The sequence below is a fragment of the Chionomys nivalis genome, chromosome 8 (genome assembly GCF_950005125.1).
Source record: "Chionomys nivalis chromosome 8, mChiNiv1.1, whole genome shotgun sequence".
In the NCBI taxonomy this organism is placed as follows: domain Eukaryota; kingdom Metazoa; phylum Chordata; class Mammalia; order Rodentia; family Cricetidae; genus Chionomys; species Chionomys nivalis.
The window spans coordinates 7,482,089-7,625,677 of record NC_080093.1 but is presented as its reverse complement, the minus strand read 5'-3'; the positions used below and the strand labels follow the sequence as shown (position 1 = coordinate 7,625,677).

The window sequence follows — 143,589 nt, the reverse complement described above, 5'->3', positions numbered from 1 at the left end:
ATGTTTTTAGACTGTAACTGCTAGCTGGGTTACCATTAGCCTGACCACAAATGCTTCTCAGGAAGAGGCCGAGGAGTTGAAGGTGAGGTCAGTGGTAAAGGGCTGGCAGCGTGCAGAGGTCCCTAGGTTCCATTCTTGGTACTGAGAAGGGTGGAGGAAGGACAGGGAAAGATAGAAGAGGAGAAGAGGGGGAGAAGATCCGAGGAAGGAGTAAGGATTGGTGATCTCTGTGGAGTCGGCTGAGCCATTTGGGGATATACTGACCAGAGTGGCAACTGCCTAAAAAGATTTAATCAATTTTTAAATGTTTTGGTTTTTGTTTTTGTGTGTGTGTGTATGTGTGAGTGAACGTCCATGCCATAACACACATGGAGTTCAGAGACAACTTGCGGGAGTCAGTCCTTTCCTTCAACTATGTGGGTCTCAGACACTGAACTCAGGCTTGACAGCAAGTACCTTTACTCCACTGAGTCATGTTGTGGCCCTCACAACTGTGTAAATAAAAAGGAAAGGTGAAAAAAAATCCCAGTCTATCATGTAGCTCCCTTCACCATGGTTTGTGTGGCTCTGAAAGGTCAGCACTGGCCAAACACGCCGGTGCACACCCGTCATCCTTCTCAGGAGTTGGAGGGGGAGGGTCATAGCCAGTCATCCTGTTCCTCAGTGAGCTGGAGAGGAGTGGTCAAATTTGAAGGTCAAGGCCACTCTAAGTTACCTACGAAGACCTTCTCTAAAACAACAAACAGCCCAAAGAGTTGAAAGTAGTTATTTCTGGAAAAGGATCAGTCATTCATGAATGACTTTGATCTATGCTCATAAGTAACTTTGATTTACATTGGAAATTAAACAAAATCCAAAGTGAAAATCAAAAGAATTCTGGCTCCAGTCAGGGAGAAAGGGAAATGATTATGGTGGAAAGAAAGGAGACCTAGGAAGAGGTCGGGCTTCCTTGTTTGCCACACAAAGAAAAGTTAGCAGGGCCTGAACCAGGAATTGACATTGGTGGTGAGTTCTTGGGCTGGGGATGTAGCTCGAAGGGTATTTACAAGATCCTCCTGGGTCAGTCCCTAGCATGGCATAACACTAGGCACAATAGCAAATGCCTTTAATGCCAGAATTCGGAGTGTTAGAGGAAAGGGGCTCAGGGTGTAAAGTCATCCTTGGATACATAATAAGTTTGAGGCTAGCCTGGGCTACACGAGACTAATTCAAAAGAATAGAGGAAGGAGATCTAGGGAGATGGCTCAGTAGATAGAGAGCTTGTTGCCCAGACACGAGGACCTGAATTCTGATCCACAGTACCCATATGAGAAGCTAGACTCAGCAACATGCTCCTGGGATCTCAGAGCTGGGGAGGTGAAAATGAGAGATCCCTGGGGCTAAACAACCAAACCAGTGAGCTCAGTGAGAAACTATGTCTCAAAAAATAAGACAAAGAGTAACTGGGAAAGACACCTAACATCAATGTCTAACCTCCACGAATGAATATGTACACTTGCGCGCGTGCGCACACACACATACACACACACACACAGGCTTCCCTTGATACTGGTGAGGAGCATTGAAATAGGGAGTGGGGAGCCAACTAGAAGAACCAATTGGAAAGCTGAAGAGAAGCCTGCTCATTTCAGAGGCAAGGACTTGCTTCCTTGAGTTCTGAATAGCCAAGTGGGCCCTTGCACACACAGATGTAAAATAAAAGTGTGCTCTCCTCTCCAAGGGGCAGTTTCCATCATAAAACTGCATTATAGTTGAGCAAGGTCAGACCCACACTTTGGATACCTTGGACATAGCTGGCTGGGGGGGAGGGGCAAGAGCGTGGCCTCTGTCTGTTCTGGTGAGTGTGTATGTATTGAGGAGGGTGCGTGTGCACACACACATGCCACGGTGACTTCCAGGAGTCGGTCTTCTCCTTCAGCTATTGGTTCTGAGAATTAAACTCAGGACGACAGTTTTGCACACTTCGCCCCCTGGGCCATCTTGCTTGTTGAAATAAGAGCGGCAGGGTTGCGTCCCCGTCACCGGCCGCCCGCATGGCTTTACCTGAAATAATTACCCGGAAACTGTATTCTTTTAATCACTGCCTGGCCCATTAGTTCCAGCCTCTTATTGACTAGCTCTTACATATTGATCTAACCCATTTCTAATATTCTGTGTAGTACCACGAGCTGGCTTACCAGGAAAGATCTTAACCTGCGTCTGTCTGGAGTGGGAGAATCATGGCGACTCACTGACTAGGCTTCTTTCTCCCAACATTCTGTTCTGTTTACTCCACCCACCTAAGGGTTGGCCTATCCAATGGACCTAGGCAGTTTCTTTATTATTTAACCAATGACCTTCCTCCATCACTTGCTAGCCCCGTAGGCCCTGGTTTTATACTAGACTCCTGCAACTGGGCCCAACAGACCTGAGTAAAATAAAAAACGGAATCATCCCGGCTGAATAAACTTCCGTGTCCCACAAAACCCAACTGTTGTCCAACCTCCCAAGAGAGCAAGGGATTGGGAAAGCCAGATTCTCCCAGGGGCTGGCTGGCATGGCCGAGGAGCCCCCACTGCTGTGACCTTGTCATCCTTTAATCCTTACACGATGCAGCCAGATGCCAACCGTTCAGTTCTCTGTCGTTCTGTCCTTCTGTCCCAGCCCTACAAGGAAGATGTCATGCAGATGAGCAAGCAAGCATTTGTTCTTTGTTTCTGCTTCTTCGCCGTGCTGAGGCCAGTCTGCCAGTCCCAACAGAACCCTTACTCCAGTCTGTGGGATCAGGTGTCGCCTAATTCCAGAATCCCCAAGGCAAGCCAGAAAAGGTCTTTAAAGTTGCCTCAGTCTTGTCCTTTGACAGCAGCATGTGGAGAAGTTGGGCTTTAGATGCAGGCCTGAGGTGTGAAGGGTTGTCCCTGTCCTCACCATGTCATGTCCCCGCAGACAGGGGCTGAAGTGTCCAAGACAGAGCTTCTGGAGCTCAGCACATTAGGAGACTCGTTATGTAAGGGCAAGGTATATGCTGGTGAGCTCATCAGGAAGTGTTTCCGGCAGAGAAGAGAGTGTCGTGCTGTCGGAGAGGCAGGCTGTCCAGGCCCCAGGCAGAAAGAGAGAGAGAGAGAGAGAGTCCATTTCTTTCCTCCTATACAAATTCCTTCCTTGGCAGCTCTGAATTCAACTTGGACCTTGTGAGGAGAGAGGACAATGCCTGGGTGTTGAGTAGCAAGAGAGTCAGGGGAGGCCCAGGGCTCTGTCCTGGTGCGTGGGTGGGTGTTTGGTCCTCACAGGTCTAAGGAGCACACCCAGTCTAGAGACCCTCTAGGAAGATAATACAGGAGCAATTCCTGGATTATATCTGCACTGGGCACGCCCCGAGGTCCTCTGGAGGTGCCCCTTGTCTGGAGCCCAGGGTGCCTGAGTTCTTCCGGTCACAATGTCTCCCTTAATCATCTCTGCTCTGGAGAGGAGGATAGGATGGGCTGGACAAGACACACACGAGATGCTGATTCAGGGTCGGTACCTTGAGGATGGAAAGGAACCAGAATCTCCTCCACTGGACCCTTTCAGGTAGAGAAGCAGATGCGTCCATGTCTCTGGAAGCCCTGGAAGGCATCCATCCCCCTGCCTCCTCCCTCAGTTCAAATGCAGATGCCTTTGGGGAACTGAAAGTCCTCATACCCAGGGCATATACTTTCTGTGACGCTCCTGTGTCTGGTAGCCAAGCTGCTGAGATCTCCAGCTGGTGTGCCTATGGTCACACGGTAGGTAGCACCCACAGACCCTCACTCTGATTCTGCGGCCTGGAGCTCACCAACCCTTTTTCCATCCTTCTTTTGGTTTTGTCTTTACAGCCACCTGGGGCAGATGATACTGGGGAGAATCAATGGTCACGATTTTTTTTTTTTTTTTGGTTTTTTGAGACAGAATGGTCACCATTTTAAAATGAGCAAACTGGCCCAGAGTAGGGTGACTCACGGCTGTCTCCGGGTATAGTCACCTCCTAACTCAGCTTCCGCCGGATGTAGCCATAGCCTCCTGTCCCTAAACGCAGGTCAGCCTTCTTGCTTCCATGCTGGATTTTCCTGGCCGTTTTCAATGGCCACTGAGTAAAGGAGCCAACCTTTCACGTGCCCACGGCATAACCACATGAGGCCACCCACTGTCCCTACCACATCCCCCACTTCAGTGACTCCCCTCACATTGTGCCCCCAAGTTAGTTAGTCTCCTTAGGTTCTATGAACACTCCAGAAACCCAAAGCAGTGGAATGTCAACTTGGTCACTTTTTCTTGTGACCTTGGGGAACAACTTGACCTTTCCTGGCTGTAGAGCTGAGTTGGCACCTGCTTGACCTGGCTGGATGAGGATTAAGCAGAACACCTAACCCTATGCTCAACTCCACACTGGGAGAATAATGAAGTTCTGAGCATGAGCGGAGCTGGTCGGGACCAGGTGTGGCTGGGTCTATTGAATCCAGGAAGCTCAATGCTCCTCATTTCACCTCCTCCCCCAATTCCTAGCACCCACCTAGAGAAATAAGATTATTGTTGTGTGTGTGTGTGCGCGTGGGTACATGTCCTTGCCTGTCTGAAGCTTCTGTTCTGCCTCTACCTTCAGAGGTGGAGATTGCAGGTATATGCCACCATGCCCAGCTTGCTGTGGAGCTTTAAGGCAGCTAAGCCTTGGAGTCACAGGTAACCTGTTGCATCAGGTCCCCTTGGGCAGCTTGCTGAGATGCAGATTGCTGAGCTCCACCCTAGACCTTCTGAATCAGGCTTCCAGCAGCGAGGCCAAGGAAGCTGCATTTAAAAAAATGAGTCTTATTTATTGTAGTTTATGTGTATGAGTATTTTGCCTGCAAGTATATATGCTCACTGTGCACATGCCTGGTGTCTTAGGACGTCAGAGGAGAGCATTAGATCTCCTGAGGCTGGAGTTACAGGAGGTTGTGAGCCATCATGTGGGTGCTGGGAACTGAACTCTGGTCCTTTGTGAAAGTAAGTGCTTGTATTTGCTGGACCAGCACAGGAACCTTCCATTTTGAACAAGTCTGGAAGGAGGGAGCCGAGGCAACAGCTCTAGCCACACTGGGCAGTCGAAGCCAGGGAAGGCAGCTGGGAGGGGAATAGGAGGGCCACACCTTCCCTTTGCTTGTGTGTTCAGGGAGGTGACCCTGGAGAGTGACAACCTGTCAACAAAGAGTTCCACTTCTGTTCTGCTTGCTCCCTGACGCTGAGCCTTGGCCTACGAGTGGATACAGAGCCAATCAGTAGCCAGACTGGCTACCAGATTCACTCCCCGGCTCTCTCCCCAGTCACTGATACTCAGTAAATATTTGTTGAACTAACTGAACTCCCAAGGGGCCAGCTCTGACAGAAGACAGAGAACCCAGCCGGCTGCCCTGGGTTCCAATACCTGCTCTTCCCTCTGGGTCTGGCCACACAGAGCCAATGGGATTTACTTGACTCTTCATGGGGGAGCAGGAAGAATGTACAGGAAAGTACTTTGGTCCTCAGCCCCGGGAGCTATGTTATGAAGAAAGAAAGCTGGATTCACTGAACTGAGAGCAGACGGTCTCTTTCTGGGCTCTGCGATAGCAGCTCAACCCCAGCCTCACAGAGCTGAATATCTCAGGTTTGGAAGGGTCCATGCTCAGGCCTCAGGCCACGCACCCCCACCCCGAGCAACAGAGTTCAGATTTTGGGGTGACAGCGAGACATCAGTATTTGCTTCTGATGTATGACTGTAGCGGAAACCTTGCCTGGTTGGCCCCACTTTTCTTTTTCTTTTGCCTCCTAATGCTTGCAGTCCGATGATCCCAGAAATTTAATCTCAACCATCACAGCTAATAATTAGTGAGGCCTACACATCTGGCAGTGAGTGCCCTGACTTCACCAAAGCCACCGGCTACCGGGGAGACAGACTAGGAAACAAGTAATTATAATACATGACATGGGAGTGCCTGGGAACAGCCCCCACCCCAGACCCTGTGGGTCAGCAGGAAAGGGAAGAGGCCTCTGGAGACGGGGAGTCTGAATGGAGGGCGGATGGACAGATGGAAGAGTAGGAGTGAGCCTGAGGAGTCATAGGAGGTAGGGAGGAGGGGAGAAGGGGGAAAGGAGCGGGGAGGAGGACAGAAGAGAGTAAGCACTCCTAGCACAGGGAGGGGAAGTGAACACAGAGACCCATCCCTAACCAAAAAGCTCTTTGCAACTGACACCTGCCAAGAAAGGGGAAATCTGTCTTCTCCAATGGAGTGTCACAGGGTCTATGAACCCTAAACCAGTGCGGGTCCCACACCCAGGAGTATCAAACCAACACAAATATGGACTCCATATTTTTTGTACACTTTTTGTTTCGATTTTGGTATTTTTTTGTCTTCTTGGCCTATTTGTTTTTTAAATTTGTTTTGTTTTCCTTGTTGTTTGAGAGAGAAAGAGAGAGAGAGAGAGAACATGAATTTGAATGGGCAGAAGAGGTAGGGAGAATCTGGGAAGATTTAGGGGAAAGGAAAGAATATGATCAAAATATATTGTTTGGAAAAAAAGAAAAGTAAACAAGAAAGAGTTGGATTTGTGGAAGGGGTAAAAAAGCTTAGGGAGTGGGAGATCACACGAAAAAGCTTAGGGCTACCTGCCATGGGAGTAGGGAAGATCACATGAAAAACCTTCATGATGGAAGAGGTGTTTGCAATCCATGTAAAGGGGACCAGTTTTGATCTTAACATGTAGAAACATCCAGGGATAGATTGCTTGAGTGGGCCTCTAAGTTCATCTGCTGTCAGGTGAGTAACAGGGATGAGAGCAGAGGCAGAATCTAGTCAGGACTCTGCGGAAAGCAGAGAGGGAGATGAGGGTCACCTGGATTCGTGTGACACTGGAAGGACTCGGATGGAGTCAAGAGACACAGGAAGTAGTGAGCACAGGACTTGGTGATTCACAGGATAAGGAGGAGAGCTGGCTGGGGTGCCTATTGTTAGTCAGGCTTCAGATTGCTATGACGAATGTCTGTGCGACAGCTTAAAGGGAGGGATCTGTTTGGTCCAGAGTTTTAGAGATCTAAGCCTGTTGCTGTGGGACTGCGATGGGGCAGGAAAGCTTGGCGCACAGGAGAAAGAATATCAGAATGGACTGAAGGTGGGGTACATCTTTCCACAGCATGCCCCGTGACCTACTTCCCCCATCCCCACCCCCTAGCAGTCCACTGAAGTTTTGAATCCATCTTTGGATTCACTGATGAAGGTCAAGCCTGTTCCAAAGCATTACCCCTAAACTAAGCTTCAAAACAGGAGCCTTTATGATGGGGCGTTTCACCCCCAAATTCAGAAACTGAGGTTCTAATCGGAGTATCCCCAAATACCACTGTATTTGTGAACAGCGCTTTAAAGAGTTAGGTCAATTAAAATGAGGCTGTTACTGGGCTCTAACCCAATCCAACTGATGTTCTTCTAGGTAGAAGTTTGGATGCAGAGAGACACCAGGCGTAGATGTGTGCAGAGAGAAAACCACGAGGATGCAGCAAGAAAGAGGCTATGAAAAGCTGAGAAAGGAAGACTTCGGAGAAACGTACTCGCTAGTACCTGGACCTGGGACTTCCAGTCTCCAAAAGATGACACATGCTTCTGTTGTTTAAGCCAACCAGTCTGTGGTCTCATCAAGGCTATGTTACCAGGCCTATTCCCTGCATGCTGCTTGAGTGTCTGTTTGCACAGCCAGTTGGGTGGGGGCCAGGTATTACGCCATGAAAATAAGTTGGAGGAGGAAAACGATGGGCAGAGTTCGAGACTTGTTGCGTTGGAGAGGTTTGCCAGTTGCACAGGCTGTAGCTGTGTCCCACCTGACAGGGGCAGGCAGGGAGGAATCCAAATGAGATGTTGGGATGTGATGGTCCTTCCTCCAGCACTGTGTGGCCTTGGATCTGCCCTGTACCTTCACGAGGTCCCTCTGGAACACAGGGCTGGCCTTCCAAGTCCCAGGGGCAGTTTACCTCAGAGGTTGAGTCCTACCAGGGTGCTCTTGGGACTGTGCCTCTGTGCCTAGGGGAAGGCACTGTTGTTCTTGGGCCTCCCATCCAGGATGTTAACCAGGAAGGGGGCCTGGGCCACAGGGAGTTCATGAAGTGCAAACAACACAGAGTTGGCAGTAGCGCCCTGCTCCTCCTGGAGGGCCTCCCTCTGAGAGTCAGGCTCCAACAGGGCCCTACACAGCCTCGCCTCAGACCCAAGAGGTCCTGAGAGCCCAGTGCCAGGGCCTAGAAAGGCTGGCCAACCTCGGTAACATCAGTTCCTGGTCTTGGTTGGTTGGTTCTCCTTCCCCACGCCCACCCCATCTTTCTTTCCTACAGAGCCGAAACAGGAATACCAGATTTAAGAGGAAAACAAGCTGGGTGGTGGCGACTCGCTCGTTTAATCCCAGCACTAGAGGCAGAGGCAGGAGGATTTCTGTTGAGTTCAGGCCAGCCTGGTCTGCAAAGGGAGTTCCAGGAAAGCCAGAGAAACCCTGCTCCCCCCCCCAAAAAAAAAGAAGAGAAAAACAAATAAATAGTTGGATTTGAACTTCAGATATGCATTGAATATTTTTAAGGTAAGTATGCTCCACATAATATTTAGAGCACACTTGTAATTATACGGTATTTGTCTGAAATCCAAATGTATCAGGGAATTCTGTATTTAGTCTGTCAACCTTACCTGGACGAGACCCCAGGAACCAGCCAGCTCTCCCAAAAGAAGGCAGAACTGGTTCCTCCACCCACACTGCTCTGTTTGCTCCCACCAGAGGCTGAAGAGAACCTGCACTGCCCAATTCCCTGGCCAGCCGGAGCCTCGTCGGACACTGGTGCTGGCGTTGGAGCCAGAGGATCTTTGGAAACGTGCTGCATCTATTTAATCTAATAAGTAGGTTGTTGGCTCTGACCGGAAGCTGCAGAGGATTCACCCTGCCAGATGGGCAGGAGTGGGCCACACCTGCTTCAGGCACCTGCCAACAAGCCGCTGGCTGCAGCCTGTGGAGCTCTAATAGGGTGCTTTGGCTCCACATCAGATACATGACAAACAGAAGTCACAGCAACATCATATTAGCAGGGGAAGAGCTGCGGTTTATGGCGCCCTTACCATACACCACGCACTGAGCAAGCACTATCTCACTTAACCCCTATAACAACACCAGCTGGCAGAAGCTGCTATTATCCCCATTTAACACACAGCAACACTGAGGCCTAGGAGGCTGGAGAAGCTGCCTAAGGTCACACAGCTAGAGAAGGTCAGAGATGAGGATTCAGTCTTCTGCACTCTGGAAGCTGTGGTTTCTGCTGAAAACCCTTGGTCCCTGCCTCTCACCCCACATCACCTCATTCTGCTGAACGACATAGATTCAGGAGATGGAAGGATGCCCCACCCATTCCATGAACTTTATCAAGTGTTTTCTGTATTTGGCACATACACCCGTCCCCCACAGGCCTTGATCTTAGAGACATTATGACCTGGGGAGAGAAAGTGGTATCAATGAATTATTGCTAAAGAACTCCAACGAAGGACTAATGTAACTCAATGACAGAACTCTTAGCTGCACATCCAGGCTCTGGGTTACGTCACCAACAAATCTCTCCTCCTCTGTCCCAAAGCACAGTGACAGCTATGTCATGATATTGCTGACGAGACAATAGAGCTCGCCAATCAATACTGGCTTCCCCAGCCTTCCTGTAGTGGGTACTAGATTTGAGGTGGATTACTTTGTTTCTCCATGCCTCTGTTTTTCAGTCCACAAAGTGAGACTATTACACATTTCACAATGTTGCAAGGATTAAATGAATTAATGCTTCAAAAGCACAGTAGCAAGATGGCACTGGAACCCATGGAAAAAGAAAACTGCCTCTGTAAGATTATCCTATGACTTCTGCAATCATGTTGAGGCAAATGCAAACTACACAAACATACACACACAAACACATACACACATACATACATACAAACACACGCACACCTACACACAAACACAAACGCACGCATATACAAGCATACACACACGTGCATGCACATACATACACAAACACACATACATGCACATTAAATTTTAAAACACTTGAAAAGCATACATAGTAAACATTTTATTTAACAAATACTTAGCAATTGCCAGCTAAGTGCCAATCGCTGATCCAGGCTACTGGGATTATATTGGTTTTAAAAATTGACAAAAATACCTGCCCTTGTATCATTTGTGCTGTGGTTTATAGTCTAATGATAGCAATTATTTTAAGGAAACTACTATTGCATAAGTAATGTTAGCTGCTGGTGTTTTAGAATTACAGTTGGCCTGCCTGATCGACAGAGTAAGACCCCGTCTCGATAGATAGATAGACAGACAGACAGGTAGACAGGTAGACAGATAGACAGATAGACAGATAGACAGATAGATAGATAGATAACAAACAATATGATTACAAATGATCAGCCATTGCTTACTATATCATCTTCTTGATCTAAAGGAGGCACAAAGCAGGGAGTATTTAACTTGAAATTGACCCACAGATATTTCCTGTAGTTTTGGAGATGAGTGACTTTAAGAGCACACTGGGTTTAGGGATGGCTTTTGATGCTCATGCCAGCTTGGGATAACAGAAACAGACTAAGGTGGCATGGCCGTAGTCTGTGTCATCTTTAGACCTTGTGAGAAGATGTCATTTATTGAGATTCCTATAAAAATCTGGTCTAAGAAAAAGCCTGGCCTTGAGTAACCAGCTGAAGGTTATAAGAGAGAAGCGGAACACAGACCTGACCCTGGGGCAGGGGCTGGAAGGGAAGCCAGCCAGCCACAGACCCATAACGTCTCAAGGTCCTCTTAGCAACTCCACCAAGCCTTAGCCTTGTCCTGCTCCAAGCAATGAGACAGGACACACTGGTTCAAGAAAGAATAACTTTTGTTGTTTTAGTTTGGTGTTTTGAGATAGGCTCTCACGTAACCCAGGCTGACCTCAAACGGGTAGCTGAGGGTGACTCGGAACTGTTGGTCCTTCTGCCTTTTCAAGTATGAGGATTGCAGGTGTGTACCACCACACCCGAGTTATTCTGTGCTGGGAATCAAACGCAGGCTGCCATGCATCCTAGGAAAGCGTTCTACCAACTGCTGCACCCTGACTTTTGATTTGTCATTTGCAATGCTGCCTACCCGCAGCAGGGAATGGGGAGAGACCTGGATGGCCCACGAAAAAGATGGTGCTGAGCCGGGTGGTGGTGGCGCATGCCTTTAATCCCAGCACTCGGAAGGCAGAGGCAGGTGGATCTCTGTGAGTTCGAGGCCAGCCTGGTCTACAAGAGCTAGTTCCAGGACAGGAACCAAAAAAAGCTACAGAGAAACCCTGTCTCGAAAATCAAAAAAAAAAAAAAAAAAAAAAAAAAAGAAAGAAAGAAAGAAAGAAAGAAAGAAAAAAGAAAAGGATGGTGCTGTTGCAATGTTGAAGGGAATAGAGGGAAAGAGCAGGACCAAGTATCATCCCAGGAAGTACGGAAGGCACAAGAGCAATTGCAGGACTCTAATGGCCTCGCTGTCCCATGAAAAACCAGCAATGGATGAATGTAAGAGGAGTCAAGTGTCTAGCAGGGCCACCCCCCCCCCAACAATGGATGGGTCCAAGTTTAGGGTCTCCTGGTTCTGACTTCCAGGTATTTAGTTTTAATCACTGGGATCCAGGAAGTCTCCTGGGGATTGCTTATATCCAGCGAAACACATTCAACCTTTCAGGGTCTTTGGGTCAGGGTACGGGATGAATTCTGATCCAGCCCCGTAAGTGTCATCTGCCTTGACTCCAGTGCACATGTGTCTGTCTCTATCTTGGCATACATATCTACGTGTGCGTGTGCTGTATATGTGTCACATATCCGCACATATATGAATGTGACTTGTGTGTCTGTTGGGGTAGGCATGGGGGGAGACATTTCATAGAACAAGTGAGAAACTGTGAATTATCTGGGCTGATCTCCATAGGCTTCTTGGAGAGGGCTCTCTTTGCTCTGTGAACCCCTGCTTCACAGTCTGATGGGCAGGCTGTACTGGCTGATCCTGGGGACTCTGAGAGAGCTGGTTTCTCAGTGTCTTGGCCTGGAGTTTAGAGAGGATCTGGAGCTCAGGGAGCCACAGCAGGAGGTAACTCATGACTAGCTAATTGGTCCCTTGGCACCACTCTGGGGCATTATCACCTTGGCACTGTGGTGACTGTCCCCTGCCATGCCCTCTCAGCTTATGCTGCAATGGGTACAGGAGTGCTCTTTCGATTCTAGAGGCCGCCCTGTCCCCCCCGCAGCCAGGTCAATGAAGCAGTATGTTGTGCTCAGCCAGGCTGAGACTCCCTGATCTGAGGAACTTCTAAGAACCTGCGTGGGATGACTGCAAACTGGAAGGGGGCCCAAGGTGGTGGCCCCCCGAGTCTAGTCTTCTAAGTAAGATCTGCCGAAGCAAGCAAGACAGTCCACACCACCCATTCTTCTCTGCTCAGGTTTCTTCTGCCTGCATCTCCCCCTTCCATTTCCCACTGGAAAAGCTCTGGTGCAATGTTGCTGCTGCTGGACCTTTCTGTGATGACGGACACATTCAGTCTGTCTGCATGGTACCATCAGCCACATGCAGGGACAACATACATGAAGTGTGCTTGAGGTGACTCTAGAACTGAATTTTAAATTGAGTTTGGCTTCTCCAGGTCCACTGAAGACATTATCAATAAAGGAGAGGCATTTACTTGACACTCAGCTGGTAACAAAGTCTGTCTGTGTCCATGGCTCTCTGGGAGTTCATAGCAGCTCTTCCAGGACAGGGCAGGACAGGACCCACAGCACAGAACACAGGTGGGTCCTCTAAGACCACCCCCCCCCCAGACATTCGGAAGTCGGAGCGAGGAAGCAGATCTTGGCTGCAGACTGGTGCAATGGTGAGCCAGCTTGCCACGAGCAATAGAAAGGATGGCTGCCCTACCCTATAGGGGAGGACCAACCTCCATAAAGGGGATACGTCCTCAGGGCTCCATGGCAAGTCCTGCTAGACTTTGGAAACAGTTGCTGGCTCCACTTTATTAACGTTAGACTTACTGGGAAAGAAAGAGAAATGGAAGGAGAGAGAGAGAGAGAGAGAGAGAGAGAGAGAGAGAGAGAGAGAACACGTCTCCAACTAGAGATGAGGCCAGGCCCAGGCCAGCCTCCTCCTTCCACTGACTGACTTTGGCTCTCCCTCTGCATCTCCGACCTGCTGCCTTTCATGTTCTCCACATGCACTGGACCGTGTGGAGGCCCAAAGGCCTCGGGACCGCTGACTGACTGTGGCTCAGAACTGGAGCAGGAAGGAAGCGTGGGCTGAAGGTCTTGGTCAGCCTGCTCTGGCTACTTTCTCAACCAGAAAATGCTGAGGACCTTTGCTATGACTACACACCCTGATGCTGGGGTCACACAAGTGTTAAAAGCTGAGACCAGAGACAAAAGGGGGGAGGGTAACTGGTCCCACATATCATCAGGGACCCCTCTAAGCCAGGGACAGATGGAATCAGTCTTGGGGTCTAGAATGCTAGAGTGTCTGGGGTAGGAGCCACAGGTGAGGAACTCATGTGACCCTGTCATCTCCCGTTAGGGGGCTCTATACTCCCCTTTCTATCGCTGGAAAATGACAGGTGGTGTGTCCCTCTGAGGGGCAGCTATAGGCAAGCCGTCCGTGACTTCTACTTAGGGCTGGCAGCCCTTCCCTCACACGCAGGGGGGAAGGGCAGTGCTGGAAGCATCAGAGCTGACAGGAAGCCAGGCCTTTTCAGGTCCCCATCACTGAACCCCTGAAAATGACGACTTTCACAGTGAGAAAAACTGAGGCCAGAAAGAGATGAAGAAGCCTACTGGTGAATCGCACAGACTAGTCCAAGGCAACAGGAAGTGGGTTCTTCCTATTGCTGTCTGCACGGTTGGCCATGACAGGACGAAAAAGAGTAAAGACGCATTATCAACGCGTAGAGCACCATCAGGAAGAGCCTCTTCGGGGTAGGAAGAGCCTCATACATTTATAACGCTGATAAACGCATAAAGTATCTTCTGGAGTGCACTGTCTAGGAAACCACTAACAGCAGGAGCCTGGCAGAAGAGGGATGGGAGGGAGGGGAAGCCATGAGAGGTGCTTACTTCCAATCCTGCTCTTTCCACACCACCTGAACTGCTTTCCGGATGCATCTGAAAAAAGTGAAAATGGTGGCTCACCTGATGGGTAGGAGGCTCACTTGATTCTCTTCTTCAGACTGTAAGCAAAGACCACACATCTAGCTGTTTCATTGACCCTGCTGCTCAACCATCTGTTTAGGCTGGGACCGCAGGCATCGGGTAGCACATCCAGCTTTTACGGGGGTGCTGAGGAATCTAAACTGGGGTCCTCCGGCTTGAGCGCTAAGAAATTTATAAACCAAGCCAAATCCCAGCCCTAAAAGAATGACAATTAAAACAACAACAAAAGCCTTCTGAAGGGCAGAGGAGATAGTTCAATCAATGGGGTGCTTGCCGCAAAGTGTGGGGACCTGAGTTCCATTTCCAGGAGTCATATAAAAGAGGTGTGGTGATCTGGAACCCTAGCACTGGGTAGGGGAAGGCACAGGAAGGCAGGAGAAGCCCTGGAATGCTCTGGCCAGCCAAGCCTGGTCTAACCAGCAAGCTCCAGGTCCTAGCGAGGCACTGACTCAAAACACAGGGTAGATGGTAGCCTAAGGAACGGTGTCTGGGGCTGACTCTCATTACACACACACACACACACACACACACACGCACCTACAAACACATGCACCTACATATCCATGGACCCACATGTACACACTCACACTACTGTGGACTAATCCCAATACATTTTCAGAAATACATTTGTTTATATAAATAAGAAATCTTCATGGGATGCCAAGGTCGAGTAAGAGCTGAATGACAGTTCTGATGCCTACATTGAGACGCTGCTGTCAGTAATTTAAAAAAGAAAACCGAAGGCCTCCGTTAGCCTGGTTTCTGGAAGGGAGTATCTAATCTGGCTTTGCACTCTGTGTCTTATATGGAGCTTTGGCCACAGTAAATTCTCCAAATGGTCCTGAGCTAATGGATGATTCGGTTTTGCTCTCCTGGATCCTGAAGCAGGTGCCTGTCAATACTACGTAACAGAAATCAGGAATCAAATGACACCGTCCGCGGACACAGTTGCTAGTCCAGGCAGGAGCAAGACTGCTTTGTGAGACCCAGGGCTCCCGTCCCCACACCAGGGCAAGGGTGACTGAGGATCAGCCTGCTGCCGCTGAGGGCCAGGAAGTGGTGAGTGGGGACAGAGGTCACCCCGACTTCCTGCCCTCTAGGTGCAGAAGCAAGGCAAGCCAGGGACAGAGCTGCCACAATCCACCCCCAGAGAATTTCTTCCCTCAGACCTAGGATATGAGACACTGCCCAGAACACTACAAGTGTTCACCCCTTTGACTCATAGGTGATGTGTCTCCACAGAGTAGTGACATTTTCCTATAAACCAAGTGACTTCCAGCTGCTTCTTGACCCTATGCTCGCGCACTCTCTCTCTCTCAAAATTGTTTGTCATATAAAGAAATGAGATTCACAGCCGGGCGGTGGTGGCGCACGCCTTTAATCCCAGCACTTGGGAGGCAGAGGCAGGCGGATCTCTGTGAGTTCGAGACCAGCCTGGTCTACAAGAGCTAGTTCCAGGACAGGCTCCAAAAACCACAGAGAAACCCTGTCTTGAAAAACCAAAAATAAAAAAAAAAAAAAAGAGGGGCTGGGGAGATGGCTCAGTGGGTAAGAGCGCTGACTGCTCTCCCTGAGGACCCGGGTTCAATTCCCAGCACCCACATGGCAGCTCACAACTGTCTGTAACTCCAGTTCCAGGGGATCCGGCTTCCTCACACAGACATACATGAAGGCATAACACCAGTGCACATAAGATAAAAATAAAACTTTAAAAAAAAAAAAAAAGAAATGAGATTCACAGTGACATTTTCTTATATGTGAGATATATTATATTATATATTATATTAAGTTATACAATATATATGAATATATGAGATATATAATTATATTCTGTTCTTGCTCATTTCCAGTTCCCTCTTGTCTGTCCCCTTCCTCCTTAAAAGGTCCCCTTCTCATTTCATGACTTGTAAATTTATTGAATCTCTCTTGTCCATCTCTTTAGGCCTCTTTCTCTCTTTTTAGTTCTACTTTTGTGCTCTACACACACACACCCTAGGTTTTTCACATGAGGGAAAGCACATGTTATCTGTCTTTCCGGGTGGATTATTTGCTAAGCAAAATTATCTCCAGTTTTAGCCATTTTCCTGCGCATGTCATCATTTCTTCCTTTACTGAATAAAACTCCGTTGTATTTATGTCCATGTTTTTTGTCCATTCATCTGCTGATGCTCATCTAAGCTGGCTGTGTATCTCCGTTGGCAGGGAGCATGACTGGGCAGGTATGCTGACCTAGAACCCTCTGGTTATCCAGGAGCCATAGCTGGGCCAAATGATAGTTCCATTTTTATCTTCTTAAAAGGACACCCATCCATACTGATTCCCACAGTGACTGCACTCGTTCAGAGTGTGGTGGCTCATGCCAGTAATCCTAGCACTCGGGAGAGTAAGGTAGGAGGATTTCTAGGAGTTTTAGGCCAGCTTGGTCTACAGAATTAGACTTTGTCTCAAATAAACAAACAGGCAAACAAAAAGCCAAAACAAATAAAAACGGTGTGTGACTCAGGAGGTGGATCTCTGTGAGTTCCAGGCCAGCCTGGTCTACATGTAGGGCATGTTCCAGGACAGCTACACAGAGAAACCCTGTCTTGAAAAACAAAAACAAAAAAAATACCTCGGGGGGGTGGTGGTGGAGGGGGGGGGACGGGGTCTGCTCCTCTTTCCTCACCAGCATTTACTGTTGTCTAATGTCTTAGTGACATCCATTCTGACTGGGATGAAGGCTAAAGGCGCTGAGCACTTTCTCAAACATTTGAGTCATCCTTATTTCTGTTAGATCCGCTCACTTCATTAGCCCTTTCCTTCCCACATGGTCTGGAACATCTGGCAGCTTCCTGCGCCTTTAGGATGGAGTTTCACATGTTCACCAGTGTTTGCTTAATTTAACCACTCCTAATGCTAATCATAAGACAGACAGACAGAAAGACAGACACACACACACACACACACAAAGGCAGTCACAGTAACACAACCATGTAATCCCCACACTTAGGAGGCAGAGGGTTAAGATCAGAAGTTCAAGGTCATCCTCAGCTAGGAGACCCCACCTAAACAAATAAACACAGGATGTTAGCACCTCCTTTATCTGTCCAGACATCTCCCCATTACTGGTGGTTAGTCCTGGTGGTTTACACCCTGGTTCTAGTGAAAGTTTATAGAGTGGGGTTGTTCTCTGGTCCCTTCCAGATCGTGAGTTCCTGGGTTCTACAGAGAGAATGCCACCCCCAACTCCTGCTAATCCCCAGCCTCTGCCAAGGCTGAATTCCTCTCCTCTGCCCTGTGCTCTCCACACACCCCCACGCCCTGGCCTAAGTCTGGGTCTACAGTCTGTGTTGTGAAACAGTGCTTGTGGTCTTGAGAGTCTACCTCCCCTGAGGCCAAAGAAAGAGCAGTTTCAATTTCTTCATCTCCCCCCCCCCCCGCCCCAAATAGCCACTGGCAGAGGGAGTTAGAGGGCCTGAGTAGAGGTTACCCCAAGTGGGGGCAAGACTCAGCTAGGGTAGGGTTTGGGTTTTCTTGGGCAGGACAGGGAAGGCCCTCTCCACCTCCTGGTCTTCCATCTCTGCTTCCTGGGAAGCTGCTGATACCCTAGCTGACTCATCCTGACCTAGGGCACTCGAGCCTTGGGATGCTTTTGTTCCAAGGTACAGGACCAGATGATAGTCCTCGGCCAGGGAAGGAGCCACTTTCTCTTTGAGCCTATCCTGATTCTCCCCTAGTCAGGGCATTCCTTCTGCTCCTGGCGTTTGCTTTTCTGCTTTATGTGCCTATCAGTTCCTTCCGATGTTCGGTTCAGGATGATCATTGAGATGATGAAATACCGCTGCCAAAGAAACTCCAGGAGGAAAAGGGTTTATTTGGCTTCTGCTTCCACATTACAGTTCATCACTGAAGAAAGTCAGGACAGAAACTCAAGCAGGGCAGTTTTCCGGAGGCAGGAGCCAATGCAGAAGCCATGGAGAATGCTGCTTACTGGCTTGCTCTCCATGGTTTGCTCAGCCTGCTTTCTTCTTAGAACCAGGACCACCGGCCCAGGGAACACACCACCCACAATGGCTGGGCCCTCCCCCCATCAATCACTAAGCAGAAAATGTCCTACTAGCCTGCCTACAGCCGGATTTCACAAAGGCATTTTTCTCAACTGAGGCTCCCTCCTCTGATGACTCTAGCTTGTGACAGGTTAACATAAAATTAGCCAGTACAACTATCTTTACCTTGTTTTGCTGTTGCCTCACCACTCCGCCTAGATACAAGTTTTATAAAATGTGTCCCCCTACCTGTCTTCGGAATCCAGTTAAATTTACCAAACTCATCAGTTTGTTGAATGAAAGGACACAGAAAAGGCTGGGCTTGCTGCTGGCTGAGCTACAGTCCTAGCAGCTCAGAAACAATGACAGGATAGCAAGTCCAAGGGCAGCCTTAGCTGAATGTCACAGACCTTTCTCAGAAGAACAAAAACAAACAAAAGTCACAGCAAAAACAGCACGGATAAGGGACCCAGCGAATGACTCTTGATTGATTGAGCAATTGTCCATGGGTCTGTTCTGCTCCCATCCCCCAGGCTGGGAAGGACCATCTGTGACCGCAGGCCACTGACACCAAGGACCCTTTTCAGCCAATGCCTTTGTCAAGATGCCAAAGAAACCATGCAGGCAGAGCTGGAGAGTCAGGAAACAGGGTCAAGGGCAGTGTGGTGTTGGTCCTTGGAGTTTTCTGAGTAGAGCTGAAATGAAAAAAAAAAAAACCCTCTAGCTTTAATATCAACACAATCTTTAAGACTCTAAGTCTTTCTTACCTATTTAGCTGGCAAAACGAGTTCAATGTAGACATAAGTCCCTTGGCAACCATCCCCCCGACTCTAGTACTCTAGAGCCCTAAAGTAAGCCAGAAGCTGTTTTAGTGGACGATGGAGCTGAGTTTAGGATATGAAAGGACTCAGTCAAAATTACAGCTCCACGGCATCATTTAGTGATATTTGCCCTCTTCATTCATATTTCAAGGGGATCATTTAGAAAGAAGAGGCCTCCTTAAGCTGCTCATAATGGGGAGGAAGGAAAAGGAGAAAAGCCGAGGAGAAAAAAGAGGAGAACCTAAGGAGAGGGAGTGTTGTGTCATTTAACATAACTTAGGCGTGGTGGAGCACACACACAGTCCTAGTAGAAGGCAGAAGGATCGAGAGTTCAAAGTCATCCTTAATTGCATAGTGAACTTGGGGTCAGCCTGGGCTACTTGAGACCCTGTTTCTTTTTTCTTTTCTTTCTTTCTTTCTTTCTTTCTTTCTTTCTTTCTTTTTTTTTTTTTTTTTTGATTTTCAAGACAGGGTTTCTCCGCAGCTTTTTGGTTCCTGTCCTGGAACTAGCTCTTGTAGACCAGGCTGGCCTCGAACTCACAGAGATCCGCCTGCCTCTGCCTCCTGAGTGCTGGGATTAAAGGCGTGCGCCACCACCACCCGGTGAGACCTTGTTTCTACAACTGTGTTGTGTGGGGGGTGCTGGGCATGGTGGTGGCACACGCCTTTAACTCCAGCGCTCAGCAGGCAGAGGCAGGCGGATCTCTGTGAGTTTCAGAACAGCCAGGGCTATGAAGGGAAATTCTGTCTCAAAAAAAAGGAGGGGGTGGGAAGGAAAGGGGAATCCTGATGACTGTTGAGTTTCTGGGGTTCACCCAGAATCCATAGGTGTTCCTATCTCTTACCAGCAGGTGAAAGGAAGTGGAGAAAGAGGGCTTGGTCGCCCTCCCAGACCCCTCACTGAGTCCCCCCAAGGGACAGAATCTCTGCTTCTCAGACGCAAGTTCACCAAGTTAGACCCAGCATTTGGAGGGAGCTGTTATCTCAGAAGCCACTAGAAGTATGTGGTGTCTTTGAACCTCTTCCGTTCAAAGTATGTGGTGTCGTTGAACACTGACTAGCACAGCTGAGCTTATCACAGCAGCAAAACATGGGTGGGGGCCACATGGGTCACCCACGGTGCTTTCCCAAGGTGGCCCCAGCATGCTCTAACCTGTACCTGTGCAACACCTGTGGCGGCCTCAGAGGTAAAAGGGCTAATCTGGCGTGATCTGGAGAGTCACACAGGGGCCCCTGGTGGTGGGTGCTTCCCCACCTTGCACCTTCCACCTGCCCAGAGGCTCCATTCCGTGCTTGGGTTTTAACTCAGCTGCAGGTTTGAGAGTTCAGTTAAGGAGAAAATGCCCAGGGCAGGAGGCATGTTCTCTAGGGAGCAAAAGAGAAACCCCACAGTGGAGTGCCGTTGGACTGAAGAGGACTGGCATCTGCCTGGTAGAGGGGATGCTGCAGAGTGAAAGGGCAACGCAGAGGTACCCCCAGACCTCCCCTGCCTTCACCGTTCTTCAGTAAGCGTTCGCTGCCGCTAACCATCCCAGGCCAGGGCCAGGGACACCGGTTTGTTCACAGTCTCCTATTCTTAGTCTCTCTCTCCTTTCCTCTCTCTCCCTCCCTCTCTCCCTCTAAGAACCACAGAGCCCAGAGGCAAGATTAAGGAATGGAGGGGCTGGTGAGACCTCAGCCCTTTCCCCCGCTTCCCACCTCCAGGCCGTCAGAACAGCGATGCTCTCCAGCCTGATGAAGAGGGGAATTGCTGGTCTCAGCCCAGGATGAGTGGAATTCAAGTCCCAGGCAAGTCAACAGCTGGATGGGGGGATTGAAGAATTAGCTCCCTTGACCCACCAAGCCCTGGAGTTGGTGGGGGGAGGCTCCTTCTAGCTGAGCCGATCTCAATTCCCCCACTGTACTACATCTCTTCTGCCAGCCCCTATAGGGGGGTGCAAACCCCTTCTCCCTGCCCAGATGGTCCATGGTATTTACTCCTCTAAGACCCGTACACAGGGCAGAGGGGTGTGCCTTTGTTCCTGTTTATGTTTCTTCTCTGACTCCAGAGAAGACAGTGAAGAATCTTTACTTACAGCAAGAATTCTCAACACAGTGAGGGCCTGGTAAAAAGATGAGCAGGTGCCTAACCCAGCCAGAATTTCTATGGCTATGATAAAACACCATGACCGAAAGCAACTCAGGGAGGAAAAGGTTTACTTGAGTTACAATTCTCAGGTCTCACTCTGTAGTAGCTTGAATTGGCCCCCATCATCTCAGGGAGTGGCACTATTCGGAGGTGTGGGTTTGTTTAGAGGAGTGTGTCACTGTGCGAGTGGGCTTTGAGGCTTCCTATGCTCAGGAAACTTCCCAATAAGTCAGGCGACTTCCTGTTGCGGGCAAGATGTAAGACTCTCAGTTCCTCCAGCACCATGTCTGCCTGCACACCGCCATGCGCCCCATATGATAAGAATGGATTGAAACTATAAGCGAGACACCCTCAGTGAAATGTTTCCTTTGTAAGAGTTACCATGGTTATGGTGTCTCAGTAAGTTGACTAAGTTGAACTTCCAACCCTCCTGCCTCGAGCCCCAAGTAGCTGGCATTACAAGCATGCACCAAATCCTCACAGTCTTCTAATGGTTTTCTCATTTGCATGGGATGATTTGGGAGTCACCTGGCTCTGGGAAATATGGCTGCCTCATGCCCTTCCCTGGAAGTGATGCTGAACACAGAATGCCACCTGTCCAGACAGCAGACTAGAGAAAGAGGGTTGAGAAGGGCAGGTAGCAATGCTGTAATCCTGACTCGATAGCACCCCCAAACTCATGTCCTTCCAAGACCTCAGAACTTGGCCTCATTTGTGAAGTAGGGTTGTTGCCAGTGTGATTAAGATGAAGCTACACAGGAGCACAATGGGCCCTTAGCTCCATAGGACTGGTATCCTTATCTTAAAAAAGGAGATGCTGGGCTGCTGAGCTGGCTCAGTGGCAAAGTCGCTTGCTGCCCAGCCTGATGACCTGAGTTCAGTCCCCATGACCAAGACTGTGGAAGGCGAGAACTGACTTCAGCAAGTTGTCCTCTGACCTGCACACACACGCTGCTGTGGCACGCACATCCTCCCTACACAATAAACAAGCAAACAAATGAATGCTGTGAAAAGAAAAGGCGATGCTGAGGGAAGGCGGCTGTGGGAAGATGGGGTTGGTGTGACTGGGTTCCCACCCAAAATAACACATAGATCACTGGCAGGCACCATAGCCGGCGTAGTATCACAGTACTTTTCCTGGGCCTTCCCGAAGAACCAGGGAAACATGCACCTGTTTAAAGGTTGGCCTCCAGAATTGGAAGAGCATCTCTATTGTAAGCCACCTCGCTTGCGGCAGCTTGTTACGGTAGTATGCCACTTGTGGTGGCAAAGAGCAGAAGTCAACAGTGCTTCTGAGAGTCTGAAGTCCCCTGTGTCACCAGATCCCAGCCACTGCAAAGGCTGGGCCTCTTTGGGTCAGAGTCCAGTACTGTGTCCTGTGTCCCGCGCTCCTTGGAGGCTGGGCTCACTCAGGTGTGCAGACAGCTCCCAGCTGGAGAGACTTCCCCTCATGAAGAGCCAAACCAAACATGCTCCCCTCCTAGGCCTCAAGTCACCTGCCACTTGGCAGTGAGAGGACCTCAGCCCAGTTCCTGGCTGGCAGCACTGACAGGCGCCCATCTGCTCCGGAAGAGCGTGGCCTGGATAAACAGAGCGTGTTCTGCCTCCCACAGCCACCCCAGCTTGGCGGGGCGGAAGCCCTGGGCCTCGGGCTGCGGGCTCCACGCCCTCTCCATCACTTTCCACTTCAATCTGGCCACTGCTGGTTGCTGCAGCAGCAACAAGCTTCCTTGGGAATGGGGGTCAGACAAGAGAAAGGAAGAGCTGGTCTTAGTGGGACTTGGCCCACTTCCTGTCACCTCTGAATCCCTGCTGGGTCCAAGGCCACTGCCCCCTCCATCTGCCTCCCTCCCACCCCCCACTCCACTCATGCCCTCAGAGAGCCATCTGTCACTCTCACCCCCTGGCAGGCACCATGGCCTTATGACTCAGCACCCAGCCTGAGCTGCTCTGTGGGTGGCCACTCTGGAACTTTGAACGGGGGTGGGGGTGGCTGGTTAGGAAGGGGGGGTGAGCTGGGAGTGGGCAAAGGGAGAAGGCACGTGTAGACCCCAGGTGGCCTTTCCCAGAGCACCAGGCTTCATCCAGTTTTTAAGGCACACCAGGTAGCCTCACCTCAAATGTTAGAACCTAATGAGGTGTACCCAATTCTCGCCTCCCCACCTCTCTACCCCAGCCCACCTCTGCTGGATTCTACCACCCGCTCTGCAGGCCCCGACCCCAGGCTAGACCATGCTTCTCTCCAGGGCTTCAAATCGGGGTTTCTTCCTGTGTCCTCAGATCCTGAGCACAGCCGCCCCACTCCCACCCCTGCCCTGACTGAGTCTCACTGAGTAGCTCCGGCTGGCCTTGAACTTACAGAGATCTGCCAGGGTGAAAGCTGCCCACCACAATATCCAGATCACCCACACGTGTTTTGAGAGGACATAGAGATTCTAATGAGACACTTCACCCCCGGGGCTTACTTCAGTAGATTCGGGGGGATTGATGGGGTTGCAGGCAGCCTTCTGGGAAAAGGAGAGCGTGCCACCACCACCCCAGAGGAAGCGCAAGGGTCTAGTCCTGAGTCAGAAGTGCCTTGCATCCATCCATTGCTCCCAGACAGGGTGTTTGCCTTCCCAAGGAACCCCGCAGGCTGGGTTTGCCCTACAGTTGGAAGATCAGGAATTGAGGTCAGGCCCCAAGCCCAGGTGAGGACAGTCCCTACCCTGCAGGAACCTGCCTGAGAAGATGGTTCCATTCTGCTCCTGCTGAGGCCTCTCAAGCCAGATGGAGACCCAGTCCCTCCACTGTCTGGCTTCAGAGTGGTTTAAGATTTGTTCTGGTTCTCTCCCTTCCTGGGTGACCCTTATGGAGTCCATTTTAGATTCCTTCACGACATTAGTGGCCCTGCTTCTTCCTAACCCCACTGTTCCCAAACCAACCCTCAACATCATCTCTTTTCTTTGTGGTTATTTTATTTTTGGCAACCACAAGGAAACAGGGTAGGGCTAACCAAAAATAAGAATCCTGAGAAGGTCCTAGAAGCCTCAAAACTATAGCCAACAAACCTAACTATACTTGCATCTGAGCCCTGCAGCTGAGTGAGACCTCGGCAAGATCCCTTTCTGTACCCAGGTTTCCTCAACCAGAGGAAGGGCATGGCAGGAGTATTTGCCCAAGCGGGCAGAGCTGGCACATACCTGTAGTCTCAGCTATGAAAGCATTACCTGAGCCCAAGGGTTCAAGACCATCTTGGTAACACAGCTAGACCTTGTCACAGGCAGGGAGGCGGGGGTAAATGAATCAGCCCAGAGGGTTGTTATAGAAGGTAAATGAGGCAGAGAATTCAGTCTGAGGCAGTCTGGCTTGTTCCATTGGAGCAAATCCTGTGTATACCCTCTATGGTATGATCATGGCGACCATTCACTTACGCCCTCTGTGTGCACACAGTGAGTTTGAGCATGGGGCTGAGGGTTCCACCTGTACCAACTTCCCTGATGTTTGTCTTCCCTGGCCCAGGCTTTCACCTTCTTCTAGGTCATCTCTCCCAAAAGCATCCCTCCCCTTCCTCTCCATCTCCCACTTCCCCCTCCCCAGACACTGGGCTATTTTCCTGTCCAACCCTCTCTCCAGGGAGAGCCGTTCCCAAGAACAAGTGTTGCTTCCCAGAACAGGAAGGTGGGCAGGAGACAGCCCCCGCTGGAAAGCCAGAGGACATGCTTCTGCTCCGTTTTAGAATAACAGAGTTGGTAGCAAAATCACTACTGCTACCCACAGCTTGCCCTGTTTCCCTGCTTCAGAGCATGTGATTTCTCCCCAAAGGCACACAAGTAAGTAGCTGAGATTCTGCTGACATGGGGCACCTGCTGAGTGCTCCACAGTGACATTCTGTCCAGGCACGGGTCAGGGCCTGGAACACCAGAGAGATTAAAGCCAACAGTGCCCCTGTGCCTCCAGCCTTGACATTCTATAAGAAGAGATGAGAATTCCAATAAGACAACCAAGGGGCTCTGAGTGGCAGCTGGATTTAGGGAAGGAACATCCTCTGCACCAGCGTCACCAGGGAGGTTTCTCTGAAAGGTGACTTTCATCTGGGAGCCAGATGGTGAGGTACACTTACAAGGAGAAGAGTGGAGAGGCATCCAACTCCTAGGAGCAAGGGATGCAAAGACTCCAGGGGAGGGAGCGGGCTTGGCTCCTCTGGGGCAGGGACAAGGCTTACAATGACAGGGAGCAGGGGCTGAAGAAGTGGATCAGGGTCAGACCAGGCGTCTTTGTCAGGGTGCTAAGTTTGGATTTTAGTCTAAGAGCAGCGATCTATGGGTGGTACTTTCTTTCCTTTCCTTCCCTTCCTCTCTCTTCCCTCCTTCCCTTTCTTCTATATAATTGCTCATGTAGTCCAGGCTATTCCCTAACTCAAAGATGACTTTGGACTCTTGGTCCTCCCATCTCCGCCTCCCAAGCAAGTCCTGGGATTACAGGTATTCCCCACCTGAATTGCTTTTTTTTTTTTTTTTTTTTTTGTCTGATTGCTTATTTGTTTGTTTTGAGACAGGGTTTCCTTTGTAGCCCAAAATGGCCTTCGACCTGAAGATCACCCCCGCCTCCATCTTCCCAGTCCTAGGATTATAGGTATGTGCTACTATGCCCAGTTTGGTCGGGAATTAAGCACTGACCCTTAACTACTTACAAATGAGATAGCTCGCTCTGGCATCTGTGTGAAGAATGGACAGAAGCAACAAACATTTGTTAGGCCGCTCTGGCGGCTGCGAGGAAGAAAGAAGGCAAAGCCAGAGGCCGGTGTATGAAAATGCCGCTGCACACAGCACGGCCTGAGGAGAGTTAGCAGAGCTGGAGCCTGAGGAGCGGGCTGGGGGCTGTATGCGGCCTCAGTGAGTTTCAGTGACTGGCTTTCCTGCCTTAAAGTCACGGGAAACTTATTTTGGAGGAACATTCACCGGCACCATCTGTGAGTACATGTCCTTGCTTGGTTCCCAGAAGTGTGTGGTAAATTTCCATTCTTCATAGGTCACTGTCAGAGCCGCTATCTCTACCACACGAGTGTTCTAGAAATAAACCGGGGGGAGTCAGAACAGAAATAACATACGTGCTTTTCCTTCCCTTTTTTAAAATATTGGTTTGTTTGTGAGACAGGTTCTCCAAAACATAGCCCAGGCGGGCCTTGAACTTTCCTCCTCTGGCCTCTTCCACTTCATGGGTGTTGGTATGATTACATGGGTATGATTACAGGCATACACCAGCACACCAGGCCTGTTTACCCTCTTTCTTCATTTCAAGATTTTGCTTACACTGCATATATCTGCATGATAAAAGTTTCAAGGTACAAGGGCACACAGTTTAATACACTCTTCCACCCCCATATCCTCTCCATAGGAAACATTCTCTGATTTCTGTTTATTTTTCAGTTGTTTCCAGAAGTAATGTGTCTCTTTCTGGGCCAATCACGATGGCTGAAAGAAAATGCATTGTGTGATTGGTGGCCCCACCTAATCTCAGGGCGTTAAGGCTGAGCAGTGTCTCAGGGCCACTAAGTGCAGCCTTCAGAGAGGGTGGCAGGGATGCTGGGCCAGCGTTAGGACGCATGTGTTCCCTAGTAGTTCAGACAGCTCGGTGGAGTCTGGATGGTGTCTTCTGTGGAAGAAAAGATCTTAAGAGTGAAGCCGAAGGAGGGCTTGAAGCCTTTGGGAATGAAGAAGGAGGTCCTTGTCAGACACTGGAGACAGGATAATGTGTGATACAGAAATGGCTCTAGGTACCTCAGGGGAGCCATTTTAATTGTTCTGTGCGCTGTTTGGCTCCTGGGTGAAAAAAAGAAAAAATAAAAGAAAAACGAACCTTGATGGGAGCAATTCCTGGGAATGGAAAATAGGTATGCAGAAGGCAGAACACAGGATGTTGCCGAAGACCAGTGGACACCCCCACACAGGCCTTGGGCTGACTCAGGCGGAAGTCTGGGCTGTGGAGGGAGCAGACTGGAGGCAGCATGGGAACAGAACACAGCTCTGGGCCAGGAACTCTTCCTTCTGGCACAAATTGCCCAGCTGAGCTGCTGTGGCTCACCAACCTCGGCAGTCCACACTCAGCAGTCAGACAGGCTCTTGGGGGCCGCTCACGGTGGGAACCAGCAGCCAGAAGGTCTAGCGGGCGTCTCATGGCCTAAGGGTACGCTGTGACCTCCAGACCCAATAGTTCGTGCAGTGGCGTGGGAGAATGGGTAAGGGACGGCAAATTATATCAAAGCAAGCCTATCGTGTATCAACTGACTATTGGGAGGAGGTGGTTTGCCCTGAACTCAAATTTGCATTCCTCAGAGTCAGCACGGTCCCAGTCAGTAAAATTCTGTGAGGGTTAATCTTTACTGTCAATCTGACAAGGTTTAGAATCGCTGAGGAAGCAGCCTGTGGGGCGTCTGTGTGAGCGTTTCCAGAGAGATTTAACTGCGGTGGGAAGAACTGGTCTCGGTGTGAACAGCTATGAACTGTGGTTGGGGTTCCATTCCGAATAAAGGAAGCGGAGGGCTGTAGTGTGGCTCCGCTGGGGTCACCAGCATGCACAGGTCCTTGGATTGGATCCCCAGCACCACACAGAACCGCACACATCAGCAATACCCGCACTGCAGAGGTAGGCACAGGCAGGAGGCTCCGATGTTCAGGTTATTCTTAGCTACATAGCTATAGCAAGTCTGGGACTAGCCTAGGCTACATCTAAAGACAAAAGAAAGAACAGAACAGTGTGATACTCAAGCGAGACAGAGTTGCGTGTTGGTGTGTGGTTCTACTGAAACTTGCCACACTCACAAACACTATTTCATGATTACAGAGCCTCTGAGTTAGAGCTGCGGGCCCTTAGGCGATGCACACAGATACCCAGGGACACGGTTACCTCTTGCTTAGGAGTATCTTCCTACTTCAGCACCTCTGGGGCTGGATCCTCAAACTCAGGCTTACCTTAAAGAGATTAAAAAAGAAAAACAAGAAAGTAGAAAAGGCCCTACTGGAGGCGACGAGAAGGGACCTAGTGGGATTGGGATGGAGCTGAGAGGGGGATGGGTGGTATGATCAGAGTACAATTTATACATGTGCGGTAATATGACAAAATCCATAATTCCATATTAATAATTATGCTAACAGTGTCCAGGGGCAAAACGGGGAGACCAGAGAGATGGAGATTACCTTCAGCTACCTGAGATCTGTGAGACGCTGTCTTAAAAGAAAAGGAGAATACACACCATATATATACTATTAGTAAAAGAAATTCAAATAAGCATTGTTTAAGAATAAAAAATCTTAAGCCGGGTGTGGTGGTGCATGCCTTTAATCCCAGGGGCAGGGGCAGAAGTAGGTGGATCTCTGTGAGTTCAAGGCCAGCCTGATCTACAAAGTGAGTTCGAGGACAGCCAGAACTATTTGGAGAAATCTTGTCTCAAAAAAAAATTGATAATAATAAAAATTTTAAAGCAAAAAAGGAAAAAGAAAAGGTGTGGTCCCCCGTGCTCCCTGCCCCACTCTATTACTCAGTTCTGTCTCTTTCATCATCTCTGAAACTAATTCTGTATTTTGCCTATTGTCTGACCTCCCCAATACAGACTTCCCATTGCAGCCCTTGCCTGACTGGGCCCATGGTAGTTGCTTAAGTACTCATTTTGTTTGTCTCTACATAAAGTTTTATTAGTACACAGCACAAACTGTGATCCTGTGACCACAAAGCTGAAACTCCTTCCTGTCAGGGCATATATAAATACTTACTGAGTAAACAGCAATGGCCTATAATGTGCAGGCCTTGCATTTTAAGCCAGGGTCAGAGGGGAAGTCTATTCAGGCTGTAGAACCACCCCTCATCCCCAACACACACATACACACACGTGCGCGCACGCGGGCACACATGCACACACGCACGCACATTTCCCGTGGCCTCCTTTGCATCTGAATTCTCTAGGCTCCGGGTTATGAATTCCCTATTCCAGTCAAGCCACGGAGAAATCAGAGCTGGGAGCCATCTCCTAGACTCCCATTCTACCCAGTCCTCTGGTTCGTGTGGACAATTTATACCCTTTCTGAGGGGTGCAGTCTAGCCAGCTGCAGGGGTTGGCTGGAAAAATCCTCCTGTATATCAGAACATTTGTTATAGGGAGCCTCTTCCAGGTTCACCCCAGGCCTAAAGATGAAGAGAGGGTGCTTGGCATTGGTGGTTGGAGAATATCTGGTATGGCTTGGCAGAGACATGACCTGTAGGATGGATGCCCCCCTTCCGTTGTGCTGTCTTCTTCAGGACACTTACAGAGTGGCTTGATGTCTCAGTGTCTAACCTCCCATGGTGGTTAGAATAAGGATGGCCCCTACTGGTTCATATATTTGAAGGCTTGGTTCCCTAGCTGATAGAACTTTGGGGAAGAACTGGGGGTGCAGCCTTGTTGGAGGAGCTGTAACCCTGGGGGCAGACTTGGAGGTTTCAGAAGCCCAAAGTGTCATTCACAGATAGCTCTCTGTCTTTCTCTCTGCACCAGGGTTGCTTTCTCAACATGCCTGCTTGCCTCTCTGCTGACATGCTCCCTGCCGTGATGGTCATGGACTCTCCTACCCTCTGGAACCATGAGCCCCAAAAGAAATGCTTTCTTGTGTGAGTTCCTAAGTCATGGTGTTTTGTCACAGCACTAGAATGGAACTAAGACACCTCCAGGAACACCTTCTGATTTCATAGGCAGTGTGATAGACCATCTCTGCCTGGTGGCCATTGGTTTTCAACATGTGCTCTACGGACCTTAAGCAAGTAACCCTTAAGATTCTTGTAAAAATGCCAATTCTTAACCAGCCCTGACTTGTCAGACCAGAACCTTGGCACTTAGCAGATAGTAAGCAAACATTTCTGTCTTTCTGGTTTCACCTTCCCCAGTGGGATAGCTAAGACAACAACGTGGTGAGGTCTCCTATGCTCAAAGACTGGAGCCCACCTGATATTTCACTTTCACCTCTGCCCCAGGGCCTGATCCTGTAGAAGGCCCAACCCTAGTCCACCTGGAGAACACAGAATCCCGAGAGTGATTGGCAGCCCATTTCAAGCCAGTTCCCATTGTATGCACATGAGTCTAGAGTTCCAGCCTCACAGTGTCCCTGGGGCTTAGGTCAACAACTCTCCACGTGGGTACCTGTTTCCTATCTACTGTAATAAGGCCAGGAACTTACTGTCTTAAAACAACATCAACACAGTATCTTACAGTTCTGGAAGTCCAAAATAGATTGTACTGGGTTAAAAGGGAAGGGGCCAGGAGTATCCTTGTGCAGGTTCTTGCCAGCTCTTGGATGTCTGCTTCCCTGCCTATGGCTCCTTTCCTTTACCTTGTTTTTAGACATGGGCTCATCAAGCAGGCTGGCTGGCAGGCCTCAGACTATGGATCCTCCCACCTAAGTCTCCAAAGTGCTGAGATTACAGCTGTGCTCCGCCACACCTGGCTTTCCTCCTTCTATCTTAAGTAAACGCAAAACCAAGCCAAGTGCAATCCTTCTCTCACCGAACCCCTCGACTCTGTCCCTCCCGCTCTGGTTTTTAAAGTCCCTTGTGTTTACAGTGACTCACTGAGATAATCCAAGATAATTTCCTGCTCTCACAATTCTTGGCTTAATAGCATCTGCAAAGTCCCTTTCTCTAGGTAAGGCCACATGCTACGAGAGAGGCACCGTTGGACCCTTGTGCAGCCGTCACTGTCAACATGAGCACACTGGAACCCTTGACCTTTCTCCCCCTCATTCTGCTCTCACCTTATTTTCACAGTCTCAGGAAATTTTACTCCCACGAAGCCCTTGATCTTGGAGATCTGCTTGATTCTCCCCTCCCGGGTGCTCCTGCCTGTCACTGGGGCCTGAAAGGCTTGCAGGCTGCCGCTCTCAAATTCTTCCTCTACTTCTCTCCAAACCACTATCAGGCCTCATCCAGACGGTGACAGCGGCCTCCTGCCTGTTCTCTGCTTCCACACCGTCCTCTCTCCTGTCGCTATCCCAAGCAGCTTATGAGGTCCCACCATCATTCTTTCTGTTTTCCTTTGCTTTGCTTTGTTTGTTTGTTTTCATGTGGCCCAAGCTGACCTCAAACTCTCTATATTAACACAAAACTTACTTTGGGCTCATTGTTCCTTTCTCCCCGACTACTTCCCAAGTGCTGGGATTACAGACCTGGGCCACCGTACCAGTCTTATACCATGCTGAGATTGATCCCCGCCTTCAGGCGTGCTAGGCAGGTGTTCTATGGACAGGACTGCACCCCTAGCTCATGGCTCTGCCTTTCAAACTTCCCTAACGACTTCCTGGCTTGGTCAGGAAGTCTGGTCTCTTTGCTATGTCCTTCAAGGAAGACCCCATACAATCCTACCTGGCAAACATCTCCTGGTTCCTCCTCCCCATCCCTTAATTCCTGCGCTGCAGCCATATCAACATCCATAAATCCTAAGCGTGGTCCAGACCTAAGGACCTGCTAGCTCATCTTGGTCAACCCATGGCTGATGTGGGATTCTTCTCTGTATGCTGTGAATATGTTTTATTACCATTGGTTAATGAATAAAGCTGTTTCAGCCAATGGCTTAGCAAAGCAAAGCCAGGTGGGAAATCTGAAAAGAGACCTAAAGAGAAATAAGTGGAGTCGAGGAGACAGACACCGGATCCTTACCAGTAAGTCACAGCTCATGTCGATACACAGTTTACTATAAATGGGCTAATTTAAGATATAAGAGTTAGCCAGGAATAAGCCTAAACTATTGGCCAAGCAGTGTTGTAATTAATATAGTTTCTGTGCTATTATTCGGGTCTGGGCAACCGGAAAACGAACAAGCAGTCTCCTTCTACACATGGCCACAGAAGCTGACTCCTCAGAAAGGTCTCTGTGGCCTCCAGTTCTAATGCGCCTTCTGGACCCAGACCCAGAAGCTGGTTTTGCTGAGTATGTTCCTCTGTCTTTCCCACCACACAGAAGCACCAAGACATCAGAAAACTCAGTTGCCTTGTTTACTATTGGATCCCTGGCACTTAGTTCTTAACAAATTAAATACAAATAAATTTAAGTCAGAGAAAGAATATATATATATATGTTTGTGTGTGTGTGTGTGTGTGTGTGTGTGTATTCCTTGATTTATGTTCACAGAAGTCTGGAGTCCTTTTTGAAGGGTGGTGGGTTTATGTGTGTTTACAAAAGTTTGGGCCTATGCATACATGTGTGGAGGTCAGAGGTCAATTCCTTAGTTTTTGTCTTCTTCTGAACCTGAGCTCACCAACTTGACTAGCCTGGCCAGTGTGCCCTGAGAGTCTGCCTGCCCCCACCTCCTCAGTCAGGGCTGGGATAGCAGTCATGCATCACCACACCTGACTTTCTCTGTGGGATCTAAACTCAGGTGCCCATGTTTGCACAGAAAGGGCTTTACTTACCGAACCCTCTCTGCAGCTCCCAAGTCTTAATACTTGGGAGTAGGCGCGCCATGAGCCTACAGTGTGTTCTGGGGGAGACAGCTTTGGGCCAGCGGGCTACAGCTTGGAAGGGAAGGACTTGTCAAAAGGAAGGGAGACCTGGGCGTTCACATGCCAGAACCCCAGAAAGTTCCACAGAAACTCCACAGGGCAGAGGACTCAGGGGCTCTCAGTCCAGTTGTCTTTCTGGGCGACAATCCCAGCCCATTCAAGAAGCTTTGATCTGAAGAATACAACTATGAACCCTACTTTTCCCAAAGTAGATTGAATACAATGGCTGGGATAAGAAACAGAAAGTGAACAGTTCAACAAGATCAAAGTAACTCAGGGAAGTGCCAGAGAGCTTGGGATTGGGGTCAGATGAACCTGTCTCTCCGCACTCCACTGGCCTAATTTCCTTACAGAAACTTTAATTTCTTCATCAGCTTGTTTTAAAACTTAAGGAAAAGCAATAAAGGTAAAATTATCAACCTGGAGCATTCCAGATAAAGACATATTATGACTAAAATGCATAGATGTGGGACACTAGACTGAACACCTAGTATTTCTGAAAATCTAGGGGCTTGAGGCTGGGGCAGTGTGGCCAAAGGTGGGTGACCCCATCACGGACTAGGACTATCCGAAGGCCCAGTGCAGTCCACAGCCCAGCCCCCATCCAGGAAGCTGTGAATCAAAGGGGAGTGGTGGGGTGCACACGTAAGTACTGTAAGAGGCTCCTCCAGTCATACCTGAGTCACACGTGTGTGATGTGGTCGTGCTTAGCAAGGCAGCTTCTTCTGGGGTTTGCCTTTCGGCTTTGGGATTTCTTTCTCTTGGAAGGGCCATGCAAGGCTGGGTGCATGAAGCCATCTGCAATGTCCTGGACTGGGCTTTGCAATGTGTGACCAGAGCACCGGCTTTGCAAGTCTTGAGGCTGTGAGACATGCCATGTTAGCACTAGATCTAGACCTTCCGCATAAACATGACAATTTGCTAACAAAACAGTTTCGTTTATTTATTTGTTTGAGGCAAGGTCTCATGTAGTCCAAAATGACTTGGAACTTATTATGCAGCCAAGGATGACTTTGCGTTTCTGATCCTTCCGCCTCCAGAGATCTCCCGAGACTTGGGATTACAGGCGTGCACACCCAGCTACTTCAGTAGTGATGCCGGACAGGCCCCAATATGCAGTCCATAGGCGGACGGATGTGACAGCTCTCACCCCCTGCCTACTTCTGATGCTCCCGGGGAAGAGAGAAAACAAACTCCTGTCCATTCTTCAGTCTTCCCAAAGACTCCCACAGTGGGAGTCAAGACTGCCTGCTGGCTCTTTATCGCCTCCAACAGCAGTGTTTCTCTTAATTGTCTTTCTGGAGAGTAGAGTAGTTTTCACAGCTCCCTTGCGGTCCTTCGTTCCAGCTCTTTCTTTTTCCCTCTTTTTAGTGTAATACTAAGGAGTGAAGCAATTGTCTTGTGCACACGAGACAAGTGCTCCACTGGTCTACATCACACCCCTGTCTATTTTTCTGTGTGTGCATGTATGAAGGTGAGAGCACACACACACACACACACACACACACACACGTGAGAATGTAGAGGTCAGAAGTCAGTGACGGCTATCTTCCTCAACTGGTCTTCACCTCATTTTTTGAGACAGATTTTCACATTGAACCTAGGGAATATTGGTTTGTAGAAACTGAGTGTGTATGCCTTAGTTACTATTCTATTGCTGTGAAGAGACACAAGGCAACTCTTAAAAAGAAAAGCATTTTGGGCTGGAGAGATGATTCGGTGTTTAAGAGCACTCACTGCTTTTACACAGGTCCTGAGTTCCATTTCCAGCTCACATGGCAAGCACCCATGTGGCAGCTCACAACTTTCTGATGTCGTCTTCTGGTGTGCAGATGTACATGCAGACAAAGTACCCATGTGCATAAAATGCATAAATAAATCTAAAAAATAAGTAAATAAGAAAAACAAAATACACTAAAAAAAGAAAGAAAGCACACATTGAATTGGGGGCTTGCTTATAGTTTTCAAGGACTAGCCCATGATCATCACTGCAGAAAGCACAAAGGCACGGTGCTGGAGCATGGAGTTGCTGAGAGTTTTACATCCTGATCCTTGGGCAGCAGGCAGAGAGAGAGACACTGGGCCTGGTATGGGCTTTTGAAACCTCCAAGCCCACCTCCAGTGACACACCTCCTCTACAAGGCCATGACTACACCAGCAAGACCATAACTCCTAATCCTTCCCCAACAGTTCCACTATCCTAGGACCAAGCATTCAAGTCGATCAGCCTTTGGGGGATGTTCTCATTCAAACTCCCACCCACATGTCGGACACACATTTGCAGGTGCCAGATGTTGATGCCTGGGGTCTTCTTCAATTGCTCTCCACTTTATGTACTGAGGTAGAGCTTTTCCCTGAACCCGTAGCTAGCTGATTAGCTAGCAGCTTGCCCTGAGGATCTCCTGTCTCTGCTTCCCGAGAGTTAGGATTGCAGGCACTCGACCCACCCAGCATTTACCCGGGTGCTGGGGATCCTTACTGCAGTCCTTGAGCATGTATGGCAAGCACATTGTCCATTAAACCATCTCCCTCCTCCTGTAGCTTTTGATATCCGGTCTCACTGTGTATTCCAAGTTGACCCCTCACTATTTATCCTCCTGCCTCCACCTACCACACACTAGGATTACAGGCATATGCTGCCATGCTACACAGCCCAGCTACACGAGTAATATTCAGTCCACTTTTGAGTGTTTCCTGAGTGGTAAACACTGTGCTGCGTGTCCAGCTCCAGATTCTTCTCTTCAGCCTGACAAACAACCTCACGAGGTCAGTTTTATCATTGCTGTCATCTTTGTTCCGTACAGTCCAGGCAATGATAGGACAGCTACACTTTAGGTTGTCAATGAATGAGTTTATTAAGTGTACAGCCAGCCAGAGTAAAAGAATAAATAACAAGGGATAGATGGATGGATGGATAGATAGCAAAACATCCTGCAGAAATCGAGTGGGAAAACTGGACCCCCCCCCGACACACACACACACACACACCCCGCATAGAGATCCAGGGCAGAGGGAATTGTCCCATCTGGTGAGGTCTCCACGAGCAAGAACAAAAAGGGACAGATAGAGATGTTATCATCAAATCAGGTACTCATAATACCCAGTAGACTGACTGGGGAAGCTGAGGCAGTCTACTGGGCTTCCCACTGGGCTTGCTCTCCACGGCTCTGCTTCCCGTGCCTGAACTTCTGGCTTTGCTTTCTTGCTGCAGGCACTCTTACAACATGGGATAAACAACAGTCACATCTGCTGCAAGGGATTTACCTTCTGGCTGCTTTCATGAATGCAGTGTGTTTTTTTTTTTTTAATTTTTTGTTGCTGTTAAAAATTTACCTTTATTTCTTTAATCATGTGTATGTGTGGGGGCGGTGGTGTGTGACCCTCAGAGACCAGAGGCATCAAATTCCCTGGAACTGAAGTTTAAAGGTAAAATTGTGAACTGTCAGGTAGGTGCTGGGAATTGAACCTGGGTCCTCTGGAAGAGCAGCCAGTGCTCTCATCCAATGAACCATCACTCCAGCCTCCCCTTTTTTTGTCTTTAAAATAATTTTTTCAGTATGAAACTCAGCTGGCCTCGCACTCCAGGCAACCCTCCTGCCTCACCCTCCCAAGGGAATACAGGTGTGTGACACCCAGCTTTTGATTCCAATAGCACATCTTGAACATAGTCTTAAAGGTTCACCGAGTTGATGCCTTTCCTCTTGGGGATAGATTGGTGTTCTGGCTGCTGATGCTAAGCGGAAGAGATCGGAGTAAGATAAAAATGAAAAGGAGATGGGACACGATGTCCTGGCCAGCACAGAAGCAGGACAGGTTTGGACTTCCGTTTGTTTAGGAACTGCCTTTTAAAAAGTGTTTGCTTATGGTCGATTTTGTCTTTTTGCTTACGTGGCTTCAAGCTGCCATCTCATAGACTGAGAAATTAGAAGGCTTTCCAGCCTGGACCAGAGGTTCTCAGACAGAGCTCTAGGCAGGGATAAAGGAAGGCAACAAGGCTTCCTTCCTAGGATACATGGATTGAACCCATGACTCATCATTCGTCTCTGATGTAGACAGTGTTGACTGGACACCCAATGGCAGTGCATTTACTCCATACAACCTTATCAGGTAGCTTACCCTGTGCATAGACGAGAAACTGGCTTGCCCAAGATCACGCAGCCAGTTGGACCCCTAACTCCAGTCCTTTCCTTCACATAATTGAAACAGCAGCGCACGGCCCCCAACAAAGTTGGCTGCAGGCCACAGGGCAGGTGTAAGGAATTGGCTGAGGTTCCCGGGTTTTCAAATGACATTTGCTTTTGAAACACCTCCAGAGAAAGAGAGGAAGTGAATGAAGTGGAATCACATTTGCATCCCGGTGCCCTGTGGGCAGCAGAGTAACTGTCTTTCTGAAGAGGATTTGCCCAAAGCTAAACAGAATCAAGCTGCTTAGCCAGGCATGGAGGTACTGAGCTAATCCCAGTGCTAGGGCGGTCGAGGAAGACTGCCAGGAGTTCCAGCCAACCTGGGTTGTATTTGGAGCATCAAACCTTGAAGGTCAAGAAAAAAGGGCTAGGGGTGTAGATCAATGGTAGTTTATCTAGCGTACTCTAGTTTGTGTGATGCTTGGTGTTACCATTACATACACATGCATGTATACCCACAAGTGTATACATACATGTATATATGTCCACGAGGGTTCACACACACGCACACATGCATACCTACAAGTGTATGCACATACATATATGCATGTCCACAAGTGTACACACATATGTATGCATACCCACAAGTGTATACACACATGTATGCATGTCCACAAGTGTACACACATATGTATGTATACCCACAAGTGTATACACACACATGTATGCATGCTCACAAGTATACACACACGTATGCATACCCACAAGTATATACACACATGTATGCATGTCCATGAGTGTACACACACACACATGCATACCCACAAATGTATACACACATGTATGGATATTCACAAGTGTACACACACGTATGCATAGCCACAAGTGTACACACACACGCGTATGTATATCCACAGGTATATACACACACATGTATGCATGCCCATGAGTGTACACACACACACACATAGCCACAAGTGTATACACACATGTATGCATGCCTACGAGTGTACACATACCACACACACACACACACACACGCACATACACACCAGAACCACATGCTAATATCTGTCAAGGGTTGGCTGTCAGGGATGAGATGGGGGTATCCAATCTCTAACTTCCCTCAAGGAGAAAAGCCCTAGATGTGCCCTGGTGAGTTCACCTGTAGGGGTGTTCTGAGGAAAGGTGAGGAATAGGTGGGAGGGGGATATGCTGAGAAGCTGCTGCCTTAACCACATCCTCACCTTTGTTGGATCCTGGCGGTAACTCCATGGCCTTCGTGTAGCACTGGCCACCCCAGACCACTATTTTAACAATGACAATCATCTTTTCCCATGTGGGTCCAGCAGGGAACTTTCTGCACCCTCAATCTGTGAAAGCAGGTCTTTTCTCTGAAAAGCAAATACTTTGTTTCTAAAGGAGGCTAGCCTGGACTAATTGAGATCTTGTTTCAAAAACCCAAAATAAACCAATTAAAAAGTTAGAAACCTCAATGTCCTTCAAGGTAAATAAATTCTGCCAAATCCACACTTGAAACAGCCTGTGTTTCCCCTAAACTCCTCCCACAAAAAAGGTCAAAAGCATTGGAAGATAATAACTTCACCAAGACCCGCAGGAAACGGAAAGTAAAGCTAACTGCAGACTGACAAGCACAGTGGACAGCTGAAAATCGGGGAAAGACACAGAAGACATCACAGTTCCATTAGGAAAATTTTAGAAAATTGAGCCAGCGAGATGGCTTAGGGGGTTAAAAGCAGCTGCTGTACAAGTCTGAGGACATGAATTCGATTCCCCTGAACCTAGATAAAGGTGGGGGAACCAAGTCACTGAGCTGTCTTCTGACCTCCACACACACACTGCACCATCTGCCTTCCTCTCTGAATAATAAGAAATAAAGCTTTAAAGAAACTAATTTAGAAAATGAAGAAAATTCGGGTGTGTGGGGGGAATTGTACTTCCTTTATCTAAGAAAGAACCATTGCTGTGGTTGATGCTCCCCCACCCCCCACCCCCGCGAGGGCGGCGGTGGTCTTGCCGCCTCTGGGCCTAACACAGAAGGTAACGGTGGGAACACACTGTTGGAAATTCAGGCTCAATCCCACCGTGTGCACCCCCTACCTGGGTGAGCCTCCGTCTCTAAATCCGTGACATATGAAAGGTCCCACCCTCTCTGCGGTGTGAGTGGACAGTCGATGGAAAGCCCCCCCCCCCACGGTTTGGCAAGCTGTCAGTCCCCTTACCGTGTTAGCGTGATTGATCGGGAGTGTGGTGCCGTTTCTGAAGGTGGCTTCTGAATATACTATTTGCCTTTCTTTGAGATGTGTTGGCTGCTTCCAATTTTATTCTTATAAATAGCTCTCTGATAAACACTCTTGTGGATATACTTACTTCTCCCTCCCCCGTATTTAGATTTTAAGATTATTTCCCAGAAGTGGAATTACTAGGTGAAAAGGGAATAAACATTTTTAGCCCTGGTATGCGTGATGCTTGGTGTCACGCAGCAGGTGCTATGTCTTCTGTCTCACCTCCCCCACCTTCTCAGCATTCTGGAACCTCCCTGCCCCCCACCAAGGAGGTTTCATCCTCCCAGGAAATGACACAGGACTGCTTCCTTCCTCCCACTCCCTGTGGGACAGTATCTCCTTTAGTTACAGCCTTTCCCCTCTTTCTGCATGAGCAAATCCTCCCCGTCCAACCCTTCTTCCAGCCTTCCCGGTCAGGACGGAAGTCTACGGGTTCCACTCAGCGCAGGGTGCTGAGGCTCAGTTCTCAGGCAGTGCTTTTCTGGGGTAAACTGTCTTCTCGGGGCCAAAACAGACTATGTGAGCTGTGGCAAAGAAGCTTATCAGCTGACTCCTTGGACAGTGGGAGAGTGGAGTCTAATGGTGACTGTGAAGGACAGGGCCTTTGGCACAATTTCCTGACAGGAGCGAGAAGGCACTCAACTGGTGTTAGTTCTCGGGGTTACACTTGACCAACGTTCTGTGAGACAGTGAGCAGGCACTCTGGCTCTAAGAAAATGAACCGTTTCACAGCGGTGACACTGCTGTCTCTATCCTGGAGTGTTCTAAGATCCTGGGAAGGAGAGGTGGGAGTGGCCGCAGGGAGAGAAAGGCATACACGCTATAAATAGTACTGATATGATGCAGGGCAGCAGAGACTCCATAGCAGCAATCCAGAACTTTGATTCCTAAGAGTTCCCTTTCCTTCCTCTAAGGTCAAAGCAAGGTCAGCTCTGAATCTGTCAGCTGAAAGAAGCTGCACCCTAAAAAAACAAAACAAAGGCTGGAGAGATGGCACAGCTGGTCAAGGTGCTCACCACAAACACTGACAACCTGAGCTCAGCCCCCAAGAATTCCACATGCATGCTGAGACATGCTTGTGCCCGTCCCCACCAGAAAACACATAAATGTAATAAAGAGTTTTTTAAAATCCCACCCGTTTTTCACTTCTTTGGATTTTCTACCTCGTCACTGAAAATGCTGTCGTCGGCAAACACACATTTCTCTTACAGTGCGGAGGAAACAAGTGAATCGCGGGGGAGTGGGTCAAGATACATCCTTCCAGGAGGACTGGACCTGGGCTCGGCATGGGTTTGCTCTGAGCTCTGCACTGTGGACACTCGTTAATCCACCCCCGCCATCTGCCTGGCCCACAGAGGGACAGGCCAGAGCCCCAGGGGTTCCTGCGGAGTATGCCACGAGCCCATACTTACCACAGTCCATGAGCTCTCTGGAAGTGTTAGCTAAATACAGTGTGTGCTGTGCTCCAAAGAGAGACCCAGGGTTGACAGGGGCCTTCCAAGTGCAAGACACCAATGAACAAAGCATGAGGCTCACACACAAGTAGGAAACCCTCAGAAAATAGGAGCTTACTCTGGAGATAACTGGCCTAGGGGAGAAAATAACAAATGGGACAAGATCCTGCCTTGTGGCTTCGTCATAGTAAATTCCACTTTTGTCTTTAGTCCACCTTCATCCCATTCCAAATTGGGGGGGGGGGGAGGACAGGCATGATTATTATGCTGTTAAGTATCGCCTGACTGAGACACCTCTTCCTCTTCCACTGAGACCTGTGGCTGTGGACTACGGATCTTCCACCTTGCTTCCTTCCCACTGTCTCTGGCTCTGATTCCTGTTGCCTCCAACTTGCTCTCCGGGTGCCTCCCACAGGGCCAGCTGCTCCACATCTCTCAGCAAGCAGTGAATTCCATTCCATCAGCAATGGCTGGCCAGCACCATGTGAGGGACACTCAGATGTCAGACAGGCCCTGAGTGTGGCAGGAGAGATAACACTCAATCAGGCCGGGGGAGGGGAGAGCTGAGCTGTGGCTGCAGCTGTGTGGAGGGGAAGGGTCCTTGCACAAGGACAGGAGGAGATAGGAGGTTACGTGGCATCTAGACTTGTTTATTTGAGACCAGCCTCACTGCAAACTCACAGACACTTGTCTGCCTCTGCCTCCCAAGCAGTAGGATCAAAAGTGTACCCACCCTGCCCAGTGGAATTTGGATTTTTAACTGTGTGCCATCGAAGGATGTGAGGCACAGCAGGTGGACTCCCTGTTCAAATTCATTCTTAAAACCCTGCCAGAGAATAAGCATCCAAAAGGCTTGGAAAGTGAGACACAGAAGGCTAGTCCTGTGGGGTGGGGGGAGGACGGCAGTGGCCCAGCTCTGAGCAGCATCAGCTACATAACTTATGGGATTCAACTGCAAAAGAAAAATGTGGGGTTCCTTGTACAAATCTTAAACATTTCAGAATGACAGCATAGGGTTAAAACTCTGGGGCAAGCTTTTAGATACAAGGCTGTATGGGAAACAAGCTGTGTTGGAAAAGCCAGTCCCGGTGACATGACAGAAGAGGACAGGTCTAAAGACAGACCTGCACAGCAGCTCCAGGACCTGGAGGAGAAGAAACAGTATAGCAAGGCAGCTGACAGACCTTTGTGCCTTGTTTCCCAGGCCACCCTGCTGCGTACAGATACCCTGCAGTAGCTGCGACCAGCTCTAACCTGTAACTATGTCTACATGGCAGCCTCCCCTTCCCTCCAATCCCTCAGTCTGTGCTTTAGGTCTCTATCTAATGGTACCACCATCCTTCCAGTCATTTTATTAGACTCTGATGTCACCGTCCCAGGTGTGTCACCCACCCCTTGTGATAAAGATGATGAAGATCACATCCCCTTGGGCCATTTACATTTTACTCCCTCACCTGTGTGCCTTCTTTTTTCTTTTTCTTTTCTTTCTTTCTCTCTCTTTTTTTTTTTTTTTTTTTTTTCGAGACAGGGTTTCTTTGTAGCTTTGGAGCCTGTCCTTGAACTAGCTCTTGTAGACCAGGCTAGTCTCGAACTCATAGAGATCCGCCTGCCTCTGCCTCCTGAGTGCTGGGATTAAAGGCATGCGCCACCACCGCCCAGCTTCTGTGTGGCTTCTTCACAGCTATGATCATGGTCAAGTTCAAGAAAGTCCTTACCAACTCAATCAACTACCTACAGAAACCCCCGTCCCTCTCCCTGACCTCAATCTGGATCCCACTTCCCCCTTCTCAAATAAACCCTCCACCCTCCAGCGCTGCTTCACTGCTAACCCCAAATGCTAACCAACTCAGCACACTACAGCCAATGAAGTCAAAACCTGATGCTTATGTCAAGAGGCCTGTGGATGCCTTCTTACATTAGGAGGTGTGGCTTCGGGTATGTAATTCATGCCTCTTGAAGGAGGGCAGTCCAGATTGGCTGGTGTGAATTCTAGATCTTAGTGTGAGCCACCAGGAATTTAACTTTCACTTGAGCAATCTCTGCTGTACAAATCAGAGCAGCAACGAGTGAGGGGCTCAGGGCTCCAGGCTGCAGCTCTGTGGGGCCAGTCCAACCTGGCCTTGCCTCCATCATGATCTCCAGAGTACCCCGAACTTTGTAAGGAGAAGTGCCACCTAAAATATGTTTTCATGGGCTGAGGAGATGGGGAGTGAAGGCTTAGAGGCAGAGTTTGATCTTTAGGTGGAAGGGAAAAAAGGTTATCTTATAAGTTGTCGTCTGACCTCCACACGGGTACGGTAACACACATACAAAGCAACCAAGTAAAGAAATAGAATAAAATACAAACGAAAGCATGTATTTACAGAAGTCAGTGCTGGGTGGGGCCCAGAGGATCCTGAAATCCAGGGTAGCTGGAAAGAGACCACTTGATCTTTCCTCCCTGTCGGGAAGTGGGAGTGGGGGGAGGACAGAAACAGAACTGCCAATCATATGATAAATGAGACCCTGCCTCAACAACACAAATAATAATAATAAATACAATTAGCAAATCATAAACAATGTAAACAAAAATCAGGGAAAGGAAATGAATCAAAGAGAAGGAAAAAACAGGATTCCTGCCATCAACCAAGCAATTCCAGCTTTTTTTTTGGGGGGGGGGGGATCTGGTTGTTTTGTTGTTTCCTGAATGTCAAGTGGTTTCTATTCATTCTTGGAAGTTTGTCTTAGCTGTCATCTCAAAGAAACTTTCTTTAGCCTCCACCCTAGCCCACCCACCGTGGGTGAACAGACACAGACACCTAGAGCCCTGAGACTAGGCCAGGCCTCTCTGGGGCTCTTGGAGTGAGTCTTGCCTACAGTGGTGTTATCAAACTCCTCACAGAGTCTGGGCCCTGTGGCTGCTCCACATTATCTGTGAGGCCCTAGAATGAAATGCCTGGGGGTGGAGACTGCTGGCTACACAGACAGAACCCTCTGGAAGAAGAGCAGGTTATAGCGGAAGCTGTTGTAGATAACCCCAGACAAAAGCCATCCTATGGCATCAGTGTGACCCCACTACCAGGGTTAGGCCAGCCATCTTTTGTTTGCTTGCTTCGGTTTTATTAGACAGGATCTATGCCATTTAGACTGGCCTTAGTTCTGCGATACTTTTATTCTCGACCCACCCCCAAATACCGGATATTCAGGACAGGGCTTTTGGTTGAATGCAGCTATGACCCAGAAACAATGTCAGCTATTCTTATTGTTGGGATGGATTGATTTGATCTCAGAAATTGATTTCTGCTTTCTCTTAAAAAATCTCGTCCCCAAGCCGGGCAGTGGTGGCACATGCCTTTAATCCCAGCACTCTGGAGGCAGAGGCAGGTGGATCTCTGTGAGTTCGAGGTCAGCCTGGTCTACAAGAGCTAGTTCCAGGACAGCCAGGGCTACACAGAGAAACCCTGTCTCACAAAACAAACAAACAAACAAACAAAAAATCTCGTTTCCTTATGTCCGTTGTAAATAAACCCCTCTCTAATGGACAGACGTTTTCGCATCAAAAGATAACAGTAAAATGGCTGGCAAAGGGCTTGGAGATGCATTTGCAGCCCACGTGTCCTGGGATTTAGCAGTCCTCAACAGACACTTGCAGAGGGGAGGGGCGAGTCACACCCAGCCCCCCCCCCCATGGAGGCGGGCGCAGGAAGCTCCATAGAGAAGGGCCGGGATAGACAGCCTGGGATTACACTGATCCACCATAATCCCCCAAATCCAGAAGCCACCTGGACAAGTTTACAGGACTGATCCCCTCTGTTGGATCCCTGTGGACAGTGTTGCTACTGGGTTCAAGACAGGCTTCCCAGAACAGCTCCTAAATTGGTGCGTTGTTCTTGTTTGTTGAAACAGGGTCTCATTAGCTCTGAAGGTAGAGCTATGGAGAGAGACAGAAGAGGGCAGTCAATCCTTCTGAGACAGAATCTGATTCTGACAACTTCCCCCTTTGGGCTGGTTTGTTTGTTTACTTTCCGGAACTTTTTATTAAGGAAAATGAAAACGTAACAGAAGTGGGGAAAACGTGTTAGAAGCCTCGATTAAGAGGATCAAGCCATGCCCACCGCGGCTCATCTCAGAGGCCACCTCCTTAGACTGGAGTCCGCTCGGGATCCACCCGGAGGCCCCAGAGGTTCCAGAGCGCGGCCCCGCTTCGGGTTCCAACCGAATTTGCTTCCTCCCCTTCCCGCACAGCGTGGGTCACCTCGGCCGGCTGGCGTTCCTGACAGCCCACCGGCAGTGCCGGGTGATGTGTGAGTGAGTCTCTCCGCGCGGGGCCCCCGAGAGGAGCAGGCGCCCGCCACTTCCTCTTTCTCGCTCTGACTAAGACACCCTTCCTCCATCCCGCTCTTGGGGTGGAGGCGGGTGCCCGCACGCCCCGCCCAGGAGGCGTGGCCAACGCCGAGGGGCGGGGAAACACCCATATTTGGCCTTATATGGGCAGTCACGTCACAGGACGCGCACTCATTCATATAAAACGCTGCGCTGCCGGCGGAATCCCCGGCTTTCTGGGCAGCGAGTGGCGGGGCCTGGTGCGGAGCTCGCGGGGCGTGAAGAACAACGTCGCGCGGCCCCTCGCGCCGGCCGGGCTCGATCTTTGCAAGGCCACAAGCCCCGCCGGGGGTGCTCCGCTCGTCCACGCCGGCCTTGGGCCGCTGGGTGACGGCGACATGAAGGTCACGTCGCTCGACGGGCGCCAGCTGCGCAAGATGCTCCGGCAGGAGGCCGAGGCGCGCTGCGTGGTGCTCGACTGCCGGCCCTACCTGGACTTCGCCGCGTCGAGCGTGCGCGGCTCGCTCAACGTCAACCTCAACTCGGTGGTGCTGCGGCGGGCCCGGGGCGGCGCGGTGTCGGCGCGCTACGTGTTGCCCGACGAGGCGGCGCGCGCTCGGCTGCTGCAGGAGGGCGGCGGCGGCGTGGCGGCGGTGGTCGTGCTGGACCAGGGCAGCCGCCACTGGCAGAAGCTGCGGAAGGAGAGCGCCGCGCGCGTCGTGCTCACCTCGCTGCTGGCCTGCCTGCCCGCCGGCCCGCGGGTCTACTTCCTTAAAGGTGAGCTCGTGCGGGGAGCCGCGGGACCCTTGCCGTCTGCCCTCCTTCTCCTGCACCCTGGGCCGGGACACCGGGGCTCCGGGTTCCCTCGCTGCGTGGGAACTGTGGCCCGGGGAAAGTCACTACTCGAGGGAATGTGCACCCCGGGGTTTCGCGTGCGCTTGGGAGGTCCTTGCGAACGTCAGCGTCCGGGGCTTCCTTCTCCCCACCCCCGTTTTCCTCGAAAGCGTCTGGCAACCTGCCTGTCCCCCTGGGCTGGGTGGGCTGGGAAGGTGCGGCGGGCCGTGCTCCTTAGTTCCGGGGACCGAGGGCCCGTGCTGGCCTCTGGCGCCGTTTGCAGACCACGGGGGTCGGAATGTTTCTAACAGATCTGGCGCGATCAAGCAAGTCGAGACCCTCCCCCGGGAGAGTGGCGCCGCGGTGTCCCCTTTCTTCCCGCCTAGACAATTACTGTACGTTCGGCTGTGTCTTGGTGGGCCTCTTGCCTTTTTGACCCTGGCAAGTCCCTCCCCTTCCTCTCCCTCTTTTGCTTTTTATTGTTTTCCTCCAGCCTCCTTCTCCCACCCTAGGCCTTTCTCGAGTTTAATTTGGAGCTGACAGCTTTCCCACCCCTTTTATCCTCTCTTCCCCGGCAGGGATTAGCCCTGGGACCGTCTCAGACACTGCCAACTGGCCTGCCCGGTTAGGAGAGGTGCCGCAGGGGCTGTGAGATGTGGTGGAGATTCTGTGGCCTTTGATTTTAGGCCTTCAAGGGCTGCCTCTAGGCCCGACCATTTCACCTGCTGGCGAGATAACTTTGGCTTCCGGTTGTGGGTGGGTGATTTATTCTCAAACCCCACATCATTGATTTCTGGGTCATTTCCTGTGACTGCTCTTGCCTTCTAACCTCAAACGTGTGGGAACCCTGACTGGGGTGCAGAGGTGATAGCAGAGCGGATAGGGCCCCACATCTCTGTTGACTGAGTACCTGGCGCGGGAAGCCTGATGTGCTTCAGAATTCGGGTGCAGTGAGCTAAGACCCTGTTTCAAAGCCATGCAACCTGAAATTTCACACACTGCAGGCCAGGAGGATTCCAGAGCTCCTTATCTATTAACACCTCTTGCTAACTGTCCCTTGTTGATCCCATTGGGAGATAACAGCTGCAGGGTGTGGAAGGGTGGCCTTCTCTAGGCTCTGCAGAGGTCTCTCACTTTTTAAAAATGAAGTAATGTGTACTCAGGTGAACATGAGCAGCGCAAAGTGTGTATAAAGAGATGCATGGCTTCCTCACACCCTAAAACAAGTTCCCTCGTGGATAGCTTTTAAACCAACTGGAACCATCCATTTCCCCAGTCGGCCTCTTTTACCCAGCTAGTTCTGGACACATCCATGCTGCTTGCTGATAGACAGTGCCGGGGGATGATCCGGGCAGCTGGGTTGCCTGTGAGGGAGAGGGGAGTTGTCGTCGTAAGGTGCTCTGGCTTGTGCAGTCTTGTCTTTCATTCAGACCATAAAAACGCTAAGATCAAAAGTGGTGTGCATTTGGGATTTCAGTGGAAATTGCTACCCTTATAACTGCTGAATTCAAACTGTTGGAGGGGAGAATGCCTTTCTCTTACATAGCACGTGTCCAGATGGGCATTCGGGGTTTGACCTGATGGCATCCAGATGTTGGCGCCAGGCCTGCCACACTTCCTCCAGTCCCCTCTCCCGCTGATGAGGCCACAAGGACCAGTTGGGTAGTTGGAGCTCACACTCAGCGTCTGTATGTGCCCCAGCGTCTGTGTGTGCTGTTCCCTGCAGTGCAGGGATGTCTGAAGGAGGTCGAAGCAGCTGGAGGAATTGCTAGCACTCTTGCAATTGGAGTGAGGCGCAAGTGAGACAGCACAGAGGAATGTTGTCTCCACACCTCCAGTGGGAGTGGGTGGAGGGCAGAGACCTAATCTCCTGACCCCAGTTTGAAGAGGCAAGCCCTGTTGTTTATCTGTCCTTCAGCTACACGGAGACACTTTGCCTGTTTTATTTTGTTAACTGGCAAGCAGTCTCCCACCCTAACGAGCCCTTCTCTCTACTTTCCTGCCTACCAGCTCTTAAATGGTCTATTTAAGGCCTAGAGATGAGGTGGCCTGAAGGCTTCTCTTCCCTGAAGCCTTGTCCTCAACTTCGGGAGTGCCTGGGCTATTCTTTGTCCAGATGCCCACAAACCTGTCATTTTGTTTCCTGGAACCCAAACTGTGGAAGCCAGGCCCACCCCCGTGATTTATTGTCTATGAAATACAACCCCCTCCTCCACCGCCTCCAAGGCTGTGTGGGTTGGTATAACATTCACTCTGCCTCCTAGAAGGAAGGGGCTGCCAGGGGAAGCTAAGCCACCAAAGCCTTCACCTCTACTCCCTTCCCCTTCTAGCCAAGCCCCCTGTTTTCATGGCAGAGAACATGACCATTTGTGGAGGACCAGCAGTTTCTCCAGGGCGCTAGCGAGCTCTTTGAGTGATCACAGGGGAGATTTGGGGGTACTAAATGGGGGCAGGGGCAGAAGCTGAAAGGAAGCCAGAATGACAAGATGACTCATTCTAGGAACGGGCTGCAGCTCCCAGGAGGGTGTAGGAGACTGCCATCTAATCCATTAACCCTTTGCTGACTGCAGGAGGGAGCCCTCTTACTGGGCTGCCCATCTAGCACCCAGAGACAGAGCACGAAGGGAGCTCCTTGGGAAGGGCCTTGTCGCAGCGTGCTTGTGTTACCGGTGGCTTGAACCCTTGAGGATAGTGAAAGATAGGTGGGTTTTCCGGAGGCTCTCAGAAGTACCTCGGGTTGCTGTTGGTGAAACGGAAGGTTCCTAAGCAAGATGTTCTGTCTACCTACAATGCCTTGGCTTTCTGTGGGCCTCCAGGCCAGATTTACTGGTTCTTCCCCACTGGTCTTGAGACTATTGATGTGGATACACTTCTGTTACTGGTCATTTTTATACCTTGGGGTGGGGGAAGAGTCTTGCATATAGCCCAGGCTGGCCTTCGACTCATGACCCTCCTAACCACCTGCTCAGATTGAAGGCATGTGCTGCCATGCTCGGCTCTACAGGATGCCCTTTGACCTCACGGGAGCCTTCTGGAGGAATTGAAATGTAATACCAGCATCCTCCCATGCCCAGAAGTCTGCGTTTTTGCATTTGGTTTAGAGTGTATTAACTTGATGTGTGACTAAATTGGACCTGTAGAAGGGGTTGTCAGTGACCTTAGGAGTGAGAAAGGGCACACTTCTAGGAATGGAAGCGGGTACAGCTATGATTTTTGCCTAGAGTAAATGGGCTAGGGAAAAAGCTAGTTTAGGAGTCTTCTTAGAAATCAATGAAAGTTCACATAATCATGCCTTTGTTTTAGATAAACAAGAGAAGAAAATTGCTTTTGTTTTCTGAGAGGATATGGTTAATATTTACCAAATGCCAGATAAGCTGCTTCTGATAGACACAGAAAGTTAATCATTGCCTCTCTTTGAGACCTTTAAAAACTGGATGTATTTATTTATGTGTGTATGTGTGGGTATATGTGCACCATGTGTGTACAGGAACCCGAGGAGGGAAGAATAAGGTGTTAGACTCCTCCTGGAACTTGCATTACAGGTGTTGTGAGATGTCATGTAGGTGCTCCAAGCTGAACCCCAGCTTCTCTGCAAGAGCAATAAGTGCTCTTAACTGCTATCCATTCCTCTAGTCCCAGATGACAGACTTTTAGGAGTGTGTGTATGTGAGGGGTGTGTATGTATACAAGTGAGGGAAGTCCATTTTTTTATTCTAGAACTGGTGGTTTTGTTCAGTTTTCTTTTTTTTTTTTTTTTTGGATTTTCGAGACAGGGTTTCTCCATAGCTTTTTGGTTCCTGTCCTGGAACTAGCTCTTGTAGACCAGGCTGGCCTCGAACTCAGAGATCCGCCTGCCTCTGCCTCCTGAGTGCTGGGATTAAAGGCGTGTGCCACCACCGCCCAGCTCTTGTTCAGTTTTCTTAAATTACATTTATTTAATTATGTTTTTATTGAGCATGCTTGTGCCATAGCACACATATGGGGGCCGAAAAACAACTTGCAGGAATTGATTCTCTCCCTCTGTTCTGTGGCTCTTGGGTGGTATCAGTCGTCAGGTTTGGGGGCAGGTGGCTGTAGCTACCCACGGAGCTCAGAAGTTGCTTTGCCGTAGCGGGCTTGTAGCTCTCACGTCGCAACGGATGTTTTCTGACAGTCCGAGAACCCGGTGCCTTTGCCCGTCTCACTTTCGTTTGTTTGTTTGCTTTTGAAGGGGGGTACGAGACCTTCTACTCACAATATCCCGAGTGCTGTGTGGATGTGAAGCCCGTTTCCCAAGAGAAGACTGAGAGTGAGAGGGGCCTCCTCGGCCAGTGTGGCAAGCCCATCCTCAGTGTCACCCTCAGGCCAGCTTATGACCAGGTATGTGAGTCCTGACTCCTGACGCGGGCTGCTGCTTTGTACCGGGGAACTGACGCCGTGCCGACGGAGCTGCTGTGGCTTGTGCACACGGGTTCCCTTCGCAGGGCGAGTGAACAGTCTCCCAGCACACACTAGGGTCCCTGGGCCACAGGATGCTGGGCAGCTTCTGAAGAGAGGAAGTGAGAGAGAACATTGTTATTAGCTGGCTTGGGCAGTTTGGGGAAGCTTGAAAATACTGGTTTAGGTTTCCCTGAAGACATTCAGAGCTGACTCTGAGGCTTCCTGTGTTTTTGTTTCGTTTCGCTTTTTAGATTTGTTTTATTTTATGTGTATGAGTGTTTTGCTTGCATGTGTGCATTTGCACCATGTACATACAGCAGAGGTCAGAAACTAGAGTTACAGAGGCTTGTGAGTCACCATGTGGTGCTGGGAATCAAACCCAGGTCCTCGGTAAGAACAGGTGCTCTTAGCTGCCGAGCCAACTCCCTAGCCCCATTCTCTTTTGTTTTGGGAGGACAGGCTTGCTGTGTATGTGTAGCCCAGGGCAGCCTTGACTTAACTGCCTGAGCCCCGCAAAGACTGGGTTTGTAGGCTTGTGCCCCATCCTTGGCCAACTCCTGAAGGTTTCTGGTACTTATTTTCATACATTCTGGTGCCAGAGGAAATGGAGATTCTAAAAGGTTAGATGTTTCTGTAAGCATATGGGGTTTTGTTGGTTGGTTTTTTTTTTGTTTTGTTTTGTTTTGTTTTGTTTTGCTTTAAAAAGGTATACTTTATACAACTCACTGACAAGAGGCTAGGAATCTATAAAATGATGGGGGACGGTGGGGAAAAAGCAGGCGAAAGTCCAGGCCTGATAGAAACTAGAGTTCAGGTGCCACCTTGCCATCTCACAGAGGGCAAGGTTCTTTTTTTTTTTTTAATTAATTTATTTAATTATTAAAGATTTCTGCCTCTTCCCCGCCACCACCTCCCATTCCCTCCCCCTCCCCCAATCAAGTCTTCCTCCCTCCTCAGCCCAAAGAGCAAGCAGGTTTCCCTGCCCTGTGGGAGGTCCAAGGACCACCCACCTCCATCCAGGTCTATTAAGGTGAGCATCCAAACTACCTGGGCTCCCACAAAGCCATTACGTGCAATAGGATCAAGAACCCATTGCCATTGTTCTTCAGTTCTCAGTAGTCCTCATTGTCCGTTATGTTCAGCGAGACCGGTTTTGTCCCATGCTTTTTCAGACCCCGGCCAGCTGGCCTTGGTGAGTTCCCGATAGAACATCCCCATTGCCTCAGTGTGTGGGTGCACCCCTCGCGGTCCTGAGTTCCTTGCTCGTGCTCTCTCTCCTTCTGCTCCTCCTTTGGATCGTGAGACTTCAGTCCAGTGCTCCAATGTTGGTCTCTGTCTCTGTCTTGTTTCATCGCCTGATGAAGGTTAATATTCAGGAGGATGCTTATATGTTTTTCTTTGGGATCACCTTCTTATTTAGCTTAAGGTTCTTATCATTGGCCAATGGAATGTCTGACATTTGCAAAGACTCCAGCCACTGGTCCACAGCAGCCCCAGACTTAGGTGGCCCCTCTTCAGTCCCCTGCTCTGGTTCCTTCAGGATCTCTGTATCCATCCCATCTGCCCTTTGGCCTACACATCTGACATGGAAGTTTTTCAGTCTTTGCTCAAAACAAAGAACATAGCAAAGCCTAATAAAGATATGGCTGAAAAATGCCAGCTCCCTGCCGTGGGCAGAACTCAGGCCCTGGAATTCTAAATACGAATTTAGTCCCTTGCTTCTATTGGGACTCTTGGTCACTGGAAGCCTTAGCCTGGCCAAATGCCAGTCATAGGTTATGTTTGTCTTCTTTCAAGAAAAATCAGCATGTGGGGTGAGCCTGAAGCCCCAGCATGTATCTAAGCTGGATGCGGCATGTGTGTGTGTGTCTGTGTTGTCTGTGTTGTCTGTGTGTGTGGTGTTGTGTTCTGCCTCTTTCTCAGAAAGTGAAAGAGAAGTAGGAATTGACAACAGGTTGTGAAAGCTCTGGAGACCTTTGGCCCACTGAGGGTGGGGTGCTCTGATGTGTCCTCAGCCCTCATCTGGGAAACCCCGTACACTGAGAGAGGCCAGAGAAGCTGTCATAGTCTCCGGGTTTTCTGACAGCTTTGGTGTCTTCCTCTTGAGTTGAACAGAAGATTCGGAAAAGGAGAGAAATAGAATTTCAGGGGTGTGATGGGCCAGCTGCAGGGAACATTGGATGCTATCCCAGGCTGGTGTATCAGCATTTTCTAGGCACTCAAGGGAGTTTTTGGTAGTGTCCAGCCTGCTTCTTTGAGGGGGTGGCTATTGGTGTCATGGGGATGGGGTGGTTCTATATCTGATCAAAGGTAGAATGGAATTAGATTTGAGTCTAGGGCCTCTTTCCCAAGCAGAGTCTACTATCTCTACCATTTTTCTAGTTTCTAACCTGTGGGGTGCTTGTGCTGGGCTGGGTGCAGGGGACAGTCTACTCTCAGGCTAAGACCAGAGCTGTTGGGATTGCTGGGCTTCAGGATCTGCCCTGTGTCTTCCCCAGGATTCTAAAGATGGTAGTCGCATAATATACAAGTTAATAATGCAGCCATTATTCCTTTTCTGTCTTACCAGTTATCCTCAGAGGATAGAAATTGTCCCCAGTCTTCATTCAGGGGTTAGAGAAGCTGCTGGAGCTCTGATCAGCTAGCGAGGAGCTAGCCCTCCACCCGAGCTCTTCTCTCACAGATGTCAAGTCCATCCATGTCCCTAACCTCTGCACCACACTACCTCTAGAAGGCTGCCGTGTGTGTGTGTGTGTGTGTGTGTGTGTGTGTGTGTGTGTGTGTGTGTGTAGGGGAGAGGTGCAAGTGGACTTATTCCTAGAGAATCTCTAGAGAAATGCGAGAAAGAAGGAAAATACTTCTCATTTTTACCTGAAATAGGTCCCGCTCTACCTCTGACTATCTCTGGCATTATTTAATCCCATCTGAGCCTCAGGAAATGGTCTGTGGGCAGGGCGGTAGTGGCGCACGCCTTTAATCCCAACTCTAGGGAGGTAGAGGTAGGTGGGTCTCTGTGAGTTCAAGGCCGAAATGCGGGTGCGAATAAAAATGCTGGTGTAGATATGTGTGTAACTCTGTTGGTAGAGTGCTTGCTTACACACTGGACCTGGCGTTCAGTTTAATATCATAGAAACTGGGTGCGGAGGCACATGCCTATAATGCCAGTATTTGGGAGACAGAGGCAGGAATATCAAGGTACACCCTGTGCCCAGCCCAGCTATGTGTAGAGTCTGAGACAAGCCTGAGTTACATGAGACCCCAACTCAAAAAGTGTGTGTGCGCCCGCGCGCGTATGAGTGCACTTTACCCCTTCGATAAATTCTCTGTTACTTCCTTCTGTGTAGTTGAATTGGCTTTTGCTTAAATACCTCAAGTGCTGGGTGGGTTGCCTGCTGCTGACCCCCATCTCTTGGTCCCTTACCTTTCTCCTTACTATGGGTCTGGCTAAGAATTTCCATTCTACCATTTCTGGGGCAGGAAATGGGGGGTAGGTTGTCTCCAACAGTCAGTGGCCTTTGATTGGCAGCTTAGAACCCTGTAAATGCACTCAGATTACTGAGTCTGTCTAGCCTAGAGCTCTGTTTCACCTGGGGGTAGACGGTCTTTGGCTCTGCCTCCTTAGGAGCTTCTGAACTAGAAGCCTGGGGTGTGGGCGATGACCTCACCCTGTCTAACTCCTACACTCCATGTGAAGTTTGGGGGTGGGGAAGCCCCTCTGCTGTGGTCTAACAGCTTTCCTGAGTCTAGATTCTGGGTAGGTAGGGGTTATTTTTAATTCTAAGAAACATACTTTTTTCGGGGAGAGGGGGAACGGCACCTTTGCCATTCCTAAAATGAAGATGGCCGTGTGTCAGGGTTTATGCGGTACGTGATATAAAACACTGTAAAGGGAGGATACTTTGCCAAATCATTTTCCATGTTCGCTATGGCTTAGGAAGCTGCCCTGCAGGGCCCACTGGCTTTCCCTGGTTGTTTCAGGGGAGTTTGAACTTAAACAAGAGCCCTTTCAGTTCCGACCACTTCCCACCCCAGAAGTTAGCATCGGAAGGCTGCAGTGTGACTTCTAAGCTCCTGGTCCCTGAGAATTTTGCTGTCACTGAGTCACAAGAGGGCTTGCCAAGATGGAGGTGCCACCCACTCTTGGCTGACTTGCCCTGGCTCTGAACTCTCTACCTGGGAACCAGAAAGGGAACCTCCCACTTAAACAAATAGGTCAGGGCTTTTGTTTGCCTTCTCCCAAATGAGTGAGCTAACCTAATGTCTCCTGGTTGTCCTCTGTCCCTGCTTCCAGGGTGGCCCAGTTGAAATCCTTCCCTTCCTCTACCTTGGAAGTGCCTACCATGCATCCAAGTGCGAGTTCCTCGCCAACCTGCACATCACCGCCCTGCTGAATGTTTCCCGCCGGACCTCCGAGGCCTGCACCACCCACCTGCACTACAAATGGATCCCTGTGGAGGACAGCCACACAGCTGACATCAGCTCCCATTTCCAAGAAGCAATAGATTTTATTGGTAGGTTCAGCCACCCCTCTCCATTGTTTTGGGAGTCTCCTTGGAGTGGAATATGTATTCTTTTCTTTTGATATCTTGGTATGGTTACCTTCTTGGGAAGAAAAGAGTCTGTTTTTTGGAAACAGCAACTTCTGTAGCCCTAGGTGGCCTCAAATGTGCTCTGCAACCAAGACTGGCTTTGAATCCCTGATCTTCTCCCAGCTCTCAAGTGGTGGGATCAGGAACCCACCACCATGCCCAATTTAAGAAGGGTCTTGTCTGTGCAGCCCGAAGAGTTGGGGCGAAGAGCAGGCGTTTTAGCCATCACAAAAGCGAGGGGAGGCGCCGAGTTACTCTTGTTAGGGGTTTTAGTTTACAAGATAAATGAATTAGTATCATTTTATGGCAGTACTTTGCTGCTCTTATTATTGTTTCAGTGGTCGGGAGCAGAGTGCAGCCATGTGTAGTGTTCTACGGGGGGGGGGGGGGGGAGCCTCCTTCTACGTAGGTTAGGCTATTTTTAAAGCAAACAGAAGGATGGAGGGAGCACTCCTTACGCACCAAGCCTTGAAGGCCCCAGCAGCTTTGCATAGCTCTGGCAAACAGCTTTGGAGGCAATTGATTTTGTATTTTCAGCTAACTCTGGATTAAAGATAGCACTTGACTCAAAACCCCGTGCCTTGTGCACAGAAAACTTGGCATCTTTTGCATCCCTGTATCCTGCGAAGCAGTTATTGTCTTCCCATCGTATGAGGCTAGAGCCTTGGCCTCTAGTCCCTCTGCCCAGACAGAGCTTGGGCTCTCAGTGTTGCCTTGATTGCCCTCACATTCCAGATCGCTTCCCCCATTGTGTTTAGCCTGACTTCTGTCTCCGATGTACAAACACACTCAGAATCCTGCCCCCCTTTTCTCTTCCTTCTTTCTCTTTAACATGCATAGTTGCTGGGATTGAGACATCTTTTCCTATGTCTTGTTAAAGGCAGGTGTTAGGCACAAGGGTAATTACTTAGTGCAGGCAGCAATTAAAGGCTCCGTTCAGCCACGTGGAAGGGCCTGCTTACCACACACGATGTCATAAGAAACCTTGACAAACTCCTCAAAGGCACAGACTGAGGCTTTCCTTGTCGCCCAAGTCTCTAGGCTGAGAATCCTCTTGGCAGCCTGAGAAGCAGCCAAGATGGTGGGTTCTAGATGGGAACTCTTGACTTTTCTTCATGCCCTTGGGAGGGTTCCTTCTCAGCCTGTTACTTAATTACCTGGATAGCTACCGAATGAGGTCATGCAACCTGCCCCCGTCCAGTTCTGAGAAACCTCCTTCCACATCCTGTGTGTATGTTGTGTCTATATTGTGGACACAGTCCCACAGGGATTCAAAAGCCTTGTACCCAAATAAGCACTGACATCCAGGGGAGGATGATGCTGTGGGTAGCAGGAGCCTGAGGTTTGGAAAGAGTTCCGGAAACGATGCACTCCATATCCTTTGGGTCCTTGAATGTGGCAGTAGTCCACTAAACGCTCACAGACAGCGGAGGAGCAAGGGGAAGTGAGGCACAACTCTGTAATTGCCCTTGACCCCATAATCCCAAGGACTGGGAGTCTGGGCTTTGAACCGACTTTCAGGGATTCTTGTTGGGGGCCGGCTCTTTATTGTTCCCTTTGTATTGATGTGTTGCTGTACCTCCAGTGAGTTCCTCTGGGCATGCTCTGAGGTTTGTTGTATGGATTGGAAATCTCAAAGGTTCCTCCCTGACCCCTTAGCAATTTGATCTTTTAGATAGAGTCATTTTCAGACTTCTTGAACTTTAAGCATATGGGTGGAAGGTGGTAAAGGAAGTAACATTTTCCCCTTCATTTTTTGAGTACTGTGGTCTTCCAGAGTACCAGTTACAACTATGTCTAACTTCCCGTGAGGTGATTACTTCCTCACTCTCAAGAGAGGGAATTGGGGAGACTTGTGTGATTTTGATTTGACATATATTCACCTTCCCTATTTTTAGCAGGGTTTTTTTTGGGGGGGGGGAGCAGAACAAAGGACGCTTCATGCATGCGCACACACATGCACACTTGGTCATAGTAAGCAAGAGACTGCTAACTGATGGTGACTCTGTAGCAGTGCCTCTCCTTTGTTGAGCAAGGTAGGGTTTGCAGAAGCCATTTATATTCCATCCAGTAAGCGTCACTTAGCCAGGACTGTAATTAGTGGTCAGGCACTGTTTGTTGTATGTTTGGTGGTGAGAACCCTAGAACCTCACCAAGCATCCCGCCCTGTCACAGCAAGACAGGGTGCTCAGGGAATCCAGAAGACCTCTTCCAGTATGGGCCTGCCATTAGAATCAGAACTGGAGAGGCTAGGTCAGTCTCTGAGCCTTAGACACTCAGGGAATGACATACGCCCAACAAAGAAACCTGCATGTGATTTTAAGGATTTTCCCATGTCCCTTTGAGCCGAACCTAGAACACAGATTGAGAGGCTGTGTCTAAAGAGGATGTTTCCGGGTCTAGCCCTGCCAGTGAAAGGATCTGTGCAAGGGCTCTGGAAAACAGTTTCACATGGGGATAAAAGTCCTACCTGGGGACATATGTTGTTGGGATTTCAAACTCTATTACAGTCTCATTTTATAGCCCAAGCTTGCCTTAAGAACTTGTGGTCCTCCCATCCATCCCTCAGATGCTGGGATTGTAGATACATGCCGTGCTCAGCTTGAGGACCATGGCCCTTGAACTTGCACTGTGGAGGACTGTCAGGTCGCACAGATTGTCCCTCGTGTGTCCTGCAGTTGGTGTTCCCTTTAGATCCTAGTTCTGACCGACTGCCCTTCTCTTCGCTCCCTTCCAGACTGTGTCAGGGAAGAAGGAGGAAAGGTCCTCGTCCACTGTGAGGCTGGGGTTTCCCGGTCGCCCACCATCTGCATGGCGTACCTCATGAAGACCAAGCAGTTTCGCCTGAAGGAGGCCTTCGACTACGTCAAGCAGAGGAGGAGTGTGATCTCTCCCAACTTTGGCTTCATGGGACAGCTTCTTCAGTATGAGTCAGAGACCCTGCCTTCCACCCCCACCCCCCAGCCTCCCTCCTGCCAAGGGGAGGCAGCCAGCTCCTCGTTTATAGACCATTTACAGACACTGAGCCCTGACATGCAGGGTGCCTACTGCACATTTCCTACCTCAGTGCTGGCACCGGTGCCCACCCACTCCACAGTCACGGAGCTCCACAGGAGCCCTGTGGCCACGGCAACGTCCTGCTGAGACTGGGATTGGCTGCCAGTGAATCCCCAAGAACAACTGTGATTTTTGTTTTTTTAAACTTGCGGACATTTCATACCTGTGCAATACTGCAGACCTCTCTCTGTCCGCTGCCCCACTGAGACGGTGGTGGTCACCAGGCTTGCAGGTGCACTTCGGACCGACCCCGAGCATAGCTTCTCGGGACTGTAGGAAGGCCAAGCCATGCCTCCAGCGCAGCGCTTGCTGACCGCTGCGCTCCCAGAGCCCCTGCCCACTCAGGACCTCCCAGTCCATGCATCTCAGAAGTTCGCCTTTTCATTTCAAGCGCAAGGCAATAAATCCCCACAGCCCAGTGGGAGCGAGACACCGCTGGACCAGGAGAGAAGGCAGTGACGAGGCCCATTCATTTTGAAGGAAGCACAATTTTCACTCTGTTTTTTGAACTTTGGCAAACTTTTTGTCTGTCTCTGTCACTTCAGGGAATAAAGCGGGTCACCACCCAGTCACAAAAGTTAACTCTGCTAGATTTGTCAAGACAGAAGTACCTGCCGGTCTGAACCCAGAAGTGTTGAGATTCTGTGTTGGGTTCCATGGAAGCTGTTGGCTGAAGCAGAGGACGCTGGAAAGTCAGGGTTTCTTTCTCACCAAGGGTTCTGTGACCATGGACTCCGGCATAGTTCTTGTGCATACTTGAACCTGTCCCATTGAATCTCTCTTTAAAGCCACTCTGCTGTCATCCAGAAAGTTTGCAGACCCTAGACCAAAAATCACCCCTTTGAGGAGGTGGCAGTAAGTGCCTGGAGAAAGGGGGCGCGCGCCGTGTTCTGGGGCGGTGACAGGACTTGTTCAGTGTAGCGTCCGTCGTGTACTGAGTGCTCCGTCGTGACTTTGTTTCCCTCCCTGCTCCTGGGGGGTTGTCTTCAAGCTACTGATCCTGGGTTTGTATCTTTTGCAATGTGGTACTACTTCTGTTCTTTGATAGGTTATTTCTCCGGGGGAAAGGCAATAAGTCCCCAAAAATCCATGTGAATGTGAAGAAAAGCAGTGTGTTGCTTGTTGTTTTTTACGTAGTGCAAAATAAAAATAACTTAAAAGTGCTTGTTCCTGTTAGTGGTGACTTGAGTAGGAGGGAATGCTTTTCAGGCAGAGATTTAAGCCTGCCTTGCTGTTTATGTGTTTATTTTTAATTTTTTGTTTTATATGAGTGGGTGTTTGGCCTGTACATCACATGCACACCCAGTACCTGCAGAGGCCAGAAGAGACACTGGAGTTAGAGACAGTGGTGAGCTGCCACGCGGGTGCTGGACATCAAACCCAGGTCCTCTGGAAGAGCAGCCAGTGTGCTCTCAACCATTGAGCCTCTCTCCACCTCCATCTATTTCCAGATAGATAGCAGGGTGGGGTGGTGGATGTGAAGCACTCTGTGTTTGCTCTTGACTGGTTTTAACAAGGACACAGAATGTTGCTAGAAAAATCCTCGAGGTGGGCAGACCTCCCGCCTAGGCTCTCCTTAAACAGCCTGCTTGAACTTTTGCTTCATCCCTGAAGTGGACTGAAAGGGAGCTTGATGCTCTGCAAAGTTCCTGGAAAGACAACGCCCTTCTTTCTGGAAAACCCAGATGCCAGGCTTCTGGCAGCCCCCTCTGCCCTGCCTGGCACATGGTAGACTCAGGAAAGGCTGGCTCGGATAGCTGAGGGATAAAGGTTCCCCTTAATGGCCTGCCCCCCTCTTTTTACTCTTGTAAGTAATTCTTTCAGATAACTCCCTCCGGAGTTCCCAGGTCAATCCCTTAGTGAGTGGGTTTCAATCCAACTGAAACTTAACTTGCCTTCTGAGTAATTTCCTCTGCGTCAGTGGAGGAAGGAAGAAGCGGAATCAACTATGCGGCTGGTACAGACTAAGTTCCAGACTTGGGGCCTGGTCCCTAACCAGGCCAACAGGAAAATGTTGGCTTTTGTGCCATCCCGCTCAGCTGATGCTTCCAGCCAAACCTCTCGCTTCAGAAGGGCCCAAAGGTCTCCAGCTACCCCAATGTGCACTTTGCTGGCAAACAGCAAGACAGCCGCCGACTAGCCCTAAGACTGCATGGGACCTTGTTATCTTCCTTTCCTTTCCCCAAATTGAGCTCCATGGGCCCCTGGGAAAGGCTGCAGGTGGGAAGGTCACCCAGACCAAGAAGACCTAATCACTTTGAGTCACTCCCTTAACGCATCCAAGTCTTACTCTGTTAGAGCAGTGGACAGGGACGCAGAATTCCTCGCCTTCCCCTAACTCCTGTTTTGAAGCCAATCTGCAGCCAGCCTGGGGCTTGGCTTGCCTGATTCATGACTGCTTCCAAGTCCCTTATCCCTTAAGCCTCTGCTCAGTCTGGAGTATCACCTGGTAACTTACTGTACAGGATTGTCCAGGTGCTAGAGGACCTTGGCAGGAGAACTGGGGAATAGGCAGCCAGCTGCAGGCTGGACTGCTGTGCTAAGCCGCATCCCACTTGCTGTCGTTCGCTTTATTGCATTAAAGTCTGTCTCTAAAGGGTGAGTAAGTCCTCTAAATCAGGCATATGAGGATTGCTCATAAGCCCCGTGAGTCATGGTGGGGCAGAGGGGGGCGGAAGTGAAGCCCCACAGCTGGGGAAGGCTCCAGGACTACCGCTCCATTTGCTAGTCTGTTAGCCTCACCTCCATGTCTACTGGAGTCAGCCACGCGGGTGTCCAGCACCAGGTGGAGAAGTCAAGCTAGTGTTATTGTCAGTTAAACTTCAGGGTTTGGGAGAGCACACTCTGTTAGTCTCCTGCATGGTCTCATGTGAAGATGCGTCTGAGCCCGAGAGAATAGAAGCTCATTTCCCAACTACACAGATGCACAAACTGTCTCAGGTTCACCCTAATTTCTGAGCTGGGATTGGTTGATGGGAGGGTGGTGTCACATGACTACCCAGAGTGTGTCAGGAGCCCTGTGCACCCATGGCAAGGACCCTAAGGAAATGTCTCCCCAACTTCAACAGACCGAACAGGGGTACCTCTCAGAACTCCTGCTGATTCACCTTCTGAACAACCTGAAACTCATGATTGCCTGTCTCTCTCTCTTTGCTCGGGCTATGTGAGTCCAGAACTAAACTTTCAACCTCCAGGAGCCCATAGCACGCTATGCTTTTAGTTTAGTCTTATCTTTGTTTGGTGACAGTCTGCTATATAACGCAGACTGGCCTCAGACTTAGTCCATCTGCCTGGATTTTCTGAGTGCCCATGTGCTGAGATCAGGGAGCACACCTCCATGCCCAGTGGATAGAATATATTCCTTGTTATCAACTCAACTTCAGGTCCATAAAAAAAATTGCAATTTTCTTTTTCTTTTACTTCCATTTTCTCAGAGACTTAAAGTAACCACAAAGCCTTTGAACCCCATTTGAGAGACTAAATGTACCATTTATGGGATGAGATGGGGACTATGTACCTAGAGTGGCATGTGAGTTGCTGTTTGTCATTTGAACCTGAAATGTTCCCCGCCCCCTGACAGGCTCATGTTTCAAATGCATATTCCCAAGACAGTGGATGTGCTTTAGGAGGCTGTGGAACCTTAGGAGATTGGGTCTAATTGTCTGAAATAGATCCTAGGGTGGGCTTTTGGCTGCACGGGCCTCTGGGTCCTGTCTGTTCTCTACTTCCTGGTTCCCCCTACTTTCTCCCAAGACCTGAGTTGATGCACCACGCCTTCCTCTGTTATGGCTTCCCAGCTGTGATGGACCAAAGCCGCGAATCAAGGTGAATCTTCCCTCCCGTAAGGTCTGTCAGGGACTGTGGTTCAGAATACAGAAATAACAGATACCCTGTCCGCCATCTCATTCGGAAGGACTCATTGATGGGACTGGCTTCCTTGGTGACTTGGCCAAGTTCTCTAGAGTGGGATCAAAATGATGTAAATATATTATTCAAAAACTACTTATTAGATGGGTTCACTTGATAGGGTGGAGTAGTCTAATCGTGGCTGTCTTAGGGTTTCTGTTGCTGGGATGAAATGCCATGACTCAAAGCAAATTGGAGAAGAAAGGGTTTGTTTTAGCTTCTACTTCCACTTTGTAGCCCATCACTGAAGGAAGTCAGGACAGAAACTCAACAGGGCAGGAACCTGGAGACAGGAGGGGATGCAGAAGCCATGGAGGGGTGCTGTTCACTGGCTTGCTCAGCCTGCTTTCTTATAGAATCCCGGACCACCAGCACAAGGGTGGCCCCACCCATATAAGAAAATGCCTTACAGCCGGATCTTAATGGAGGCATTTTGCCAATTGATGTCCTCACCTCATCGGATAACTCTAGCTTCTGTCGAGCTGACACAAAACTCGCCAACAAGGGCTGGTTTAGGGTGGACTTTATGTGAATATTTTCTGGGTTTTTTACGAGACATGGAAACATGGCTCATTTAAATGGACATCCTAGAAGACAAGTTGTTCACGGCTTCTAGCGGGAACCGGCTTATTGTGAGCCCCTGCTCACTGGATCTGAGTAGATAGGTCTTGGAACTGAAGGAAACCGATTGATCCCAAGGTGGACACCTGACTCAAAGGCAGCCCACCCATAGGCTGATAAGACACCAATAGGTGCTGTGGTGTCATGGATTCTGAGTTTTGTCTCTGTCACTTCCCAGCTTGTGGATATGGACTAATTGTTTCATTTCTCTAAGTCCAAAAGGGATTTTGCTTTGGTTTCGGTATTTTTGTTGCTGTTTTTGTTTTGAGACAGGGTTTTTCTGTGTAGCCCTTGCTGTCGTGGAACTCACCCTATAGACCAGGCTGGCCTTGAACTCAGAGATTCGCCTGACTCTGCCTCTGCCTCCCAAGTGCTAGGATTAAAGGTGTGTGCCACTATGTCCAGCCAATGGGTTGGTTTTATTTATTGTTGTTGTTGTTTTGAGACAGTCTCACTGTGCATCTCTGACTGGTCACTGTATAGACACTATGTAGACCTCACAGAGATCTGTCTGTCTGTCTTGGTAATGCTGAGATTAAAGGTGTGTGTCATCAAGTCTAGCTGTGGATTGCTTTTTTTTTTTCAATACAGGGTTTCTCTGTGGCTTTGGAGCCTGTCCTGGAACTAGGTCTTGTAAACCAGGCTGGTCTTGAACTCACAGAGATCTGCCTGCCTCTGCCTCCCAAGTGCTGGGATTAAAGGCATGTGCCACCACCGCCCAGCTAGACTGCTTTTTAAATACTGATCAAATCTTATTTCTGGGGAAAACCTTCATTGTGTTGTATTTTTGTAAACCTATGGCTGCCTTTAATTTGCTAATATTTTGTTAAAGATTTTGTGGTTATGAAGGATATTCATCTCTAATCTTTTCTAGAGATGAATTTGTCTTGCTTTGGTATCAGAAATGATGCTTCCCTCCCTAAATTCTTAGGGAGGGGTTGGTGAGATGGCTTGTCAGGTAGAGGTACCGACTGCCCAAGCCTGACACCTAGGTTCGATCCCCAGGCCCCACTTAGTGGAAGGAGAGAATGGACTCCTGCAAAATTGTTCTCTGACCTACGTATGAGCTTGCCACATACACTGAGATAAACGTAACTTGTTTTAACTGGTGTGTGTGTGTGTGTGTGTGTGTGTGTGTGGCCCCAGATGTGGTCTCAGTGGCCACTGCATGCACATGGGAAATGTGCGATCTGCTGCTCGAGACTGGAGTGACAAGTGTCAGTTAGGTCCAGTTGATCAATAATGCCGCTTAACTCTTCTTCATCCACACTGGCTTTCTGTCCACTGTTCTATCAATCATTGAGACATGAGTGTGCTCAACTAAATTGGAATTTTACCTCTCTTTTGGTTCTATCAGTGTTTGCTTCATCAATACTGAAGTTCTGCTTAGAATCAGTATGTTCACTGGATAAATTCATCCCTTTATTATTAGGACATGTTCCTGCAATGTTTCTTTCTTAATATGTTGTGTATCATGCTCAATATTGTTCCCCTTGCTTCTTTATATTAGTGTTTTCATGGTGTACACACATACACAAATATTATATACACATATATGTAATATATGTATGTATAAATACAGACATGTGTTGGGGAACAGAATCTTGCTATGTTGTTCAAGCTGGATAAACTTGTAATCCTCCTGTCTCAACCTGAGTAGTTAGATTACAGACATGTCCTACCATACCTGGCATGGTATTAACTTAGATTTTATCTTTTTTTATTTTCTCTTTAATGATATTTTCATTTTATGTGTGTAGGTGTTTTGTTTGCATGTATGTATGTATGTATGTATGTATGTATGTATGTATGTGTGTGTATGTATACCACATGCATTCAGTGCCTGCAGAGGCCAAATGAGGACATCAGATACCCTGGAACTGGAGTTACAGATAGTTGTTAGCCTCTGTGTGTGTGGTAGTTTGAATGTAATCGGTCCCCATAATCTTATAGAGAGTGGCACTATTAGGAGGTGTGATCTTGTTAGAGGGAGTGTGTCACTGTCAGGGTGGGTTTTGCGGTTTCCTGTGCTCAGGATACTGCCAGTGAGTCAGTCAACTTCCTGTTGCCTGCAAGAGGTAGGACTCTCAGCTCTTCTTCCAGCACCGTGTCTGCCTGCATGCTGCCATATTCCCCGCCATGACAATAATGGACTGAACCTCTGAAACTGTAAGCAAGCCCCCTCAATTAAATGTGTCTCTTATAAGAGTTACCACGGTCATGATGTCTCTTCACAGCAGTAAAAACCCTAAGGCAATGTGGGTGCTGGGATTTGAACCCCCACCCTCCGAAGAGCAGCTATGCTCATTCATTGCTTAGCCATCTCCCTGCCCCTTTGCTTTTCCTTTGTGGTTTTTTTTTTTTTTTTTTTTTTGGTGTGGGGGGTGTTTGTTTGTTTCTGAGACAGGGTCTCTGTGTAGGCCTGGCTGTGCTGGAACTTGCTATGTAGACCAGGGTGGCCTAGAACTCACTTGTCCTTGCCTCCCTCCAGACTGCTGGGACTAATGGCATGTGCCATCGTTTCTCTGTTCTGTATGCAAGTCTGGTGTGACGAAAGCGTAGAAAGCGTACGTACTGTCAGAGCCCTAGACGGGGAATTGGGGCTTGGGTTCTCAGCCCAGCTTCTCTGGGGACTCCCTATTCTCTATTCTGTCTTTCTGCTTGATTTCTTTCTAATTATGTGTATGTCTGCTATGTAGATGTACACGAGTGAGGTGCCTGTGGAGGCCAGAGACATCAGACCACCCAAGAGTTGGAGTCACATGCAGTTGTGAGTCTCTTGACGTGGGTGATGGGAATTGAACTCAGGTCCTCTAAAAGAGCATTGTGTGCTCTGTGCCATCTCTCCAGCACCCATCTCTTCTCTTTTTTATCTTGTCTTTTCTTTCTTCTTTTTCTTCGCCTCCTCCTCTTCCTCCTCCTTCTCCTTCTCCTCCTCCTCCTGTCTTTAACATTGAGGGTTGAATCCAGAGCCTCATGCTTGCTAGGCAAACATTCTTTCATTATACTATAACCCCAGCCCCACCTTTTACTTCTTTCTGAGTCAGGGTTTCACTAAATGTCCCAACTAGCCTCAAACTCACTCCATAGCCTAGACAGGTCCTGAAGCTGTGACTCTCCTATTACAGCCCCCTGGGTGACTGGGACAGCAAGCTGCAGACCCGTGCCACCTCTCCTGTGGCATCCATTTAAATATATTATTTAATGGTCTCGGGCTTGTGGCTTCTCAGGAAGGTAAAGGGATTGAACGAGATGACCTCAGTGGCTCCGTCAAGACCCACTCACCATTCCAGGAGTCTTCATCTGCGGCCTTGCTCGCAAACCTAATGAGTACCTGAGCCTGGCAGCACAGCTAAGATTTATTTACTTTAATAATATTTATCAAAACCACAGAGCTCACTTCACACTCATACATCACTCCTGCCTTCCTGTTTATCCCACAGGTTATCTTTTCAAACCGCCCTTTGGGCTTATAAAAGCACCTCTGCGCTCCTCACATATGATTAAGTGAACAAAGAGCTGGTTATAAAACTAGGTCTCAGTTAAGGCATCTGTGGCCGTGAGGAGACCATGACCACGGCAACTCATCTAAAGGAAACATTTAACTGGAGCTGGTTCATAGTCCAGAGGTTCAGTCCATCATCGTCATAGTGGGAAACATAGCAGCGTGCAGGTGGACATGGTGCTGAGCGGTAGTTCAGAGTCCTACATCTGAATCTGCAGGCAACGGTAGAGAACTGGACCGCAAAGTCCGCTCCTTAGAGACACACTTCTCCGACAAAGCCACACCTCCTAATAGTGACACTCCCTATGAGCCTGTGGGGGCCATTTTTATTCAAACCACTGCAAACTAACAACAGTATATATGTATATCTGTGTAAATTTATTTATTTATTTATTCATTCATTTATGTTTTTTTTTTGAGACAGTGTTTCTCTGTGTATCCCTGACCTCTGCCTGCCTCTGCCTCCCAAGTACTGGGATTAAACGCGTGCACCACCACTGCCAAGCTTGTGTATTTTTAATTTAGATTTTATATATATATATATATATATATATATATATATATGTATAGAATACATTAAATATTTTCATGTGACTACAGTTTATAAATATAAGTATGTGTGATTATGATTATATGATCTGAAAGGTTCTATACATTAATATTAAAATATTAAAATAGCTTTTCCTTTCTCTTTGAGACAGTCTTTTAAAGAACACACAGCACATGGACAGAGCAGTCTTATCCCTGGAGAAGCCCCAGTTTTCCAGCTACCCTCACTGCCCTCATGTAGCCCAGATGGGTGGCCTCACACGTACCCTGTGGCCAAGGACAACCCTGAACTCTTGGTCCTCCTGCCTCCACCTCCTGAGTACTTGAATTACAGGTAAACATAATCTCATTTGCTCTAGGCCACTCTGGGGCCTGGATCCGGAACTTTGCGCATGCTGGGCCAATACTCTGCCAACTGAGCTAGACCCCAGTTCCTTTATCTGGATGGTGAAATACCTGTTTATTCCCCTCCACACCCTACCCCTACCCCAGGTACTGGGGATTGATCCTAGGGCCTCATGCAGATTGGATAAGTACTCTGTCACTGAGATACATTCCCTAGTCTGTTTTTGTTTGTTTTTTGAAACAGTGTCTCACTAAGTTGCTCAGGCTGGCCTTGAATTCACTAAGTAGCCTAGCCAAAGAAGGCCTTGAACTTGTGATCCTCTGCCCCTACTTTTGCTCCCCCATTTCTGCTCCTCTGCCCCCATCTCTGCCCCTTTGCTTCTGCCCCTGCCACCATCTCTGCTCTTCTGCCCCCATCTCTGCCCCTCTGCTTCTGCCCCTGCCTCTCTGCCTCTGCCTTTGCCACGGAGCTGGGATTATAGGTCTGTAGCACCAGACACAGCTCTTTTGTCAGTGTTTGAAATAGTTTCGTTATCATGCCAGGGTTGGACTTAAAATTTGTATTTTATTTTATTATTACATATGTATATGTGTATGGTATGTTCACATGGACGCTGGTGTCCTCAGATCCAGCATTACAGGTGGTGGTAAGCCTGGGTGGATTCTGGGAACAGAAGGAATTCAGGTCTTCTGCAGAATTAGAATGTGCTCCCAAATGCTGGGCCATCTCTCCAGTCCACCAAGGTTGGGTTTGAACTTGGGAGCTGAAATGACCAATGCACCTCAGCCTATTAAGCAGCTGAGATTAAAGTATACCCTCATACCCAACTTTGGTTTATTCGTTTATTTATACATTTTTTGTCCTTTGTATACTAATTTTTGTTCAGGGAAACTGGTTGTTTTCTTAGAAATGGGAAACTCACATAGACTAATAAATACTGTTTCCACTGGATCCAGAATCTTGGTGCCCTTTCAGCTTCATCCCTGATCCCAGGTTGCCTGTGTGCTTTTTTTAAAATCTTAAATAGCAAGACAACGGCAGAGGGAACACATACACATGGACAAAGCAGTCTACTCCCTGGGGAGTTAGCCTCGGCTTTCCAGACACCCTCTTTCCCTCATCTGCATTCACTTGCCCCCCTGTTTTTCTGTCTTTTGCGGTCAATGAAGACCAACATCATCCTCAGCTGCCCTGCCGACCTCCAATCCCCACCCCCACCCCCGTAGTCAGTCTTGTTCACCAGCATTCATTCATTTGTCATAGAGACTGGATCAGAGGGAACTGTCATGGCCAAGACTCGGAGACCCCATGGGAAGACCATGCCCGAAGCGCTTACAGTTGTCGAGGAGGGTAGAGGCTGAGTGTGCAGGGGCTGGGAGGGAAAGAGAAACCACATATCCAAGCGAAGAGATTGCCAGATCCCACACAGGAGCATGAGTCAAGCATCACCATGGGGCCTGGGGCCCTGGGACAGAAATAGTGATGCCATCGTTCCAGTTATCCATCTATGTATTCATTCCACAAATACTCTCACAGCATCTGCCATTAGCTTGTCACAGGTGCCGGAGAGGCAACAGCGAACAAAACAAGATAATGATCCCCCACCTACCCTATTTTGTTTATGTTCCGTGGGACACGGGAGCAAAGGAAGTCAGCATGTGTATAAATGATCCTTGCTGAGGGTGTTAAGGGCCATGAAAATAAAACTGGCTAGTGTGTCAGAGGGCACCGGGGGAGGTGACGTCGGTGCTGATGTATCACCAGTTAAAATAGAAGTCGGGAGGGTTGGAGAGGGAAGGCAACGTGATTCGCCTCCTGGCACATCTTCCCCCCCCCCGCCCCCCTGGCTTGCATCGTATCATCATATCCTCCTATGTCTCAGAGACTTTACGGGGGTGGGGGTGTCTCTGGAGTCTTCCGGGCAAATCCTAGGTCTTTAACTTGGCACTTCACGGCCTCTATAGTTGCACGCACCCTGCCTGCCTGTTTGCCAGTCCCCCCACCCCATCCTCTCGGGAACCTTCCATTCTGACCCGGATGGGCTGTCTTCCTAAGGTTCACTTCAGCTGCATGCCTTTGGGCCTCCACACCTGGAGCCTGGAACAGCTTCCGGACTTCTCCAGTTCAGAGCACAGGCTGGTCCTAACTGTTCCCTTAGGTGGTTAAGTCAGTCTTCTTGGGGGAGGGGCTGGAGCCTTCAAGGTCCTCTCTTATTAGGGGTGGCAATTATACCTATAATTCCAGCACTCAGCGAACAGAGGAAAGAGGACGGAAAGTTTAGGTCAGCCTGGTCTTTAATGCAAGACCCTCTCTGGAAAAGAAGGAAAGAAATTTTAATTAAAATACGTTTTTAAAAAGTATATAAAAACCTGGTATGGTGGTGCACACCTGTAATCTTGGAGCGTGGAGGCAAAGTCAGGAACTCAAGGCCAATTGGCCAGCTACCTATCAAATTCAAGGATAGTCTGGGGGCTTCATGAGACCTTGTTTTAAAAAAACCAAAATCAAAACAAGATTTAAATTCAACCAGGCATGGTGTTGAACGCCTTTAATCCCAGTCCTGGGGAGGAGGCAGCAGATCTCTGTGAGTTCAAAGCCAGCAAGAGCTACACAATGAGACCCTGTCTAAATTAATAAATAAACCAAAGACCTCCCCCGACATTGGATCCACTCTGTCTACCTGGCTAGAAAAACTTCACAAGGCTTTACAGCTCGTTGGTCACCTTGCATGAAATGAAGATGGAAAGGCAAAAGAAGACTTAGCGAGAAAATCAGAGTTCTCCTGCACGGAGCAGTCACAGGACCCCGTCTTCTCAGTATCCAGAAGCCGTCAGCAAAGAATCAGTGCAGTTTGCGAGAGGAAGGCATTGCTGCGGGACTCCATCTGATGTCAGCATGTAGGGTGTGAGCTGCCCAGCACTGGCGAGGCAGAGCTAGAACATTCTAGAATTCCTCCCATTCCTCAACTCTAAAGAGAGTTAAAGTTGAGGGTTCTAGGCTAGCATGAATGAGGACTACCTCGGAATTTCCCATAACCCCTCTCTGCAAGCCTTGGTTCCCTAGCCTTGCTGAAGTCCTCCCCTTTAACCTGGGAGAACCGAACACCTGGATAACACAGGATGCCTGACACCTGTTGCAAATCCTACCTTTCCTCCTCCATTATCTCCCCCCTCCTCCCCCCTCCGGTGCTGATTCAATTGTGAAGCTCGAACTTTGACACTTTGAGGCAGGATGTCCAGGCAGTGGGAGGCTACGGGAAGGACACGTGATTGTTATGTCGGATGTTTAGGATGAAAGTCAGTACCGTAAACATGTGTTCATCATGAGTCTCCTTCTGCTGGGTCTTTCATCTGGGGAATCTCAAAGTTCCAGACAAATGGTAATTAATTTTCACAACAGCTTCTGTGGGAGGATGGGAGCAGCCGAAGGCCAGGGGCATTTTCTCACATCCTTTCCTAAGCCTTCTACTCAGCACCAGTGGGCTGGCCGTCCCAAGGGGACAGTGCCACTTAGGTAGGAGGCCTAGGTCTTAGACTCCTTCGACCCAGAAGGCTCGAGGCTCCTTCTAACTAGCTTCCTGCCCCTGCCCCCTGCTCTGATGTCCGGAGGATGACTAAGAATGACCTAGGCAACAGTGGAAGCATTTCTCGCCTCCACTGGCCAGCTGAGGCTCAGTGGTGTCAGGTGACTCAGCAGAAACCTCCTGGCCCCAGGACTATGACAGCCTCTGCCCTGCCCCACCTTTGTGTCCACTCTGTGCACACAATCGCTTGTCTGCCCCTACCCTGGAGGGGAGAAGTTACTTGAAATAATTTTTGTCCTTAATGGCACATTATGGAGGAAATACACGCTGGTTGTGTAAAGCTTAGAAAATACTGAAAAATATTAGGCCAGATGTGGTGGTGCACACCTGTAATCCCAGCACTTGAGAGGCAGGAACAATATAAACAGTATTTCCATAATTCCACTATTGCCAGCAGAACCACTACTGAGATATCGTTACTTTATTTTTGTCTATTTGTTGTTGTTGCTATTTTTGTCTTTGTTTTGTTTGAGGCAGGTCTCTATGTAACTCTGGCTATCCTAGAAGAACTTACTATGTAGACCAGGCTGGCCTCAGACTCACAGATCCACCTGCCTTTGCCGCTGGAGTTCTGGGTTACACTACCATACCAAGCTGTCTGTTCCTTGGTGTTCGTGGAGATATTAACATGTACTCTCAGTGGAGCTGGAGAGCAGACTCCACTAGTAAAGCTTTTGCTGCTCAGTCGTGAGGAGCTGGGCTGGGATCCTCAGCTCTCACCAGGCATGGTGGTGTCTTATAATCTGAGGCTAGAAAGTGAAAAGTCAAGTTCTCCCCGCCAATTTCCACAGAAGGAAATCTCTTAGAGTTTCTTGTAGATTCCTCCAGAAGTTGTCGATTGCATATAACATATGTAAATTTAACTCCTTTTCCATCTCATGGAAATACGCATTTTCTATGCCATTGGAAAAACATACTGATCAAACTTTTTATCAACTACTAATATGTTCTTGTCTTGCTGGTAGGCTCTAGTGTAGCTAACCTTTTCCTCATTTCTGGACTTTTACTCAGGTGAGGAACAGGAAGGAGTAACTGAGTCAGAAGGAAGCGTGGGAGGAGGAAGTAGACCAGGCTGGCCTGAGGGCCTGCGACACAGGCCCTTCAGCAGCTTTTCTGTCCCACTCTCCAGGTGAGGAAACGAGGCACAGGAGAGTCCTCTTGTGGGTTAGAGGCCAGGGCTCCAAGCACAGTCTATCGGTGCTAAAGGCCAGGGCTGTTTGACTTAACCAAGACTTGTTGAGAAACCCTAGTTTAATGGTGGCAAGCAGCTTGGCTGGAGACGGGGAGAGCCCTTCGGTCACTCACTTCCCTTCACTTTGACAACATTTGTGACAGGGATTCAGGGTGGAAAAGGCCCAGTCTTTGTCCTGTAGACGTTACCAGTCACATGGAGGTGGACATGGAAACAAGCTGCCACTATCCAGCATAGGAGAGGGACGTGCAAGGGGCCGTGGGGGCCCAACCCACGGGGGCTTCCTCTCTCAGACTCCAAAGGTCAAGAAAGGCAGGGAGGAGGCCTATACTGAGTCAGGCCTCTGGTGCAGGCAGGATATGCCAGGGAGGCTGACCCACCCCTGCACCCTCTTCATCCTCTGCATCAGCTCCTGCCCCACTCACCCCCCATCTGGGTTTACCCCAGCCTCCTGCCCTTCACAACATGGTTTTTCCCGTTCCCACAGCAGGAGAGTGTGCAGTAGGCTTTCAGCTTCTGGAAATGTTTTCAAGAAAACGATTCCGGTTTATTTTCTAGAAATTCAGGAAATTTCCATCACACTTAGGACAGGAGTGAGAGGCACAGGGGGCTTATGTGCATAGGGTGTGATAAGTATGTCTGCTTGGAGCTCTGCTCTGGGATACTGGAAAGTGGCAGATAAGGATCAGGAGGTTGGCAAGGCACAGAAACACAGCCTGGCAATCTTTTTTTAAATATAAATCTTTTAGAATGTCAACAGCATATCACAAATCTTAAAAAAAACTAACAGTTGTCACAAATATCACAAAATCCAGAAATCATATTACGTTTGTCTTAAGTAGATTAGGTGCATTAATAAAATATCGAGGATTGATGAACAGAGGGAAGGGAGGCTGATGTTTTCCTGTATCTATCTTAAGTTTTCACGTTATACTTATTTATCACGGGAGGGGTGTTGTGTCATGGAATGCATGTGGCGGTCAGAGCCATCTCTCAGGAGGGTTCTCTCCTTCCACCAGAACAACCTGGCAACCGTAAACAGCAAGAGGGTCCCCTGCCTAGAACTGGCAGTCCTGGAAATAAGCCGTAAGTTAAGACATCCGTAGGCCCAGAGCAGAAGGCCATAAAAGTGAGTGTGCTCAGGAAGAGGTCACCACAGCGGAGAGCACAGTAAAGCTGTGGCAGCCGAAGGCCCTTGGGGGCCAGGAGCCAGGCCTTGGGCTGCAAAGGCCTGACTGACTGCCGTCTGCACCAGGCCTGTCCTTGACCTTGGACAGGAGGAGACGGGGCACAAGGGGGAGGCCAGCCTGCTAGACAGAGGGCTTTGAATCTTGTGCCCCCTCAGAGATGTGCGCATCTCAGCGGTGCACAGAGATTTAAGGGGAAACGGGAGTAAAGTAAAATACAGATCTTTTTCACTCTAGGTAACAAAAAGAACACACATTGCTTGTGCCCGCAGAAAACCCGTCAACACTGGATGTCTAAAGTCTGGTTTCTGGGCATTAGATTTAGTCTTCCTTGGGCACCTCCTTCCCTCCAGCTCTACTCTCTTCTCCTTGGCAGGAGAGGATGGGGCACTCCTTTCCCAAGCCTTTGAGCAGGTGGGATGGTCTGTGTAGAAGCTGGGCACCCTACCTTGTAGTGTTTGAACTTCCCTATATTAACACTCAGGGTCACCATTCCTTAACAGCTGGATTGGGGGGGGGGCAAGGAGTGGGATGTGTGTAAATTACGAATATCCTTTAACAAAAACCACTTCAGATGACGGAATTATTGTTTGAAATACTGATACTTAATTGACATTTGACCCCGACTAATGAATTTTATCTCTAGGGGCTTTGGGGGAAGTTGTTTCCTTCAGTTCCCAGAATTCAGAGTAGGTGGGAGGGGAATGCAAGTGGGCTCCCCATCTCTCTCTTCCTCTTCCAGGGGTCCCTTTTGATGCCATCAACAGAAGGCGTATCCACGGGCCCAGTGTCATCTTGATTAGTCTGCCCACTGCTTTCTCACGTTCTCAATATGCTCAACCACTGATTAGGCCAGAGTGGTTTTTCCAGCCTGTGAAATTACCTGCCATCAGTGGAAAGTGTCCCAGCCTTGTCTCTTGCCAGGTTGGGACTTCGGGCAATTTTCTTAGATTTCTCAACCTGTTTTGGTAAAATAAAGAGTCGTGTAGTCTGCTGGGATTAAAGAGAAGCACGCCACACCCCGATGCTAAGTATTTCTACACTGTCTTCACCTCTCGTCTCCTCCCCAACAGGCCCCTCAACCCCCACCCACCCCGACCTGCCTAGGCCCCCTGTTTTGGCGGTTGCAGGCTGGGTTCCGGGAAGTGGCTCTGCCTGAGTCTGCCTAGGAACAGCTGTGGAGTCAGGTGACCCGGCTCCCCATGGGGTGACTAAAATACCAGCCGTGCCGATTATTTGAACTTCCTGGGCAGGGCCCGCCACCGCTGTAACTGGTGGGACCTTGGAAGCAACAGTAATTAATATTTTGCCAGGTGTCATTCCAATGGCCCCCGCCAAGCAAGAGCTCCCACCCTGAGCAGGGAGCCCGTGGGAACTGCCCAGGCTGCATTCCCCACCCCGTGATTGTGCCACGTGCTCTGAGGTTCCCGACTGCAGGCAGGCAGGTGTCCTTAGCCTTGCCCCCAGGGCTCGGATGCCCAGCAGAGTGGAGCATCCACCCCCGGAGCCGCCAGTCTCCAGGAGTGTGCTCTGAAGGAGTTCCCTCCTAATCCACTGGAACCTGTCCCTATAGCCCCAGAGTAGGCGTCCTGGTGACCATGGTAGAGCCCTCATGGGAGATGGGGACAGGGTTGGGGTCTCATTCGTTCCCACACACACCTTTTGTTTGTTTGTTTGTTTGTTTCTTCTTTCGAGACAGGGTTTCTCTGTAGCTTTGGTGCCCGTCCCGGAACTAGCTCTTGTAGACCAGGCTGGCCTCGAACTCCCAGAGATCCGCCTGCCTCTGCCTCCCGAGTGCTGGGATTAAAGGCGTGCGCCACCACCGCCCTGCACACACACCTTTTAAAGTTACATCTGAGCTAGAGACATGTGGAGGGCTCAGGGGCCACACTCCTCCTCATCCTCTTTTTATAGAGGAGGACACCAAGCTCCCTAAAAGTGGATTGTTCTACTTAGGATTCTATGAGAAATGACCAAATGAGTGACTCGAAGTTGCTTTTTTAATATCTTTTTTTTTTCTTAATAAAATGTGTTTGAATGTTCTGCCAGTATGTGTGTTTGTGCACCACCTGTGTTCCCGGTGGCCACAGAAGGCAGAAGAGGCCTTCAGATCCTCTGGAACTGGAGTTATGGATGACTGTGAGCCACCACGTGGATGCCTGGAATAGAACCCAGGTCCTCTGGAAGAGCAACGAAGTGTTCAGCTGCTGGGCCATCTCTCCAGCCCCTGGCTGAGGTTTTGAAAGAGTCGTTGTTTTCAATGAAGTAGAAAGCCCTCCATCCCTAAGGTCTATTATCCCCAGTGCCTGCAACTTAGCCCTGAAGTCACACTCATCCTGCCTCAGGCTCTTTAGTGCTAGAATTATAGGCATGGTGTACCCTACCATACCCAGGCTAAACTACCATCCCCAGCTAAACTTCAAGGCTTTGCTGCCAATTCGAAGGAAGCTTCTCCTGGCAGGGACCACTTTCCACATCAGTTAAAAGTGGGGTTTCCGGAAGGGAAGGTGTGAACATGTACCCAGCCAGGGCTGGCAGGAGTCCTGTGGTAGTTCTCCATCCATGCGGCTGATTAAGATTACATAGTAATCTGCCATCTTGCAATGACAGGGAGCTGTTGGCGTCAGTCCTGGGCAGCTGAAGGTTTAGTAACCTTCAGAGGACATACAGCTAGCTAGTAAGTGCCCCATAAGCCTGGAATCCCAGCAGGGAGCTGCACCCACAGCCCAGCACCCATGTGTAGTTAGTGTTCATATGTTTAGTGGCTGGTTTAAAAGAAATAGGAAAACAATTCCATCTTTGAACGTGGGAGGGGTCTTAGGGTAGACAGTGTATAACACTTATCTTTTCTCGTCAAATGTCACAACAGTGCCCAAACCCCCAATGTGTCGGTGAGAAATGCCTAAGTTCCCTCAAAGGTGAGCATTGTGTGCCAACATTTTCCTGGGGAGATGAAGCAAGTGTGCTGTGTCTACTGGCTCACGTAGAGAACCCATGAGAGACCAGAGTACAGATAGCATCAATGAGACTGACTGGGGTTACTTATGGGAGCAGAAATGACTCAAAGACAATTGCATCACCAAGGCTCAGCAAACCTGGAGCACACTGCACAGCCTACCGGCAGCTCAACAGGTTGCAGAGTGCCCTTTCCCAATGCTGTAGTTTGTCTAAATCTCTTCAAGGCGGACGGCTGGTGTCTGAGTCTCCCAGACAGCTGATCTAGGGCCAGTCTTCTTTGCAGGTTTTCTCCCGAGTCTGCTTTGGTGCCTCAGCTCTTCTTCCTCTGAGGCAGACTCCAGGCTTTGTTCACTCTGGTAGGCAGTGGCCTAGTGAATCTGGTCAGTTTCAGGGAGTTCTTGAAGCTATTTTTTAATTGTTTACCTCCATGCTTAAGGAGCTCCCCTGCAGGATGGAAAGTTTTATTCTCAGAGGAGACTTATACAACAGTGAGCTGCTGCCAGGGCGAGGAGCCAACTGGTGTCCATCTCTCTGTGTTTGATCCACTACTGTATCTATGGGTGTTACAGTGTATGCAGCAAGAATAATCCAATGCATTTTGCATACAAGAAAACTGAGAGCCGGGCGGTGGTGGCGCACGCCTTTAATCCCAGCACTCAGGAGGCAGAGGCAGGCGGATCTCTGTGAGTTCGAGACCAGCCTGGTCTACAAGAGCTAGGTCCAGGACAGGCTCCAAAACTACAGAGAAACCCTGTCTCGAAAAACCAAAAAAAAAAAAAAAAAAAAAAAAAAAAAAAAAAAAAAAAAAAAGAAAACTGAGGCTGACAGCATAAATAATGGTAGAACCTAGACTAGATAATAGGTTTTCTGTACCCAGACATGCAGTAAACCAGATCAAACCTAACTGAAAAAGTAGAACAGGTTTATTTGAGCAAAGCAACTCCCAGGTAGGTTCTCCAGGCCCAGAGATCCAGGCCAAAGAAGCCACACACCTCAACTAAAGCAGGGAGATTATATAGCTTGCAGGCAATGGGTGATGATGCGCTCACCACAAGTGTGTGTGTGGGGGGGGTTGTGCCCAAGCATGGTCAAAAGCCGAATGCTTTAGGTAGGTTCTTGGGCTGCTGGCAACTTCAGGGGGAGGAGCTGCCGTAGCCACCAAGAATGCAGAACTGGGCTTTTTGGTGCCTTGTTTTTGTTCAGAGATTCTCTGACTGGGTGGGGTTTGGAGAGACAGGAATGGGGCTTTCTGGATCATGCGGGGACGAGCTGGAGGTTCCAACCGAACACTAGAGAGTCGCACATTCCCAGGCTGGAGTCTTTTCCATTTCCATCTATTCATCCACCTGTGAAAACAGACCTAGCATACGTTGGACTCTGGTGACGCAAAGAAGTAAACCAAGGGCCAAGGTGGAGCAAATGGAGCACTTTCTTAGGGCACACAATCTCCTTGTAGGGTACTCCCCGTCCCCCCAGTAATCAAGGTAGGTAATACTCGGTTATTTCTTTTTGTTTATACGGGAGTTTTGTCTGTCTGTATGTCTGTGCACATCCTGTGGAGACCGGAACACGGCATCAGATTCCCTGGAACTAGAGTTACAGATGATTGTGAGCCATGCTGTGAGTGTTGGGACTCTAACCCTGGTCCTGGAAGAGGAACTGTTCTCTGAAAGTTTGAGCCATCTCTTCAGCCCTCTTTTTGTTTTTGCTGAAGAGATGGCTCAAACGATGGGGGGCTTTGCTGATGAGTTTTGTTGTTGTTTTGTTTGTTTTTTGAGATAGGGTTTCTCTGTAGCTTTGAAGCATGTCCTGGAACTCACTCTATAGACCAGGCTGGCCTCGAACTCACAGAGATCTGCCTGTCTCTGCTTCCCGAGTGCTGGGGTTCAAGGTGTGCGCCTCCACCATCTAGCATGCTGATGAGTCTTTTGTCAACTTGACACAAACTACAGACATCAGGGAAGGCAGAGAAGCTATGCCCCTCAGATTGGACCGTAGGCGAGTCTGTTGTGTGTTTTCTTGATTAGTGATTGATGTGGGAGGACCCAGCTCACTGTGGCTACTGCCGCACCTGGATAGACAACAGCAGGCTGAGTCAGCCGGGGAGAGCAAGTGAGTAGGAGGCACCCCCCTCCATGGTCTCTTCACAATTCCCGCCTCCGGGTGCCCTGCCCGAGCTCCTGCCCCATACTGGACTGTTAGATGAAAGAAACCCTTTCCTCTCCGAGTTGCTTTTTGTGTTTATCATAGCAATAGTAAGCAAACTAAGATAGGGTCTCACGTGACTCAGCTGGCCTAAATCCTCTATCATCCCCCACTTCCCAAGTACTAGAGTTGCGGGCAGGCATTACAAGGCCTAACTTCAAAATACAATTTTGTGTGTGTATTCATGTGTGTATGCACTTGTATGTAGGCACATGTGAGTGGGTGTTTATGTGTGTACATGTGGAGGCCAGAGCAACACAATTGGGTGTCTTTTTCAACGGGTTTCCACATTATTATTATTTTTTAAAGATTTGTTTATTTATATATAGTATTCTTCTTGCATGTATGCCTACTTGCCAGAAGAGGGCATCAGATTGCATTATGCATGGTTGTAAGTCACCCTGTGGTTGCTGGGAATTGAACTCGGGACCTCTGGAAAAACAACTAGGGACCTCTTGAAGAACAACCAGTGCTCTTAATCTCTGAGCCATCTCTCCAGGACCCTCCACATTATTTTTTTGAGACAGTCTCTTACTGTTCCTGAAACCCACTGTTTCTGCTATACTGACTGGCCAGGCAGCCCCACAATGACTGTATTTGAGAAGTTCAGCCTGTGCCTGGGATCCTTTCCCAAGCTGCACATACCTTGCCTGCGCTATTTGAAGTCAGGGGAAGTCCAGGGAGCATGGTAGCTGAGGAGGAATTCTCCATGCCTCCCAAGAAAAAGATAAAGATGTTTCATGGACAACTCTTAGAGGCAAGCCTGACATAAAACAAGGAAACCATGGCTGCTTAGAATTAAATTACTTTATAATTTTTGACATGGTTATGATTTGAAGGATCCTCCTATGGGCTAGAAGAATACTGTCTTTTTCCGCAGGTGTTTATTGGTTGCTGGTTGTTGAACTTGCTAGAGAAGACTGTGTGCAAAGGGCTGGTGTTTGTGTGGTAGATCGGTGTCCTGGGAGGAGACTGTGTCTCAGAGGAGTGCCCCAGAGGTGGGCTGGAGATGAGGAACTAGGGAGTCTTGCTGCATTTAGGATGAAGTCTTCCCTTATTGTCCTGACTGACCTCAGCCCCCTGAACAGCTGGACCACAGGCATGAGCTGCTGTGCCCAGCTGGAAACAGCTCTCAACAGGACTGATGAGTGATGGAAGCATTTTGAATGGCATGGGAGCCTAGAGACGGAGCCACTTTGCAAATCTTGTCTGGGAATTAGCTGACATCACATACATAGGGTGATGACCACTCTATAGTAAGACAGACAAAGGCAGAGTAGGGAAAGACAGACAGAAAGGGCCAGGGCTGTTCTTAGGTCCAGCTGTGCTTCTGTTTCACTCCCTGGAATATCACAAACCTTTCATATTTCAGATTGTTTTCCCCCAGAAAACAAGTGATTTCGACCAAGGTGTCCACTTCTGAGAGTCTCTGATTATGATAACGCAGTAACTGCCACTGTATACTACTTCCCCCCACCGTAAATCCTTATTTTGGGGTGGGTGTATGTGCATGCACATGCCTGTGTGTTACCGGATTTTCACAACAACCCTATTAGTAGCTACAGATTTGGTGTCCCTAAAATATATACACATAATATATATAACATATATTTATCATATTAGATATGTATAGGCGCGTGTGCGCGCGCGCGCACACACACACAAACACACACATACACACACACACACACACACACACATATATATATATAGAGAGAGAGAGAGAGAGAAGCAAAGTGACCTGCTAAACAGAAACCCTGTCAATAAAATCTGCAGTTCAGGGAAGCAGTGAGAAGCTGCCTTTTAGGGATCATCCTTCTCTTTAGAGAGGTATTTTCACCGTGACTGAGGCTGAGGCCGGCCCCGAGGTCCTGGAGATGCCCACTGCTGAGTTTCCCCCATCCACGCACTCTCTAGTTCCTGCACAGTGACTTTCTCCAAAGACTGTGTCACTCTTGATAGTGATACTGCAAGAAAAGCTTGTGGTGAATCATGGTGACCACTTCCTGTCCCATTCGGGGTCCCCTGTTCTCGAACGCTCTCATTTTGCCACTTAGTAATAAGTACCACAGTGATCATGGCCTCCGGATGGCTCTGGAGGTCTGGTCAGTCCTACAATCTCATACATACGCTGAGTGCCACTACTCAATCATGTCAACAGGGGGCCGGTGGGACTCTGGCTGTCCCAGGAGGCTGGTGGAGATGACCTCAGCCATGAAGTAAGGGAGGTCATCACTGACTGTGGGTTCCCCACGGGTGCCTACTCACTGAGTCCTCTTGCCTCTAGCATCTGTGTCAGAACATGCGTGGCTTCCCAAAGGATTTGGGGAAAACCCTGATTCCCTTCCAGTTGCTCAGAAAGGGCTTCCTAGAGGCTGAGAACCACCCTGATGATGGAGCCCGAGAGGCAAGGGAGCTATGAGCAGCTGAGGGTCAGCTGGGAAGGAGACTTCCCCTGCCTGGGTAGATGGGTCGGGGAGACTCTAAGACCATTGAGCTGCACGGAAACCTCCAAGTCTTTTGTTGCTTTGAAACAGGGTTTTCTGTAGCCCAGGCTGGCCTTCAACTCACTCTGTAGCTGTGGATGACACTAAATTCCTTCTGATCCTCCTGCCTGCACCTCCCAAGTGCTGGGATTGCAGGTCTGTGGCACTGCATCCAACAGAGAGCTCTTAAAGGTTAAGGTATTTCTGTCCTAGAGCCACCCTCACAGACAAAACGAAACAATCCAAATCCTAACACACATGCATGCCTAGACATGCACTCCCCCATACCACACATGCAGCACAAATGACTACACACATACCCACACACATATGCATCATACATACACACAACTACACCTGCACCCACACACAAACTTGCAGCACACACACAGACAACTACACATGCACCCACATACAAACATGCATCACACACAAAGACAACTACACATGCACCCACACACACATGCATCACACACACACACACACACACTCATACACACACAAAATTGTCTTGTTTATGTGTCATCAAAGATGTGGCCAGATTCACAGTAGACATTCAACGAGATGAATATCCTATTGAACGGATGCTGGAAGAGGGGAGTGCTGGACTCAGGCAGGCAGTCCACAGTCATTGCTTTGGGCCAACTTCCCGTCAGTTCAGGAGAACACAGTTGGGGCTTTAGAAAATACTAACAGTTTGTTCTGTTTGCTGACCACTTGGGCAACTTCTGACCTAAAGAAAGGGTTATTACTGGAAACCTACTCTTTCTTTTTCTTTCTCTCTCTTCCTTCCTTCCTTCCTTCCTTCCTTCCTTCCTTCCTTCCTTCCTTCCTTTCTTTCTTTCTTTTCTTCCTTCCTCCCTCCCTCCCTCTCTCCCTCCCTCCCTCTCTCCTTCCCTCCCTCTCTCCTTCCCTCCCTCTCTCCTTCCCTCCCTCTCTCCTTCCCTCCCTCTCTCCTTCCCTCCCTCTCTCCTTCCTTCCCTCTCTCTGTCTTTCATTTTCTTCCTTCCTTCTTTTCTCTGTCCTCCCCCCCACCCACCGCTTTCTTTCTTTTTGATACAGAATCTCATTATATAGCCCTGACTGTCTTGGAACTATGTAGCCCAAACTCAAAGAGATCTTCTTCCTGAGTACTAGAATTAAAGGAGCGCATCACCCGTGGAACCCTGTACTTTAATCTGATCCTCGCAACAACACGACAAGCTAGGCACTGTCCCTCTTTCTGCTTTGTGGATTAGGAAACTGAGGTGGGTGCTGGTTTAGCCCCTTTCTTTTCAGTGATCAATAAAACTTTTTTTTTTTTTTTTTTTTGGTTTTTCGAGACAGGGTTTTTCTGTGGCTTTGGAGCCTGTCCTGGAACTAGCTCTTGTAGACCAGGCTGGCCTCGAACTCACAGAGATCCGCCTGCCTCTGCCTCCCGAGTGCTGGGATTAAAGGCGTGCGCCACCACCGCCCGGCTAAAACTTTTATTTATGCAAGAATAGAGTCATTGTTGCCAAACTTAATAGGAGACGTTAAATGTTCAGCCCAATTTTCCTTTCTGGATAAGTCTTGCCTTTCTGTCCCTGTCTGTTTTGAAAACATAATACCAGAAGATGAGGAGCCCAAATGCTGCTTCAGCTCCTAAAAGTGAGTTTTGGGAGTGAGTCTGAAATTAGGATAAATATTTTCTGATCTTACATAGGTCCAACGAATCAAGGTAGTTTGCGAGCTCGGTGTTTGGGGCCCTTGTGCTGAAGCAGATGCTCCTGCTTAAGCAGGTCCCTTATGCTCAAGTGCTCGGCCTATACCTTTTGGGTCTCTGGAGACTCAGCTGAATCGAGGGAATGGGGAAAAGTGGCCAGGGGCACTGGGTTATACTTGGAACCCGACACCTTAGCTCTGGGCGCACATTTGCACTTCAGTTACTTGTTGCTGGAGCCAAGAATCCAGCCTAAAGTGCAAAGGATACAGGTACACACATACACGTATATACATAATATCTATTTATACATTGTGTATCAATATATATTATTCCTAACCATCCACAAAATACACTCATGTATATGTATTGTATATGCATGTGTACCTATATAATACAAAGATGCCCATGTAATCTGACAAGTTTGCATAAGTAGGCAAAGGTGAGTAACAGTAGAAACAGTCTCTCCCGGGTTCCTCACGTTTAGGGGCAAAGGCTTGTCACCTAGGTGTTTCTGTGGTCAGGGATGAATTCATTCCACGTTGGATGGTTCTAGGCCAAACACTGTACAAAGTGGTATGGGTACCAACTCCAGACTGGCGTGTCTCTCATTGGTTACTTCACAATGGAAACCAATGTTTATCCCAGGGTCCTAGGTTGGCCTATGCTGGAAAAGGGAGCGGGAGGTGGGGGGGTGTCAACCAAGTACTGGTATTCACAAAAGAGAAAGCTTTATTTCCAGTGACCTACCTTCTAGGAGGCAGGGTGAAGGAGGCTCACAGAAAAGCAGTCAGGACAGCCAGCCAGAGCCTGTGAGTTTTGCCCCCGGGCCTGGTGCCATGCTAGGGTACCAGCTTCCCTCAGTGCCCCATCCCTAATCATGTTTCACGAGATCAGTTTACTCTGACTTATCAATAAGAATAGGAACAGTGAACAGGAAATAGATGTGCTGATTTCCAAGATCAGTCCTCAAGTTCAGGGGCCCCACGATGACTGTCATAGCTTTGTCCCTTCTCTGGTAGGAAGCAAGCCATGGGTACTAAATCTGCAGAAGGTGGCCCATTCACATCTGTACTCCTACACTGGGGAGGCCGAGGCAGGAGGCTTGCTGTGAGTTCTAGGCCAGCCTGGAAGACATATTCCATTCAAGGACATCCAGGGCTCTAAAGCGAGACTGCCTCAAACCTCCTCCACCCTCCCATTTCCACACCCCTTCCCGGAAGTTGCCTAGACCAAATCCCCGAGACCCTGGGGAGTTCTGTAGAAGGAGGGAGTGGCTGGACTTAGCTGGGACTGCTTGGCTCTGGCCCTTGGGAACTGTGAGGTCGTAGGTGAGCTACCTGGTGTCGGTGTGTCCGTTCCCACATAGTGAAGTGTGGCTGGGAACCTCCCTACAGGGCTCTGGAAAGAGGACAGACGGAAAGACCTAGTCACAAAGCGGGTGTCACTAGTGCTCACTTCCCTTTAATTATTTTTACAGACGATTTGCTTTTATCATGTTAGTTATTAAACTGGAAAATATTCGGTAAACCAAATGAAAAACACTGAGGCTTCCTCCAACCCCATCGACTAGAGACAATCATCAGGGGTATTTTATGATATGTCTTTTCAGACTTTTTAATGTATTGTTTTTCTTAAAAATGGGATCTCAAGACTGAAGAAATGGCTAAGTGGTTAAGAGAAGGTGGGGGAACTGGGGTTGGTATATAAAAACAAACAAACAAGAACAAAATATAAAACAAAAAAATCAGAATATTTTTAAAACTTGTGTCTGAAGCAGAGTGTGGTGGCACACACCTTTAATCTCAGCACTCAGGAGGCAGAGGCAGGTGGATCTCTATGAGTTCAAGGCCACCCTGCTCTACACAGCAAGTTCAGGACAGCAGGACTATGTAGAGACCCTGTCCCAAACAACAACAACTTGTGTCTGAGATGGGCATTGTGACAGACTCCTGAAAGTCCAGCACTTACGAGGGCGAAACAAGAGGATCACAGTTAGAGGCCAGTGTAGTCTACATAGCAAGTTCCAGACCAAGCAAAGCTACGCGGCAAGACCCTGACTCAGCAACCAAAACATAAACAAACAAACAAAAAGCCACCTGTGTCTGTCCCGAACAGTTGCTAAACAACACCGAAGAACTATATAATATCTATGTTGTCATAGGCATCTAGAGATGATTTAAAGTCCATAAGAGGATGAACATAGTTCTAAAGCAAACGCTATTCCACTTTATATAAGAGATTCAAGCTTTCATAGATTTTTTTTAAATATTTATTTATTATGTATACAATATTCTGTCTGTGTGTATGTGTGCAGGTCAGAAGAGGGCACCAGACCTCATAACAGATGGTTGTGAGCCACCATGTGGTTGCCGGGAATTGAACTCAGGACCTTTGGAAGAGCAGGCAATGCTCTTAACCACTGAGCCATCTCTCCAGCCCCAAGCTTTCATAGATTTGAGGTGTTCAAAAGAGAGGTCTGAGTCCCTTCAAAACCCAGCCTCAATAGGCCTCTTTGGCCAGGCTAATCTGCACACACAGCTCCAGAGGACTGGCATCCTGCAGTTTCCCATCTCACTCACCAGGGCTTATCTTCTGAAGGACCCCAGCTGTATCCCTCTACCGTAGGCTGCTTTCCTAAATTTGTGCATCTTGCCCAAAGGTGACCTCTTGCCAAAGGTTCCCACTTGGCTTTCTGACTACACCCTGACTTCTGCTGCCAAGGCAAGGCCCTCTGACCTGTCACTAAAGACAGGAGGGGGAGGAGGGCATTTTATCAAAGGGAACTAGCAAACTTGGTGCCTGGGACAAAGAGCAGGAAAACAAGGGCTCAGATTAGAAGGTCGTGTAGAGAGAGCGGAGGTCCTAGTCACACACACACACACACACACATGCCCTGGCTCCTTGGTACACACCACCCCGACATCCAACACTCTGTCTCCTCTCTCATAAGGAACTTGTGATGGCCTTGGACCCATCCTGATAGCCGAGATAGTCTTCCTCGTTCAAAATCTTTAACTGTCATCTCAGCAAAGTCCCTCTGACATATAACATCAGATACCCATAGATTCGAGAGCTTGGAATATGCACATGCTTGTGTATTATTATTATTACTATTATTTATTATTATTATTTTATGTGCACTGGTGTTTTGTCTGTGTAAGGGTGTCAGATCCCCTGGAACTGTAGTTACAGACAGTTGTGAGCTGCCATGTGGGTGCTGGGAATTAAATCCAGGTCCTCTGGAAGAGCAGTCAGTGCTCTGAACCACTGAGCCATCTCTCCAGTCCTGTGTTTGGGTATCATTATTCTACCTCCTGTCTTGGTAACTACTTTTTCTCTCTGGCTTGAGTTTCTTTACCTGCAAACCAAGAGTCTTGGATGAAAAGTTCTTCCAGGTGTGACTGTTGGGACCACTTTCAGTGGCAGGCAGGTGAGCCGAGTGTAGGACTGCACTCGATTGCTCATGTTCTCTGTTCCCTCTGCTCGAAAGTCACTTTCCCATCTGAATGCTGCCCTGGTTGTATTAATTAAACAAACATGTACAGAGAACATCCCATGAGCCTCATCTCATTACCAAAACAAAGTCATTTAGCATCCAGGGTAGCCCGTGAGGGAAGTGTGATGGCCACTATTGTGTGGGAACACAGGAAGAGTAAGGATTATGCAAGATGACAAACCAGCAGGGCCTACAGAAATCTCAATTGCCCAGCTCCGTGTCTATACATATGTGTGCATGATGCAAGCTCATGCATGCATATTTATGTGGGTGGGTGTGCATCTGTTTGGGAGAGAGAGAGAGAGAGAGAGAGAGAGAGAGAGGTGAGTTAGTTCTGGGGGGTCGAACTTGGGTCTTCATGTTTACGTGGCAAGAACTTTATTGATTGACTCTCTCCCTAGTCCTGGAGTCTAGACTTTTAAGAGCTGACTAGCTAGGTTGTCCCTGAAGTCACTGGCCCACAGTCCTGTGACCAAGACCTATCTCTTGCTTTTGTTGAAGTGAGGTCTCATGTAGTGCAGGGTGACGTCATATTCTACAGACAGCAGAGGATGGCCTTGAACTTACGGCCCTCCTGCCTCTACCTCCCAAATGCTGGGGGTTGCAGGCAGGTGCCACCATGGCCTGTTGACAGGCTGTGCTGGGAACAGAACCCATGCTAAGCTAGTTCTTTAACAAACTGATTCACAGCCTCAGCCACTGTATTTCTTCTGCACTGTAAGGAATGGGAGAGCAAGAGTCTTGTTGAATCCTGTGAATGCCAGCTGTGATAACAGCCTGGCACACAAGTAAAATCATGAAGCAATTGATAAATAAATACCAGCATTACCGCTTATCTATTGGAGAGTCTCATTGATCGGAGCCATGGTTGCAAGACAAAAAAACAAAAAACAAACAAACAAAAAAAAACAGACACTTAAGCCAGGCGTAGTGGCATGTGCTTATAATTCCAGCATTTCAGAGGATGAGGCTGGGAGATGCCATGGGCTCCAGGACCATCAGAGCTGCAGAGCAAGACCCTGTCTCAAAAATCCAAGGGGAAGAGAACACTTACCAGATCTTTTCAAAAGGAGCACAGGTTTCACACTGGCACTTAGAAATGGTTACTACTATTCCCACCTTTTACAGACCAGCAAACTGCAGTATGCTTGCCCCTGGTCAGGGACTCCGTGTGGTGGGAATCTGCCTAGGTCCCTAGCCTGCGTCCGCTTAGGTCAGCTGCTGATCTGGGGCCTGTGTGTTCAAGTTAGGACCTAGTTTGACTGGGGGTTGGGGGAAGAAGGAATGAAACAAAGAAACATTTTAAGTTCGAGAATTTTATACTAGGATTTGATGCCAAGAGTTTAATGTATCTCCTTTAGTCCTGGCAACAACCTTGCTACATTTCACAGATTAGAAGAAGTTGCTGAAGACATGGGTAGAGCCAAGATTTCAAACTAGCTCTGTCTAACTGCTGTTTATTGCCTTTTGAAGCTGGGCCTCAGCTCTCTAGCTGAAGAATGAAGGAGTTAGAGGATCCTGGGCTCCTGCTCGGCTTGTGTTCAACTGACTCTTAACTGCCTATGGATTTACACCTTTGAAGCGCTGCCACCATTTCCCTTTTACAAATGGGGAAACTGAGGTTCAAAATCATAAAATCTGTAGTATCCAAAAATCACACAGCTACTTTTTGTTAGTTTCTTAAATCAAATCCTTGCTTGTGACCCCACACGGCTTCTGCCGTATCCAACAGCTTTGGCGCAAGGTCTTTCTGTACACGGGCAGCGTTGGAACAAGGGCAGGGTGGCTATGGGATGCGTTCTCAAGGAGAGCCTCTTCTTTTGGATTTCAGAGGTTCACTCAGTGAAGTTCTGTTGGAGTCGAAAGGTGACCCTGAGTGGTGATTAGCTGAGCCTCAGAGCTGGCCCTGGCACCACTAGGGTTGACCATTTTCCCCCACTGGTGAGTGATCGAAGGTGGTGATGGAAGATACAGACAGCTGCCAGGACTTTCCCGCTCTCAGCCAGAAAGAGGAATCTTGTAAGCATTTGTCCATTTCACTGCCGCCCTGCAGGGACTTGCCAGATGCCCGGAACAGAGGGAGAACTCAGAAAATATCAAATGCATGCATGCAGAAATAACAGGTCACGGAAGGAGCCTGCCACATTTTCCTAGGCAGAGTAACAGGCTAAGGTTTATAGTGGTAGACCAGTGGGATGGCTGTGGCTTAAGATGCTGCCACCACCCTGACAACCTGGGACCTGCTGGTGGAGAGAGAGAGCTGTGCTAATTCCTGAAGGTGACCTCCACATGTGGGCTGTGACACATTTGTACCCAAACACACACACGAGGGGGGGGGATGACGGGTGAGAGGGAGAGGGGAGAAATTAAGTATAATTTTTGAGACAGGAGTCCCACTATGTAGCCATGTCTAGCAAGGAACCCACTATGTGTAGATAAGGCTAGCCTTGAACTCAGCGATCTGCCTGTCTTGACTCTAGACTACTGTGATAAAAGGACTAGCAGCGGTGACCCTCCCCCCCAGTGAAAAGGGGTGGGGGACATGGCTCAGCCAGTAAAGGGATTCTTGTCATCAAACCTGACTACCTGAACTCAGTCCTGAAATGACTTGGTGGAAAGAGAACGGACCTCTTCATCCTCTCCAGGAGCAGTCTGTCTTCTGACCTCCACGTGAGTGCCTGGCACATGCATGCCTACATGCATTAATAAAATGCAATAAAAGTGTGTGTGTGTGTGTGTGTGTGTGTGTGTTACGCAAATGCATGCCTGTCGGCATGTAGAAAGCAGAAGCTTAGCTCACCCTTGAGATGCTGACCTATGTCCTGCTGCCTCTCATCTCCACACCTGTGAGCCACAGCTGCCCATGGAGGAGTTCCTGCCTACTCTGGACTTTGGGAATGGCGCACAAGTATATCACTCATCCAGTCTCTCTCACCACGTTATAAACTAGAAAGAACACCAAACTTACCATGCTATTTTAAATGTACATCCCATGTCTACACTTCTGTTCTTGTGCAGCTAATAACCAGGACTCTCTGCTGTGCAAGCTGCCTCTTTCACCTTGACCCACTCTATTTGCCATGACCGTGTTGGATTTTAGCCACAAGTACACAGTCACTGGGTTTAAAGTCTCCGATGAGTTTTTAATATTCATTCACTCGTTTGTTATTTGTGGGGCGGGGAAAGGCACATGGGATGTGCGTGCGGAGGTCAAAGGACTCTAGTGGGAATAGGGTCCTTTTCTTATGTCTGTGTGTGTCCTAGGGGTTGAACTCAAGGTCATCAGGCTTGGTGGCAAGCGCCTATTATTCAAGAGCCATCTTTCCAACCGCAAGACCTTTATTGAGTCTTAGAATGGCACAAGATGGCATGAGTGTTCAGGAAATGATCATTGATCTTCGTGTCCCTGTCCCCACCCTTTCTTGGTTTACGGGCACCCTAGTTCTGGAGTGCCTCACAGTTATAAGTGTAAGAGTGCCCTCTAGTGGAAATGATGAAAACTGATGCTGAGAGCAACCTCCACTGCTCTCACGTTGTGATCAGTTGAGTCAAGTGTAGTGGTTCTGAAATCTTAGAACTTAGGGTGTGGAGGAAGAGGATTCCTGAGGAAGAGAATTCATGAGAGCTATGTCGTGAGTTCCAGGCTAGGCGATGCTGCCTAGGGAGAGAGAGCCTGTTTCAGGAAACACAAACAGCTAGGTTCAAGCCTTTAATCCCAGCACAAAAGCAGTCAAGTAGATAGATCTCTGAGTTTATACATGGTGAGTTCCAGGCCAGCTGGAGCTACATAGTGAACCCTTTGTTAAAAATAAAAACCCAACCCAAAACAAACCAAAAGGGTAAACATGCATATTCACTTTACAGACACAGTAGATAGGACAATGTTTTACAAATGGACTAGGAAGAGCTAGTGTTTTTTGTTTTTTAGGGTTGCAAAGTGATTCAGTTATACAATCAAAGTGAATTACTGTGTAAATTATATCAAGATACAAAAACATGTAAAATAAAAACCAAATTTTAAGATAAGACTCAGCAGATAGGAGGCTGGAGAGATGGCTTAGCAGTTAAGAGCACTGCCTGCTCTTTCAAAGGTCCTGAGTTCAATTCCCAGCAACCACATGGTGGCTCACAACCATCTGTAATGAGATCTGGTGCCCACTTCTGGCCTGCAGGCATACATGCAGACAGAATACTGTATACATAATTAAATAAATCTAAAAAGAAATCTTAAAAAAAAAAAGACTCAGCAGATAAAAGTACATTTCAACAAGAACAAACTTAACCCTGGGAAAATAAAGTCCAAATTGGTACATATCTATTGAATGTGTGTATTTTTTATTGTTTTAGAGAATTGCATATTATGGTGCTCTGTTTTCATAACTAGATGAAAAATTCTGAGTAAAATTGTGTTTTCCTGCTTTTCACAAGCATTATATGTCTATTGACAGCCAGTGACTTTAGTGTGGAAAAATTCTTATGATTGCTTAAACTCTCTAGTCCAGGGAGAATGGACCCCAGTGATACACTGCGAGGTGCAATGGGTGTCAGAACTGTTCTGTTTCGTTTGAGCAAGAGTTTAGCAAAGGGCTGCGGAGTTGGCTCAGCAGTTAAGAGCACTCGTTCAGTTTCTAGTACCCACATAGTGGCTCATAGCCTTCTCTAAGTCCAGTTCCAGCTGATTCACCATCCTCCTCTGACCTCAGCAGGTACCAGGCAGGTTTTACACAGACACACATGCAAGCAAAGCTCCCAGATGCATATAAAATAAAATTTAAATTAAAAAAATAGAGTTTAGTGGAAAGCCAGTCATGGGACATAGGCCTTTAATCCTAGCAGTCAGGAGGCAGCGGCTGTGAGTTCGAGGCCAGCCTAGTTTACATATAGAGTTCCAGGACATCCAGGACCACATAGAGAGACCTTGTCAGGAGGGAGGGGGTAGTTTAGTGGAGGGCTGATGTGATGGTTTGAATAAGAATGATCCCCATAGGCTCATACATTTGAATGTTTTGTCACCAGAGAGTGGAACTGTTTGAAAGGATTAGAAAGTGTGGCCTTGTTCGAAGAAGTATGTCACTGGGGGTGGGCTTTGAGGTTTCAAAAGCCTGTACCTGGTCCAGCCCTCTCCACTTCCAGTTTCCTTGCTGCCTGAGGATTAGGATGTAGAACTCTAAGGAACTTAGCCAATACCATGTCTGGTTTTGTGCTACCATGCTCTTGCCATGATGATAATGGACTGAGACCCTGAAACTGTAAGCAAGCCCCAAGTAAACTCTTTCTCTTGACCAAGAGTTGCCTTGGTCATGGTGTCTCATCGCAACAATAGAAACACTAACTTGTAGTGGGAATCTAGTAGAGTCATTGTATCTAGGGGAACATTAGAATGTAATAGCTGTTTGTCGGAGGTACTTAGACATTGGAAAAATCATAGTAGATAACAATGATCGTTTTCTATGATTTATAGAGTTGTTTTTCTGAAGGGGTTCTCCATCCATTTCACGGCTTTGGACACAAGACTATCTGGGTACACAGAATTTCTTGAATTATTGGGCACTGTAAACAGTGTACAATAAAGACTAAAGTTGTGGGAGTTTTATGATTTCATTCAGAGAAGATATAGAATAGATCAAAGGGGCTTTGGTATGAGGAACATGTATGTTTTACCCAAAATATAGCTTTTGGGTCATAATCAGTGCAATTCTAAACAGCTGTTCAAGGTTTAGTTCGTCAGAGGTTGGACCTCCCTGCTGCCAGAGAGCCTAAGTTACATTCTAGAGTGACCCTCCTTCTTTGATCGTCCCGCACAACAGAGAACAGCAGTGACTAAGACAGCTGGGGAGACAGCTCAGAGGGAAAATCAACGCGCTTGCTCTGCAAGCCTGGCGACCTGAGTCCAGTCTCAGGACCCATCCTGAGGAAAAAACCAATTCCATCAGCTTGTCTTGTGCCCTCCACGTGTGCACTGCAGCATGTGAGCATGCACGTATAAAAACACACACAATAAGTAAATACAGTTTAAAAAGATTTGCTCATTTTTACTTTATGTTTATGGGGTTTGGGGCTACATGCATGTCTGTGTACCACACTGGTGCAATGTCTGTAGAGTCCACAAGGGGGCAAAAGATCCCTTGGAACTGGAGTTACAGATGGTTGTAAGTCTCCAAACTCCGGTCCTCTGCTAGAACAAGTGTGCTTGGGCCGGGCGATGGTGGTGCACGCCTTTAATCCCAGCACTCGGGAGGCAGAGGCAGGCAGATCTCTGTGAGTTCGAGACCAGCCTGGTCTACAGAGCTAGTTCCAGGACAGGCTCCAAAGCCACAGAGAAACCCTGTCTCGAAAGAAAAAAAAAAAAAGAACAAGTGCTCTTAATGGCTAAGTGGCTAAGTCATCTCTTCAGCCCCTTCTATCAGCTTTTAGATCCAATGTTCTTTCTTTCGAAGTTGTTTCTTTAGGGTTTAAATTTGCTTCTTTTATCTCCTGTGTAATAAGACAATAATTGTACTTGCTGTATTAGCTAGTACATTTCTACGAAAAGCACTTAGTCCCTTAGAATCGTTGCCTGCCTGCCTCCTGCAATGGTGATCATGGACTAAACCTTGACAACTATAAGCAAGCCCCCAATTAAATGCTTTCTTTCACAAGAGTTTCTTTGGTCACGGTGTCTCCTAACAGCAATAAGAGAAACTAAGACAGCAACCAAGAGAAATGGTCTTAGTGAGCATCCACACTCATTAGTGCTTGCCTTTCTTGGTGCTTTTTTATTTGAGGAGTTCTTTATTCAAATCTCGATCTTCGGGTCTTCACATTGCACTGCTATGGGATGGCACAAGACTCTCTGCAGAGCACTCCACCCAGCTGTATGTGGAGGGACTGTTTTACTCCCGAGTTATATGTGGTGGCTCTCTGGTCAGGGTCGTGTGTAGGATGAGGATCAGAACATGCAGAGTGTGGACAATGAAAGAGGATTTCTGATTGGCAGTCAGAGTAGTCAAACAATGGCTGTCTGACACTGGAGAGGCTGAGTACCTGGTATTTGCTCAGCCTGTGAGACTGGGTGTCTCAGCAGTTTCAATCTGTGCCAAAGGCCTTGAGGAGTCCTAGAGAGTTACTGGTCTTCAGTCCACATTGCAGGCCCAAAGACACTGGTTCTAATATTAGGGAAGCAATCATCATCATCATTACCACCATCACCATCATCACCACCATCATCATCATCATTACCACCATCACCATCATCATCACCATCACCATCACCATCACCATCATCATCATCACCACCACCATCATCACCATCATCATCACCACCACCATCATCACCACCACCATCATCACCATCATCACCACTACCATCACCACCACCACCATCACCACCACCACCATCACCATCACCATCACCATCATCATCATCATCATCATCATCACCTAATGGAGGTGGGTCTTGCATTTATCTGTTGCTTTCATTGGTTAATTAATAAAGAAAACTGCTTGGCCCTGATAGGACAGAAAATTAGATAGGCGGAGTAAACAGAACAGAATGCTGGGAGAAAGAAGCCGAATCAGTGAGTCGCCATGATTTTCCCACTCCAGACAGACGCAGGTTAAGATCTTTCCTGGTAAGCCAGCTCGTGGTACTACACAGAATATTAGAAATGGGTTAGATCAATATGTAAGAGCTAGCCAATAAGAGGCTGGAACTAATGGGCCAGGCAGTGATTAAAAGAATACAGTTTCCGTGTAATTATTTTGGGTAAAGCCATCGGGTGCCGGGGACGCAGCCCCGCCGCTCATATTACAACAGAGTGGCACCCAACGTGCTAATGAACTCCACGTAAAACCTGAGAGGGCTTTAAAAAGACACAGAGAGAATTTAAGACAGCTTTTTGCTGTTTGTGGGTTGCGTGCAGCGAAGAAATTGTCCTGACTCAGCAACAGGAAAAAAATGGCTGTTTTAAAATGCCGGCTTTCTGGGCTGTGTGGCCATCACGATCTCTCTCTGACTCCTGCGGGAGAGAGTCTTTGAATGGAGCATTTGGAGTAAAGTGCTATGGCTTGCTTGATGGCAATGTGGACTGCTGTGTGCCTGGAACTGTGTGTGGCTCAGGGGCACCAAATGGCTCTGAGGCAGGAGGGCTCAGCTCCGCCATGCTGAACTGTGCTGGTCCCAGGCAGGAACTACCGTAATTACCATAATAACAGGGCAGTTAAGGTTTAGACTGAGCAGGACATAGGTGGTACCGTATTACTTGTATATGGTGCATCTTAAGTTTTTAAGAACTGCTTAACATTTTAAGAAATGCTCCTGGATAGTAAAAAAATTACAGATTCACAATAGAACTGATTCAGACACTGTTGGATGAATGTACGTAGGCTTGAGAGAGAAAAAAATATATAAAGAATAAAGTTAATGTCTTAAAAAAAGGGTAAAGTCTTTAAAGAGACAGAGTACAGATAGTTATAGATTAAAAAAAATAAAGAAAAATAAGCCACGTAAAAATGGAAAATTCACAGAGAGTCTGGATTCTTTGTATTATTGTGTTTTCTTTAAAATTTTTGACTGTAAAGGAGCTAAGTGCAGAGAGACATTTCATTATATGGGCTGCCAAGCTAAACCAGAATGGATATAAGGGTATTATGATTTCAGAATATGGGTCTAAGGATATGATGCTTTGGAGAGGGTCTTCTTTTGTTTTCACAGAGGATGACACTCTGTGGATTGCGTCTATCCCAATATGGTATGATAGACCACGCCCTCCTGAAAGGTTGCTGTGAACACCTTCAGAAAATTACTTCATTCACTTGCCGACTGAGATGACCCTGACACACAGGTTACACCATGAAAGATCTGAATACAGCGCCCCCATTCAGCAGGAAGCAGTTTGGAGAGAAAAAACTGTGCCCATATTCCCAAATATTGTTTATAAATGTTCTTTTACATTTAAAGGGGGATATGATATAGATATGAATAATTTACATTGGTATGGATTTTTTTTTTTGGTTTTTCGAGACAGGGTTTCTCTGTGGTTTTGGAGCATTGGTATGGATTTTAAGGTCAATTTTGTTATATGTATATGTATTTCTGATCTTGATTAAGGTATTGTGATTGTGTAGTTCATTTTTAAAATGTAATGTATAATTAGGAAATATAGGTTGTTGATGGATAATCATGAATAATAGTCAAGCTTGTAGTCATGTTAGTTAGATTTTCTGGATATATATATATATTTCAGTTGGATAGACATTCTTCATATCTTTCAAAGACAACAGAATATGGCATTTAATGTTTTAATAACTTAGGGCTTTTCATGACAATGAGACACATCTGCTCCTGGCAGCACCATCTACTTCAAGAGGAAGATGGGCATCGAAGAGGCTCCTTATGGAGTTTGATAGCTATTTGGGTAAGAAACTGCTCTTGCCTGGACTGATGCATAAGCTGGACACAGAGAACCTACAGGGAGAGGACTGCTGAACTTGCCTGAAGGTGAGATGGTCTTTTGGGGTTCCTGACTCATGAAAGAGTCTGCGAGACATTCTGCAGGACACAGCAGAAAGTGACTGAATTGTCTTTGGAATTTCCTGCTTCATGGAAATGTCTGCTGAAAACTATGGGCCTGAAGGCCGAAGATGGATGCCTCGACGGTACAGAGAAACTTTGGATGACTGTCCAGGCAGCAAGATGTCTCTGTCATTTCTAGAGTTTTCTTATTTCTTGTTTACTTAGGTAATATTATATCCTTCTGGAGTCTTTGATGGAGTTGAAGAATAAATAGATAGTTATAGTTTTCCTTAGTTATGATAAAAGATAAAGTAGATATAAATATTGTAACTGTAATTCTTGCTTGATAACTGTTTTGTTATATGTAATTTTACTATGTTAAAGTTAAAGTCTTTCTTTTTTGTTTAAACAGAAAAAGGGGAAATGATGGAGGTGGGTCTTGCATTTATCTCTTGCTTTCATTGGTTAATTAATAAAGAAAACTGCTTGGCCCTGATAGGACAGAAAATTAGATAGGTGGAGTAAACAGAACAGAATGCTGGGAGAAAGAAGCCGAGTCACTGAGTCGCCATGATTCGCCCACCAGACACAGACACAGGTTAAGATCTCCCTGGTAAGCCACCAGATCATGGTGCTACACAGATTATTAGAAATGGGTTAATCTAGATATGAGAGCTAGCCAGTAAGAGGCTAGAGCTAATGGGCCAAGCAATGTTTAAAAGAATACAGTTTCCGTGTAATTATTTCTGGTAAAGCCATGCGGGCAGCCGGGTGCCGGGGACGCAGCCCCGCCACTATTATTACAACAATCACCATCACTACCACCATCACCACCACCATCATCACCACCAGCATTACCATCATCATCACTATCACCACCATCATCATCACCACCACCACCATTACCACCACCATCATCATCACCATCACCACCACCATCATCACCATCATCACCACCACCATTACCATCATCACCATCATCACCACCACCACCATTACCACCACCATCATCATCACCATCACCACCTTCATCAGCATCAGAAGTGGCAGTAGCAAGAAAGATGAACTCACCAGTGACAGTGAAACCAAGTAAGCAAAAAAGCAAAGGTGTTTCTCTTTTTGCTTTGAATAAAATGATCCCAAGGATAACTGTGACCTCAGGCATGATCTTCAGACAGTAGGGATTTTATTTAATAACTTCCAGGTCTTTAGCTCAATGTGTTCCTACAGCTAATGTTCACTTCAACATCTGGTCCAGAGATAATGCTGCCTCTCTAGTTTCCTTCTCAAGGGTGCACAAAATCAGAGGTGAGGAAAGAAGGCTCATACAGTATGATAATATGCTAGACAGTTTGAAAGTAGAACAATTAAATGAGAGGATATCTAATTTATTTATTTATTTATTGGTTTTCTTTTTTCAAGACAGGGTTTGCTGTAGTTTTAGAATCTGTCCTAGAACTAGCTATTGTAGACTAGGCTGGCTTCAAACTCACAGAGATCCACCTGCCTCTGCCTCTGCCTCCGGAGTGCTGGGATTAAAGGTGTGCACCACCACTGCCCTGGCTGAGGATATTTAATTTAGATGGGATTTGTATAACGTCAATTGTAAGCATTATCAGCTTTATCATTTTTGTCTTATCACTAAAAAGGTTGGTTAATCAGAGCACTAAGATACAGGCTTTATATAAACCTAATAAAACAGATGACAGAGATATTCAAATCCAGACAGAAGAATTTAATGGAGAGTCAATTTCAGCATTGCAGTATAAAAATAGAGAAGAACAAACCTAAGGTTTTCAGACAACCAACATTAATATATTCAGTAACCTTACAGGAATTGCCAAATGGCAGAGGCTCTGTTACAGCTAACTGGCCTTCTGTGCCAATGTTAGGTTTAAGGAAATTCAAGGAAGCAATAGTATAATATGACATTTATTCACCTTTCGTGAAGCAAATGTTAAACTTGTGGTCAGTTTAGGGATAATAGAATCATCCCTAAAGACTGGATATAATTGATTAATGGCATTTTAGAGTCTGATCTTTAATTACAGTGGAGTATCTGGTTCAGAGAAAAGGCAAAGATTATTGAACAATGGAGTAAACATCTCCTAAGATCAAATTCTTGGAGAAGGACACTATGCTACTGATGTGGGATTCCCCTCTGTATGCTATGAATATGTTCTATTACCATTGGTTAATTAAAAAAAAAAAGCTGCTTTGGCCTATGGCAGGGGAGAAGAGATCTAGGTGAAAAAAACTAAACTGAATGCAGGAAGAAAGAAGGCACAGATAGGCAGATACCATGTAGCCACCTAAGAAGCCAGATGTGAGGTAACAAACCAGGAGCTTCGTGATAAAATGTAAAATAATAGAAATGGGTTCATTTAAGATGTACCTGAACCACTGACCAAACAGTGTTGTAATTAATTTAGTTTTTGTGTGATTATTTGGGTCTGGGTGGATGGGAAATGAAAGTGCAGCCTCAATTTAAATAATTCCTTTAAATGAAAACAAACATTTATAAACAATCATTTTGGGAATTTGGGTGTTGTTTTCTCTAAACTGCTTTCAACTGTTTGTTGGGCAAAGTGTTTTTAGGGTTCATGGAGACCTTTTGGGGGATCTTGTTGCATCAAACCACATTAGTCAGGAATTTTCTGACCAGGAGAATTTTTTTTTTTAAAAAATGCTAAGTAGGCATGGCTAGGACTAATGCTGCGACTTTGCTTGTTGGCCCTGCCCCTTCCAACATGGCAGAGGTATATTCATTGCTTGTGCAAGCCAAAGTCACCGTCCAAACTCCAGTGACTTAGTGGGTCTTTGTCACCATTAAGCAACTTGCAGCACTCTGCTCACAAACCCCATTTAAATGCTCTTAGTAAGACCTCTCGAAAGATCCAGAGCCATTTGTGCTAAGAGTATGAACCAGGAAGCTGTCTCTTAAAGAAGCTATGCTTCTGGTGTGGCCAGCAAACAGAGCCTATCTGAAAAAATGCAGCTACTGAGAAGCTGTAATTGGACTCCTGTTTTTGTGGGTCTAAAAGGCCCTTTTTTAAAAAAAACTTTCTTATGTGAATGTATATTGCCAAATGCTGGGTGCCATTATGTAAATGGAGACTGTGCTTTCACTTTCTGGCTACCCAGACCCAAATAATCACATATATTATATGTAATATATTAATTACAAAACTATTTGCCCAATGGCTTCGGCATATTCTTAGCTAGATCTTATGTCTTAAATGAATCAATATCTTATTATTTTACATTTTACCATAAGGTTCATGGTTTTTTACCTCACATCTTGCTTGTTGGGTGGCTACATGGCGTCTGCCTAACTGTGTCTTCTTTCTCCCTGCATTCAGTTTAGTTTCTCTGCCTAACTGTATTCTGCCCTGCCACAGGCCAAAGCAGCTTTTTTTTTTTATTAACCAATGGTAATAAAACATATTCATAGCATACAGAGGTTAATCCCATATCATGCTACTATAGACATGCAATCTGCATATGATGACCATACCCTGGTATTGTATTGTGCAGCAGCTTTGAATGCTTGGGACAGAACTGGGAAATAAAAAAGAAAATTGAGTCATTTACTAAAGTTACACAGGGCCCAAAGGAAGCCTTTACAGATTTCTTACAAAGATTGACTTCAGCAGTAAAAATGATACCAAATTCAGAAGCTACACAAATAATAATTGAATCTCTGACTTTTGAAGATATCAGTTTTCAAGGAGGTAGGCTGCTTGTTCTTCCCAGCCTCCCAGCTAGCTTATACCCAAAATAATCACACAGAAACTGTATTAATTAAAACACTGCTTGGCCCATTAGCTCTAAGTTCTTATTGGCTTGCTTTTACATATTAATTTAACCCATCTCTGTATCTGTGTATCACCATGTGGCAGTGGCTTACCGGCTAAAGCTTTGGCACGTCTGACTCTGGTGGCTCCATGGTATCTCCCTGACTCTGCCTTCTTCCTCCCAGTATTCAGTTTCATTTTCCCTGCCTACCTAAGTTCTACCCTGCTATAGGCCCAAACCAGTTTCTTTAGTCATTAATGGTAATCACAGCACAAGAGGGGACTCCCACATCACTAATTCTCTATGCAAAAGTTATATAGCCTCACCCTGTGCCAATATTTTGTAAGTCAGCTTTTGGAAATGATACTTAAAACAATTTCCTGAATTTATAGTTTACCATTATATGGATGACATTTTGCTATCTGATTCAAATGTAAATACTTTAGAGAGAATGTTTGAAGAAGTAAAAGAAGTTTTGACTTGATAGAGATTACAAATTTCTCCTGAAAAAAATAGAAAGAAGAGATTCTATTAATTATTTAGGATATAAAATAGGTTTACAAAAAATTAGACCTCAAAGGTCCAAATTAGGAGAGATTGATTGTAGCCTCTAAATGATTTTCAAAGATTACTAGGAGACATTTCCTATCTACAGTGCCCTATTGTAAAATGAGATGACGTTTTTATCTTCTTATTCTTGGACTCTTCACTTTGTGTTCCCTACATTTGTGTATGTTGTGTGGTCATATTCATTGAATCTTAATAAGTCTTTATATTATTAATTTTTTTTGAGACAGGGTTTCTATATAAACTAAGCTGATGGAGGCTTCCCAAGCATCCGAGAAAATAGCACACTGTGAATGACTGATCCTTCATCTGCTGAGAAAGCTGTTCTCATTCTCCTAGACTTATAACTTTATATTTCTTTATTTCTACATTCTTATTTTTAGAACCTACGTTTTTATTTTCTTATTCTTGGACTCCTCACTTTGTGTCCCCTACGTTTGTGTATGTTGTATGGTCATTTTCATTGAATCTTAATAAGTCTTTATATTATTAATTTTTTTTTTTTTTGAGATAGGGTTTCTATATAACAACCCTAGCTGCCCTGGAACTTGCTTTTAAGACCAGGCTGGCTTCAAACTCGGAGATCTGCCTGCCTCTGCCTCCCGAATGCTGGGATTAAAGGCGTTTGCCCCCCTATTAGCACACTCAAGGTGGGAAGGGGGGTTGGGGGGGAGATGAAGATACGGAGTTCAAGCTCGTCCTCAGCTACAAGGTGAATTCCTGACCCGCCTGGGCTGTCTGAGAGCGGCCCAGAAAAACAAAGCAAAAACCACTTCCCTCAATCAAACACAAAATCTTCACATCTAGCATCCTCCGGGCCTCTCAGAGCGGTCTGGAGGCTCAGAACCAGTAGGAGGCGCCCTATGGTCAGACAGAGAATAAAGGAGCCCGGTGGTTCCGAGCTCCGAATTCCAAGCGTCACAAGGAGACCTACATTCAAGCCAGGCGCTAGCGGGACGAGCCACCCTTCTTCGGCGGCCGGGCGACCGCGTGACCTCGGGCGCGCTCGCCGATTGGCTCCGCTCGGCTCACTCCAGGCTTTGGCGCCGAGCAGGCCCCGCCCCTCCCGGGCGCGACCATTGTCCCCGCGTCCGGAGGTGGCGCGGTCCCGCCTTCCGAGCACGGCTTCTCCGAGCCGGGCTCCCCAGCTGCTCTCAGCAAACAGAACGACAGACACTAAGTTATGGCGGGATGCCCACCCAGAAGGGCCGCGGGAACGTGACCCTTCCGACTCGATGACACGGGGCCGCCTCCGTCGCCCCCTGTGACCCGCGGCGATCGCGGAGTGGTTCCGCCCCCAGCGCCGGCTCCGCCCCCGCCGCAGCCGCCATTTTGTTGGGCCAGAGCGAGCGGGAGCGAGCGGAGCCCGGTGGGAGGGGGCTCAGCCTGTGCCTCTGCGGACCCCGCGGCTGCGCTCTTGCCGTCCTGAGGTGAGGCCGTCTCTCCGCCGAGGAGAGAAGCCGCGCAGCCATGTACATCAAGCAGGTAGGGGCTGGCATCCTCCGTGTTCGCGCGCCGCCAGAGGCGGGGTGGGTCGGAGCTGGCCCGGGCCGTGGGGGCGGCGAGGAGCGGCTCCCGGGTGGGCCGAGGGTCGGGCTAGGGTCGGGCTGCAGCCGGGGCTCCCCCCGGGGCGCGGCGACTGCCTGCCGAGGTCTCGTCGGGCGCCGCGGACCGCTGACTCGTGGGGGGCTGCGGCGGGCGGGCCGCGTCCTTCTGCAGGGTGGCGGTGCCCGGGCCTCTGCGATGGCGGGGCGGCTTCGGAGCCCGCGCCCGCCCGAAGGCTGCCTCTCGCCACCTCGCCTTCGCTGGCTGTCGCCGAGCAGGGCGGACCCTGGTTGCAGAACGCGGCGCGCCTCCGCTCGGTTGTTTACTTCTGTCAGAAGGGTCTTCCCGCGCAGGAGGGCCCCGCAGGGGCCGTGCACACAGGCCTGGCGAAGGTTCTGTGCTTGACCTGTCAGGCCCTAAGCCCCCCGCCGTCTCCCCCAAGCTGGACCGCTTTGCCCGGTCCGGCTGAAAGATAGATGCCTTCCCTGGGCTTGCAGTCCGGCGGGCTGGGAGCAGCTCCTGCCTGCTCCGCCTTCAGTGTGGCGCCGCCGCGCTCGCAGGGGCAGCCCACTCTGTCATTCTGGACACCCCTTCATTTTGAGAGCTGCTCCCGCGTCAGCCCTGCACCCGCAGAACCTGCAGATCATCGGAAGGGCTTTAGCGGCTTTTTAACTTGCACGCTCCCAAGCGAAGCAAAAGGTGTCTGTCTGGCATTAAGTGGGAAGCAGGACGTGGAGAGGAAAGAATGTTGCCGTAGGAGTTCTTCCAGGGCGTGTTCTGAAGGGTGTCTCTTCTCTGTTAGGTGATTATCCAGGGCTTCCGAAGTTACCGAGATCAGACGATTGTAGATCCCTTCAGCTCCAAACATAACGTTATTGGTAAGTGTTCTTGGCTTAATATGTCAGCTTTAGAATTGATACAGCTAAGTGTACTAAGGAGACAGTTGTCTTCGAACATTGATATGGAATTTCTTTTATCTGCACCGACGAATTGCTTATTTCGTGAAAGTAGAATGCTCAGGTAACTCAGTCAGAGGTGAGTTGTTTGGGGGCCAGGCTCAGTAGTAGGAGTGCTTGCCTAGCATGTGTGGGGGAGGATGTTGGTTGTGTGTTTCTGTTGCGAGCCTTCTGTGTGTGAGGGGGTGTTTTGGAAAGCTTTAAGTTGTGATGACTGAGAGGTAGACATTTGACCTGTTCTGTTCTGATGTGCTGACATTGCAGTGGAAGGTGGCTCATTCCCACATTGTCCTCCATCATTTCCCCTCACCAATTTCTTTGTGAGCATGCATTTTCATGGTAGGCGTGATTAGACGTCATACCTGTCTCACGAGAGTGGAGAGACTGAGAAGGTATTTAGTCGTTGTCATTAGCAGTGGTTGTTACTACGATTTTTGTTTGTTTGTTAAGTCTCTGTTTCGCTGTTACAGCTGGCAAAAACACATTCTGCTGAATTTCTAAAGGATGGGTGAAATTGTACTTCTAGCCATCAGAAAACAGTGTAGTATTGACAGTTTCGCTATTACAGTATCCTTGTTAAGGTTTGCTAGGGCAGCCATAAAAAAGTATCCTAGGTTGGTGACGGAGTTCAGGAGGGTAGAAGTCTGTGTTTGTGTACCAGCATGATTGCATTCTGCTGAGGCCTCATTTCTACCTGATCGACAGCTAGCATCTTCCTCAGGCTCCCACCCTCAGGACCTCAGCCTTGGTCAGCTCCTAATCCAGTGCGCTCAGTAGCTGTGGCATGCATGCAGAATCAGTCAGGGGAAATGATGAATTCCAGTGTTGTAGGAGGTCTTTAGAGTCAGACATCACAGAAAATGATAAAGGAAAGCCAGGTATGGTCACTTACTTATGGTTCAGCTACTTAAGAGACTGAGGTGAGAGGATGCTTGGGTTCAGGAATTCAAGACCAACCCAATCACTATAGCAGCACCTCGACGTTAAATAAGTAAAAGCAAGAATTGGAGGCTAGGGTTTTTTCCCTTGGTACGTGAGCTGTAACCCTTTGTGGGAGTAAAGAAAACTACTCTGTTTAGCTACAGAAGAGTGTTGATTGAATTAACATGGCATGGAACAAAACATTAGAACAATCTCGTTACTTCCATGCCATGTTAAATAAGTAAAAAGCAAGAATCAGAGGCAGAGATCCAAGGTCTCTGCCTTCAGAGTACTGGGATTAACGGTGTGCCGCTACTGCCTGGCCTCTATGGAGCTAACTAGTGGCTTGTTCTGTACTCTGATTTTCAGGCAAGCTTTATTTGTTAGATCACAAACAAAATGTCACCACAACAATAAAAAGATCAGATTTTTAATCTCTTACTAACTATAGCATTGGACATTATAAATAATCTACAGATGATCTGTGTGTACATGCTACCATATTATTGAAGGGATTTGAGCATCCTCAGATTTTGGTATCTGTGGCTGGAGAGGAGAGCTCTCTTAGAATCAATCTCCTATGGATATTATGGATGATTTGTATGTATAGTTTTTAGGATTCCTTCAACCAGCCTTTTAATAAGAAGTACCTGTTAATATATATTATGATAAATCATGAAACCTAAAAGAAATTATAGTTCCATGTAGAAATGATTGTTCTCCCTGTCCCTTTTAAATTTTAATTTCACTTATTTATTTATTTATTTGGAGACAGAGCCTCACTATATAGCAGAGACTTGGCCTTAAATTTTTGGTCCTCTTGCTTATGCTTGGATTACAGGGATATACCATGTTGAGCTGCACAATCACTAAGAAGGAAAACCGGGAGCTGGAGTGATGGCTCAGTTGTTGGAGCATTCTCTGCTATTCCAGAGGACCTGAATTGGGTTCCCAACACCCACATCAGGAGACTGACAACCACCTGTTATCCAGTTTCAGGGGGATCCAGTGTACTCCTTTTGGCTTCCATGTGTACACGCACATGTGCACACGTTCCTGGCACATAGATACACATAAATAAATGCTAAAAAAAAAAAAAAGAGAAAAATTTGCATTAACCCTGATTTTTCTGGAAGACATAGGCAGGCTTCAATGGAAGGTGCAATCTAAGGGCAAAAGTGATGTGGAAGAGCTGATGTCAACCTTTTCTTTGACTTATTTTATTTTATGTTTTGCTTTTGCTGTGATAATACTGTGACCAAGGCAACTTAGAGCAAGAAAGAGTTTATTTGGAGTGTACAATTTCAGAGAGTTAGATCCGTGACTGTCACGGCAGAAGCACGGCTAATTCGGCACGGTACAGGAACCGCAGCTGAGTCCTCCTCAGGCCTTGATACACAAGCACTAGGCAGAGCTAAGTGGGAGTGTCACAATGGGCTTTTGAAACCTTAAAGCCTATCACCAGGGACACACCTCCTCCAACAAGACTGTACCTCCTGATCCTTCCCAGACGGTTCCATTAGCTGGAGACCATTCTCATCCAAACTATTTTGATGTGTATGATTGTTTTGCCTGCATTTGTGTGATTACTGTATTCATGCTTTATGTCTACAAAGTCGGAAATCCCCTGAAGCTGGAGTTAAGACATGGTTGTGAACCACTATATGGTTACTAAGAAGTGAACCTGGTCCTTTGTAATAGCGTCTGAGCCATCTCTCCAGCCCCTGATGTCAGTTTTTGAAGAAGACACATTTGGTTTGTTGTTTGTTTGTTTGTTTATTTATTTATTTATTGTTTTTCGAGGCAGGGTTTCTCTGGCTTTGGAGCCTGTCCTGGAACTAGCTCTTATAGACCAGGCTGGTCTCGAACTCACAGAGGTCCGCTTGCCTCTGCCTCCCGAGTGCTGGGATTAAAGGCGTGCGCCACCACCGCCCGGCTTGGTTTGTTGTCTTTTTGGGTAACTTCAGACAGACTTTCTGGACCTGCCGTGCCTGGGAAAAGTCAGCAGAGAGAGGCTGGAGAGGGTTTGTCTGCTGATGGCTGTCACTCACTGGTCGTAGTTTACTGCATAAGGCATTGATTCCCTTACGCTTCTGTAATGCTTAGCTCTGGATACAAAACTCTTAAGAAGTTGTGGAGTTACAGCCTCTTTTAGTTATCCACAGGCCTGGCTTGAACATATCTCTAGAATAGGCAGAAACAACCTATTGATTGTTTCCCAAGGTATTGGGAAACGGGTGTGTAAATCAGGGAATCTGTGTCCCTGGCTGGCCTGGAAGTCCCTCTGTAGACCAGGTTGGCCTTAAACTTGACTGTAATCCTGCTTCTGCTTTCTAAGTGTTAGGATTATAGCTGTGTACCACTACATCCAGCTAGAATAATTTTACTTTCCATGTAGAGTCTTGTGTAGCCCAGTCTGGAATCAAACTCAATATCCTACTGCCTCAGTGCTGGAGACTAGGCCCATCTGAAACTTGCTGCAATCCCTTCTCTGCCTTCTGAACACTAGAATTATGGACATGTGCCACTATGCCTAGCTCAGAATAGATCTTAAATGTCTAGCATCCTTTAAGATTTTTAGTGTTTTATTCTATGGATAGGAGTAATTTTTATAGATTATTTTTCATTTTTCCAGTTTTTAATGAATTGTGACATTTTTATAAGGTGTGTGTGTGCCCTGTGCAGAAAGCATTAGAATTCTTGCAGCTGAAAGTTAGAGGTGGTTATGAACCACGTGATGTGGGTGCTAGGAGCCATTGGCCATCTCTCCAGCTTCAGTTGTCATTTTAAGGACTTATAGACCTCCCTTGATCTTTTCAGCTTTTAGTTGGGATTAATTTTGACTTTATGGAAAAATTTCCCAGTGAGAATTGATGCTTGTTTTTAATCATTGTATCTTTTTTCTCATTATCCTTTTTATACCCCCCCCAAAGTGCATGTATCTTTGCTGATAGAGATATTCTTTGTAGTTATTGTATAGTTATCATCTTATATAAGCTTAAGAATAGCATTCTCCAGGTTTTTGTTATTTTAATAGACCCAGAAGTATTCTTTACAGGACTCCCCCAATACGGGATCCAGTTTATTATTAACTATTAGATTTAATTGTCACGTTTCTTTAGAAGCCTTTAATCTGGAACATTTCAACAACCTTCATTATTTTCTTTTGAAAATTTATTTGACAGTTTCATACGTATATATGAGTTTTCACAAAAGCCGATTTCCCTTACCCTCACTCCGACCACAGACTGAAGTCCTGTTTCCTGACAAGTTCCTCTTATTTATTTTTCCCTTCTGACCAACTAAATTTAATTATGGTTGTTCACGTGAGTGTAAATCTGGAACTATTAAGGTTTTTTTGGGGGTGGGGGGGTTTCGAGACAGGGTTTCTCTGTGGCTTTGGAGCCTGTCCTGGAACTAGCTCTGTAGACCAGGCTGGTCTCGAACTCACAGAGATCCACCTGCCTCTGCCTCCCAAGTGCTGGGATTAAAGGCATGTGCCACCATCGCCCAGCTGGAACTATTAAGTTTTTTATTGGAGTCTGGCAAATTGTCAGTTGCTGTACCACTGAAGAAAATAACACTTTCTGATCAGTACTCATTAATTACCCATAGTCCTTCAGTGAGTGATGGGGCCTCATGAGCTTGTTAGCCTACCATGATGGAATGGTGCTGGATCCAGTCTTGTGCAGGTGACCATGGCGGTGGTGAACTGGTGACTGTAGTGGCCATGCCATGTCTATAAGACACAGCACTCCTTCCCAACCTCTGGCTGTTGATTGTTTCTGCGTCCTCTTCTGTGGTGTTTCCTGAGCCTTGAAGGATGATATAGAGGATCCATTTAGGGACAAACACTTCATAGTCTCTGCACTTTGGCCATTGTGAGTCATTGGATTAACCACTGCCCTTTGCAAAACGAATCTTCTCTGAGAGCTGCACTAATCTATGGGCATAAACAAAGTTCAGTAGGCAGTTTTATACCATGTCCCTTTAGAGGCTGAAGAAATGGCTCAGCAATTAAGGGCACTGACTGTTCCTCTAGATGACACTGTTGGAGTCCTAGCACCCACATGATAGTTAACAACTGTCTGTAGCTTGAGCTCCAGAGGATCTGATGCCTTTTTCTGGATCTCAGACACTAGGCATGCATGTACCCACATATGCTTGCAGCCAAAGAACCCATACACATAAAAGCAAAATCTTAAGAAAAAAACAAAACAAAACTGTCTTCTCCATTTAGCAAAACTGTAGTAGGTTCTTCCCTGGGGCCTATGACTACCCTAGCTCTGGGCTTTTGTCTAGGTTCACAGTACCAAACCTGAAGTTTCCAGCCAGAAAGCTGTTGGTTGCCCCAGCAGTAGTCATGACACTACTGTACCACTGGGCATATCTTACCAGCAGGTCTCTGTTGTAGTCTATGGGCACACAGCTGGGTGAGGACCATTGATGACTTTTCTCCCCCAGCAGCTGCTGTAGTGCCCTGCAGTGCTTTGAAACTTCCAGCCAGATACAACCTGTATTCTCATTGTCTTACAACCGAGTATGTGCTGTCTTCAGCAGTAGGACATGTTTGTAGTGGGCAGCCAAGTAGATCAGCACCAATAGCTTGTAATATTTAAGGGTACTTGGGGCCTCCCTGATCAACAATTTATATCCTATATCTGGTACTAGGATTTTCATTTAATGATTTTGGCTACTGGGAGGAACATTATCCACCATGGAAGGTATTTTCTATTTAAATTTGTTTAGTTAGTTATTTAGATTTGAGATAGTGCATTGCTGTGTTGCCCAGGGTACTTTTAATTGGAAATCCCCATCCTTTCACCTTTAGGGAGTTTAGATTACACTAATGTCTATACCACTGTGCTTGGTATTTTTTGTCTTTCATGACATTACTTCTGAAAAGTGCTGTAGTGTTCTGTGTTCTCACAGTATCGTTTTTGGAAACAGGTCTGTCCACCTCTTACTGGTGTTGTTGCTATACTGTTAACTAGTCAGATCATGGCTGGTGTTTTCACTACCGTGGTTTTTCCCCTTTATAAATGCTACAGGGAGATATTTTCCCCCTTGTAAATAATTAATATGGTGATATACTTTTGGACCATGCAACTATTCTGTTTTTTAAATTTGTTTTATTATATTCTATGTTGATGGGTGTTTTGCCTGCATGTTTGTAACACATGCATGTGTGGTAACTGGAGACCAGAAGAGAGTATCAGACTCCCTAAAAGTTACAGATGGTTGTGGGTGTTAGGAACTGAAGTCAGGACCTCTGGAAGAGGAGCCAGTGCTTTTAACCACTCTAGCCCCCTACAACTGTCCTTTTTTAAAAAATGCCTTTATGCTTAGCATTTATTGATGAGCTGCAAAATAATGAGATTTCTATTTCTGGTCTTCTTTGCTTTTTATCACTGACAATAGGTGGTCCCTCTAAGCAAGAGCTCTCCGTATTTATACTATTATTGGTATAAACTATAAATTGTTCCTTTTACTAATCATCAAGGTGGCAATTTTGGTACTCATATTAACCTAGGATTTGGCCTGTGAAAGTCAAATGTGTGGAATAGCTAACATTCAAATTCAGGCAGTGAAAAAGTGCCTTACAGAGCTGCCAGAGGTAATGTAGCAGTTAAGAGCACGTTCTGGTTTTGTAGAGGACCAGGCTTCAGTTCCTAGCAACCTTTGCTCAAACTTGTTCCCGCGAGTGCATGTGCACACATACACATACTTAAAATTAACATTTCCTCTGGTCTACAAAGCAAAAGGCCAGGACGGCCAGGGCCAGGGCCAGAAACCCTGTCTTGAACAACCTGAAAGTAAAATATCTTTTTAAAATGTGTCTAAAAGCTGGCATGGTGGTGCACACCTTTATTCCCTGAGGAACTGGGAGACAGAGGCAGGAGGATCTCTTGAGTTTGAGGCCAGCTAGGGTTACATAGTGCAAGTCCCTGTCTCAAAAAGCAAAAACAAAAACACCAAAAGAAATGTCTTATAACTGTTTCCACTTTTGTGATTTCATTAGGCTGCATCAATGTGTGGGGTTGATTGTAAGTAGTTTAGCATGAGACGGTTAACAATATGTGAATCCAAATTGCTAAAAACATCTTATACAATTTGCATACAAATTTTTGTGCATTTTTATGAGTTGCCAGTGTCAGGTAGCACTGCTTAAACTTATACCTGCTTAAACTATTGGGAGAGAGCAAAAATCAACTCTCTGAGGGAGGTGGCTTAGTGGGTGTTTGCTGTGCAAACATGAAACTTGAGTGTATTTCAGCACCATATAGAAGTGGGCCATGTCATTGTGTATCTGTAACCTTAGCATTGGGGCTAGAGTAGAATATATAGGGTTGGTAGCTGAAACAGTGAACTCCGGGTTCAGTGAGAGGCCATCTCAAAATTAGAGTGAGCAAGAGAGGAAGGAAGACACCATGTTGACTTTTGTCCTCTACGTGTGTTCATGGGTGTACACAAACACAACACACACAGAAAAACTATCTGAAGCAGGTGTGATAGTGCACGTCTATAGTGTCGGCACTTAGGAAGCTGAGGCAGCATGATTACAAAATTAGAAGCTAGCCTGTACTACCATGCCAACCAGGGCTGTGCTAGGAAGATGTGCCACCAAAAAAAAAAAAAAAAAAAAAAACCTATCCAAAATCTATATAAAGATTAAATTTAGTAGGTAATTACAGCTCTGCTGGTTTCTTTTACCTACTATTTTTTGTTTAATTTCAGTATTAAGGTATTATGTTAGAAAGCTGCATTTGAATTTTTAAAATAGGGGCGGGACATACCTGGGAGGCCTGGGAAGTGAATGTGTTCCAGGTTTATAATGTAAAATTCCCAAGTCAAAAAATACTATGGAAAAAATTTTAAATAGATTTAGTAATTTTAAATTGACTGTTTTTTATATGAACTAACCTTACTTTTTGAAATTTTATAGTGGGCAGAAATGGATCTGGAAAAAGCAACTTTTTTTATGGTAAGTATAGATTTTTGGATTTTAACTATATGAAGACTTAAGTGTCTTTCCATTTTTTATTGTGCATTGGTGTTTTGCCATAGGTGTCAGGTCCCCTGGAACTAGAGTTACAGACAGTTTGTGGGTGCTGGGAATCGAACCTGGGTCCTCTGGAAGAGCATTTAGTGCTCTTAACTACTGAGCCATCTCTCCAGCCCTAAGTGTCTTTAATAGTTTATTAAAATGATTGATTTCTGAGATTGTAACTGAATGAAACATAAAAGTCATACATAGTTGTGGTTTAGTGTAGCGGGTTCTGATATGAGGATCTGAATTGTCTGTCTTCAGTCTGGCTATGTGAGATGGCAGAAACACTTATTCAAGTTATTTTTGCTAGTAATGACTGTGTATCTTGGGTGGATTCTAAGAAAGGATAGAACAGTGTAGTAAAATTGCTGATATCTGTTTGAAGATGATAAAAATGTATTTTAAGAATATCATGTAGTTAAGAGGTTAAAAGTACTGACTGCTCTTTGATCCCGGGTTCAATTCCCAGCACACACAGTGGTGGCTCCTAACTATCTATAATGAGATCTGGTTCCCTCTTCTGTTGTGCAGGCATACACATTCAAGCAGAACACTTGTATACATAATAAATAAATCTTTTTTTAAAAAAAGAATAACATGCCTTTGTTAAGTCTTTTGAGGAGAAAAAAACAGTGGAGTTGGAGTATATAAGGAGGGGCGTTTAAAAATGTTAGCTTAGTTTACAGTGCTTTTGGAAGTGGTTTAATAGGAGTAAAGGTTCTGTTCCTTACACATGTGTCTGAAGGATACTGAAAGCCCTAGAATGGTTGTAATTTGTTGAGGTCAGAGAGCAGATTGAAGTAAAACCTGCATCTCAGATCCCAGGGAAAAGGCATCCATTCCAGGTGATGGTGAGACACACACACTCTGTCAAAGCACTAACATCATAGGTGAGTGCTTCGCCCTTGTGTTCTCACACTGGCAGTTTTTAGAGATCTCTTGGATAGATCTGGACCAGAATAGCTAAATTAAAGCGTTCCATTTCTTGTACAGTGGCCCGTTGGTTAGGTATTTTGTTCAGAATGTAGGGCTAGCTCTTACAGAAGTATGGTAGGTATTAGCAGTGCAGGGGGATCGTGGAATTTGGTTTGCAGAAATGTGTTCAACTGTAGCAGTACATCATTGTACTATTATTAGGCAAAAGGAATTTTTTAGGTGATTAAAACCTTGTGTGGCCTGTTTATGTAGTTTGTTACTATATAGTGCATGTCTTTATAGTGTTGACCTAATTAATTAGTATAATATATACTTTTATTAGGGAGAAGACCTACTTTCTGCTTCTCTAATCTTTTTTTGATATTTGAATGTCTTTTATATTTCAGTGAAAGCTTAGTTTATTGATATATCATTCTCCCTACCAGATTAGCCTGATAAACTGGAAAATTATCTGCAATCGTTTTGTATATGAACAATTTATCTGCAGTGTTTATTACCTAAAACATTATATTTTATTAAAATACAGAGTTATGAATAAGCTGTAAATTCTCCTTTAGAATGTACTAATAGCCTTATTTTTGTGTTTTTAGCAATTCAGTTTGTTCTCAGTGATGAATTTAGTCATCTTCGCCCGGAGCAGCGATTGGCTTTGTTACATGTGAGTGGGACTCTTTAAGACTTGGTTAAGTGTTTTTAAACATACATTGTCAATCCTTGCCTTGAAAAAAGAATTGCTGGGCATGGCAGTTCACTCTGTAATTGCCGCTCTTGAAAGAAAGGCTGAAGAGGGATTCCCTTGAGTTTGAGGCCACCCAGGCTGGCTTGAACCACAGTGTGAGAGCTGCAGTGTGAGATCCGGTCTTTAAAAGGGCGTTGGGGTAGACAGGACTGGAAAGACAGTTCAGTGGTTAAGAGCACTGACTGTTCTTCCAGGGGACTTGGCTCTATTTCCAGCACCAACATGGTGGCTCAAAAGTCTGTATCTCCTGGCTTCTGGGCACCAGGCACACACATAGTGTATGGTGCGTATGCAGTCCAAACACCTGTGCATGCAAAGTAAAGGTAAATACATCTTTTAAAAAAGTTCAAGTTCAGGCTGGAGAGATGGCTCGCAGGTAAGAGCACTGGCACTTCTTCCAGAGGATCTGGGTTCGATTCTCAGCACCCACATGTCAGTTCACAACTGTCTGTAACTCCAGTTCTAGGGGACCTGATAGCTTCACACCAATTTACATAAAATAAAGTTAAATAAATTTTAAAAAGTTCAAGTTATAAGACCTTTGTGAGTATGATGTAGTATTAATTCCTTAAGTGTGCTATTCTATTGTAAAATTTAGTATACTACATCAATGATAGATTAAAAACCTAATAATTTCATAATCATTAGAATAAAGATATATACATTTTTTCTGTATAAACTTTATTCAGCTTTTATTTTTTTAAAAAACTATTGTGTGTGAATGTGGGTATGTATGCCAAGGTATATGTATTATTAAGGTCAGAGGACTTTGGGGAGTTGTTTTCTCTTCTTATGGGTTCCTGTGATCAAACTCAGGTCAGTAAGATTATATAACAAGCACCCTTTTATTTGGTGAACCATCCTGCCAGAATTCCCCCCCCCCCCTTTTTTTTGGTGCTTTTGGAGACAGTTTTCATTTTGTTGCTCAGGTTTCCTTTTACTTGTAATTCTATTGCCTTCCCCTCCCAAGTGCTGGAATTAGAGGTGTGAAACTTTCCTGGCTTTTTAAGTTTCTTTTAACATTTTTATTCGTGTGTATGTGTTGTGTGTGTTCATATGCTTGTGCCCGCCTGCTGTTTGCATTTACATCAGTGAGTGCAGGTGCTTGAGAAACCAGAGAGGGATATGGATTCATTGAAACTGGAATCACAGGTGGTTTCAAGCCACCCTGTGTGAGTGCAGGAAACTGAACCTGGGTCCTCTTCAAGAACAATAGGTGTTCTTAACCACTGAACCGTCTTTTCAACCCATTTACTTTTCTATAAAACTTTTGGTTCTATAAATAGGTTTGCTGAGGACAAAGAAAAATTGCAGATTGGGAAGCTTTAAGATACACAGAAAAATTATCATTGCAAACCGAATAAAGTTTGTATTGTATTTAGTACCTCTTTTCTTTTTCCTTTTTTTTTTTTAAAAAATATTTGTTTATTTATTATGTATACAAAATATGTCTACATGTATGCCTGAAGGCCATAAGAGGGCACCATATCTCATTACAGATGGTTTTGAGCCACCACGTGGTTGCTGGGAATTGAACTCAGGACCTTTGGAAGAGCAGGCAATGCTCTTTAACCACTGAACCATCTCTCCAGCCCTTTAGTACCTCTTTTCAATATGGGAAACAGTATATTTAGGGCTAGTGATGTAGTTCAGTGGTAGAATGCTTGCCTGGCATGTTTGAGGCCATAGATTTGATCTCTGTGCTTTTTTGTTGTTGTTGTTTTGTTTTTCCTCCCTTTTCGCTCTTTGGGGGCCTGCTACTTAGCTCCAAAATAAATACACAGAGACTTATTCTTATTTATGACCTTAACTTACAGCCAGTTTTTCTAACTTAAAATACCTGGTTTCTCTTTCTGTGTTTTTTCTCTGGACTTTTTAACCTTTATTCTATATGTCTTTCTTCCTTTCTTACTCTGGCTGGCTGTATGGCTGGGTTACTGGTCTTTGGGGTCCTCTCTCCTTTTTTTGCTCCTTCCCCCTTCCCTCTTGTTCTCCTTTCATTCTGTCTGCAAGCCAGCCCTGCCTCTCCTTCTCTCCTGCTCAGCTCTTTATTAGACAGGCAAAGTAACACAACTTCACAAAGTTAAACAAATGCACATAAAAGAATACAACACATGTTTGCATCACTAAGCAAATATTCCATAGCATAAGCAAATGTAACACATTTTAAGCTAATATTCTACAGCAGATCCCCAGCACTACAAAATAAAACCTGTAAGGAAAGTTGTTATATATTTTATTAGGGTAAGAAATTATAAATGACTATAAATATGACACCGCAATTTAGCTTGTTTACATATTGTATATAATTACTTTTAAAATCAGATAAGATTGCACAGTACACCTAAATGGTTTTCTTACATATAGGAAGTTTTTAATTACTGCCTTTTTTTTGAGTTTGTAGCCCAGTAATCAAAACTGATTTAGAACATTTGTTAGGCTTCTCAAACTGGCATTAAAAGAACTAATCTTTAGGTGGGGGAGAGTTGTTGCGGAAAGAGTTAAAGGTCAGATGTCAAGAAGATCAGGTGTTTTCCTCTATTGTTTTCATTATTTTTTGAGATAGGATCTCACTGAGCTTGGAGCTCATCAGTTTCATTCAACTGGGCTCCTGGGCGGGCTCCTTTCTCTGCCCATTTCCTGCCCTCAAATACTGGACTTACAGAGATGGCTGTTGTGCCCAGCTTTTATGTGGGTGCTGTGGATCCAAACTCAGGTCCTCATGCTAGCCTTGCCTGCACTTTCTCACTTCCAGAAAGTATATAGTGATCTGATACAAACAATGATAGCCTGAGCTGAGTAGGTAAGATGGTAAATTATCTGGACTTGGTGTGTAGTTATGTCATAGGGTGCTCTGAATGTGACACCTTAAATGTGTACATTTCTGTTAGCAGAGTTAAAAATCACAAACTATGCCTCAGGTGTTTAAAAAACAGATCTCTGGTAATCATCACATGATTTCTTAGGGTTCTTTTCCAGCATCAAGATAAAGCTACAAGAAAAGATCCTCAAGGTATATTGCAAAGTGAATGCAGCAGGCTATTGTGCCCTAATAACGTGGCTTTCAGAATTAAACTTGAGTCTGTCTGCAGTAGTGTTTGTTCCTATGATAAAATGCCTGGCATGAACAATGAACACAAAAAGATTTATTTTGGTTCATAGTTTCATACGCTTCCATCCCTGGTCCTTGTCCAGTGCTCTGGCCGCATAATGAGTCAGAACATGAAAGTGGGAATGTCTGGCAGAGCTGGACATCGTGGGGGCACGCCTTTAATCCCAGCATTTGGGGGAGTAGAGACAACACAGATCACTGAGGCCAACCAGGGCTACTTAGTGAGACTCTGTCTCAAAAATTAAACAAAAAAGTCTCAGGGACCTAGGCCATAATGCAGCCCTCACAGAGGGGTGCCCACTGCACTACTAGTTTGGCCCTGCCTCCTTAAACAGTGGTCTCATGAAGGCCCAAAACTTCAGTATGTGTCTTTTGTTAGGGATATTTCATATCCAAACCATCGCAACATTTTGTTTTGATATTTTTCATACAGTTCTTCAGAATAAAAATATTTGATAAAAGATGTTGGATTCTCGTTTCTACTTCTCTCCATACGGCTATGTCTATAGTCCTACGCTGTGAAAACCGAGGACGCCACTCTGTTGAAAATAAGAGCGGCGGGGCTGCGTCCCCGGACCCGGCCGCCCACATGGCTTTACCCGAAATAATTACATGGAAACTGTATTCTTTCAAACACTGCTCGGCCCATTAGTTTTAATCTCTTATTGGCTAGCTCTTACATATTGATCTAACCCATTTCTAATATTCTGTGTAGCACCATGAGCTGGCTTACCAGGAAAGATCTTAACCTGCATCTGTCTGGAGTGGGAGAATCATGGCGACTCACTGACTCAGCTTCTTTCTCCCAGCATTTTGTTCTGTCTACTCCGCCTACCTAATTTTTTGTCCTATCAGGGCCAAGCAGTTTTCTTTATTAATTAACCAATAAAAGCAACAGATAAATACAAGACCCACCTCCATCAAAAAGAAGTTTTGTCATTCTGATTCAGTGCCGTTAATATTCGGCAGTCAGGATATGTACTAGTGTGATGGAAGCTTTCTCTAGTGAGTCAGGCTTGCTATGTCTGTGTTGGGAGGGGTGTTTATCTTGAGAAAGGGGTCTTATTGTGTAGCCTAGGCTGATGTCAAACTAAAAGTCAGTCTCCCTCCTAGGTCTTTTAGGTGCTGAGATTACAGGTGTGCAACCAGTGTGCCTGTCTGTGCTAGACTTTAAAATGGATTTAAGCAGTATAAAAATACCATAAAGTTAAAAATCCCCCTCCCTTCTTTTTCATGTTTTAGGAGGGTACAGGTCCTCGTGTTATTTCTGCTTTCGTGGAAATCATTTTTGACAATTCAGACAACCGGTTACCAGTAAGTGATATTTAATTTATTTTTTAAATAATGATGATGGGAATATTATGCAATGGCTTATCCTTAAATGTTTAAAATCAAAAGCACTGAGGATTTATAGTTTAGTTCATGATAAAGTAAATAAGTCGTTTGTCTATGAATTTTGTATTTAAATTTTAATGATCACTCTAGTAAACAAAGGATTATGTAAAACAGTTATAAGAAAACATTTTTCTGAATATTTATAGTATCATCTTTAGAGAGATCATTGAAATTCTAAATTGGTTATGATCAAGGACTTTGCAATCAACTTATCTAAAAAGTTGTCTACTTGACTATCTTTGGGATTTTATTTTTTTCTTAGATCGATAAAGAGGAAGTTTCACTTCGAAGAGTTATTGGTGCCAAAAAAGATCAGTATTTCCTAGACAAGAAGATGGTCACGTAAGCATTTGTCTTTATGTTACAGTTTGTTCACAGATGCTCACAGTAAGCATGAGATAACTGCCTCTTACTCAACAGTATTGGCAGAGTGACGTTAAGTCCCTGCTTTCTCTGGAAGGTGGATGGATGGCTCAGTTTCCAGTCTGTAGTTCCTGATGCTGAGTAACTCAGTGCTGATTTGCTTGCTTATTATTGGTTGCTTTAAAATTATTTATCTAGTTTCCTTTGTTTATTAACAGGAAAAATGATGTGATGAACCTCCTTGAAAGTGCTGGGTTTTCTCGAAGTAATCCCTACTACATTGTTAAACAAGGAAAGGTAGTTACGTGCTTTTTTATAGAAACTGTTTTTCTTGATAGCGACTTCCCCTAGATGGTTTTTTGTACTGAAGCTAATGATTTTCAATTCAGGGCTTTGAAGTACCAAATATATTTGGGCATTTTTTTGTCTGTTTTTGTAGATAGCCCTGGCTGTCTGAGAACTCACTATGTAGACCAGTCTCTTTGGTCTCAAACTAACAAAGATTCAACTGCCTCTGCCTCCCTAGGGCTGAATTACATTCTTGTGCCATCATTAGGCACTAGCTTTATATTGAAAGAAGTATAACAGAAGATTAAGTGTATCTTATTTATTAGTGACCTAGTGAGGTAGAATTTATTGGAAATCATTGGCTTTTGGAAGTTACAGTGATCGTATCTAAGACTATTACATAAGTTCTATAAAAATTACATTTGAAGCCGCGCAGCGGTGGTTGCATGTCTTTAATCCCGCTATTTGGGATGTTGAGGCAGGCAGATACCTGTGAGTCCCAAGACCGGTAGTATTGTTACACAGAAACCCTGTCTTTAAAAAAAAAAACAAAAAGATAAATTATGTTTGAAAAAAATTACTTCCTAAAAGTAATGTTTCATTTAGTTTATTATACAGTTAAAATATTAAAGTCTTTCATAACAAAGAACATGCCATAATGCTAAGACTTTTTATCAGCTAGACTATAAATTCTGGCTGATTATTCTGCTGCTTCCTCATAGATTTTTCATATCAGAACTTATCCCTCAGTATATTTTTTTGTGAATCTTATTTATTCGCTATGTGTACTTTTGATAAACTGTAGTTTCTTAGTTCATTGCCAGTTTTTTTTAATGTAAAAGTGTAAGAATAATAATTTCTTTAATACGGTGGTAATATTTTGATATCTAATGATTTGTATTAAGTTACATGCCGTTGTACCAGTATCTTTGTCTATTAAAGCATACCATTCTTGTTATATTTTGTAATTTAAAATTTAAAAATTACTGTTGTATGTGCATGGTATGTGGGTACATGTGCTACAGTTTACTGTAGAGATCAGAGAACAACTTTGTAGTCAGCTCTTGTTTTCCACCTTTATGTGAGTTCTGGAGAGCAAACTCAGATTGACAGGTCTGTACCACAAGCACTTCTCACAACCGTCTGTAACACCAGTCCTAGGAAATCCAACATCTTCTGACATCTGCAGTAGGCACAAGTGTATATGCAAGCCAAACACCCGTAACATATAAAATAAACCTAAATAACTTTTAAGAGTCTTTAATGGTTTCTCTTTAAAAAATATTTTCTTCTGGGGCTGGAGAGACGGTTAAGTGGTTAAGAGCACTGACCGCTCTTCCAGAGAACCTGTGTTCAGTTCCCAGCACCCACATGACAATTCACAGCTGTCTGTAACCTTAGTTTCAGGGCACCCAACACCCACACTAGGACATACATGCAGGCAAAATATTACTCATAAAATAAAAATTTAAAAAGAAAATAAAAAATACTTTGTTCTTTGACAGTGGTGTTCATTTTTTATACATTTAATATATTGTCTAAGGGAAAAATGGTAGTATTTTATTTATAAGATAGTGATACTCATAAAAGAGACCGGTATATAGAGAGATAAGTGTTGACGATAGGGGCTGGGAGAAAGCTCAGTGGGTAAGGATGAAGATGAATGCTAAAAAGAAATCCCACAGCCGGGCGGTGGTGGCGCACGCCTTTAATCCCAGCACTCGGGAGGCAGAGACAGGCGGATCTCTGTGAGTTCGAGGCCAGCCTGGTCTACAAGAGCTAGTTCCAGGACAGGAACCAAAAGCTATGGAGAAACCCTGTCTCGAAAAATCCCCCCCCCCCCAAAAAAAAACAAAAAAAACAAAAAGAAAAAAAACAGAAATCCCACAGTAGCTCAGAATTGAGTATAATAAAGGGTTATTTATTTAGGGGTAGACTCACAGATCAGAGTCCTCTGCACGAATGGGGAACAGGAACCAAATCCAGCAGCCGGAAGAGAGTGAACGCGTGCTTTACATTGATATTTATAGTTTAAGAGGCCATGCCCAAGTTGGCGGGTAAACTTAAAGATTACTGGCTGTAGGATTTCCTATAGCATAAGGTGCCTGTTGTGCAAGTAGGGTCTGTTTTTGGTGGTCCCCAGCACCCATGTGAAAAGCCTAATGCAGTGGCTCACTCTTGTGACCTGTGCTGGAGAAATGGAGAGAGGAGTATTCCTAAGACTGTTTGAAACAAGGTGAACAGCTCTTGAAGAATGGACTTTTGACTTCACAGCCATGTGTTCGTATATGCAACTACACATACTTGAATATGCACACAAAAGAGAAATGGCATGTTTACTATAAACATTATGTTGGTTTAATTATATTGAGTTAAAAGTCATTTCGGAGCCAAGCATAGTGATGCACTAGGATTCAGTAATCCCAACACTTAAGGAACTGAGGCAGGAGGATTGAATGTTTGAGGTCAACTCCTAAGCTATACAGTGAGACCTAGTCTTAAAAACAAAAAAAGAGCCAGGCTTGGTAGTGCACGCCTTTAATCCCAGCACTCAGAAGGCAGAGACAGGTGGATCTCTAAGTTGGAGGTTAAACTGATCTATATAATAAGTTCCAGGACACCAGGGCTATATAAAAAGGGAACTTTGCTCAAAAAGCTGAATAATAAAGGAGAACGTCAACATTTTAAGATAGAGTTCTTATTCTTAAGGAGTTGTCAATAGTTAATAATGATTATTGTTTTTCCCCCCCAAATTACAGATCAACCAAATGGCAACAGCACCAGATTCTCAGAGATTGAAGCTGTTGAGAGAGGTAGCTGGTACTAGAGTGTATGATGAACGTAAAGAAGAAAGCATTTCTTTAATGAAAGAAACAGGTACAATGAATGTGTTCTACCTAATTTTTGTCATCAGTCATTATCTGGTGTTAATGTAGTTAAAAGTGTTATCTGGCTTCAGAAAAGTATTAGATGGTAATTTTTCTGCATACTGAGAAGAGGGAAAATTAGTTGGAGGTAGTTTAAGGACTGAGTTTTCTAGTACTTCATCTTTGAATAGGGAAGGACTGCTATTAGATAATAGGGCCTTGGCAAGTCAACCAACTTCTGACTCTAGCTTCCTCAGAAGTGTTATCAACGAATTGGTGTGCTTTCCTCCCTTCTCTTCCATTGGAGTAGCCGCTGTTACAAAGTTCTAAATTGTTCAGAAAAATGTAGACGGAGACAACTTGGAGTCCTTACTAGTATATTTGCTTTTCTAAGTGTTGTATCATACCATATAATAGCTTAGAGACCGTTCTTAAGTCCAAAGTCAGTAAACTGACATGACTTTAGACTTGATTTCCCTGGTCCCAAGACTTCCTGTCTGCAAACTCCTGCTATCGTGTAGATTATGGCAATTAAGGTAATGTCATGCCTGAATTATAGTAAGTATTCATTGTATGGTAGCAGCATGCAGTGTCCTTAATGATAAATACTGCGAATTAGTAATGCTGGTGATATTTCTTTTCTTTAATGTGAGACAGCACATTGATGGGAAAAGAAAGTGTAAACTAGTCGGGCAGTGGTGGCGCACGCCTTTAATCCCAGCACTTGGGAGGCAGAGGCAGGCGGATCTCTGTGGGTTCGAGACCAGCCTGGTCTACAAGAGCTAGTTCCAGGACAGGCTCCAAAAAACCACAGAGAAACCCTGTCTCGAAAAACCAAAAAACAAACAAAAAAAGAAAAAAAAAAAGAAAGTATAAACTAAAGTCCTTTGCACATGTTAGAGTGACTGCTAGTGTGTAAATTTGTTCTCCAGTGCTTTTCTTTTTAAAAAAAAATCTTAGTTGCTGTTTTTACATTTTAGATTTCATTACTATGTGATACCAAAGAAATAATGTTTACTTCTAGAGGATAATTTTATGTTTGAGAAGTGGTATTACATGAAAACTATTCACCGTCTTCTTTCTTTCTTTCTTTCTTTCTTTTTTTTTTTATTTTGAAGAGGGTAAAAGGGAAAAAATCAATGAGTTGTTAAAATACATTGAAGAGCGGTTGCATACTTTAGAGGAGGAGAAGGAAGAACTGGCTCAGTATCAGAAGTGGGATAAAATGAGGCGTGCCCTGGAGTATACCATCTACAACCAGGAGCTCAATGAGACGCGGGCCAAGCTTGATGAGGTAAGACACGACCTTTACATCGAAGTTGTTCTGCTTTATGAGCATGGTAAAACTCCTCTCTACTCACTTTTTAGTGATTCTTAATTAGAAACTTAAAAATGAAAATCTTTTTCTTTGTGAATTTGAGACAGTTTTACTTTAAGACCCAAGCTAGTTGTGACTACTGAGTTTTGGAACTATAGGAATTAGCCTCTACACCAGGCCAAAAAGTAATATAGATTTATTGGTTACTAATTTTCTTTAGGTTACTGAAAAGGATATGTTTAGAGCTCTCATTGTACTAAAATACAGTAAATGGTTATGTCAGACCAGATATTTTTCTTCACATTTTAGAATATATTTTGTAAAATGTTTATATTTTAGAGAAAAATCTATTTTAGATTATCCTTGTATTTTATTTAGAGGAAAACTTCAAAGAATTTTCTTTTTCTTTTTTTTTTAATTATGCATACAACATTCTGCCTCTATGTATGCCCGCATGCCAGAAGAGGGTGCCAGATCTCATTACAGATGGCTGTGAGCCACCATGTGGTTGCTGGGAATCAACCTCATGACCTCTGGAAGAGCAGCCAGTGCTCTTAAACACTGAGCCATCTCTCCAGCTCCTAAAAGAATTTTCTTTATACATTTTTTTTCTAATTTATTAGAATAGGTTTCAAGTAGTCTATTAATTCTAGTCACTATTTACAGAGTTGGAAGATGTTACAGCACGTGATATAATTTCACAGTTTTCCAAGTGCCCTTTATTTATATGCCTCTGATTTCCAAGAGTGAGTTGGGCTTATTTGGTCCAGTACTTGCCTGGCATGCACAAAGTCCTGGGTTTGCTCCTCAGCACCACTTAAACCAAGTGTGGGGCATACCTCTAATTTCAGTGTTTTGGGGATAGGCAGGAAGATCAGAAGTTCAAGGTCATCTGTAACATGAGGGCATGAGGGCTCTTTATACATTTTTTTTTTTTTTTTTTTTTTTTTTTGGTTTTTCGAGACAGGGTTTCTCTGTGGTTTTGGAGCATGTCCTGGAACTAGCTCTTGTAGACCAGGCTGGTCTTGAACTCACAGAGATCCGCCTGCCTCTGCCTCCCGAGTGCTGGGATTAAAGGTGTGCACCACCACCGCCCGGCTTCTTTATACATTTTTACGTTAATATTATGTTAATTCTTTGTGGCGGTTGCAAAATAATTTTTTTAACTGTATTATATAATGTTAGACAGATACAAAATGAGTTAGAAATAGTAGGTTGTTTTGTTTTTCAGCTTTCTGCTAAGCGAGAGACAAGTGGAGAGAAATCTAGACAATTAAGAGATGCCCAGCAGGATGCGAGAGATAAAATGGAGGTAAGATTATAAATAAGCTTCAGATTTATTTATATTTTCTACATCGTAAACTTTTTTTTTTTTTTGGTTTTTCGAGACAGGGTTTCTCTGTGATTTTGGAGCCTGTCCTGGAACTAGCTCTTGTAGACCAGGCTGGTCTCGAACTCACAGAAATCCTCCTGCCTCTGCCTCCCAAGTGCTGGGATTAAAGGCGTGTGCCACCACTGCCCGGCCATCGTAAACTTTTTGTACCAGAATTGTGGGGTGGTCACCATAAAGGGAGTGACAGAGATTAGGCATTGGAAAGTAATTGTTTATTATTAAGTTTCAAGTGAAAGACAAAGATGGAACCAGCAAAAGTGGTGTAAATTGGAAGCCAACAGCCCGAGTTCCTTATGTGGGTTCTCTGGAACCCACATAAAAGTGAAAGGAGACAACTGAATCCAGAAAGTTGTCCTCTGACCCCGACATGCGCTCTGTGGCAGGTGCATCCTCACCGTGTGTGCACGCAGGTCCACAGATGTCTGTAAAGAGTGTGGCTACTTGGTTCACTGTACTTCTGTTTCTGACCGGTTTTCTCTTTCTGATTAGGATATTGAACGCCAGGTTAGAGAACTGAAAACAAAAATTTCAGCTATGAAAGAAGAAAAAGAGCAGCTTAGTGCTGAAAGACAGGAACAGATTAAACAAAGGACCAAGTTGGAACTTAAAGCCAAGGATTTACAAGATGAGCTGGCTGGCAATAGTGAACAGCGGGTAAGTTAATAAAAGATGTGTTGACGAGCTACACTACAGAAGATAACCTTTTCTGTGATGGTTGAGTTTTTATAAAAGGTTTTTCCATTTGACTTGTACTCAAGTACTAACTTAGTATTCTTTTTATTAATAGTTTAATTGTAAAATTGAGTTATTTTCACAAAGAAATTCTTTTTTGCTGATGTATAAATTAAGCAGATTGCATTTTACTTGCTTTACAGAAACGTTTACTAAAAGAGAGGCAGAAGCTGCTTGAAAAAATAGAAGAAAAGCAGAAAGAACTGGCAGAGACAGAACCTAAATTCAACAGCGTTAAAGAAAAAGAAGAGCGAGGAATTGCTAGGTCTGAGAATTTTTGCCAACCATTAACCTTGCTGCATAGCTGTTACCGGTGATCTCTGGGTGGTTCCAGGTTCTTGGTCCCTTGTTCAAAGAACTGGGAAAGATGCTCAGAAAAGGAAAACAACCAGTAGTTTTTTACTAGAGCAAAGCAGAAATACATGTTTTAACACAAACAAGAAGTTGCTAAGGGGAGTAACTTACTTCCGTTGTTTAAAGTTCAATGCAGGTATGGGTCCCAGGTTGCCAATAGGTTGCTAGGTGCAGAGGGCTATGTGCATAGCTCAAACCAAGTGGAGCCCATGTTGCTAAGCTCCTATATTTGCCTGCCTGAGTTCCTTTATAGAACCTACGTGGCTATGGGTGAATAAGGTACCAGCATAATAAAGGCAAAAATCCTAGGTCCATGTCATATAAGCAACACTAGTGATTACTGAGAGCCATGTGGTTTTATTTTTATTTTTGAGATTGGATCTCTCTTTAATAAGGCGTTTTCTGTGTGTCATCATCACACCCATGGTGTTCTTGTACCTATCTATAAGATCTCTAGAGTACTACTACTCAAAAGCCCTAGGAGATGGACATGCCTTTTCTTTTTGTAAGACAGTCTCACTTCATGGCTCTAGCTAGCCTTGAACTCAGATCTATCTTTCTTTGCCTCAGTGCTGGGATTAAAGGCGTGCAGCATCATTCCAGGCTTCATTCTTTTTCTTGTGCGTGTGGTCATGCCATGGAGCATGTGTAGGTCGGAACACAATTTAAATTAGTTTTCTCCTGTCATGTGGTTTGTGGGGCTGAAACTGATGTTAGGTCTGTCAGCAAGACTCTCTTCCCACTCAGCCATCTCCTGTTGGCTGCTGCTGTCTGCTTTAAAATAAAAACCTGAGATTCTGAGAGGTTGTGTTTTTGTTTTTGAGAGTCTCCTAAAGCCCGGGTAGCCCTCAGCTCATTATGTAACTTGAAGAAACCTTGAACGTCTGATCCTCCTGACCCCACTTAGAAAGTGCTGGAGTTGCCGGGTGGTGGTGGCGCACGCCTTTAATCCCAGCACTCGGGAGGCAGAGGCAGGCGGATCTCTGTGAGTTCGAGGCCAGCCTGGTCTACAAAGGGAGTTCCAGGGCAGGCTCCAAAGCCACAGAGAAACCCTGTCTCGAAAAACCAAAAAAAAAAAAAAAAAAAAAAAAAGAAAGTGCTGGAGTTATAGACACCTGCACCATGTTTGCAACACCGTACTCAGTATTTACATAGGTTGCCATGCTATTTCATTTGTATTTTAATAAATAAAGATTGCTAGTAAAACAGCCACACTGATCAGCCTTACAGACCAGGCAGTGGTGACACACACCTTTAATTCCAGTAGCCACACTAGTTTGTCCTAGAAACTGGGCTGTAATGGTGCATGCCTTTAATCCCAGCACTAGAGAGGATTATAAAATGGGAGGAGTCATGTCTGACACACAGTCTCATTCTGAGATTCCTGAAGGATCTCCATTTTGGACTGAGATAGAGGTAGTGGCTGGGTCTTTTGCTTTTCTGACCTTCAGGTTCTATGTAATCAGAACATTTATGTTCTATATATTTAAAACATATTATCCTGTAGGGTATTTTATTGTATCGTTGAGAGTCATGTATCAGGTCAATATGGTTAGAACGTGCTTGAAAGTTCCTGAGGTTGGACAGTGGCATTGTCAGACCTTCGGTCTGTCTAAAGCCCTTAGTGAAGGGATTATTCTACTTGAGTGCTAATTATGACATCAAAGTTCATTTGGTGTCACATAACATAAAAACAGGGAGCACAGGGAGTTTATTATTTAGCAGTTATTTTTAGTACTGAATCACCCTCCCCATTTACTTCACTGTGGGGTGTGAATGTGCTCGCCACAGGTTGGAGACCAGAGGACAACTTTTACGAGTATTTTCTCCTTCCTGAGCCATCTCACCAGCCCTTAATTCTCTGCTGATGTAACTTTTAAGAGGATAGTTTCTGTAGGGTCGATAATGATTACAATTTTATTTCTTGTTCTTTTCTATCATCTGTAGATTGGCTCAAGCTACCCAGGAAAGAACTGACCTTTATGCAAAGCAAGGTCGAGGAAGCCAGTTTACATCAAAAGAAGAAAGGGATAAGTGGATTAAAAAGGAGCTGAAGTCTTTAGATCAGGCTATTAATGACAAGAAAAGACAGATTGCTGCTATACATAAGGATTTGGAGGATACCGAGGCAAATAAAGAGAAAAATCTGGAGCAATATAATGTAAGAACAATATTGCTTTTTTGGTTTTTTTGGGTTTTTTTTGGTTTTGGTTTGTTTGAGACATTGTTTTACTCTGAGCTCAGATTGTTTCTAGAACTCACTGGGTTTTTAATCGCTTTTATGTATAATTACTATATAGTAAATTGGACATATTTGAATTACGTCATTTGTTGAATTTATATGTGTGTGTGTGTGTGTGTATATATGTATATTTTTTTTTCCGTTTGTCACTATGGATTAAATTGATGGTAAATTCTTTTTCCGTAGAAACTGGATCAAGATCTCAATGAAGTCAAAGCTCGAGTTGAAGAACTGGACAGAAAATATTATGAAGTAAAAAATAAGAAAGATGAACTACAAAGTGAAAGAAAGTTAGTAGACTGAGATCTGTTGTAATTTCACGTGGTCTTTGGGTTCAGTGTTCTTTCTTAATTAAAACTGTTCATGTCTCGTTCTTTCTGGTCAGTTACTTGTGGAGAGAGGAGAATGCAGAGCAACAAGCACTTGCTGCTAAGAGAGAAGACCTGGAAAAGAAGCAGCAGCTTCTTAGAGCAGCAACAGGAAAGGTAGGCGGGGCTTCTTTGTTCCTGAGCTGTCCATCAGTCTACAGCCTGAGTTCCAAGTAAAGAAGAGATCACTCGGAAGTAGGAAGAAGTGGGATTTTATGTAGGCAGGTTTTCTTTTGTCTGCTTTATACTTTTCTACTTTGCTCTACTTGAGTTAGAAGTCTCCCTGTGTAGCTCAGGCTGATCTTAAACTCATGAGCTTGCTCAGCTGCTGAGCGCTGGAATCACAAGTGTGTGCCATCATGCCTGGCTCACTACTTATTAATGAAAGCAATTTTGGTTATAAATAAAGAGCCCATTTTAAACTCTAGCATCATAAAACAGAACCCATACTAGTGGTAAATGTAGTTATTATATTTCAAGTGGAAGATATGTTGGATGGTGTTTAATTTTTAAGATCATAGCCAAGGAATGGCTAGTAATAGGCTCATTTCTTGCCAACAGAGTGTCATTGGTGATGCTGATATTTTTCACTAACTGGTTTACAGGCTATTTTAAATGGAATAGACAGCATAAACAAAGTGCTAGATCATTTTCGTCGAAAAGGAATAAACCAGCATGTTCAAAATGGCTACCATGGCATCGTAATGAATAACTTTGAGTGTGAGCCAGCTTTCTATACATGTGTGGAAGTCACTGCTGGTAACAGGTGAGGTTTGGGGCTTTTCTATTTTTTTTTTTTTTTTTTGTCTGACATTTAAATGGGTTTTGTTGTTTTAAAGATGAAGAAATGAGAACATCTTAAAACAGTTTTGTAGTTTTGTAATACAGTGTGTCTTCGGTTACCTGTTTATCCTCAATTCTGTATTTAACTGTCTAATTGAAGAAGGTAGATGCTAAATACTTTACCCGTTCAGGGCTCGCCAGGTCATTGGAACGTTCTCAGTCTTTTCTCCATTCACATTGGATTGCATAGAAAAGCTCTGAACTGTGCGATCCTTAAATGCTGTCAACACCTTACAGTCTAGTGAAGATGTGTCTTACTTTGTTGTGTAGGTTATTTTACCATATTGTTGATTCTGATGAAGTCAGCACGAAGATTTTAATGGAGTTCAATAAAATGAATCTTCCTGGAGAGGTGACTTTTCTGCCTCTTAACAAGTTAGATGTGAGAGATACTGCCTATCCTGAAACCAATGTGAGTCAAAGTTGTTTTTGTTGTACCATCTGTTAATATGTTTTGGTGCCTAGGTACTTTACATTGGGACTCATTGATCTGTAAGGTAGACATGCTTTCTTTGCAGGGAATATAGTTAGTGCTGGGTTGGGTTGAGGAGGGAGAAGTCACAGCCAAGTCATGAAACAAACCATTGTATATGTGTTTATTGTCAGAGTGACAGACAGCAGTAAGTTTAGGAATTGGAGAATTCCCATATAAAAGAAATATGTTGAGGTTTTCTGGATATGCTTTTTTTGTTTTGTGACACCTCTACCACCTGGCTTTGGATATACTTTTAAAATTGTTTCAACTAAGTTCAAAGTGTCTAACTAGGTATATACACTTTAAATGAATTGCCAGCTTTAAAAATGTTAATTGCTTTGAGGCATTTGATCTCAGAATGTTGATTATCATAACAAACTGTTATGCTCTAGGCTTAAGGCTGAACCTATATTAGAATGATTGGTGATTTAAGCAGACTATTGAGAGTCTTGCTTTCAACTATGCCAGTTTTACCTTTGAAACTTTGGGGAGGAAAATTGAGGCTCACCCATATGACATAAGACTGTAACAAAACAAAAGAAAGCTGGGAAAGTGACTCAGTGGGTAAAGGCATGTACTGCCAAGTCTGAGCGCCCCGGTTTGATCCCTGGAACCCACCTGGTGGAATGAGAGAACGGAGTCTCCCAAATGGTTCTCTGACTTCTGTGTGTATGCTGTGGCATATATAAATAGGTACACACAACATGCCCAAACAGGTGCGTACACACAAATACTGAAAAAATCCTGTTCTGACTTTAGGAAAGAAAAAAGTAAAAAACGATGTATATGTGTGTGTATGTGCCGGAGAATGCCCTCCTATCCCTTTCCACCTTAATTTTTGATAAGGGTTCACTTTACCAAGCCTAGACCTCACTATTTGGCTAGATTGACTGTGCTGTAAGCTCTAGGGATCCTCCTATCTCCAGCCTCCCAACTCCCTTTGTTCGCTGTGCAGTGGTCACAGGTGTGCATTGCTATGCCTTGCTTTTTACTTGGGTGCTAAGGGACTGAATTCAGGTCCTCATGCTTGCACAGGAAGCCCTTTACCCGCTGAGCCATTCTCCTAGCCTGTAAAATAAATATTATCTGAAACAGTATTTTTCTAAATATCTAATTTAGATGTCTGTTATATCTAATTAGAACACTGAGGAAATAACTAGTTACTATCTCCTCTTTCCATGTGTTGCCTCATTTAATCTTTACAGTTTTATAAGGAAGGGGCTGTTGTACAGTCTTAAACAGTAGTAGGTCTTAACTAGGTAAATTAAGCACACATCTCCTGGTCAGGTCAGCTTAGAGTTATTCTTCACAGTAACCAGCTGTTAAACCTTTAGTTACAGGGGCAGAATTTCCAGGCTAGTTGAGTGCAGTGGTTTTTGTTTTTTGTTTTTAAATTTTTATTTATTTATTTATTTATTGGTCTAATGTTTTCTGTATAAAAACCAGTAATTTAGCCAGGCCGTGGTGACGCACGCCTTTAGTCCCAACATTTCGGAGGCAGAGGCAGGCAGATCTCTGTGAGTTTGGGGCAGGCCTGGTCTACAAGAGCTAGTTCCAGGACAGACTCCAAAGCTACAGAGAAATCCGGTCTCAGAAAAAAACAAAACAAAACAAAAAAACCCAAAACAACAACAACAAAAACCTGGGTAACTTATAATATCAGGTCATTTGCATTACTTTTATTTCATAAAGACATTGATACTCATTCTGCAAACAGTTTCTAATCAACTGTGTCATAGTATTTTTTTTAACATGTTTGTTGTAGGACGCTATTCCTATGATCAGTAAACTGAGGTACAATCCGAGGTTTGACAAAGCTTTCAAACATGTGTTTGGGAAGACACTCATCTGTCGGAGCATGGAAGTTTCTACTCAGCTGGCGCGTGCTTTCACTATGGATTGTATTACTTTGGAAGGTTTGTAACAGCAGTTAGCTTTAAACACACTCTCACGAAACGTTCAATGGTTTGCTTAATGTGTCACTCAGGCTGTAGGCATATTGGTGAGTAGTACATCGCAGGATTTAGTCATATTTTAAGAATATTTGAAAATTCACATCAGTTTCATCAATTTTTAAAATGTTTAAATAAAAAGTATAGATCCTACTTGTAAGTGTAAATGTTTGGTCTCTGGCACTGTGTGTGGTCTCTCCTTTGGCTGTTGAATAATGAAGCCTGTGGACTTTTTCTCAAAAATTAAAACAGTGGCTGAGCAGGCGTGATGCACACTTCTAATCCTGGCAGAGGCAGTTGGTTCTCTGAGTTTGAGCCAGCCTGGTCTACAAAGTAAATTTTAGGACAGGTCTACATGGAAACCCTGTCTTGAAAATAAAGAATAAAAGCCCGTTTAGAAACTTGTTTATTAGAATAATTACCAAAATAATTTTAACATGATTCTTTAAAATAATAGCAGTGGGTCTAATAATTACTTTTTCGTTTTTTGTTTTGTTTTTTTGAAAACAGGGTCTCAACTGTGCCCTGTTTCTGTTCTGGAGCTCATAATGTAGACCAGGCTGGCCATGAGACCAGAGAAATCTACCTGCCTCTGCCTCCCAAGTGCTGGAATTAAAAGGCGTACACCACTATACCCAGCTGACTATCAAAATTTCGAAAATTTACAACTTCCATGTAAATAATATTTTGATATTTGTAATGAGTGTAACCTGACATAAAAATAGTTGTTTTCTTCATAAAGAAGTCACAGGTGTTAATAATGCTACATTTTCTTCCAAGGGTAATAACAGACTTTTTCCCACTCAAATATAATTGAACTTATCTGTATAATTCAGGATAAGAATTTTTAATAATGTTTAATTTCTCAGAGTAACATACCCACATTGTTGTCAAACCATCTGTATAAAATAAACTGTAAATATTGTTTCATCCTAGAACATATGAGTGTCTCTTAAGGATGTTCTCCAGTAATACAACCACACCAAAAACTTTGAATATTAAAAAACAGTGCCTTTTGTCCCCTTCCCTTTTTTGGGAGAGGAGGTCGACGACACACACAGGGTCTCACTGTGTAACTCACACTGTCTGAGAACCTACTGTATAGACCATACTGGCCCTGAACTAACAACCACCTGCCTCTGCCTCCCAAGTTCTGGATTGAAAGTGTGTGCCACCACACCCAGCTCCTTTTCCCTTTCATTTCCCTGGAAAGGGACTTTGAGAAAAAGCCCCATTCTTTGGATTTGTCTTGTCTGTTCCTTCTCATTAGATCCCAGTTCATTGTTCTTGGTAGATGATAATGTGTGAATGATGTTTGTAACAATGCAGCAGATAATGTGTCCGATAATGATGATGCTAGAGTTGATCTTTAGCATGTCTGGTATTTGTGGATTCTTGCTTTAAATTCACAGTGGTTCCACATTTGCTCAAATTTTTGATTCTCAAATCTTACCAAATTAAAGACTACCAAATTTAATATTGAAAAGTAAGGTTTTTTTAAAGAGTAGTTTAAATTCTTAAGTTACCCTTTTCAATCTTGTGTTGTTAAAGCCCTTAAGTTAGTATTTCATTATAAGCTTACTAGTGCATAAGAAGGCTACAATACAGAAAACTGTCTTATGTTTTGTTCATAGGTGATCAAGTCAGCCATCGAGGTGCTCTGACTGGAGGCTATTATGATACAAGGAAGTCTCGACTTGAGTTACAGAAAGACGTCAGAAAAGCAGAAGAGGAGCTGGGTGAACTTGAAGCAAAGCTCAATGAAAACCTGCGCAGAAACATTGAAAATATCTTTTTGTTTGTGCTTAAACATAAGATCTTATTTAACCACTAAGGACTAAGGAAAAATTTAAAAAGTAATGCTGATTTATGTCTCACTGTAAGTAGTAAATACCAGTGAGTGCTTTGAAGAAATAGAACTTGAAGAGCAACAAAATTCAGGTTGTCAGGCAAAGAGGAAATGGCAGGAAGACCTGGCTGATGTTTCAAGGAGTTAGGAAGTGTTGTAATGCTGTTACTGAGTAGATGTAAAGTATGTAAGCACTGGAAAGTGTCTTTTAGCGTTTACTCTCTTGACACATTTTGTGCAGATTTAGTTTTAGTGGAGGTAATGACAACAGTTACCCAAATTTTAGTAGCTGTTGTTCTTCCAAATAAGTGTAGTGCGTCAGGAAAGGTGGCTCGTTCTGCTCGCTACAGAACACTTGTGTGTCTGCATTTCTTAAGACAACCTTGGTGCTTTTGGTGTGTGCATCCTGTTTTGTCTCCTAAGAGTGTGGGTACCTGAGCATCAGGAAATTTTACTACTTCAGGATATCCTTAACTGAAATGTATTTTTTTAACTGCAATTTTGTAGTTCAAATAACATACAGAAAAAGACAGATGCCTTAGCTTTGGTCCTGCATGGATCTGTGCATGATACTTTAACTGCTTGAGTGTGGCAAGATATTAGGACAGAGTATGAGGAAGAATTAAGAAAAGGGATTTTTGTGTGTTGGGTGCTGGCTCAGTGGGTAAAGTGCTTACAGCACAGCACAAAGACCTGAGTTCGGATCTCCAGCTCCCATGTGAAAAGTTGGGCGTGGTGGTGCTTTCTGTAACACCAGCACAGAAAGCAAGAAGGATGGAGACAGGTGGATCCTAGGAGTTTGCTGGCCAGCAAGTTTAACCTACTTGTGCTTTCCAAACTCATAAAGAAATTATGTCTCAAAAAGTAATGGAGAAAGTAAAAGAAGACAACCAGTGTTAGCCTCTGGCCTTCCCCCACACTTGTGCATGTGCACCCCACCCCCACGCACACAGATGCAAAGAGAAGAGATATTGACAGCTGAAGCGGCTGCCTATGTTTGCCAGTCTCTATAGATTTACTATTACTTGATTTTACTTAACATACTTTAATAAAAGTCCTACATTTTGTTTTATTCAAGTATAAGTAAAATAAATAGGCACATTTTAGAACAGAATGTGTAATGAAATGTTTCAAACTTCTTTGATGACCGAACAGTTTTTAGCAATAGTATTAGAGTTCAACATTGTTGTGGTCCATGAATTTGGGGACGTTACTTAGGGGTAGAGGAGAGGATGCATGACGATACATTGTAAGAACTGAAGGGAGTATGTGCTATATTTACAACCTTAAGAGAATTTTCCTTAGCCTTGTATATGGATTAATAATGAAATTGATCAGTTGATGAACCAAATGCAGCAGATAGAGACCCAACAAAGGAAATTTAAAGCTTCCAGAGATAGCATATTATCAGAGATGAAGATGCTAAAAGAGAAGAGGCAGCAGTCAGAGAAGACCTTTATGCCAAAGGTCCGTAAGTATGTTTTGCTATAACTATAATGTAGACTTGCGGTGGATCATAGGTTGGGCAGGTATTATTGATTTCATGTTGTGTGATATCAGTAGCAATAAGACAATACAGTAAAAGAAAAAAGATGTTTCCTTAATTATATTATTATTCAAAACATGCTGCCAATTTTTGTTCTTATGAATATGTCTGATGATTTTTGTATAGTTGAACCATGTAATATTTGTCCCTTCTCAGTTTTGTATTATAAATACCTACATAACTCTAATTATCAAACTGAGTATAGTCCTGGGGTATACTTGGTGATGGAGCCTTGCCCAGCAGGGTGATGCTGTGTAGTGGGAGCTGCGGTGGGCTGCGTTCCCGCCCAGTTTCGCACGGCTAGCTTTACCCGAATTACACAGAAACTGTATTCTATTAAACACTATCTGGCCCATTAGTTCTAGCCTCTTATTGGCTAATTCTCACATCTTGCTTTAACCCATATTTAATAATCTGTGTAGCACCACGAGGTGTGGCTTACCAGGAAAGATCTTAACCTGCGTCTGTGTCAGGTGGGAGAATCATGGCGACTGCCTGACTCGGCTTCTTTCTCTCAGCATTCTGTTCTGTTTACTCCGCCTACCTAATTTTCTGTCCTATTAAAGGGCCAAGGCAACTGCCCTTTATTTAACCAATGAAATCAACACAAAACAGAAGACTCCCACATCAATGCTGAGGCCCTGGGTCCAACTCCCACCACCAACAGGGAAAAAACTTAATTGGTACACATTTCTTTTGATTCTGCTTTTATTCCATTACATCTGTCGTTCAATAAACCCAACAGAAGCCTATCAACACTTAATAGTACTTTTATAATTAAGTTGATACAGTCATTTAGCTTGCTTAATATATACATAGTTTGCAGGGTTTTACTATTTAAATGTATTATAGTGACTAATATTAATAAATGATAATTTTATGTAGCAACGTAGCTTACAAAGCTTGGAGGCAAGTCTGCATGCCATGGAGTCTACCAGAGAATCGCTGAAAGCAGAACTAGGAACTGATTTGCTTTCTCAACTCAGTCTAGAAGATCAGAAAAGAGTAGATGCACTGAATGATGAAATCCGTCAGCTTCAGCAGGCAAGTACACCTAACAGTAAAGAAAACCCATTGAAAATTGACTATTGTCAAGAAATACAGGAAGACCCTGTCTCAAAAAATAAAGTATTTGATATTGGGGTGGTGGCGCTCGTCTTTAATCCTAGCACTTGGGAGGCAGAGGCAGGCGGAGCTCTGTGAGTTTGAGGGCAGCCTGGTCCACAAAGCAAGTGCCAGAATAGCCATGGCTATACAGAGACGCCCTGTCTCAAAAAACAGAACAATAACAACAAAAAAATTGAAAGAGAAGAATGTTAAGAAAATAGAAAAACAGACAGGCATGGAATTTGAATGCCAGGAGAGTAAATAAGGTTTTGTTGTTTGTCTAAACTGTTCTGGGTATCTTAGGGTTATACTTTTACATTCGTCGTATTGAATGCTTGTCATCAGTTAATGCGGCAGTCACTTTTGATGAGATGCATTAGAGGGCAAAGGCTGATTTTTGTCTCACATCAGAGCACAGTCTATCATCATCAGGAGCTGGAGGCAGCTGATCACTACACTAGAAGCAGCAGAAATGAGCATCCGTTTTCAGCTTGCTCTCTTTTTATGCAGTTCAGATCCCTAACCCATGGAATGGTACCTCTTACATTCAAAGCAGGTCTTCAGATAGTCTAAGATAATCCGTCTCACAGGCATGCCCACAGAGTTGTCTCCTGTGTGACATAGAGCGGTACTAACCATCACAGTGATAACTGCTAGCTCTTTCTCTATGCACTTATGTGTATTTGCGTGCACACACATGGATATAACCACCTTTATGTATGACATTTTAATTATTTTAATTATGTTCTTTTTGTTTTTGTTTTATAGGGCTCTCCATGTGTAGCCTACTCTGTCCACTCATTTATGTGTGGGGTGTGGGGTGGATTTGTGTGCATACATGTGGAGGTCAGAGGACAGCCCTAGGAAGTTGCTTCTCTCCACCATGTATATTCTGGGATGGAACTCACATTGGTAGTCTTGGCAGCAAATACCTTCATTCACTGAGCCATTTTGCTGGCCCCCTTTTTTAAAATACAATGTCATAAACGGTCAACACTGAGTCCAAAAGATAAAAAGAAGGATAAGAAAGTTGGTTTTGGAGCATATCTTTTATTCTCATTTAATGTGTATGAGTGTTTTGCTTGTGTGTATGTATGTACACTAAAATGGCTGGTTCTGGAGGCCAGAACGGAATGTCAGATCCCTTGGACCTCAAGATACAGATGGTTGTGAGCCACTGTGTTTTGTGTTCTTAAAGGTTGAGCCGTCTCTCCAGCCCTCTTGGTAACATGTCTTATAAAAAATGATTAGGAACAGAAACAACTTTATACATACATACATACATACACACACACACACATATACACACAATATATACGTACACACACACATATAATTTCATGGCTGGATATGGAGATTAAAAGATGACTTGAGAATCAGTTCTCTCCTTGCACCACGTGGTCCCAGGGATTGAAAATCTCCCATTTCAGTTTATTTGTGTATAAGCAGTAGGACCACAGATTGAGTGGCGTTTTCTCTTTTTCTTTCTTAAACATTATTTTAGCCGGGCGATGGTGGCGCACGCCTTTAATCCCAGCACTTGGGAGGCAGAGGCAGGCGGATCTCTGGGAGTTCGCGACCAGCCTGGTCTACAAGAGCTAGTTCCAGGACAGGCTCCAAAGCCACAGAGAAACCCTGTCTCGAAAAACCAAGAAAAAAAGAAAAAAAAATTATTTTATTGTTGTTTATATGTGTGATGTTGGGGTGGGTGCGTATGTGGAAGGCAGAGCACACCTCAGTGGAGTTGATTGTCTACTTCTACCTCTTTGTGGGTCCAGGATCGAAGTCAAGTCTTCAGGCTGTGTGGCAAGTGAGTTTGCCTGCCTGCTGAGCCGTCTCCCTGGCCCTTAGCATTTCTTAACACATTTCATAATTCTTTAACTTTTTCTTCTTCTATTCTAGGAAAACAGACAGCTGCTAAATGAAAGAATTAAACTAGAAGGTATTATTACTCGAGTAGAGACTTACCTGAATGAGAATCTGAGGAAACGTTTGGACCAAGTAGAACAGGTATATCCTACTTTGCTGATCATAAGCTGTAGAAAGTGTATCAGTAAACACTGATTGGAAGCATCAGAAAGGGACCAAAAGATTCACTGAGTATAGTCCTTAGGTTGAAATTTTAGCACTGCCACCTAGTGTGTGACTTGGGCAAGTCATTTAACATTTCTGTGGCCTTTTCTGTAGTGTGAAGTAAGTGTAATAGGAGCACCTACTTGTATTACTATAATCTTGTGTTCTAGAAGCTTACATGCTCAGTGTTACTTCATAGTTTCTTAGTAGTTAGGCACTAAATTTTCTAGTAATTGCAGTATTTTTTCCTCTGTAAGTTATGTCCAGGTACGATACATATACATAGATGAGATATATACTTTCTCGAATATTCATTTAAATAGCTAATTGTAACATTTTAAACTCAAAATTTGTATTTTGAGGTTTAATCTCATTAAACTTTTTTTTTTTTGTATTGCAGGAACTTAATGAATTGAGAGAGACAGAGGGTGGTACTGTTCTTACTGCCACAACATCAGAACTTGAAGCTATCAATAAAAGAGTAAAAGATACTATGGCAAGATCAGAAGGTAAATACTTAGTTTAACTTTTTTTCAGTATTTTGTTTAATTTAGTTTGTTTTGCAAAATTGTTTGCTGTAAAATGAAATACAAAGTACGACTGTTGTTAAAGTGATTCTGGCAGTTTCGTGAGACTAGTAACATGTTCTGTGTTTGATTTACGGGGAAGCGGCAGAGGTAGAAGCGAGCAGGAGAGTGCAGGCTCAGGCGTGGTGGGCGCTGTGGCAGGTGACTCTTTCCTTCACCACGCTGCCTTCAGGGAGTCAGTGGCTGGTCTGGTGCTTGTTTTCATCTGTTCGATTGGTTTTTTGTTTGTTTGTTTGTTTGGTTGGTTTTTGGTTGTGTGTGTCCAGTGTTTGAGTAGCCCTGACTGTCCTGGAACTTGCTCTGTAGACTTAGGCTAGCTTCAAACTCACAGAGATCTGCCTGTCTCTGCCTCCCCAATCTGGGATTGAGGTGTGTGCTACCGTGTTGTTAACAAAAGATATAATCCTGAGGACTGGAGAGATGGCTTAGTGGTTAAGAGCACTGACTTCTCTTCCATAGGACCTGAGTTCAATTCCCAGCACCCACATGCCAGCTCAGTTGTCTGTAACTGTAGTTCCAGGGAATCGGCATCCTCACACAGACATACATGCAGGCAGAACACCAGTGAACGTAAAGTAAAAGCAAATAAATCATTTTTTAAAAGATTTTTTTTTTTAAAAAAATGTAACTCCTTTTTTGTGTTGTCCCCGTGGTGTACTGGATGTCCTGGCCAGAAGCGTTACTGGTGTTGAGAGGAGAGGCGAACACCAGGTCCTTACCAGGCCATGCTCCAAAGTCACGTCCGGTTCCTAACTGTGGTGGTATAAAGGAGGGAATTGTTACTTTTTTTTTTTTTGGATTTTTGAGACAGGGTTTCTCTGTAGCTTTTTTGGTTCCTGTCCTGGAACTAGCTCTTGTAGACCAGAGATCCACCTGCCTCTGCCTCCCGAGTGCTGGGATTAAAGGCGTGTGCCACCACCGCCCGGCGAATTGTTACTTCTTTAAGTCACTTATGATACCATGTCCATATGCAAATGATCCTACAAATTTCCTATGGTAGTGCTCAGGAGAAAATTGTCTAGAATTAGGTGATTTGTGAATTTCACTCAGAAAACTGGAAACTGGCCTACTTCAGAAAATCTGACCATGAAAGTCTTTACTCAGATAACATTCTGTTTATAAAATGATAATATTCTTAATTTTCTTTCTTTTTTAATACATTTCTTATTGATATTTATTGAGCTCTACATTTTTCTCTGCTCCCCTCCCTGCCTCTCCCCTCCCTCCTTCATTCCTCCCCGGCTGTCCCCGTGCTCCCAATTTACTCAGGAGATCTTGTCTTTTTCTACTTTCTACTTCCCATGTAGATTAGATCTATGTAAGCCTCTCTTAGTGTCCGCATTGTTGTCTAGGTTCTCTGGGATTGTGGTTTGTAGGCCGACTTTCTTTGCTTTATGTTTAAAAACCACCTATGAGTCTTAATTTTCTTTTTGTCCTATCTTAGATTTGGATAATTCCATTGACAAAACAGAAGCTGGAATTAAAGAGCTCCAGAAAAGTATGGAGCGCTGGAAAAATATGGAGAAAGAACACATGGATGCCATAAATCATGATACTAAAGAGCTGGAGAAGATGACCAACCGCCAGGGCATGCTGCTGAAGAAGAAAGAGGAGTGCATGAAGAAGATCCGTGAACTGGGCTCCCTTCCCCAGGAAGCGTTCGAGAAGTACCAGACGCTGAGCCTTAAGCAGGTAAATCTCCCTGCACTTCATTTAAAGTATCCTTGCAAAATTCCCTGCAGTGTGTGAGTATATTAATATATTTTGTTTCTCTTTTAGTTGTTTCGAAAACTTGAGCAGTGCAACACAGAGTTGAAGAAGTACAGTCATGTTAACAAAAAAGCTTTAGATCAGTTTGTGAATTTCTCTGAGCAGAAGGAAAAGTTGATAAAGCGACAAGAAGAATTGGATAGGGGCTACAAATCCATCATGGAACTGATGAATGTGCTTGAACTTCGAAAATATGAAGCTATTCAGTTAACTTTCAAACAGGTATGTTCTGTTGGTAATGGAAACCCCAGACAGACAAAAACTTCAGTTCTTCTTTCGTTTGAAGGTGGATCTAACATACGGGAAGTGATTTATACATAGTGATTTATACAGCTCTGGAAAGGGTTCAGTTGTTTTGACTAAGATTTAAAAATACATCTGATTAAATATTTGTTTCAAACAGAACTATTCCTAAGCCACATTTGTGTTTCAGTTGAGATTTTTTTCTTTAAGGTTTCTAAGAACTTCAGTGAAGTGTTCCAGAAGTTGGTACCTGGTGGCAAAGCGACGTTGGTGATGAAGAAAGGAGATGTAGAGGGTGGTCAGTCTCAGGATGAAGGGGAAGGCAGCGGGGAGAGCGAGAAGGGCTCTGGCTCACAGAGCAGTGTTCCGTCAGTCGACCAGTTCACCGGAGTTGGAATCAGGGTAAAATCCTTCCCGATCAGTTTTTCTTGTAGTGTGATCAGAACAGAATTTATATTTTATTTTATCTGAATTGCTTATGGGCCACTTAATTTTGAGGGGTGATGGCGACATCATCTTTAGGATATTAACTCTCTGTGTTCTCTCAGGTGTCATTCACAGGAAAGCAAGGAGAAATGAGAGAAATGCAGCAGCTCTCAGGCGGACAGAAGTCTCTGGTGGCCCTTGCTCTGATTTTTGCCATTCAGAAATGTGACCCTGCTCCCTTTTACTTGTTTGATGAAATTGACCAAGCATTGGATGCTCAGCACAGAAAAGCTGTGTCAGGTACAGTTTTGATTTTCTATTCAGTAAGAACTTGCTGTGCCTGAGGAGGGGGGATATAGTCCTACCAGGCAAGCGTGAGGGTCCAAGTTTGGATCTCTAGCACCCACCTTAAAGTTGGGCAGGGAGCCAATGGAGACATGAGGACACTGGGAGATCAAAGGCCACCCAGTGTACCCAAAACCATGAGCTCCAGGTTCAGTGAGAGACATTATCTTTTAAAGAAAGAAAAAAGAAATGAGGTGGATGGCCAGGGAGAATGGCAGGAAGATATTAGTGTCAACCTCTGGCCTAAATATAGGCGCCCTGAAGAACTGGCTGGGCTAGGGATGTAGCTGAGCAGAGAGTGCTTAGCCGGCCAGCACAAAGTTTTGGGTTTGATATCCAGTATTTCATAAACTGGGCAATGTGGCATTTGTCTGTATTCCTAGCATTTAGGAAGTACAGGCAGGAGGATCAGGAGTTCAAGACCAGCCAAAGCTACATATCAAATCAAGTTCATGGCCAGCCTGGGATGCATTGAGCCCTGTCTCAAGAAATGTCTTCAAGATAATAATAATGGTGGTGGCTTAGCCCTTTCTTAGTGACTTGTTGCCTGGTGTGATTGGGTAGACAGTAGTCAATAAATATTTTCTCTGAACAACTTATTAGTTTGGTATTAGACTATATTCAGAGTTTACTTCTGAGAAATAGATGTAATTCTTCCACTTAATTGAAAATCCTTCAATAAAACTTTGATACAGAACACTTAAAACATTTTTTTTTTCAGCATTAAGGGTAGTATTTGTGGGTCTGGAGGTAGGTCAGCAGTTCAGAGCATTGATGACTCTTGAAGGATCTGGGTTTGATTCCAAGCACCCATATGGTGACTCAGGGCCATCCATAATTCCAGATCCACGGGATCCAACACCCTCTTCTGACTTTGAGGGAGGTACCGGGTACATACATGGTGCACATGTATACATGATGATAAAATGTTTGTGCACACACACAAAAGATATTCAGAACGTAGTACAGATGCTAAATCTGATCTTACAAGCTGAAAAAGCTTTCAGATGGACTAGAAGCAGGGCATAGTTAGCGTTTATTTTGTATGTATATGAGAAAATGATTGACATTTCTGTGTTAAAAATCTGTTTCAGATTTATTTTTGGTTTTTCATTTTGAGACAGTGTCATATAGGATGGAATTGGAAAACTTCTGATCCTTCAGTCTCCTCCCACATGCTGTGATTATAGTATCACCATACTGGGTTAGAACTTTCTTGATAGTAAATAAAGCGTTATATTCTGTAGCTGTAAGTCATACTAGGATGAAGGGGACTTTTGGTTTATTGTTGTCATTGTTTCAAGACAAGGGACTCTCCGTGGTTCTGGCTGTCCTGGAACTCAGTCTGTAGACCAGGCTGGCCTTGAATTCAGAGATTCACCTGCCTCTGCCTCCTGATTGCTGGGATTAAAGACGTGCACCACTGCACCTGGCTAATTAAAGATTTTATTCCTACTTTTGAAAAGTTGATAAGTTTTGAAGACCAAAATAATTACAGGCTACTTTAGCAAGTGTGAATTTTAGGCAAGAATAAAAATAGTTGCTTTTGAAATCTTAGGTGTGAGAGCAGAGATTTGTAGCTCACTCCTTGTTTCCGCAGATATGATCATGGAGCTGGCTGTGCACGCACAGTTTATCACTACCACTTTTAGGCCTGAACTGCTGGAGTCCGCCGACAAATTCTATGGTGTAAAGTTCAGAAATAAGGTAATTTTCTGTCTTAGGTTGGTGTTTGTTTTTCATTGTATTTTTTATTTTGGTTTTATGTTACATTACTTAGAAAGACATTGTTTAAATAATGATCTCTTCCTAGAAAAAGAAAAACTTTTAACTTTCATGCCATTTGTTACCTTGATTTTCATTAGGTGGGGATGTGGGTGGCTGAGTGCTTGTCCACCATTCATAGGACTTTGGGATTTGGGACAGCGTCCAAAAAAACCTGAGATAGAACCCAGGCTGCCCTCAACTGGCAATCCTGCCTCTGCCTCCTGAGTGCTGGATTATGTGTTGACACCATGCCAGGCTGTAGGATGCTTTTTTGTCCTCCCACATTGAATAGACAGGGTTGTTAATAAAGACTTCCAATAGCCGGTGCTTCAAAAATCACTTGACAGGACACATAAAGTTAAAATTTTTCTGGGTGGTAGCCGTATATATTAGATACTACCCTATGCAGTGCCAACACTGATACATTCCTTTAAGATCTAACAGACTTTCTGACATTTATTGTTCTTCAGGTCAGTCACATTGATGTGATCACAGCAGAGATGGCCAAAGATTTTGTAGAAGACGACACCACCCATGGTTAATTGAAAGATACTGTCTGCTAGCTTGGAAGATGTGTATAATATTGTGGTCTTCATAACCAGGAACTGTAAATTTTAAAATTAAGTAATTGGTTATTATTGAGTTTTTGAATTTAGACTACACAGTCCTTTTATACTCGTCTTTGTATTTTATAAACTCCCTTGTAATGTTACATTTCTACGTATAGTTGAGGAATTTTATTTCCTACACAGCTTTTTGTAAAGTGTCCTCCTATTTTAAATCTTTTGAGATATTCTAAATATTCTTCTGAATTATTTTATCAGTTATACTTTTTATAGCTTCTATTAAATAATTGGTTTGTGACTAATTTAGTGTAAATGTGGCTTTTTGTCATTGTAATGGTTAGAAACAAATACATATTTTGCATAAGAAAGTGTTGCTTTCAGCTAATAGAGGATTAAAAATGTAGTCCCATATTCTGTTCATTCCATCAGTGGGTTTTCAGTTCTGGCTGCAGGTTTTAATCTGTTGTGAACAAAGTGCCACACTGCTAAGTCTTTCCTTGGGCCAGTCCAGTCATATTCTTAAGGGAGTACTGTCTCAGCCACCTTGCTTGTAAGTTCATCGGGTAATGCTGGGTTCCTTTGAAGGTTTCTAAGCACCCTGCTTTCACTCAACATAATAGTCCTTGGAACATTTTGTCTGTCTGTCCATACACCCAGAAGCGGGTATCCAATCTCTTGGGGCTAGTTATAGATGTTTGTGAGCTTCTAGTGAACCACTGGACGAGCAGCCAGTGCGCTTAGTCACTGAGCTATCGCCCCCGCCGCTCCCTTTGGACACTGAATTTAATATGACAGTGTATTTTAACAGAGGTTGTTGTGGGTTTGGGAAAACAGTTTTAAGTGAAATTCAGAATGCTGACTCCAAACATGAGCCATGCAGTTTCCTTGTTTCCTGGGTAGGTCAGGACTGTTTAAGGAGATGGTTTTAACTGACCAGCAGGAGTAGCTCAGTGCTAGAATTCTTGTTTCAAATGTGCAAACCCTAGGTTCTGTTCCTAGTATCACACAAAAGTAAGACTGGTTCTGAAGCAACACTCCCCATGAGATCTTTGAGGCATTTTGTTTTAAAAATGGTTTTGCCATTCATATGTCATAGAATTTACCCTTGTGTGTTTGCCTTTGTGCCATTCAGATGTGTAGTATATTCGCAGAATGGTACAGTCATTTCTGTAATTTGAAAACTCTAGGTGTGAACTGATGACGACTCCTCAGCCTCTGGCAACCACAGTTGACTGTTAGTTTTGTGCTGCAGATTTGTTTGTTTCAGTTGTTTCATGTGGAATCATACAAACAGTAGCCCTGTGACTGACACAGTGTTGCCAAGGTTCGTCCATGACGTAATGTGGACTGTCCTGCTCTGTGAATATGCGCTCAGGGTTGCTTATCCACCAGCCTAGGATTGCAGGCTTTTTGGGTTTTATTTTTTTGTTTTTTTACTTTTGCTTCTGTGAATAATGCTGCTGAGGATGTCAGTGCACAGATACCTGTGAACTCTTTTCTCTCCCTACAATGCCTAGGAATAGAGTTGTTTGGTCGTAAAATAACTAGTTTCAACCTTATGAGGACTATCAAACTTGTTCAAAGGAGCTGGCCACTTTGTTTCTGTCTAATGCAGAGTGACTATTTTTCCAGTTTTGCAGACACTTGTTACTCTTTTTTTGTTTTTAAAATAGCCATTCTTATGGATGTGAAACAATGTCTCAGTAAAGGTTTTAATTTGCATTTTTCTGATCACCAATGATGTTAAGCGGCTTTCTGTGAGCTTGTCATTTGTTTATTTTCTCTGGTGAAACTGTTTTTCGTATCTTTTGTCTATCTTTAAATTCTATTACTTGAATTCTTGAAGAATTTCTTCTGAATTTTATTACTTATGTGTGTGTACTCATGATATGCATGTGGAGATGGGAGCTGCATCTCCTTCCACTGTGAGGGGTCGATGGAGCACAGCGAGCCCCTTTACCGTTTAACCATCTTGCCAGCCTATTGTAGAATTTTAAGGATGCTTTAAAAAAAAATGTTTTAAAAATTAGATTTGCGCGCACATGTGTGTATGTATGGTGTGTGTGTGTGTGTGTGTGTGTGGTGCATGTGTGTGTGTGTGTGCTCCCGTGCAC

General features: G+C 45.7%; 2 protein-coding genes and 1 pseudogene across 2 annotated transcripts; 2 read left to right on the top strand and 1 right to left on the bottom strand.

Moving 5' to 3' along the window:
- The first annotated feature begins 45,116 nt into the window (after positions 1-45,116).
- Dusp5 (dual specificity phosphatase 5) lies at positions 45,117-58,933 on the top strand. Its single transcript, XM_057779986.1, has 4 exons — positions 45,117-45,648; positions 49,916-50,064; positions 54,416-54,635; positions 57,451-58,933. Exons 1-4 carry the CDS (start codon positions 45,270-45,272, stop codon positions 57,855-57,857), a joined length of 1,155 nt encoding a protein of 384 aa, XP_057635969.1. The 5' UTR covers positions 45,117-45,269; the 3' UTR covers positions 57,858-58,933.
- A 22,876-nt stretch (positions 58,934-81,809) lies between these two features.
- Positions 81,810-100,677, bottom strand: LOC130879252 (NADH dehydrogenase [ubiquinone] 1 beta subcomplex subunit 4-like; annotated as a pseudogene).
- A 3-nt stretch (positions 100,678-100,680) lies between these two features.
- Smc3 (structural maintenance of chromosomes 3) lies at positions 100,681-141,777 on the top strand. Its single transcript, XM_057778446.1, has 29 exons — positions 100,681-100,831; positions 101,694-101,769; positions 109,715-109,753; positions 111,346-111,413; positions 115,849-115,920; positions 116,264-116,343; positions 116,583-116,661; positions 119,412-119,529; positions 120,638-120,813; positions 122,069-122,149; positions 122,720-122,884; positions 123,106-123,227; positions 125,264-125,477; positions 125,745-125,848; positions 125,944-126,043; positions 126,532-126,692; positions 127,040-127,181; positions 129,010-129,160; positions 130,831-130,983; positions 132,361-132,512; positions 133,477-133,635; positions 135,601-135,708; positions 136,172-136,280; positions 137,803-138,050; positions 138,138-138,350; positions 138,582-138,773; positions 138,920-139,097; positions 140,743-140,849; positions 141,380-141,777. The coding sequence occupies exons 1-29, from the start codon at positions 100,817-100,819 to the stop codon at positions 141,449-141,451; spliced, it is 3,654 nt and encodes a 1,217-aa protein (XP_057634429.1). The 5' UTR covers positions 100,681-100,816; the 3' UTR covers positions 141,452-141,777.
- Positions 141,778-143,589: the final 1,812 nt, after the last annotated feature.

What these genes read in the sequence shown, in the direction of transcription:
- Dusp5 (XM_057779986.1), top strand. Translation starts at nt 45,270, where the DNA reads ATGAAGGTCACGTCGCTCGACGGGCGCCAGCTGCGCAAGATGCTCCGG. An exon ending in GCGGGTCTACTTCCTTAAAG is followed by an intron (nt 45,649 to 49,915) that starts GTGAGCTCGTGC and finishes TTGCTTTTGAAG; the next exon opens with GGGGGTACGAGACCTTCTAC. An exon ending in TCAGGCCAGCTTATGACCAG is followed by an intron (nt 50,065 to 54,415) that starts GTATGTGAGTCC and finishes CCCTGCTTCCAG; the next exon opens with GGTGGCCCAGTTGAAATCCT.
- Smc3 (XM_057778446.1), top strand. An exon ending in GAACTACAAAGTGAAAGAAA is followed by an intron (nt 125,849 to 125,943) that starts GTTAGTAGACTG and finishes CTTTCTGGTCAG; the next exon opens with TTACTTGTGGAGAGAGGAGA. An exon ending in GTGTAAAGTTCAGAAATAAG is followed by an intron (nt 140,850 to 141,379) that starts GTAATTTTCTGT and finishes ATTGTTCTTCAG; the next exon opens with GTCAGTCACATTGATGTGAT.